The following is a 144,179-nucleotide window of genomic DNA, read 5'->3' as shown; positions in this document are numbered from 1 at the left end:
AAACATAACACTGCAGGTGTCAATTTTGAAGGGTAGAAACCCTCCAAAGCCTGCTTTCGGGGGGAAATGATGTGCTATCGGTTTCTGTTGGGGATTCTGGGACGAAGACACAGTCCCCAGAGGGGAAAGATGCTCTGCAGAGGCATTTAACATCTTCCTGTACTTTGTGGGGAATTTATGGAACAAGTGGATGTGGTGGTGGTGATTTAAGAATATCAGGATGAGAATGGGCCTGGGAACATGTATGCGCCCCAATACTTTGCCCCAGTATTGCTTGAATGTTCACAACACCCCTATTGATTACTTGAAGCCTAGCCACAGTTTACCTTTAATCACATGCATTGTGCGCACACAGAAGAAATGCATAATATTTCCTTCAGTGTAGAAGGACAGGTCCAGGCAGCAAAGCGGGCATATTCTTCATTAAAGAGAATGAGTAAATCCTTATACTTATACCAGAAGTTCCATTTACACATCAGAGTTATCTTCTCTGAAACTCATCGGTATGGGTTATTTGCATCCAAATCATTGTTGGATTAGAGTGGTGGTGTGGGATAAAACCAGAAGGAAATGGAATTCAGTTATTTTAATAAATGTACAGAAAAACGCAGCCATTAAAATTGAGCTTCAAACTAGTCTCTTCCATTCCCACAGGGGTATTCATCTTTCTAAAATGTTTTGTCTCTCATTCATAGTCTTTCTCTCCCCTGGGTTTAAATATAAAAATAATGCAGTGCTCCAAGGAGCATCTATATAAAAAGGTAAACCTTCTTTCTTATAGTTAGTAGGTTTATGTTCATAGTTTTGACAGCTCTTTTAAGAAGCATTATTTTCTTATGCCTTTGTGTGTGTTTGTTTGTTTTCAGATAGTATACCATGCACTGCAGCTTATATTTTTTACTGTTCTTGCTATTTTATTTATGAGACTAAAGCTGTTTCTGACACCTCATATGTGCATCATGGCATCCTTGATATGTTCAAAGCAAGTAAGCTACTGTTTTATTTGTCCGGCTGATGTAGTAATTTACTTAATATGTTTTACAGAGGGGCTGATATAGCATTTCAGTATGCCAAATGTTTAATATTTTGAATTACTTGATTATAGAATTGCAAAAATATATACTTATTATTAAATACGCAATACAGAAAAAACATTCTATCAAAATATTGTGAGCTGACAGAAAACATAACTGCATATATACAATATAAAGGATAAGAAATCAATGGAAACTCGTGTTAGTGACAATACCTTTGTCTAATGTCATCTCTCAACATAGATTTGTTCCAGTGGTCAATGATGATATACATACAGAGCATCCATGCCTTAGTCAATAAAATGACACAGCTTAATTATTTTAATTTTGATTGCATTAACATGCAAGGAGATAAACACACTGTGCTACAGTGGATACTTTTAATATTGATATTAGAGTTTATGGTTATTGTTAATTTCAGTGGAAAATGTATTGTGAACTGAGTTGTCATGTTTTTCTGTGTAATTTGTTTAGCTGGTGTTTTGAAAAAATGGAAATTTAGAAACTTAAGTTTTATGTAAAGTTAAATGGCTTTTAATTTCTTCATATCAGCTGTTTGGATGGCTGTTTAGCAAAATCCAGCCTGGAACACTTGTTCTTGCGATTTTAGCAATGATGGCATTTGAAGGAGTAGCAAACCTTCAAAGAGAATGGAGCATTGTGGGAGAATTTAGCAACTTGCCCCAGGAAGAGCTACTGTTATGGATAAAAGAAAAGACCAAACCAGGTAAAACAAACACTTGACCCCCTGCTTTTTTGTGCTTTTGTGCTTTTTTCCCCCCAGTATCTGCTACAGCAGCTATCATAAGGCAAGCAGCAATTTTGTGTCCTGTGTTGAAGAACAGGATTATTATGCTGTTTTCCCCAGTGTTGTGTTTTATAGTAAGTGACATAAGAATGAAAGGACCAGTCTCTAAGGTTTCTGTAACTGTATTGTTTTATAGTACATTAAGACTTGTATTAAGTAGAGAATTTGAAGTATTATAACTTTAAAATATCAAGAACAATGTAAGAACAATTAGAGTATTAGATGAAATCTGATGTAGTTTTAGTTTTGCCACTAAGAATGATGTCATGCCTGAATGTATTAATATGAATGTACATTTTGAGCTCTGATTTTTAAAAAGTTTAGTCATCTTTACTTTATTCTACATTTTTACAATACTATGCTCAATTGTTTGATTTTTAATTTTCTTTTTCAGATGCTGTTTTTGCGGGTCCAATGCCTACAATGGCAAGTGTAAAATTGTCTGCTCTTCGGCCTATCGTGAACCATCCTCATTATGAAGATGCAGGCTTACGGTAAGATTTAAACTTCAAATTTTAAGGTTAGCTATATTCTGATTTACTCAGCAAGGAAATTGATGTAACAAGACTTCTAAAAATTGGGAATAAAAGCTGTGCCTTTTGCTCCCTGAATTATATGAGCTGGAGCTTTGTGTGCTGGGATACTTGGACTTTTGCAGATTGCATCTAAAATGCTGTTTCCACTTTTGATTAGTGTAATCTTATCTCTTTTTTATGATTCTGTGAGGTTCTACAGGTGCAGCATGTACCTTTTTTGTTGAAACAAACAATGAAATGGGTCTGGCTTGTGTTCTTCAGGTCCTTTGGTTTATTATACTTGTATAGAGATCTCTGGCCTCCTGTGTACTTGAATATATTGTTCACAAATGATCATACTCTTGGATTAAAAAAACAACTGGTTGTCACTGGGTGCTTTAAATGGGAAGCTGGTGACTGGAGTATGATCTATAGAGATGGCTCAAAGGTGGTGGTGGACTGAGCAAATCGTATTTTGTATTGTTTGGGAGGAAAGATTAAAATACAGGGTTGGATGAGTTTGAAATTAGCTGGGTAGTTTCAAATAATAAACAACCGATTTAATATAGCATTATGTTGTATTGCTTTTTAATTGATTAAAATAGGATGAATAAAATATAGTTATTGGCTTTAGACAGAAGCTTTGCTGTAGAGAGAGATGAGTAAGTCAGCGATAGATTTGTTTCCTTCAGGCATGCAAGCTCACTAATCCTGTGGTTTCTCCTGGCTTAAAATAAAGAGTGTGAGTTGCTATTGTATCAACGAGATGGAGAGCAGGCATCAGCAAAGGGCAAACTCCTCCTCTAAAAGAAAGCAAGGCTTGACAAAAGACAGCAAAATATTTGCATTCCTCCCAAGGAGGAGAGTCCTTTCAGTTTTGTGGTTCTGTCTTTGATTTCAAATCAGCATCTCCTTGCTATTAAAGAGATCCTACTTGGCAATAGAACTTCCCCCACCCCTGCTTTTTCTTCAGCCTTTTTTGTTTTCCCTAATGCTGCTAGGAGGGACACGGGTGGCGCTGTGGGTTAAACCACAGAGCCTAGGACTTGCTGATCAGAAGGTCGGCGGTTCAAATCCCTGCGACAGGGTGAGCTCCCGTTGCTTGGTCCCTACTCCTGCCAACCTAGCAGTTCGAAAGCACGTCAAAGTGCAAGTAGATAAATAGGTACTGCTCCGGAGGGAAGGTAAACAGTGTTTCCTTGCGCTGCTCTGGTTTGCCAGAAGTGGCTTAATCATGCTGGCCACATGACCCGGAAGCTGTATGCCGGCTCCCTTGGCCTATAGAGCGAGATGAGCGCCGCAACCCCAGAGTCGGTCACGACTGGACCTAATGGTCAGGGGTCCCTTTAACTTTACCTAATGCTTCTAAACAGATGGGAGAGGGAAGCATAGTGAGGGAAGGTCTAGTTCTGTTCACCTCAAGAAGCCAAATATACAGAGGGACTGATATTGCTCTCCCCAGAGCGCATCACAAAGATCAAGGTGGTGACCAGGACTTTGAATGTTGTCCAACAAAGCCAACATCACATCCATGGCAAAGGTTCTTGCCCTATGTATTTCAGCAGCCCAAATGACACTTCGGGGCAATCACTGCTCCCACCAGTTGCTGTGGCCACTTTCCTCCTTTCAGAGTTCTCCAGTAGCTTTGTCAAGCCATGTGATGGTAGACCAAGGACTCCAATCTGCAAAGAGGGACTCCCTTTAGAGATGCACCAAGAACAATAGTAACCTCGGGTCTGCAGCGCTGAGGTGGCCATGGCTCAGTTAGATACCAATGGTACTTTCCCTGTTCCATTAGAAGCAACAGTTGTGGAAACAGACAAAGCCCCTTTAGCTTTTCTTCATAAGAGGTGGAACTAGACACTGACACAGAACTGCAGCTCTATGTAAGTCTTAGTCTGTGTTAAAGCAACACCATTCAAGCCTGCTCATATGATTCTTCAGCCTAAGCTTCACACAGATCTGCCCAGTGTGTGCTTCCTGTTTTGCTTGGATTTTGCCTAATCTGAGCTTGGCCTTGGTCTTAGTCCCTTTGGCAGAATACAAACTCAAAAAGCAATGCCTCTCCCCACTCAGGATCTCATTTAACCGAAACATGGAAAATGCATCTCTGTCACAGAATATTTAAATAACTGGTTGAATATCCATGCTCTCTTACCTGCTTACTATAATGGAAGTTCGTGGAAAGTCCATCTTCCCAACCTTAGTTAGCAATTAAGAGGGCAACACCAAAACAGTTACCTATATTCCAAGGTGGGACAAAGACCTGCTTAAAATACCAGCTGGAAAACCCTCCTGTTGAAGGACACATCCCCAGAAGAAAACACATTGACATACAATGTTAGGCCTATGTGTGTTTTCTTAGTCATTGTTGTTGAGCCAAAAGTCTGCCCGTTTTGCACCCTGTGTCGGAGCTGTGGTACTGGGTTTTTTCCTACTAAAGTTGAGTTCTGAACCTGAGAGAGCTGTTCTCCCTGGGATCCAGCACCAGGTTTTTGCTTGGCACTGCCTTCTTCCACAGGAGGAGTTAACCCTTTGCTGTTCCCTGTCCCTTGCCTCTTGACTAAAAATAAAACTCATGGTAAGTGAGGCTTTTCCCTTTCTGTTCTTACACTTCAGGAAGTAACCACCTTCCTTCCATTTGGGGTTAGGATTTGTGCTCCAGAAATTATTTCATATTTGTTTCTGATTTTTCTGGCAAATGTTAACTAAATCAGGTATTAGCTACCAGTATGTGCTTTTTCCATTTCCTTCAGTCCTTATCTTACTAGTTTTGTTTATCCTCCTGTGTATTTTACCACAAATATATATGTCAGACATCTCATGAAGTATGTCATTAACTATATTTTAAAAATACACCAAATTAGCTGTATACCGCAAACATTCTTTTCCACTTTACTTCAGTGATGCGCTGTGTATTGTTTGCTCAAGTTATTTTTTTTTATTGGTTACTTGGTATATTTGTAGCTTTCTCTTCCTCCTAGGGCAAGAACGAAAACAGTTTATTCCATGTATAGCCGAAAACCAGCAAAAGAAGTTAAAAGGGAATTGCTGAAGTTGGGAGTAAATTACTACATTTTAGAAGATAATTGGTGCCTGAGGAGATCTAAGTAAGTAATCAGTATGTAAGTTTACCCTGATGTTTTCCTACCAGTGATCAAGGGGTTCGAGTGCTTTCTTTGCACCGGCTGGTTAGGAGAAAGTGCAGGTGCAGAACTTTGGGATTTTTCTGTGACGTCTTGTCATGCTGAGGTGGTTTGGGAATTTGGCCACTCACCTTCTGTCAGGGAACTGCCATTGCAACTAGTGGAGGAGGCAAGGCTCCACAGCGATGCTGGAGAGGGGCCAAGCAAGGAGAGAGGCAGGTCTCCAGCTGGGGAAGATAATCAGCGCTACACCAGGGATAGAGGGGGGCTGATGGGGGAAGCAGAGAGGAGGCTCCAGGACTCTTCGCAGGAGACCAGCGAGGAGAGCACAGGTCCTCCGCTACCCACACCCACCCTGCGCAGAAGACTTCCGCGCAGGGAAAGTAGGCGGCAACTTGGCGTCAAAGAGCTTTGCTGGAAGAGGTTCAAGAAACGCCCACTGACGGATTCTGCTAGCGACTGAACAGCCACGAAGTGAAGGGCTGTCCAGCCAGGAAAGGTTTAACCAGGCCACCTAGCTAGGAGTGGCGGCAACTTACGCACGAGCAACCCCATATAACCATTACACCTTCTATAAACCACGAGACATTGGGTCAACTCTTATTGGTGGTGTCCACCTTTAGTTTTTGGAATTTGGGCAGTTGGTGCTAATGGTTGAAAGTGATCTTCAAAGCAATCCTTAAAAATTAGAATTTGGCTTTTGTAGCCGCTGTGTCAGATACAATATATTACGCTTTTTGTTGCTTCTTATGTTCTGAATATTAATAAGATCTACTTGGATCTCTAAGGATTTTCTTAAGTTCGTATGAGCATCATTGTGGAACTTTGGAACCTGAGTTTTTGATGACCCTTAGTAAGGATTGGTCATTGAAATTAAATGGGTTTTTACATCAGGGACAGCCAATGTGGTTGTGCCTGCCCCCTCCTCCTAGTTTTGTTGGGAATACAGCTTCTGTCTTCCCTGACTTTTGCTGGCTGGGGCTAATGGGGATGTGAGTCCAAAACACATTGAGGGCTCTACATTGGCTACCCCTGTCTTGGATAAAGCTGTGTGTGATTTAAATCCTCCTCCTCATCCCTCGAGTCATTTTATATTGTGACTGCAGACAGATTCTGAATGAAGCTGCTTGAGCAGCACTGTCATTGTAAAGTTTCTTGGCAAGGATGCCAATTTTCATAGTATTTTGCTCTAGATTCCACTACATTGTTTAAATGTTGGTGTGGATTTTATTTTTTTATTTTGTTTAAATCGTTTTTATTAAGTTTCCTATTTTAACAATCCAATCAAACCACATTAAATGTTCCAAATTATACAAATACATATCAAATAGTCTAAATATTCTGCCTAAATTATATATTTTTTTGTTGGGACTTCCCATGCTTCAAGTTCAGGGGGCCTCTGATCATCTCATATCTCTGTTGCCTTGTATAGTCTTTCCAATAGTTCCTTTAAATCTTCCTGTTGTTAACCTTCCTTCTTTCATGGCCTCTGAGATGTTTCCACAAGCAAGTTGAAGTAAGCAATGATGTGTTTCTGTGTGGATTTTATGTTGTCCCATTAAACTTTAATTAGTTTAATGCTAAGTAAATGTCCAGTGCGCTTCCATCGTCACAAGTCCCATTACAGCAGAGCATTTCGCGCAGCGGTTTAAGAAGGGCAGGAGAGGCAGTATCTTTTCAAAGAGGAATCTTGGAGCAAGCGGTTTGGAACTCAAACAAAAGATTTACAAAAGAAAAAACACCCTGGCGATAAAGCACACATATCAGCAAACACACCCAAAGGGACAAACACACGGGTGACTGACTATTTATACAAACTCACATTCCTGGAAGCTTAATGACCTCCAGCTGCTCAGTGATTAGAGCGTCTTGCTACCTCTTAACCCTTTGGTAGCAACATATGTGTATGACTCCGCTGTTGTTGCAGTATGTCTTACACGCTGGCGTTTGTGCCAAATCAATCCAAAATTCATTTCGCTGCCGGCAGACGCCATCTTCTCTCAGTTCCGATGAAATCAAATCTAGGCGTTTGCTCGTTAATTTTCCCAGACCGGTTGCATCAAACATTAGCCTTTCCAGGGGAGATTGACCAATTCGGACTTGAAATACAGATATAATGACATATTAAGAGCTCACCTCCCCCTGTGACTATTTATAACTCTGCAGCTCGGTCTTATTCCATCATGGCGGATTTCCAAATTAAAAAGTGTGTCACGTTTCCTTCAACATTCTAGGAACCCATCCTGTTGGTGTGGATTTTAATACAGTGGTACCTCGGGTTACAGACGCTTCAGGTTACAGACTCCGCTAACCCAGAAATAGTACCTCAGGTTAAGAACTTTGCTTCAGGATGAGAACAGAAATCGTGCGGTGGCAGCGGGAGCCCCCATTAGCTAAAGTGGTACCTCAGGTTAAGAACAGTTTCAGGTTAAGAATGGACCTCCGGAACGTATTAAATTCTTAACCCAAGGTACCACTGTGGCATGGATCCTAAGAAAGGTTGTGGATGAAAAGTTTCCTATCAACCCCTCTCCCCAGCAGGCATCTGCACACTTGATAAAGCCTCTCCTGAGGGTCGGGACCCTGCCTAAACAGTGTGAAATGGTGTCCAATTTTGGCCTAGATCCTAAATTGGCTAGTTCACGGAATGAAAGTTTCCCAGTTGCATCCCACATTGTTCAGGAGGGACCTCAACCCTTAGGAGAGGCTTTAGAGGATGGATAGTGGGGTCTTAGGATTAAAGTGATTTAGTAAGTAAAAAAGTGACATGGGGGAAAGTATCAACTTTGTTGTCAGTAAAATAATTACACTTGATCACTGTTGTTCTTCCGCCATTCACTCAAATGATGTGTACAGTGGTGCCCCGCAAGACGAATGCCTCGCAAGACGGAAAACCCGCTAGACGAAAGGGTTTTCCGTTTTGGAGGTGCTTCGCAAAACAAATTTCCTATGGGCTTGCTTCGCAAGACGAAAATGTCTTGCGAGTTCCTGCGGGGTTTTTTTCCTCCCCCCCCCCTTTTTCCCAAGCCACTAAGCCACTTATCAGCTGATCCGCTAAGCCACTTAACAGCTGATCCGCTAAGCCGCTTATCAGCTAAGCCGCTTAACAGCTGATCCGCTAAGCCGCTAATAGCGCTAATCCGCTAAGCCGCTAATGGGCTTGCTTCGCAAGACAAAAAAACCGCAAGACGAAGAGACTCGCGGAACGGATTCTTTTCGTCTTGCGAGGCACCACTGTATCCTGTTTGCTGACAATATTTAAATCCCTTTTAGGCCCGGCTGCAGCATGCCAGAAATCTGGGATATAGAAGATACTGCCAATGCTGGAAAAGTTCCCTTGTGTACCCTCATGAGCATGGATTCCAGGCCATACTTCAGAACAGTGTTCAACAACAATATATACAAAGTATTAGAAGTTACCCGGGAATGACTCTTCAGTGCAACACATTTTCTGACAGTATATGTATTTTTTAAACTGGCAACTAAGTAAAAGAGAGCTCTCAATTCAGAGTCCATTAAAACCAACAGGACTTTTGACATTCATTTTAATGGATTGCACCATTAGACATTGGCTGCGTTCCAGAGAATTCTGTGCTCAGGAAGTTCCTTTGTCAGTTGTAGCAACCAAAGCTTTGTGCCTACATAGGCTCCATCCCTTTTTCATATCTTAAACCGTGTAGCTGCATATAGGGCTACTTCATTGGATCAGCCTTAAATGGTGAGTCCAGTTATATTTATTTGGAAGTGCATTCCATTGACGTAAATGATAACGGCTTCTGAATAAATACGTTCAGAATTGGAAGTGCTAGGGTGCCAGGAGTACAGTATACTGCAGGGAATACTAGACTTTTACAATGAGGACATTTTTAAAATATTCTCAATCGTAGACTTGGGTCAGTTCTTTAAAATTTGCTATGCAAATGTTTATGTGTTTAAACATTTTTAAATAAATACTGATCCAAAGCAAGTGAGCAAAAATGGCTGTGGAAAAGTATGCCAGGTTTTAAAATCAGTGAAATTGCAGAGGCGGATGATCTTTCCTAGTATAGTCAGTGCATCTTTCAACCTGAAATAGCTAGGAAGGCGCAGCATTCCATACATAGTCACCACATTATATTGCTAATCCCATTCCCCCAGCATGCATCTCATATTGCACCTTTTATGAATATGTATATTTTTTGTGAAGGAATTGGATTGTTTCCACTATCTCATTTATGTGCAAGTGGCTGTTTTTATGAAAACCGATGAAAAATCCCCAATGTTTTAGGTCATTTTAGAGCTAGGTAATATATTTTAAGTTTTTGTTCTACATGGAAATTATTCTGAATAACTTTGAATTTCATATTTTAGATGGCAAATGTGCACAATCCACAATCTTCAGCCTTCTTTTTAAAGTAGTTGCTAAAATCAAACCAATGAAACTAATTTTAGTAAGCAGTATTTTTGCTACCAGCTGTTGAAATGGTTTATCACCAAAGTAGACAAAACTTAACAAATTTTGCACATATGAAATATTAACAAGGAAAAAGTTTTCAGGGTTTAGAAAAATCTTTTTATGCTTTGGCCTTAATTTAGAAATAGAACATATTTTGCCTACCTTGTAGAAAGAGTGTCTAAATTGATAGGAAATAACATTCCCTGAGAAACAAAATGTAACCACTAGAGCAATGTAAAATAAATGGAAATAAACTCATTTCAATTTTTGTGGCTCTTTTATACATCATAGAATAGTTAATTTATGTAAAAGTAAAACTAATAGTTTGGCAAATATTAAATAATCTACAACAGTATCTTTGCCAATTTTTTTAAAAACTGCCACGTATTTTGATTTCTGCTTTTAGTGAGATTCTGATGATGATGCACAGCTCAACTTCAGGCAGGAATTTGCTTTTTTATTGGTAGAGCAAGATTGTCATATGCGAGGGGTGGGGGAACACTCTGCCCAAAAGGCAATATGAATTCTGTTTATGCAACAGCTACTAAAAAACATTGCAAATCATCTAGATAAGGAACCATCTGGAAAACTGTTCAGCTCTCTGTTGAATTTTAACTTCTGTACTGCAGGCACAGCGTTGTCTGTGACTTAAATGTAGTAAATTCTGCAGCAGGAAGCATAATTTATTACATAGACTATTAAAGTGGATTTCAAAATAGTGATATAAGAGGGATTAGCCATATTTTGGTTGTGCCTCAGATTGATTAAAGTGAGGAGAGCTAAAAAAAAGGGTTTTAGTTGAATTTTTTTAAAAAAAAACAACAACCTCATTTTGTTTCCTATTTGTTAAGACAACCACTAATGAGGATTGGGCTGTGGAAAATTAACATTCAAGAAGATGTCTTTTGTAATTATATTACAGCACAAAAATACTGTATTTTTATGCATTTTATGCCAATTGTTGATGTTTGTGGTTAAAATAAAAGCTTTGTTCATATTTGTGCTTCTGTGTAATAATTTCTGGAAAACTTTATCGTTGGAACATTTGGTCAGCAAGTATTTATAAAATGGCATCAGTTAGCCTTAAGTTTCTTTTTAAAAGCTGCAATTCCACCATTGTTTTAAGGCATCAATTTATAAATCAAATATCCATAAATAAATATTCAATATCATAAGAATGTTATTGGGTGTAACAAGACCATATCTGCAAGTGTCTTGGAAGGTGACTACCACATATTAAACTAAAAGTGACAGGACCCTCGTCGCCTTTTCACCAGAAGTCCCACCTTTTGATATGAAGTAGTGTAAAGTTTATATTGCTTTTTTTTTAAGGTATTGCGTTTTGATACCCCCAAACTGATGGAAGAGGTTTTGAGTCCCTCCAATGAATGGTGTGATTCCAAGAGCATCCTGACAACAGAAAAGTTTGTTTGGGGACCGTCAGCCCTCCCCTTTATCTCTGATGCTAAGACAGATGTTTTGGGTCAGAATGAATATGTTTGGACACAGAATAATAAAAAAAAGTTCTCTGTGGGTTATTCCAGCTTCAAAATGGAATAAACCAATGACTCAAGCCACCAGCCATTTCCTGCCCCTTCTTAATACTACTTTTTATTTCCTCCAAGCCAGTGAGAACAGCCTTACAGTTGGTTTTCTGGCAACAAAAGAGACTGGCTGTGATATACTTGGCTTGATGTGATGGTAGGGACAGAGTGGGTGGATTGAGAGCAGGGGCAAAGGTGACATTCCATTTGCTGACTTGCTAACCTATTCAGTTACACCATGAAGCTCAGTTCCCTTGCATCACAGCTAAAGAACACCATGTGAATCTCATAATGTTCACGTACCATCATCCCAACATTCCCTCACCTGAAACTGGCTGTGTTTAAAGTCTGGGGCTGAGGAAAATGTCAATCAGTCCATTATATAGTTATATTTGAAATTTCATGCATATCAGTTAATATCTTGACGCTGCTCCACTGAATTGAAATTTCAGCCTTCACGACAGGAAAACTGCCAAGTAAACAGCTATTTTTGTGGAGGAGGGTCAAGATATTAACTGATATGCATGAAATTTCAGATATAGCTATATAATCCCTAGTGTAGTAAGATAAGACCTTGTATACACGGTCTATACTGCTAAATTGGTGACGCTTGGCTACTGAAAGAATTTGCAATACTTGTAGTATAATATCAAATTATAGCCAATCGAGTATTTAAGGAGGCAAACATACTGGCGAAGCATGATAACCCTCCTGGTGGAATGCTTGGCACCTGATCTTCTGGAGAAGAGGAGGTTAAGGGGTGATATGATAGCCATGTTCAAATATATAAAAGGATGTCACATAGAGGAGGGAGAAAGGTTGTTTTCTGCTGCTCCAGAGAAGCGGACACGGAGCAATGGTTCCAAACTACAAGAAAGAAGATTCCACCTAAACATTAGGAAGAACTTCCTGACAGTAAGAGCTGTTCGACAGTGGAATTTGCTGCCAAGGAGTGTGGTGGAGTCTCCTTCTTTGGAGGTCTTTAAGCAGAGGCTTGACAACCATATGTCAGGAGTGCTCTGATGGTGTTTCCTGCTTGGCAGGGGGTTGGACTCGATGGCCCTTGTGGTCTCTTCCAACTCTATGATTCTATGATTCTTAGAGCAAATACAAAAGATCTAACATAGTTCTTCTGTTATTCAATATGATTGTATAGACTTTTCTAAAGAAATGATTAATTTTCCACAGTGGGTTTCCAAACTATGGTTTGTGAGCTTCATTCAGGTGGCCTGTGGTTGCCCACATCAAATATTCACATTGATTTTTAACTCTCTTTTTTGCCTTTTATTTCTTGTACTGTATTATAGTGCATTACAATTTTGAATTCCAGGGGAAACTACAATTAAAAACTGTACGGCATCCAGCACAGTGCATCACAATTGCTATCACAGGCAGGAAACTCACTATCCGCTCTTCCAAGACCCCAAGCAATTCTCAAATGGTCTGTGCTCAGGGGAACGGCAGGAGTTGGGGAGCCTCTGTTTGCCAGCAAAGTTTTAAATGCAAATCAAAAAGTTTCCCTACATTCTTGGACTTGGCATAGTGGAGACTCACACTTTTCCTTATCTTAGGGCTCTTCAAGACACAGCCCAGTGGCTGATGCAGCAGCCTACGTGCTGTTTTCGCTTCCTTGGAAGGACACTGCTTCAGCCGTGTTTGTGACAGCACTTAAACTTACAATGGCTTAGGCTAATGTAGATCAATATGTTGAAAGTGAAGCAACCTCAGAGAATCAATCCATTTCTGCTCTCAATACCGCAAGTGACTCTTGACAAAAACGGCCACGAAACACTGACCTTTAAGCAATAATTGGTGCAACATGAAATTCCTTTGACTTCCTTTCATACTACTGGGGGAGAGGGTCACAGTGCAGGTTATCCTTTAAAAGACACATAGGAATAGCACAATGTGCTCTGCCATTGAGCAGAAAACTAATGGGCTATCTCAAGTATGTTTTGATTGCACAGATGTATCATAGTATCTGCCAAATACAGCAAAAGTATTAACTCCAGTTGCTGCTGAAGATAATTACTTTCTGAGCCAAACGTCCAGCTAGCAGTTCAGTTCTGCTGCCTATAGCAGATATGCTGGCCACTTGGGCTTCTTATCAAAGGCTATACATTCCAAAGGTGGTTTGTTTTGTATAAAAATGACAATGAAGGTCATGTGTTTTTCTAGAGAATTTCAGCTTGGGGAAAACCTGGGAGGTGGGGACCAAGCTGGATTGGGGCTGCACTCAGCTCGGGGATTCCTGGGTTAGACAGACCAATTGTCTGGCTGAATATAAGGCTATGATTCTTGCATTGCAAGAGGTTGGTCTAGATTACGCTTGGAGATACCTCCCAACTCGACAATTCTATGATTCTACGACTGTGCTAGCCCTATTCAGGTCCAAGATTGGAAGGTGACTATTTTGCTTCCTAAAATAGATTGCAATTGCAATTTGGATTCTTCATACATTTTCTTCCCTTGAAATATAGAATCATAGAATTGTAGAGTTGAAAGGTACCTTGAGGGTCATTAAACCCACCCCCCTGTAACGCAGGAATCTCAACTAAAGCATTCATGACAGATGGCGATCCACCCTCTGCTTAAAAACCTTCAAGGAAGGAGACTGTTCCACTGTCAAACAGTAAGTTCTTCCTAATGTTTAGTTGGAATCTTCTTTCTTGTAACTTGAATCCATTGGTGTGGATCCCACTCTCCAGATCAGGAGAAAACAAGCTTGCCTTTCAGATATTTGAAGATGTCTATCATATCAGTCCCCTTCATGGATCACTGCCTTGCAGTGGCAAAGGGGCTTGAATAACACAGAGAAGCTATGAACTATGCTGAGCAGGGCACCTAAGATGAACAGGTCATAGTGGAGAGTTTTGACCAAACGTGATCCACCTGGAGGAGGAACCGGCAAGCCACTCCAGTATCCCTGCCAAGAAAACTCCATGGACAAAGACAACTGGTGCTGGAGGAGACTCTTGAGAGTCCCATGGACTGCAAGAAGATCAAACCTATCCATTCTTAAGGAAATCAGCCCTGAGGCCCTTGTGGTCTCTTCCAACTCTATGATTCTATGATTCTATGCTCACTAGAAGGACAGATCGTGAAGCTGAGGCTCCAATACTTTGGCCACCTCATGAGAAGAGAAGACTCCCTGGAAAAGACCCTGATGTTGGGAAAGATGGAGGGCACAAGAAGGGGACGACAGAGGACGAGATGATTGGATAGTGTTCTCGAAGCTACCAGCATGAATTTGACCAAACTGCGGGAGGCAGTGGAAGACAGGAGTGCCTGGCGTGCTCTGGTCCATGGGGTCACGAAGAGTCGGACACGACTAAATGACTAAACAACAAAATCATATAAGTGTCCTCTTTTCCAAGCTAAATACAGTGGTGCCTCGCAAGACGAAATTAATTCGTTCCGCAAGTTTTTTCGTCTTGCGAGTTTTTCGTCTTGCGAAGCACGGTTTCCCATAGGAATGCATTGAAAATCAATTAATGCATTCCTAGGGAGACCGCCTTCAGACCAGGTCCGGGGACAATCTCTCCCCGGACCTCTTCTGAAGGCTGGCGGGGGGAGAAGGACTTTTCTCCCCACCACCAGCCTTCAGAACAGCCTTCTGAAGGCTGGCGGTGGGAAGAAAAGCTCTTCTCCCGCCGCCAGCCTTCAGAAGAGTTCCTGCAGGGCTGCCTAGGCTGCGGATAGCAGCCTGCTGCCCGGTGCGAGGGACGCTCTGAAGCAGAGCGCCCCTCGTGCGGGGCAGACATCTGCAGCTTGGGGAGCCCTGCAGGACTTCCCCGCAGGGCTCTCCAAGCTGCGGATAGCAGCCTGCTGCCCCGCACGAAGGGCGCTCTTAAGCAGAGCACCCCTCGCGCGGGGCAGACATTCGCAGCTTGGGGAGCCCTTCAGGACTTCCCTGCAGGGCTCTCCAAGCTGCGGATAGCAGCCTGCTGCCCCGCACGAAGGGCGCTCTTAAGCAGAGCACCCCTCGCGCGGGGCAGACATTCGCAGCTTGGGGAGCCCTTCAGGACTTCCCCGCAGGGCTCTCCAAGCTGCGGATAGCAGCCTGCTACCCCGCACGAGGGGCGCTCTTAAGCAGAGCACCCCTCGCGCGGGGCAGACACTCGCAGCTTGGGGAGCCCTGCAGGACTTCCCCGCAGGGCTCTCCAAGCTGCGGATAGCAGCCTGCTGCCCCGCACGAGGGGCGCTCTTAAGCAGAGCACCCCTCGCGCGGGGCAGACACTCGCAGCTTGGGGAGCCCTGCAGGACTTCCCCGCAGGGCTCTCCAAGCTGCGGATAGGGGCAGCAGGCTGCTATCCGCAATTTGGAGAGCCCTGCGGGGAACTCTTCTGAAGGCTGGCGGGGGAGAAGGGCTTTTCTTTCCACCGCCAGCCTTCAGAACAGCCTTCTGAATGTTGGCGGTGGGGAGGAAAACCTTCCTCCCACCGCAAGCCTTCAGGACAGGTCCGGGAACAGAGGAGAAGGCGGCGCTTCGCTTCCCCGCTGTCCCCGGAGATTTCCCTATGGGCTTTCGTCTTGCGAAGCAAGCCCATAGGGAAATTCGTCTTGCGAAGCCGCTAAAAAATCGGAAAACCCTTTCGTCTTGCGGGTTTTTCGTTTAGCGAGGCATTCGTCTTGCGGGGCACCACTGTATACCCAAATCCCTCAATCATTTCCTCATAAGGGTTGGTTTCAGACCTTTTATCATCTTGGTCGTCCTCCTCTGCACATGTTCCCGGTTGTCAATATCCATCTTAAATTGCAGTACCCAGAACTGGACACAGCAGTCCAGGGCGGTCTGACCAAGGCAGAATAGAATGGGACTATTACTTCCCTTGACTGGGGCCCTATGCTTCTGTTGACTATTAGTTCAACTAAGTACCTGGGGTGTGGAAAAGTTGAAAACCCAACCCCCCAAAATGATACTGCATCCATCCATCCATCCATCCATCCATCCATCCATCCATCCATCCAAAGACTTCATCATTCAGCTTTCATTTGTTCCTGAAGCTTTAGTGTCTATGTGTTTCAATTATGGCTACAAGTCTGCCAAGCGAGAAGACCGTCTGTTTGAGTGGGCTCATCAGCCAGCTAACAGCATTGTTACCTGCTATTTGAACATATGTATATGGCCAGAAATCTAGGGCTGAAGAATAGACAGAAATAAGGTGCACAGACTTACAGCTGCTTCCCTGCCGTTAGAATAAAGAAATAGTGGCAGCTGAAGAAATGTGTTGCAGTAGAACCATTTTTTAAAATCAACAATGGTTTCTTATTTTCAGACTGTGAGGTATGCTTCAGGATAAAGTTTAAAGACTGGATATCTACTGAGCATAGAATTTTTTGGAATTTGGGAGAATACTGAAGGATGCGCCCCTTTGTTGTTGTTGTTGTTTAGTCGTGTCCGACTCTTCGTGACCCCATGGACCAGAGAACGCCAGGCACCTCTGTCTTCCACTGCCTCCCGCAGTTTGGTCAAACTCATGCTGGTAACCTCGAAAACACTATCCAACCATCTCGTCCTCTGTCGCCCCCTTCTCCTTGTGCCCTCCATCTTTCCCAACATCAGGGTTTTTTTCCAGGGAGTCTTCTCTTCTCATGAGGTGGCCAAAGTACTGGAGTCTCAGCTTCATGATCTGTCCTTCCAGTGAGCACTCAGGGCTGATTTCCTTCAGAATTGAGAGGTTTGATCTTCTTGCAGTCCATGGGACTCTCAAGAGTCTCCTCCAGCACCATAATTCAAAAGCATCAATTCTTCGGCGATCAGCCTTCTTTATGGTCCAGCTCTCACTTCCATACATCACTACTGGGAAAACCATAGCTTTAACTATACGAACCTTTGTTGACAAGGTGATGTCTCTACTTCTCAAGATGCTGTCTAGGCCTGTCATTGCCCTTCTCCCAAGAAACAGGCATCTTTTAATTTCGTGACTGCTGTCACCATCTGCAGTGATCATGGAGCCCAAGAAAGTAAAATCTCTCACTGCCTCCATTTCCTCCCCTTCTATTTGCCAGGAGGTGATGGGACCAGTGGCCATGATCTTCATTTTGATGTGCCCCTTACCTGGGAGGAAACATGGCCTATGGTCAGGGATGATAAGAGTTGCAGTGCAACAGTATCTGGAGAGCCAGATTCTCCATCCTTGCTGTAGATGTTCTTTGTGGTCTTTGAGCAGTCCAGCTCTGTGAACTAAACATGCACAGACCAACTGCAGAAGCTTCCAGAACTGCCCTTCTCCATTAGAGAGGACGCTTGTTGCAGTTGGATTCTACATTGCAGATCCTTCATCAAGCAGGAGGGTGAACGAGATGAGCTTTTAAAGTCCCTTCTGATTCTTTTTTAAAAAAATCAATTTGTTGTTATTGTTTAACAACAATAAAGAAACCCACAATTAAGTAACCACCTGTAGTATTGTTACAGATAGGTAAGCCTACAATGCAATAAAAGAAAAATCATGCTTGCATAGCTGGAGACCAGAAAATCACTCCCAAAAGAAATTGGAGCAGCATTTTAATCCCTTGCCTTAGTGTAAGTAATAAATAGGAAGCAAAGACTCCAATAATTTTTCTGATTATGTTTCTACCCTTGACCCTTTACATTGTGGAGTCCATTTCTTGTCTGAAGCCGACTACCAGAGCCTCCTATCCCAATTATTAACAGAGGGGTTCCTCAAATCTTTCCAGTGGCAAAAATTCTCCAGCCTGGAAGCTACTAGCTATTTAAGTATCAGTACTTTGTGCGTCAAGGGTTGTCAACTTCCATCTTTAAAAATAGAAGTGCCCAGGCAGGGTCAGGTAGCTCAGGTTGCTGTACAATCTAGCTTATTAAAATGAAATTTGTTCCCCGGGATTTCAGTTCCTTTTCAAAGGTTCACCATGGGTAAAGCAGTGTACCCTTAATTGAACATTCTCCGCAGCACAGAGTTGACAGATTCAGATTAATGTAACTAAGTTAAATCAGAATTCAATGTCACCTGTGTATTTTAGTCCTGTTCCCAAGTTTTGCAGAAATGGGCTTCACTTATCCACTCCGTGTCTGTGAACTTGCACATTCAGATGTGCCTCCTTTTCTCTCACTACCCCCCTCTGTCTAGGTATTGAGCATCTATTAAGAGTTGGTACATAGCTTTTCTGTGCATTCTGGCTTCCGTTGCGCCAGAAGTGATTTAGTCATGCTGGCCACACGACCAGGAAAGCTGTCTGTGGACAAATGCCGTCTCCCTTGGCCTGAAAAGTGGGATGAGTGCCGCACCCCATAGTGGCCTAACCACCCAGTGGTACTTTACCTTTTTAGATGGCTGAAACAGTACTTTCAAGTACTTTCGCACACACACCCTCAAAGAGAAGGAATGCGGGGGACTTGCAGTTCTGAGTGCATAATGGGAGAAGGAATTCTTAGGTCTTTCCAATAAGACCAGGGCCAGGAAGCATTTTTATTCTTTTTGAGTCAGGTGCACACTTGTAACACAAGTCCCCTTCTTACCCTGAAAGTCTCGTTTGTTGAAAAATTCAAGGGCTGTTTGTGGTTCTTTAGCTTCATGTACACAGCAAAGCCCTATGCACACTCACTCAGGACAGGGGTAAGTCCCACTGTGTTCAGTGAAGCTATAACCCCTCTGAAATATACTCTGCAGTGATTTCATGATCTTTATTGCAGCTTGTAAAACAGTGATTGAATTTCCCCCCAAACTTCAGGCTTTTATATACATTATTTACACAATGAGTCCCGTCTGATTGGCTGATTCTGCTTCCCTCCTGAAGCCTGATTGGTCTTCTCCTGCAGGCCAATCAGTTGTTGCTTTCTATGATCGTACCAGCCTAAATAGGCTGATTAACTTCCTCCTGGAGCCTGATTGGTCTTCTCCTGCAAGCCAATTAGTTGCTGCATTCTAGGATCCTACCTGCCTATTGTTCTAGGATCCAAGCTTAGTACCTAACACCCTCCCTGCCCAACTTTTCTGGGTTGGGTATGGGGCAAGGATTGTGATTTTTCTAAAGCTAGATTATTATGCTGAATTCTTTGCAGAAGTGGTAAAGCAGGTTGCAAAGATGTTCCTTGGAGAAATTGTATGCAACTGTCCCAGATGGGATCCCATATGCCTTATTCCAGCATATACTGAGCTAGAGGTTTAGCTTATGGAAATAAAGAAAATATTTACATTACACTTGAAGCTTGCAAAGTAATGTGTGGCTGAGATTTTGTCAACGAACCTTCTTCCTTTCCAGGAATCCAGAAAGATAAGCCAACACAGCATTCTTGTTGTTGCCACCATGATGAAATGTGTTTGCAGAGCCACCACTAATGTTTGCAAAATTCAAAGCGGAATGTTAGTTTTTCTGAACCCTGAAAGCTGGTTGGAATGCAGGAACTGTGCCTTGAAGTCTCCATGGGTTCTTGAAATCTGCTAAGAGCTGGAGACATGACAGATATTTAGAAGAAGGGAAAATGGGTGCTGTTCCGCTCCTGTTCTTCAAACAGGATGAGTTCAAGACAAGGTGGGTGTTGGCGAAACATTAAGAGAAAGCCCTGAACTTTAAAAGAGATTCTGTAATGGAATATGAGTTTTGCAGTGTTCTGGAATGCAGCCAGGCATATCTGCAGGGACTTCTTTTGAATGTGTTGCCTCCCATTTTAGGAGAAAGGTGGCTCAACTTGATGGCTAGGGGGCACCTACAACTCTGCTAGCACCTTCTTCATTTTCAAGTGGGCAATCACCCATCTCTGTAATGTCACACATCAATTGTCTGCTATTGTTTCGTTTGGTTCTGATCACAGAATGATCGCGATTATCCTAACCCTATCCTTCAGATCCTATATGTTCACTTCATTGACATAGCATTCATGTGCTGTGCATCACAGCAGATTCACCTCCAGCCCTTTTCCCTCCAGATGAATGAATGATATCCAATTCTCATATTATTTCCTCAGGCAGTTGCCAGGGCCAGTCAGTGCCCACAGTTGCTGTCAGTATTTCATTCTCTCATTGCAGGATCATGTGATCCTTATTTACATTCCACACTGCTGGAAGTGTGGAACGAAAAGTCAGATACAGAACTTCTGTTCTTTGTGCTTTTGTTTTCTGCTCTTCTTTCTCTACTCTCGGACAGAGAAGACACATGTGTGAGAAGCTGTTCACACTAGCCATGTTTTGTTGTTTTGATTTGCTGTAAATAAAGAAAATCATGATGTGACATGCCTACACAGCCTCACTTTTTATGGAACTCTACTAAGCATGCATGTGCTGGTCCTGGGGGGGGGATACCATGTGGCATGGTCCGTGTCTGGTCCGAGGCTGAAACGGGGTCCAAGGCAGGGAGTCGGGCATGGTCAGGAACTCTGGCAGAAAGCAGGACAGGGTACTGGCAGGAACAGGTAACCAACGATGTTGTTCCCACAACCTGGGACAGGGCGGGCTGGCCTTTATCTCCTCTGAGGCATAGGGCAGCCCCGGTCCACAGGTGACTCGCCTCTCCTGGCCTGGAGGCGAGCACTCCTCCTGCGGGAACTTAGTTCCCTCCGCCTCTCTGCCCTGAGCCTCTGCAGCTCAGGAGAGGCTGGAGGGTTACTGGACCCAGAGGCAACCTCAGCTTCCCCTGACAGGGCTGGGAGAGGAGCACCTGCAGGCAATGGGTCCTCGATCACCTCCGGAGCGGATTCAGCTGGTGTCTGCTCCTGAGGATTCAGCACAGGTGAGGACCCTTCAGGTTCAAGCGCCTGCCCCGGCTCAGCTGGCCCTGGAGGCGGGGACTCCTGTGCAGGCTGGGATTCCTCAGGTTCAGCCTCTAAATCAGATTCCCAGGCCATCACAGTGCATATAGCTCCACTGGATGTATGTCATAGTCTCCTCCGTACAGGTGATGTACAGAAAGTTGCTACCTGTCTTGAGGCCTTATTTTCCGAGGCTCCATAAAGTGTGCAGATGCCGTTTTAATTTCCTGTGAAGCCCTGGAACAATGATACTTTGGGGGCATTTTAGGAAATTAGAATTTCAAGCTGTCCAAGTGCTCATTGAGTTACCCCAGTGCTGTGCCCACTTCCTCTCCCCAAAAGTAAGCCTGGCAGGCCTCATGGGGAGGCATTGATATAGGAAAGGGCCATCTATGGGGCATTGTGTTGAGAGCCCTCTCAAACTTGAAGCTGCGCCTATGGTATTTTCTGTGCCAGACCATGACACGGATGCTAAGAATTACACATGAAGTTCTGCTGGGAGAATAAAGGTAAAGGTACCCCTGACCGCTAGGTCCAGTCGTGGACGACTCTGGGGTTGCGTGCTCATCTCACTCTATAGGCCAAGGGAGCCGGCGCTTGTCTGCAGACAGCTTCCAGGTCATGTGGCCAACATGACTAAGCCACTTCTGGCAAACCGGAGCAGCGCACTGAAACACCATTTACCTTCACGCCGGAGTGGTACCTATTTATCTACTTGCACTCTGACGTGTTTTTGAACTGCTAGGTGGGCAGGAGCAGGGATCGAGCAACGGGAGCTCACCCCCTCGTGGGATTCGAACCGCTGACCTTCTGATCGGCAAGCCCAAGAGGCTCAGTAGTTTAGACCACAGCGCCACCTGCATCCTCATCATTGGAGAATATAGCACCACAAAGCCGCTACAAAGAGTGCAAGGATTTCTGGGATGGGATTTGATGTGGGGGCACAATTGCCTTCTGTTCATGCTCGGGGCCCATTGGATCCAAGCCTGTTAGCCCTAGTCAAATTGATACGCACATGTCTCATTTCTCATTTTGAGAGAGATGCACGTTTCAATGGGAGCAAAACAATCCAGGGATTATCCAAAAGTACACGAAGGAGCGAAATGTTCATTTTATTAGTTTTGGCAGAGATGCTGCAAGTGTACTGAATCACTTGGTGAAGAGTGGTGGTGAGCAAACATTAATTATTCTTAGGAGAAGACCTCATTTGAACAAAATGGCTGAAGCACCAAGTGAAGATACAAATTGCATATTATTTCTTGCCTGTCTTACAACAAGAAACTTGAAAACATTGAACTCAATTACTGCTAGGGGGAAAACAGGACCTTGAGAGTATATAGCTTACTGGATAGTTGGAACCCAGAATTATGAGGAATGAAATTAATGGAAAAACTCAAACACAAGGGTAGCACACTGCGAAAAGGAATGGCAATGGACAACTTCCAATCAATTTGGAATTGCTTTATTACATGAGCAGTTCAGTCGGGGCATAGATGTAAACCACCACTGACACCTTTGAAAAGACTATCTGAGGTAAGATCAACAAATAAATAATAGTGATTTCTGGAGCAGACACACTGGACTCGATGGATGAAAAGGGAATTTGTAACCTTGTTAAACATTGTTGGTTTTGAGTGAGTGGTTGAATGAGTAAACAATAAAAATCTCAGGGAATCTTTGCTACCTACTAAGATTTACAGATCAACACACCGGAACAGGGCCTAGTGAAACTGGCACCTTTATTCCCAGAAAAAACTTGCTTAGTTCATTTGTATAACAGTGTCAGAGAACTGATTTTTGGACCAGATTGGATTTTTTTTAAAAAAAACCATTTTACACTCTTATGAACCCCTTTTCCCAGTCACTGTTACAACATTTATTTATTGTCAGTTCAGTGTTATCCTCTAGGTGCCCTACAGAACAGAGAAATAGTACAGGAAGCTTATAGCTTAGGTCCCATACCACTAGAATATATGGGGAGCAAGTCCTGATGCAGGAGTAAGATGGAGTACAGAGGGAAGGGTTAGGGCACAGTTCACTGCCTTACTGCTACTAAGCCAAAGTACTGTATTTTTCACTCTGTAAGACGCACCAGACCACAAGACACACCTAGTTTTTGGAGGAGGAAAACAAGAAAAAAAAAAGATTCTGAATCTCAGAAGCCAGAACAGCAAGAGAGATGGCTGAGCAGTGAAAGCAGCAATCCCTCTTGCTGTTCTGGCTTCTGGGATAGCTGCGCAGCCTGCATTCACTCCATAAGATGCACACACACACACATTTCCCCTTACTTCTTAGGAGGGAAAAAGTGAGTCTTATAGAGCAAAAAATACGGTATGTGTAAAATTAAAATCAAGTCCCACTGAAATCAATTGGGATAAATTAGCTTGGCTCAAGAGCTCTAATTTAGCTGGATTTTGAATCGATCCCTTTGTCTCCTGAAGTGTTGCAGTCTGAACAGTGTATAAGTTGCGTAGTGAGGATCAGCATGTTCTGTTGTTATGAAAACCATGATTTTATTCAGTTTTTTAATACATGGCTGTTTTAATGTGAATTGTCTGGGGTTCTTCAGCTTTAAGTTAGCTTTTGCTTCTTCTCAAAACTAATGCCTTTCCAATCAAAATACTTTCAGCATTCCTGGTCCGATGTTCCTTGCCATTACTTTTTACCTTGTCTATCTCCAAAGACCCTCTAGTCAATACAGTTCCCTACGTTCCTAGAATATACAACATTTAAACTTCAGAAAGGTTAATTGATAAGGGAATATAGCGGAAAGGGGCAAATGCCAGCAAAATAATACCAAGCCTTAATTAGAGTGAGAATAAAACAAGCTAACACTCTGCAGCTAAAATTAATTGTCAAATAATTCTTCTGTTGGCTGCTGCGGAGGAAAGCAAGTGATTTATGAACACAAGCAGCAATTGGCTTCGCAAAAGCACTTTTTCTCCCGGTTCCCACAGAGCCCCTGAGCCCCCAGTGCCCCAGGAGGTAGTGTGATGGCTGCCTTTTTTGTTTCTTGAAAAGTAAAGGTAAAGGGACCCCTGACCATTAGGTCCAGTCATGGCCAACTCTGGGGTTGCGGCGCTCATCTCGCTTTATTGGCCGAGGGAGCCGGCGTACAGCTTCTGGGTCATGTGGCCAGCATGACTAAGCCACTTCTGGCGAACCAGAGCAGTGCACGGAAACACCGTTTACCTTCCCGCTGGAGCGATACCTATTTATCTACTTGCACTTTTTGGAGTGCTTTTGAACTGCTAAGTTGGCAGGAGCTGGGACCGAGCAACGGGAGCTCACCCCGTCATTGCGGGGATTCGAACCGCCAACCTTATGATTGGCAAGCCCAAGAGGCTCAGTGGTTTAGACCAGAGGAGTGACATAGAGGAGGGAGAAAGGTTGTTTTCTGCTGCTCCAGAGAAGCGGACACGGAGCAATGGTTCCAAACTACAAGAAAGAAGATTCCACCTAAACATTAGGAAGAACTTCCTGACAGTAAGAGCTGTTCGACAGTGGAATTTGCTGCCAAGGAGTGTGGTGGAGTCTCCTTCTTTGGAGGTCTTTAAGCAGAGGCTTGACAACCATATGTCAGGAGTGCTCTGATGGTGTTTCCGGCTTGGCAGGGGGTTGGACTCGATGGCCCTTGTGGTCTCTTCCAACTCTAGGATTCTATGATTCTAAGTGATGGTCCTCACTCAAAAATCCCAATGTGCCCAAGGCCTTAAAAAGGGCAAAAGCTTGACAGCAACCCAACAAAGCAGACTTAACAATGGACAACGTGGTCTTGTTTAAAATGACTCCATCAATTCAAGGCATACATACACTTTTTCTGAGGTGATTATACAAAATATTCGTTTGACTGCACCCCCAATGCGCCTTCCTCCATTGTCTCCTGAGAGTGACGGATGACAACAAAACAGAATACCTGAATTCTGTAGATGACACAGGCGCACTCACTAAAAGTAAATACATGATCAAATGAGAAAACACGTTTGGCTTGCATTTTATTAATTGATCCTCTGCTGGTCGTCGTCAAATGATGAAACGAAGCTAAAATTATACATTTGAAGGAAATGGCAAATGTTACTGGTGGTTTTAGTTTTAAATTCTGTTTAGATATATTATTGTTATATACTTGTTTGACCTACCGGTAAGTACCTTGGCCATAGTACTTTGTGGGAATTTTAATTTTTGGAAGGCTGGATGCAGTGCCTCTGTATTTGTAACCATGTGTGACTCGTGGCTTAATTTTAAATTTGCATCTAAAAAAATAATTCCAGCTAATTTATCTGATGCTTTTACTAGTGAGTGCTTTTGCCTTGCTGCATTTATTATACCCTTGAGCAAATACCGCTGTCAACCCTTCAACCTCTCTGTTTGAAGAGGGCTTTTGTAGCCCATCTGCTTCTGAGTTGCAAAATGGTTGTCAAGCACAGTTTATTCGGGAATATTTTCCATTATTTTTAAGTGTATGCAAGTTTCCAGATCAATAATATATTAGCCAGTTGTTTAAATCAATGAATAGTTGAAAGGACAACTTATGTGAGATGGACACACACATACAATAAATTGCATATCCAAGTTCATACCCACATGCACAAAGGATTCATGAAGAGACTTCTTAGGTGGGGTAGATCCTCACACACTCCCATAAATTGTGTCTCCAAAGTACCTACCCATATACACAAAGGGACCTTGACCTTGGTTTGTCTAGTAAGGAGAGAAAAATGGTAGCCATCTTCCCTCCAGCATAACTTCTTATTATTGTGCCTCTTTTTTAAATAAATTTTAAAATAAATTTTCTTTTCAATGCAAAATTACAACAAAAATTACAAACACTGAATCCAAAATGAAACTATACAAACAAGAAAGAAAAACAGAACATAAAAGAAAGAAAAACAACAACAACAACAACAACAACAACAAAAGCTCTCATCTACAAATAAAACCTTATCTTCATTCTAATCTAGTCATTGCATACATTCCTTTGTTCTAAGACCTCGGGAATTTTACTCTTTCTAATTTTTTTTTTATTTTTTATAATAATATTTATTAAAGTTTCAAGAGAATTACAAAAATGAAAAAAGTGAAAAAAGAGAAAGAAAACAAAAAATACAAAATACAGAAAAAATTAAAAAAAACAATTAAAAACATTTCAATCTTTCCATGTCTTGTCTTTCATTTACTTATTTCCCTGACCTCTTCACACCTCCCTCTTTTGTATTCTAGTTCAACAGTTGTTTCAGCAAATCCTTACCCTTTTTGCATTTATCTTAATACTTTATCATAATATATTATAACTTTACATTTTTACATGTTAACAATCCATTTTTACGTACCCCTTAACCACATTATTGCTAAAACCACTTTACTCTTTCTAAATGGTTGTGTCTAATGTAGATTACTTCTATCTTTATACTTTTTACACCATTTTTCTTTTTCTTTAACCCTGCAAAGCATCATTCATTACATACCGATATGCTTACTCCAGAACCATGTAAATTTTGTGAATATATAAATCTGGCAAGACTCACAGCATTCATAAGGGGACAATCGGACCAGAAATTATTAAAAGAATGGGGATGTGCTAAAGAGTATATGAAAAAGCATTGTTCTGGAAACATTATTGTGCCTCTCATTGCGCTGCCAATGAGGCAACATGAGGCAATTGCCTCAGGTGGCAGGAACTGCAGGGGCAGCAGATCACAATGCCGATCTTTATTCCCCTCTTGTTCCTGACGTAGATCTTCACTCATTCACCTCAGGTGCCCAAATGTCTTAGGTGGCCCTGATCTCAAAGCCTTTCTCCCCATGTAGGCTGATATTCAGGAAAGGAGCTCTTTACCCTCTCCCTCCACTTCTCATCATGCCATGGCCTCCCAAGATTTGATTTCCCTTCCATTGTGTGCCTCAGCATTGTCCTTTGGGCACCGTCTGAAGACATATTTATTCATTCAGGCCTTTATATGGTACGCTGGTTTGACATCAACTGATAGGAAGTGCCTACAGAGGGTGGTGAATACAGCACAAGATATTATGGGCTGTCCCGTGAATCCGCTGGATGAAATAGCGGAAGAACGATGCCTCAGGAGAGTGAGGAAAATTCTCAGGTATGATTCACACCCTGGCCGGCACTTTCTTGATCTCCTGCCCTCAGACAGAAGTTATAGAAGCATGATTAGTCGTACCCACAAGGTAAAGAACAGCTTCTATCCATGGGCTGTTAGGCTGCTGAATGAAAAGATAACAACAGGGCAAATGACTTCTGGGTTTGGAGGATGTATGTCAGTAAACGAGGGGAATTAAGACTAAGAGAGCTGAGTGGGAGGTGCTCATGTAATCTCACTGTATACAAGTTGTAAAGGTAAAGGTAAAGGTACCCCTGCCCACACGGGCCAGTCTTGACAGACTCTAGGGTAATGTGCTCATCTCACTCTATTTTTTTAAAAAATAATATTTATTAAAGTTTTAAAGATTACAAAAAGCAAAAGTAAAAACACCATATTAAACAAAAGCAAGTCAACACATCACAATGAGTAAAAAAGAAAAGAAAGAGAAAAGAAGAAGAAAGAAAAAAGAAAAAAAGAAAAAATACAAACAATTAAAAAAAAAACACAGCAACTCTTCCCATATCTTATCTTTCATTAGCTTGTTTCCTTGACCACCTCACACCTCCCTTTTTTGTATTCTAGTTTGGTTAGCTATTTCAGCAAATCCTTCCCATCTTTTCCATTTTTTGTCCTGTAATTTATCTTAATATTAATGTAACTTTACTTTCCCTCCTCTCACCAATTAACAGTCTGTCTTTTCCTAAACCTTTGTAACATTTCTGCTAAAACCACATAAATTCATTCCAACAGCATTCTAACATTCATTAATTTTACAATGTTTCTGTAAATAGTCTTTAAATTTCCTCCAATCTTCCTCCACCGACTCTTCTCCCTGGTCTCGGATTCTGCCAGTCATTTCCGCCAGTTCCATATACAGTGGTGCCTCGCAAGACGAAATTAATTCATTCCGCGAGTCTCTTCGTTTTTTCGTCTTGCGAAGCACGGCTATTAGCGGCTTAGCGGATTAGTGCTATTAGCGGCTTAGCGGCTTAGCGGCTTAGCGGCTTAGCGGCTTAGAAAAAGGAAAAAAGGGGGGGAAACTCGCAAGAACTCGCAAGACGTTTTTGTCTTGAGAAGCAAGCCCATAGGGAAATTTGTCTTGCGAAGCACCTCAAAAACGGAAAACTCTTTCGTCTAGCGGGTTTTTCGTCTTGCAAGGCATTCGTCTTGCGGAGCACCACTGTAGTCTGGTTGCGCGCTCATCTCGCTCAAGAGCCGGCGCTGTCCGAAGACACTTCCGGGTCACGTGGCCAGCGTGACTAAGCAGCATCTGGCAAGCCAGCACCAGCGCAGCACACGGAAACGCTGTTTACCTTCCTGCTATACAGCGGTCCCTATTTATCTACTTGCACTTGGGGGTGCTTTTGAACTGCTAGGTTGGCAGGCGCTGGGACCGAACGACGGGAGCGCACCCCGCCGCGGGGATTCGAACCACCGACCATGCGATCGGCAAGTCCTAGGCGCTGAGGTTTTACCCACAGCGCCACCCGCGTCCCTGTATACAAGTTGTACAAGTGACAATAAAGTATTTCAATTTCAGTTCAATTTCAATTATAAGGAATGAGGCAGTGCATTTATAAAACATATCATGTAACAGAGTCCAATAGTCATCTCGAGATAAACATGGAAGACCCAGATAAAATGGGAGCGGGGAGTGCAGCTGCCACATGGGGGGGGGGCAATATTGTGTGTACGGTGAGGAAAACGGGACTAGACGATCCTCAGGGTCCCTTCCAACTCTACAGTTGTAGGATTCTCTGATTCTCTGACTGCAAGTATTATAAATCGTGATGGTTTATGATACTTACAGTGTTGGTCCAGTATATCTGAAGGAGTGTCTCCACCTCCATCATTCTGCCCGGACACTGAGGTCCAGCATCTTCTGGTGGTTCTCTTACTGTAAGAAGCAAAGTCACAGGGAACCAGGCAGAGGGCCTTCTCGGTAGTGGCACCCGCCCGGTGGAACGCCCTCCCATCAGATGTCAAGGAAATAAACAACTATCTGACTTTTAGAAGACCTCTGAAGGCAGCCCTGTTTAGGGAAGTTCTTTGTGTTCTGTTGGAAGCAGCCCAGAGTGGCTGGGGAAACCCAGCCAGATGGCCAGGGTATAAATAATAAAATTATTATTAGTAGTATGACAGATCGGCTGTAAACAAAGTTGTACCTCGGCCCAGTATACTTGAAGGAGCATCTCCACCCCCATCATTCAGCCCGGACACTGAGGTCCTGTGCCGAGGGCCTTCTGGCGGGTCCCTCCCTGCGAGAAGTGAAGCTACAGGGAACCAGGCAGAGGGCCTTCTCGGTAGTGGCGCCCGCCCTGTGGAACACCCTCCCACCAGATGTCAAAGAGAAAAACAACTACCAAACTTTTAGAAGACATCTGAAGGCAGCCCTGTTTAGGGAAGCTTTTAATGTTTGATGCATTACTGTATTTTAATACAGTGGTGCCTCGCAAGACAAAATTAATCCGTTCCGTGAGGCTCTTCGTATAGCGGTTTTTTCGTCTTGCGAAGCAAGCCCACTGACTGCTTAGCGGATTAGTGCTATTAGCGGTTGAGCGGCTTTTAGCGATCAGCTGTTAAGCGGCTTATCAGCGGATCAGCTGATAAGCGGCTTAGTGGCTTAGGAAAAGGGGGGGAGGGGAAAAAACCCGCAGGAACTCGCAAGACATTTTCGTCTTGCGAAGCAAGCCCATAGGGAAATTCGTTTTGCGAAGCGCCTCCAAAACGGAAAACCCTTTCGTCTAGCGGGTTTTCCGTCTTGCGAGGCGTTCGTCTTGCGGGGCACCACTGTATTTTGTTGGAAGCCGCCCAGAGTGGCTGGGGAAGCCCAGCCAGATGGGTGGGGTATAAATAAATTATTATTATTATTATTATTATTATTATTATTATTATTATTATTATTAGCACATTGCTATTGGACACCGTGGCATAATAGGTTTTATTTTTAATTTTTTGGGTAAGATTTAATGTATTGTTGTATACCACCCAGATAAAGAGGGGCCTAGAGATATAATGATGATGATTGTATCAGCTGTATATTTATTCTGTGGTGTGTATGGGGGTTTTTTACATCATAAATTGATATATTTATCTTTGAAGGGAACTAATTTGTACTGTTAAGTGAATGATCATACCTCTGTTGGGGTAAAACAAAACTCCACCTTCAATGTCAGGTCAGTTCCTTCAAGTGCCAACTTGAGGGATTACGCTAGTAGGTACTGTTTGTTTTACAGCCCTTGACCCTAGTAAAATGAATAGACATGATGGAGGTCAATAATTAATAGACTGCATAGGATTTATTTTGCAGAGAACATGATGGCTGGAAAAGTTATTTTATTTTATTTTAAATTAAAAGGCATACAGACCATTTCAACAAGTCTCACTTTGCACAGGAAAGCAAGTCTTACAGCAGGAGAAACAAAAAGCAGATTGAAAATATATATACAGCAAATTTCAAAACAAGTGAAGGTATAAACTGTCAAAATATTGGGATGGACTTTACGATTAAATTAAATAAAAATAACTTGCCTTGAAAATGAAGGGGGAAATAAATAAAGGGATTTGCTTTTATTTTAGGAAAGGGGATTACCTGAGAAACTCTGGGAGGGAGTTTCTGTCAGTGTCACCATGGCAACCATGAAGCACAAGCCCTGCATGCACTTGAACTGCAAACAGACGCTTCAGCCAAGGCAGGAGCACAATTTTGTAAACAGAAGCCAATATGAAAGGGGAACCAGTGTGCATTACAATTTGTAACATCTGAGGCCATATACATATATTAGCCCAGCACGTCTATGGGAAGACTAACTATTGGGTCATATTATGTTTCCACCAAGTGTTTTTAAAATAGCGATTTTTGCAAACAAATCCTTAAAGACAAGTAGGACGGAGCTCCCAGACAAAGTGCAGTTTAGCAATATCAGGCCCAAACTGTTTTTCCAGAGTGCCCCGCCAATTTTCCTGCTTCCTCCCATTAGCCTGCCAACTTAAAAGCGAAGGCGAACGGGACACGTGTTGGCAGTGGTGTTGCAAGGTCAGGTGGCACCCGAGGCAGAAAATTTCTTCTCTCTCTCTCTCTCTCTCTCTCTCTCTCTCTCTCTCACACACACACACACACACACTTTTTTCTGCTGAAACAAAGTTATGGAGCTTTTGGGGGGAGCCAGAGTTGTTGAACATTTTAATGCGGAGCCAGAGTTGTTGAGCCTTCTTTTTTGGAGTGCCGCCAAGGAGCCTGCCTGCTGCCCTACAGCTAAGCAGACGTTTTGGCAGCGGGAAGCCTGCACGTGCCAAAGCCACAGCATCTCTCACAGACGTTGAGTGCCACACAGGTTTTTGTCACCCCCTCAGAGGTAACACCCGGGGTGAACAGCCCGCACTGCCCCCACCTTGCTCCGCCCCTGTGTGTTGGCATGTCACTATAGGGCAGGCGTACATAATTTGTGGCTTTCTTAAGTCAAACGTCGCCCAGCAGCCATGAATTGTGACTTGACAAGTTCCTGCCCTGTTTATAGTAGCAGTCAGTCAGCAAGGAATTTACACAAATCTGAATAGAATGATGCAAAACCTAAATGAATAGGAGCAGGAAGCAAAATTAAAAATCTGAATCTCCCAGACAAGAGACACATCATTCTCTCCTCTCACAGGTTACCTCTGGGTATAGGACAGTATATAAATTCAATTTATTATTATTATTATTATTATTATTATTATTATTATTATTATTATTAATTAATTAATAAAGGAAGAAATAAATAAATGTTACAACAGATGGAAAATGTGCAATCTTCACAGTGGCATATTTCTCTTGTCCACTCAGTAGGTAAACCAAAGACTCATACCTTTCCCATCACTGTGTAAAAATTGTTCCAGATGTTGCTCTCTCAGCGCATTATACAATGGGCAGGATTTTCTGGTGAAGCATATATAGGAACACAGGAAGCATGCTTTATATGGTGTCAGTCCCTTGGTCTATCTAGTTCAATATTGTCAACACTGACTGGCAGTGGGTCTCCAAGGTTTCAGAGAGGGAACAATCTCAACACAACCAAGAAATGTTGGGGGTTGAATCTGAGTCTTTTTTCCTGTAAAACAGATGCGCTCCCACTGAGCCACAGCAACCCCCCAAATAGGGCAGCAGGGATAAAGTATCTTGACGTGCGCTGGGAATGCTCTTTTCTCGGAAAAGAAAGAAAAGGCTATTCTTGCTCTTCAGCCTTCAAAGGGTCTTGATGATTTAGGTGACACTATTGTGTAAAAACGAGCTGTATGGTACCATGAAGAAATTTGGCACCGCCTTTTTCAAGATAAAATATTCCCATATGGAGAAAAGCCATTTATACGGAAACATACCGCTCAGTGGATGCACCTTTGAAAAGCAAGGACTGACTGCAAATGTGGAACAAACCATGGCAGTTCTGTTTGGCCACCAGAGTGTACAAGGAATGATTTTTGCTCCTCATTCCTCTCTCCTTAAATAATAGATTTCTATACAAGGATGAGACTTCTATTTCACTCCTCAGACTCAATGTGGCCTTTATAGTCACATATCAACTCTAAATATATTCCGGCTTGGATACCGCCTGCATCTCTTGCCCTTCTGTTCTTTCTCTGAAAGTCCCCAAATTTCCTGATTTTCTTCGCCTAGAGAACAAAGTAATAACAACAATAACTGAAAAATTGAAATGAATTCACAGTATAAGGATGGTGCAAACGCATAGCTTTTTTATCTGCTAATTTATATGTCTAGACTGGGGGTGGCTAACCCTGGTCCAAGGGCCTGATCCTCTCCCACTTGCTAATATTTTGCCTCCCACCCCCCCCCCCGTGACAGTGGTGGCCAAAAGAGAGAGTAAACATAGCACTGTGTGTGAGTGTGAAGAGGTTTAAACCACTCCACCCAACTTAGCAGCTGCTCTTGCCCCCTTGAATTCTGCAGTATGTCACTGATGCAATGATTGCAATGAATCTAATGTAAAAAGAGAGTCAGGTTTAGGAGAGGGTGAATTCAAACATGAATAAGAATTCATTCCCAGGAGGTCCAAATGCAGTATAAAAGGGATGCCTCCTGACTGGTTACAGCATGGGCCATGTGTACAGCATATGAGCCAAGTAGTTTTAAAGAAAGTCCAACAGAGGTCTAAACATGCCAATATCAAATACCTGTGTTAAAGCAATGCCATGAGCAAAATTACAGAAGGGGTGTTGGAGGAATTAGACTTGGAGGAAGGGGTTAATTTTCTTCATGATTACAGATCACCTCATGTACGAGATAACAGGTGCAAGGCCTGTCAAACCAGTTGCTATGGCAACAGCCCAGTGCCGCCTATATAAGTGATTGAGGTAAGTCAGCTCAGGATGCCGGGGTCTTGTGCTGTGTGTCGAGGTCAGTCTTGAGAAGTGAGTCAGAGTCAGTGTTACATCTTGAATTGTTGAAGCCTCAGAAATGCTTTGTACTTGTGTATACAGTGGTGCCTCGCAAGACGAAATTAATCCGTTCCGTGAGTCTCTTCATCTAGCGTTTTTTTCGTCTTGCGAAGCACAGCTATTAGTGGCTTAGCGGCTATTAGCGGCTTAGCGGCTTTAAGAAAAGCAAGCCCATATGGAAATTTGTCTTGCGGAACGAGTCAAAAGACGGAAAACTCTTTCGTCTAGCGAGTTTTTCGTCTTGCGAGGCATTCGTCTTGCGGGGCACCACTGTATATGTATCTGCAAAGCCTACAAGCTGTATGTATACAGTGGTACCTCGCAAGATGAAATTAATTCGTTCTGCGAGTTTTTTCATCTTGCGAATTTTTCGTCTTGCAAAACACGGATTAACGGTTTTAAGAAAAAGGAAACAAACTTGCAATATGTTTTTGTCTTGTGAAGCAAGCCCATAGGAAAATTCGTCTTGCGAAGCAACTCAAAAAATGAAAAACTCTTTCGTCTTGCGAGTTTTTTGTCTTACGAGGCATTCGTCTTGCAAGGTACCACTGTATATCAATGTCTGGAAATGTATTACTGAAGCCTTATCTTCTGCAGCAGTGAACTATTTTGGACTTTAACCTGCCTCTGTGTGTGATGGGAACTGAGGGCAACTTCTGTTATGGGGGTATCTCACAACACTGTAAACTGGACCATCTATCCATCCATCATTCCACTTTATTAGGTGTTCTGTAATGTTTTCTCAATTTTAATACATCAGTGTGTCTGGAGGGGCACTCTTGCACAGAGAAAGCAGGACAAGACTCCCACTCCCTCAGAAATTTGTTGTATGGAAAGTTGCAGGATTCTAGCAGGAAATTGTAGGCAACACACTAATTGGAAATGAAGCAGTATGTCTGCCCTGAAGCTTTTGCAGCTGCAAACAGTATTGAAAGCAAGATCACATTTAACGTCCCTAATACCATTATTAGCACAAATCATAAATGCAGAATAAGAAGGACTTCAGGGTGGGGTAGCTGTATCTTCTAAAGTCTTCTGTTATATTCCTATCACTCACCTGGAGAGCACAATGTGTAACCAGGCAATTATTTGGTAGCATTTTTTGCCCATATAAATCCCATAAAGGGGTGGGGGACCCAAGAAATCTAATACCTGAAAGCATCGCAAAGGGTGTTGCTGAAAACACAGTATATGATGGGATTGATGGCACTGTTTAAAGATGGCAAATTCTGAATAATCACTGCGGCGTAGAAGCGTTCTTTGGTTTCCGGGAGGACACTGAAGTTGTCCAGAATGTCAAAGAGAAAGTAAGGACTCCAGCAGAGTACAAAAGCTGCAAGAAATCAAGGAAATGGTTTGAAAAGTGTTCAGTTTTAATGGGGAAAGTAGCACTAGGAGATCTGGGCAAAATTGGCTTGTCTACTCTCACAAGTGTTCTGTTTTTCTCACTAAAAAGGGGGAATTGCTTTGAAACCTGATAAACTTTTGCATGCCGGTTCTATGTAGAACCAAGCTGTTGAGTTCCTGCAACACCTGCTGAAATCCCATCTATTAAAGGGCAGGATCCCCATCTGTCCTCAGTCAATGGGATTCAGCTGCAAATATACAAAGCTTTTTTAAAAAAATAAAAATGTAACAACTTATTTTAATGGATGACCATCATTAAATACTGAAAGGACTTTGCTTTCTAAGCTGAGAGCCTTAAAGGCATTCCTACATTTGCCTCTGGCTCTCAAAGAAGGGAACTAACTGTTTCTCTTTGCATAATCCTTTTTCTGAAAGTTCCCTGAGGTTCATCGGCAAAGGATCAGGAATACTGGTGCAGCCTTATTTGCACATCCCATCTGCAAAGAAGAAAATGCGTAGCACACCCTCCTCCTGTTATATCAGTTTGCCAGTCCCTCTGGACTAATCCAGACAAACAAAACACTGAGCGACAGCACTATAATCACATTAAACACAGATGTGTAGCCAATTAAATCATTATCAAATGCCAAGGAGCGCTTTCTCCTGTGTCCCCTTGCATTAACAGCCAGCCTAATTGAATCAATATAAATTCCAGCACCTAAGCCGGGGATTCTTCAGTTTTGTATTTCATAGCATCTGCAGAAAATGCATATTTAAGTTTGAATAAGAAAAAAGGAAGCCTAATCGCTTGGCTAATGGAGGTCACTCCTTCTGTATGCTTGCAGACAGGCAGATTTAAAAAAAGAAAAGCTTATAATGGAAATCAAAGAGCGTAATGCTTGCAGCGTATAGTTTGCATAAAAAACCCTCTGAGGTTCAATACTTTGCATCTCAAGGCAGGGCTGGGAAAGACTCCTCAAGAACTCAGTGGCAGATTCACACCGTAAAGTTAAAGCACATCCAATGCACATTTAAAGCACATGGCATCCTCCAAAGTATACTGGGAATTGTAATCTAAACAGCGCCCAGCATACCTGAAGGAGCATCTCCACCCCCATCGTTCTGCCCAGATACTGAGGTCCACCTCCAAGGGCCTTCTGGCGGTTCTCTTACTGCGAGAAGGTGGGTTACAGGGAACCAGGCAGAGGGCCTTCTCGGTGGTGGCACCTGCCCTGTGGAGCGCCCTCCCACCAGATGTCAAAGAAATAAACAACTATCTGACTTTTAGAAAACATCTGAAGGAAGTCCTGTTTAGGGAAGTTTTTAATATTTGATGTTTTATCGTGTTTTTAATATTCTGTTGGGAGCCACCCAGAGTGGCTGGGGAAACCCAGCCAGATGGGCAAGGCATAAATAATAAATTGTTGTTGTTGTTGTTGTTGTTGCTGTTTTCCCCCTCACAGAACTCCACTTCCAAGCACACTTAACAAACTACAGTCCTCGGGATTCTTTAGGGCACGGTTCCCAAACTTGGGTCTCCGGCTGTTGTTGGACTGCAACTCCCATAATCCTTGACCACTGGTCCTGCTACCTAGGGATGATGGGAGTTGTGATCCAATAACAAATGGGGACCCAAGTTTGGGAAACCCTGGGGGAAGCCATGTGCTGATCTGCTCCCAGGGTGTCTTGGCAAGTTAGGGCAAATTTTGAGCTAGATCTTAACCGTGGGTGCCCAGATGTTGCTAGACTACAACTCCCATCATGCCTAGCAAGCAAGACCAGTGGTCAGGGTTGATGGGAGTTGTAGTTCAGCAATATCTGGGGACCCAAGGTTGAGAAAGGCTGATTTAGATGGACCAGCAGCCTGACTTAGTACAAGACAGGAGTGGTGAATTAATGACCCTTTAAACGTTGCCACACTACAACTCTAAGTAGTTCTGGGTTGCCCTGGGCAAGATAAAGCGACTAACAAATGTAATAAAGAAAAATAATAGATAATAAACAGGGGCGATGGAAGTAGTGGTCTAGCAATATCTGTCGGCATAAAGGATCCCACCCAACTTTCTAGGACACTATCCTGGTGCTTATCATGAGCTATTGCTTCTTTAAAATTGTGTGGGGCTGCTTCTTTAAAGAAACTGTTAAAATCAGTTTTTTCTTTATTGTTGTTGTTAAAAACTGATTTTGAGATAACTTGCTTTGGTTGCTTTCGTGAATTTGTGTAACCCACCGAAAGGTGACACAGGAAAGTTTGAAATAATTCAATAAATGGTATGAAGCACAGGGACATACCAGACATGGGGGTTTTGCAACCCCCCAGTAGAACTTCTTGGCAAAAAATCTATTTTGTTGCCATACAGGTGGTTCTAAAGCTTGTAGAGATTTCAGGGACTTGGAAAACCACGGGGGGAAATGACCCTACTCTACGGAGAAATAAGCACTCATTTAATATTTCATGGGGGTGGGAGGGAGGCAGAACAGAGTAGGTAGAACAGGACTTGAGTGTGTGTACGATAAAGGCAATTTGTGACTGTGTTGCCATGGAGGGAGGCTTTAATTGCCATAGAAGCGATCTCAGCTATATCCGCTGGGTGAGTCAATCTTTACTGCAGCACACCAGGCTAAACAAAACAGAATCCAAAATGCTACTTCAACCTATCTCAGAAAAGGGCCAGCGGCAATGATTGCATCTTTGCAACTTTTACATTTCTGTCTTGTCACAATTTAAGTGGAGAAGGACCCCTGCACAGAAGATATGAAACCAGTAGATATACAGTGGTACCTCAGGTTAAGTACTTAATTCGTTCCGGAGGTCCGTACTTAACCTGAAACTGTTCTTAACCTGAAGCACCACTTTAGCTAATGGGGCCTCCTGCTGCCGCCACGCCGGCAGAGCACGATTTCTGTTCTCATCCTGAAGCAAAGTTCTTAACCTGAAGCACTATTTCTGGGTTAGCGGAGTCTGTAACTTGAAGCGTATGTAACCTGAAGCGTATGTAACCCGAGGTACCACTGTAGTAGTCAAAGAGAGATCATCAGGGGGTTTGGGCTGGGTGTCCATCAATATGCGAATGATACCCAGCTCTACCACTCTTTCAAATCAAAACCAGTGAAGGCGATGAAGGTCCTGTGTGAGTGTCTGGATGCGGTTGGACGATGGATGGCGGCTAACAGATTGAGGTTGAATCCTGACAAGACAGAAGTACTGTTCTTGAGGGACAGGGGGTGGGCTGGTGTGGAGGTCCCTGATCCTGAATGGGGTAACTGTGCCCCTGAAGGACCAGGTGTGCAGCCTGGGAGTCATTTTCGACTCACAGCTGTTCATGGAGGCGCAGGTTAATTCTGTGTCCAGGGCAGCTGTTTACCAGCTCCATCTGGTACGCAGGCTGAGACCCTACCTGCCTGTGGATTGTCTTGCCAGAGTAGTGCATGCTCCAGTTATCTACCGCTTGGATTACTGCAATGTGCTCTACGTGGGGCTACCTTTGAAGGTGACCTGGAGAATGCAATTAATCCAGAATGTGGCAGCTAGATTTGTGACTGGGAGTGGCTGCCGAGACCACATAACACAAGTCTTGAAAGACCTACATTGGCTCCCAGTACGTTTCTGAGCACAATTCAAAGTGTTGGTCCTGACCTTTAAAGCCCTAAATGGCCTCGGCCCAGTATACCTGAAGGAGCATCTCCACCCCCATCATTCTTCCCAGACACTGAGGTCCAGCTCCGAGGTAGTGAGAAGCCAAGTTGCAGGGAACCAGGCAGAGGGCCTTCTCGGTAATGGAGCCTGCCCTGTGGAACACCCTCCCATCAGATGTCAAGGCAATAACAACTATTTTACTTTTAGAAGACAACTGAAGGCGGCCCTGTTTAGGGAAGTTTTGGATGTCTGATACTGTATTGTTTTTAATATTTGGTTGGAAGCCGCCCAGAGTGGCTGGGGAAACCCAGCCAGATGGGCGCAGTATAAATAATAAACAATATTATTATTATCGTTTCAGACTACAGGTGGGGGATTGAGTATTTTCGAGAAAGCCACAATACATTAAAAAAAAAAAAAAGCATCAGCATTCACTCATGCAATCCGTTTCCTGTAGTCTGAACAATTACAGCCCAGGTATAGTTTTCTCACTTTATCTGCTGCTTGTGTAAACGAACTAGGAACGTAAGAAGCATTTGCTGGTACAGGCCAATGGCCCAGTGTCCTGTTTGCACAGTCTGTCTGCACATCCCTTCCTTGCTCTCGTTCCTATTGCCACTACAAGCCGTATTGAATTAAAGTACAGTTTCTTGTTCAGTCTAAGACAGGGAAATGTCACTTTACTAATAAAGATCTCAAATCAGAATCAAACTGTGGTTTCAGATCCTGGTTGGTAAACTGGCATTAAATCACAGTTTTCTTATTTTGCAAGTGAAGAGCTGGCCCAAGTGTGTGTGTTGCATGGAGGCTTGGTGGTTTTTAGTAAACCAGGAACGTTACAGCGAAACCAGTGCATTATCCACTCCGCTCGTCATAGCAGATATAATACTTGGGAAAAGGTCAGCTCACAATAGCTTTTTAATAGCATCTCATAATTGAATCTTGAAGAAACCTCAGTTACTACGCAAGCTAATGCTACTTTGTCTTATGGTTAGGCTTGTCTGTAAAGTTTTGTTTTGGTGCAGAGACTGGGGCTTTTCAGCCACAGAAAACCTGGTTTACTTTCTTTAAAAATAAGAAAACAAAACAGTATAGCTTCTTGCTTGAGTAAAAATGTGGCTGTCAAAGGCTGAGGCAGTCAGAAGAAGCTGCTCTTGCTCTGGCAGCAGAATGAAATGGATGGAATGGATTTGAGACAAAACCATGGGGGCAGATATCCACTCCAACTCTCTGGAAGCTTCCATGGAGCCATTTTTTTAAAAATGAAGTCTTTCACTGGTCACTGATGTCTAGTTAACTGGCATATTGTCAGGGAACTGCCATCGGAGTTAGAGGTGCTGGACAGGCTCCAGCAGAGTAGGAGAGACTCTGCAGCAGAAGCAGGAACCAGCAGGGGGAGTGCAGGAGTTACAGCGGAGGGGAGGCTCTCAGACGCTTCTAGTGAGAATAGTGAAGAGGTAACTAGACCCCCTTTAGGAATTCCCTCCCTTCGCCGGAAACTGTCACGCAGAGAGTCACGAAAGCGCATGTCCGTCAAACAGCTTTTATGTTGGCGTAAGTTCCGTAGACGCCCACTGTCAGATACTACCAGCGACTGACGGAGTCATGCTTTTGGGGGCTCCGTTAGTGCCTGGGTTTGGATGACCGGCCAAACCCCAGCGGGATCAAGCTTTTACGCACAAGCAGCTCATTATCCCATCACAGCAATCTGACAGTCTCCGAAAGCTGTTTGTGCAAGCAGAGGGCATCATGAGTGAACCAGCAGGAACCGGGGCAGCTGGAGCTGGAGCAGATCCAAGCCTGGAAGAAAGGTACAGGGCGTTGGAGGTCCAGCTCGCACTGCAAACGGCGAGGCTGGAGGAGAGGAGGGCTCAAGATGCAGATAAGGGGAAAACCACCCCACTTGCCAGAAGGGTGCCTGGATTGGTGCAGAAATTTGGGGGGAATCCCAGGAACTATCAAGCCTTTAGAACAGAGATGCAATATGCTCTCAATCTACTGTTTGATGACTTCCCCGATGAGAACTCTAGAGTGGCGTACGTGATTGGCCATCTAGAGGGAGGGGCGAGGGACTGGGTTCGCCCCCTGATGGCAGCCAATAATGAAATCTTAAAGGACACAATGAAGTTTTTTCGCGCCATGGACTTGATGTTTTCCAGCGAGATTGAGCAGGGGATGGTGCGCAGGGAGTTGATGGCTTGTAAACAGGGGAGCCGATCTGTACGTGAGTACTGGACTGAGTTCACCATGCTGATTCATAGACTGGGGTGGAACCTTGCTAGTGAACCTATTCAAATGCTATTTGAAGAAGGTCTCTCTCCGGCAGTGAAAGATGAACTTTCCCGGGCGCCTAGGGCGGAGTCCATGGACCAGCTGACTAAATCAGCGCTGTCCATAGGAGCACGCCAGGAGGCTAGAGCTTTGGAAAAGCGGGAAGGAAAGGGGGAACGTTGGAAGGACTTCCGCATTCCAGAGATTCCGGAGCAGCCTTTCCCGCCAGCAGAGCCGATGGAACTTGGAGCAGCGCGCGCGCGCACAGTTTCAAACACCAGTGAAGGGCGGAAGAAGGAGGGAAAGAGCGGCAAGAGATGCTATCTCTGCCAACAGCCAGGTCACTTTGCCAGAGTCTGTCCGCAAAGGAAGGAATGGCAAGGGATGGCAGGAACTGTTGGGGGGAAGGAGGAGGATGAAATGAAGGAGCAAGTAAAAGCCAACGCCTGGTTGCCAACATCGGGGCACAGCAGCCAGGCCAGGGAGTAGTGAACGTGCCCACGCCGGAACCCCCAAGACCAGCACTTGTGATAGAGGTGTTGCTGGAACTGGCAAACGGACACCCACTAAAGATAAGAGCGCTATTGGACTCAGGTAGCTCATGTAATTTCATGAGTAAGGAGTTTGCAGCTGAGCACCAGATACAGACTATCCCATTAAGTAAGCCTTTGCAGGTTACCACGATTGATGGGAGGGAGCTGTTGGGAGGAGAAGTGAGCCAACAGACTGTACCAATGATAATGAGGGTGGCACGGCACACAGAACTGATAGCGTTTAACGTAGCCACCCTGGGAGGAGCCCCTATTATCTTGGGAATGAGCTGGCTGGCACTACATGATCCGCTAGTAGGCTGGCATCAGCGCGTGGTTTCCTTTGGATCAGCACATTGCCTAGAACACTGCAAGGAGGGAGAGGCCCAGGCAGGCAGCAGGGCCACTCTAGCAGGGGTGGAAGTGATGGACAAGGGGAAGGTGCCACCACAATACGCTGACTTGATTGACGTATTCAGCGAAAAGGAAGCGGATAAATTGCCCCCGCACAGACCCTTTGACTGTCAAATTACTTTACTCCCAGGAGCACAATTGCCAGTGGGGAAGCTGTATGCAATGTCAGACAGTGAGATGCAGGAGTTAAGGGAGTTCATTGACAAGAATCTCAAGAGAGGTTTCATCAGAGAGTCACGAGCGGTGGGGGGCAGTCCAGTGTTCTTTGTGGACAAAAAAAACACGGGCAAGCCCAGACTTGTGTGTGATTTCAGGTCCCTGAATGCAGTGTCAGAACCAGTGACTTTCCCTATGCCTAGAATTGATGACATTCTGACACAGGTGAGAAAAGGGAAGATTTTTACCAAGCTGGACCTTAGGGGGGCATATAACTTGATACGTGTGAGGAAGGGGGATGAGTGGAAGACCACTATGTTCACCCCCTTGGGGGCGTTTGAGTACCTCGTTATGCCTTTCGGATTACAAGGAGGCTCCGCCTGTTTTCAATCATTCATGAATCACGTCCTGGGGCCATTGCTCTACAAGAACTGCGTAGCGTTCTTAGATGACGTCCTGGTGTACTCAGAGAATGAGGAGCAGCATGTGCGAGATGTAAGAGAGGTACTGAGCAAACTGCGAGAAAACCGGCTGTGGGTGAAACTGGAGAAGTGTCAGTTTCATACTAGGGAGGTGGAATTCCTGGGGTACCGGTTGTCTGACAAGGGATTGGCCATGGATCCCAGCAAGGTTCAAGCGGTACTGGAATGGAAAACACCAAAGACCAAGAAGGACGTGCAAAGGTTCCTGGGGTTCGGAAACTTCTATAGGAAGTTCATCAAAAACTTTGCCCATTTGACCGCGCCCATCACAGATTGTCTTAGTAGCAAAAAGAAATTTGTTTGGACGGAAGAAGCGCAGCGGGCGTTCGAACGCCTAAAGCAGGCGTTTGCGTCGGAAGAACAGCTTCTGCACGTGGATCTACAACAACCAATGAGAGTGGAGACTGACGCGTCAGACCGAGCAGTGGGGGCCGTGCTTCTCCAGCCGGGAAAGGATACGTCGGAATGGAGACCGTGTGCATTCTTTTCGCGGAAATTGAACAAATCCGAGAGGAACTACACAGTGTACGACAGAGAACTGCTCGCCATTCATGAAGCATTCCGGAAATGGCGGCACTTGCTGATTGGGGCGCAACACAAGGTTCAAGTCCGAACTGACCACAAAAATCTGGAATATTGGAGAACAGCCCGTGTCCTGAACCAGAGACAAGTGCGATGGGCCCAGGAGTTCTCCAAATTCCACTTTGAGATTCGTTACGTGCCAGGTTCAGAGAACGTGAGAGCGGATGCCCTTTCCAGGAAACCTGAGTACTTAGAGGGGGAGGGAGCGCCTGAGGCAAGGCATGTAATCTCCGAAGACCGCTGGGTGTGTGGGGCGGCATTGGTGGGGCAAAGGGAACTGATGGAAGGTACGGAGAACGATGAATACGCCCAAGAGAAACTCAGAGAACTCAGGAGGACAGAAGAGAACACAGGGGGATTTGAAGAAAAGAACGGGGCGTTGTATTACAAAGGGGCACTGTACATACCAGATGGGGAACTGAGGGGCAGAGTACTCAAGCAGTTGCATGACAGCCCCACAGCGGGACATTTTGGACAGCACAAAACCATGTGGTTGGTTACCAGGGAGTTTTGGTGGCCCAAGGTGAGGGAGGACGTGCGGGAATATGTCAGGGGTTGCGACAGGTGTCAGCGAGCAAAAGGAGAGAGGGTGGCGCCAGCGGGGCTATTACAACCCTTACCCACGCCAGAAAGGCCTTGGGAGGCAGTATCCATAGATTTTATGACGGACCTGCCAAAATCCAAAGGCAAAACAGCTGTCATGGTGGTGGTAGATCTATTAACCAAAATGTGTCATTTTATAGCCTGTTCACATGCGGTTACAGCGGAGGAGACCGCCAAGTTGTTTGTAGAGCATATTTTCAGGTTGCATGGCGCCCCCTTGAGGGTGGTCAGTGACAGAGGCAAACAATTTACTTCCAGGTTCTGGAGGAAACTTATGAGCTTACTGCAAGTAGAACTCAATTTCTCCACTGCCCGACACCCAGAAACTAATGGGCAAGCGGAAAGGGCAAACGGCATTTTGCAACAATACCTGAGGAGTTATGTAAAGGACAGAGAAAATGATTGGGTAGATAAGCTACCGCTGGCCGAATTTGCCTACAACAACGCGGAGAATGTGTCCACAGGGATGAGTCCTTTCCTGGCAAACTATGGGTGCCATCCCCGGGCATTCCCAGGAGAGGGGGGGGAGAGGTGGAGCGTGCCGGCAGCGGAACATTTTTTTGAAGAGATGGAAGCGATCCACCGTCAGCTTCAACTTAACTTAGAGAGAGCCAAGGAAGAATATAAGAAGCAAGCAGACAGAAATAGGAGGGAAGGTGAAATCATAAGGGTGGGAGACCGAGTGTGGTTGTCCACCCAAGGACTACCGTTCAAGGGTGGGAGTAAGAAATTGAGACCCAAGAAATTGGGACCCTTTGAGGTCATACAGCAGGTCAACCCAGTAGCATTCAAACTCAGACTGCCCAGTCACATGAAATTACACCCAGTATTTCACAGGTCATTACTGTCGCCGTACCGAGAGGGACGTGAGTGGGGGGAGCGTGAGAGAGAGGCCACCCAAACGCTCGTGATAGAAGAGAGAGAGCGCGACATGAACGTGGCAGGAATCATTGATTCCAGGTGGAAGGGGAATCAGGTGGAATATCTGGTAGAATGGGAGGGGGAAGTAGAGTCGGAAAACACTTGGGTGCCAGCAGAGGTAGTGAATGACGAGATCTTAATAGAAACATTTCATCAGCGTTTCCCAAGAAAACCGCAACCCGTGGCACGATTTAGAAGGGAACACTTTGGGACCACCGATGAGGAGGGAGAGTTTGAAGGGTTCCCAGAGTCAGGGGTGGGTGAGGAAGCTGCCTCCGACGAAGAAGAAGAAGACGGGGAGAGAGACGGGACGCCGTGGCTAGAAGTGTTTGAATCCTCTGATGACGAGGATTGCTCTTTCAGGGGCTTTCCGCCCTCACCGCCAGTGGGAGAGGAGGCGGGAGGGGGTGAAGGGGGGCCTGGGGGGGAGGTGGATGTCAGGGAACTGCCATCGGAGTTAGAGGTGCTGGACAGGCTCCAGCAGAGTAGGAGAGACTCTGCAGCAGAAGCAGGAACCAGCAGGGGGAGTGCAGGAGTTACAGCGGAGGGGAGGCTCTCAGACGCTTCTAGTGAGAATAGTGAAGAGGTAACTAGACCCCCTTTAGGAATTCCCTCCCTTCGCCGGAAACTGTCACGCAGAGAGTCACGAAAGCGCATGTCCGTCAAACAGCTTTTATGTTGGCGTAAGTTCCGTAGACGCCCACTGTCAGATACTACCAGCGACTGACGGAGTCATGCTTTTGGGGGCTCCGTTAGTGCCTGGGTTTGGATGACCGGCCAAACCCCAGCGGGATCAAGCTTTTACGCACAAGCAGCTCATTATCCCATCACACATATGTTGTCACTTACCAAGAATTATTACCACACTGTACTTGATAGCTTTGATTTTTGCCTTTGATATGAGTCCCCGATGGGTGTAGCTAGCACAGAATTTGCCATCTGCAAAGAGAAGAAAAGGAAAAAATAAATTTAAGAAATGCATAGCCATGACTGGAATGTGGTCACCTCTCTCATCAAACTGCCCCAAAAGCCCATTTATTGTAATAGAAATTTTTAGAATGACCAATCATGAGCAATTTCGCAATACATATACCATCTATAATATCATCTAACCTATCAATTTGTCCCATTATTTATTGACTCTTTATCTGAATTCTTACGCAATGCACAGTCACCTAGTCTATGACAAGGACCTCGGTTATGCTGAAGCATCTTTAAAACAACACAACACAATCTTTTGAGATATTCTTTTATCATAGACGTGGCTATATGCTTTTTAAAAAGTGTAAACAGCTATCTGATGTGGCTTTCAACAAGTTGCAAAGACATCTCCCTTAGCTACCAGCTGTGAGGTAAAATAATCTCCTCGGTCCATCCTGCTGCAGAACAGCCAAAGTAATAGTGTGCCGTGCCAAATTTTTGTGAGGTTTGATTTTCAAAGCAAAGCTGTAAATTGGGGGGATTTTAAAATGTTTGCTGCCACCACCACTCTCACAATTTTGATGCCACTTCACAGCCTTCCAACTCCCGATTTACTGTTCCTGCCTTATTTTTTTATTTTATTTTTTGCAGGGGGAGAAAGATGTTAGAGATATAGATTTTTTTAATTGTTTATAGCCAATGACCATATGCTAGAGAAAGGCAAGCAGTCTTGTGCCTACCCTGAAAAGCATATTAAACCTGAACATTTTAATGAAGCTCTCTGAGTGTTCAGCTTAACACTTCCTTTGGCTGGTACCCCATTCTACTCCCACAAGGGCTAAAAGAGCTCACCTTGAGGAAGAGAGACAAGGTAGCAGCTTGCAGAGGGCTCCAGTAATGATGGAAGAGGCCTGTTAATGCCTCCCCTCTGAAAAATGATGCTATGGGCATAATTTTCTGCTGAAGAATAATTGGGTTTTAGAAGTTCTCCATATGGCCTTCATAAGCAGAATCTTTGCTAAGAGCCTCACAGTAGATCTACTTCCAGTTTTGTTCCCCAACTTAGATGAAACATTCTTCATGATCTGTGGTTGTCTATTCCCCATAGCTGGGTCAACATTGGCCTTTAGGATCTGATAACATTGGATAATATGACCCAAAGGTCTTTTCCATCCCTGCAATTCTATGAGCCTAAGAAATTGTGGCAGTTTCGAGAGGGGTAGCTGTGGTGTCCTTTAAGATGCCACAGAACTTCTTGTTGTTTTGATGCAATTCTATGTTACTTCATAGCTCAAAGATTTCATCTGTGAAGCCTGTCAAAACTGAAACTTTTGAATTTGAAATTTCACACACAAAACGGAAATGTAAATGGTGCTCCAGAATCTTCTCAATCAACTGGCAAAAATGGAAGAAACCACAGACAGTCAGATATTTGGGAATATTCTGCTATTACTGATCAGCTTAATCTTGGTCAATATTTCCATCCACGATGAACTTGGAAGGATTTCTGGAAATTGTTAGTTTAAACTTTGAACAGAGCACAGCTTTGCATGAGATAACTTGTGGAAACCAAAGAAAAATAAAACTCTAGAAAAGCTAATTGTGAATTCATTAGAATGTATTAACACAATGTTTCTTTTCCTGTCACTAAAGGAGTAATTAAGGTAACAGTACGCTTGGCTCAGGTTTTTTTCTTTCCTTTTCATTTGAATATTTACAATGCTTATTTGATTAATTAGTGCTTCAGAAGAAGGAGTCTTGATTTTTCCCTTGCTTACATGAATCTATTTCAACCACTGTTGATGGATTTTAGATCCTCAGTTAGGAATTAGTGTGTATTTTTCATGGCTTATGCTCAGGTTATTAGGATAAGACTTCACTCAGTCATTTTCTCATTACTTCCAGGTAAAATGACTGGGGTCCAGCCAACTTGGTGAGCACATGTTTAAATGCTTTTGGCAATTTAGCCTATGGCAGCTCATGGAGATTTGATCAACAGTGGGCTTTTTAATGATCTGTGGCAATTGCATACCCACTGTCTTTCAATGTCATTAGTTTCAATGCTTGGGCATGATTGCCCCAATTTACTTACCTGAGCAGTTGGAAACAATGACAGCATGAGCTTTGCTCTTAACCCATATTGTTCGGATCACAATGAAGTAAATAACGCTACAGTTGGGGAAAGAACAGAAAACAAACAAGTTAGCAATTCTTTAGGATGGGATAATTCTAAGTGTCTCATCATCCTAGTGATATAAGTAAAAAAAAAACCTGCTTATTTTCCCTTATGGGGTAGCCAAGAGCCCATATAGAGTCCTTTTGTAGGTCCTCTACCGGTAGGAGAAAATAACAGAGGCCAACCAGAGAATATTGAGAAGCAAAGCAGCTAGTAAGCCTGATCTTTATTAACTGTTGCAACAGGGTGCTCCCCCACACGCAGGAGAGACAAGGAGGACCCCGGGCCATGTGTACAAGCCCTTATGTAGACATTTTAAATTGCCCACACTGGAGTCCAAGACCACCCCCAGAAACATCATACATACATCACAGAAGGGGTGTAGCCCAAGACCACCCCCAAGATACATCATATCTACATCACAGAAAAGGTGGTCTACAACAGAAATCTGAGTGCGTTGTTTTTACCTTGTCTGCCAGGTTACCTGTTAATGGTCACTTGACTGGATTACCTGGCGAGCCTGCCATTCTTTTGTAATGATAATACTTAATTCCTGAGCTAGGTCACAAGCTCACCCTATTCACACCTTAAATGTGCCCTTAAGGCAGGATTTGTGAGGACAGAGACAATGGGGAGGTTTCTGCATATCCTTCGACCTTGTAAAGAAATATTTAAGGTGACTGAAAGAGTCAAAATGGCTTTAGGACTTTTCCTGTGAGTTTTAGACATGTGGTTTACAGTATATATTTATATATGTGTTTGCTTGGTACATTTATGAACTATATATATATATATATATATGCAGGTTTTGGTGTCCTCGGGTGTCTTCCCGTGTAAAAGTTGGGGTGTCTAGGCGACGTTTCGACGAGGTCTCACTCGTCATCTTCAGGCTGGTGCTTTCGGCTTCTTGTTACTGGAACAGAGCGGGATCTCAATGTTTGAGTTCCTATAAATACTGTAGAGGGGGTGTGGTGTCTAGCCTCCAATGTTCTGGGCAGAGAGGAAGTTCCCAGGCTAGTGTGCCTTTTCTTCTTTTGTTCCTTAATTACTTGAGAGATACCTTGAGTGATTTCTTGAGTGATATCCTGAGTACCACTTAGGTGGGTCATTAGGTGTGGATTAGTTGCTAAAGTCTTTGTGTCTTGACCTCTTGAACTTTGTGAAGAGTTTTCCTGAGAAGATGGCTGTATTGCACTTAGTTGTGCTTTGGCTTGGCTTCGTGTATAGGGGCGAGCTGTGGTTTTGTGGCTTGTGTCAGCCAGATCTGTGTAGGGATTGCAGGGGGGTGCAGCATCCGGAGGTGCCACCATGGATTGGCTACTGGATGGTGTCAGTAATTCATCTGTGGAGAGGGTCTGGGTTTGGGTCTGGTGTGGTTGATTGGTGTTGGCGTTCTGTGTGCCTCTGGATCTGGTGTCAGTTTTTGTGGGGAGGGCTAATTTCCAGATGTCTGGCAAGCGGGATGTGTCGTCACGCTTGTTCATGTTGTGAGGGTGTTTCTCTATCTCGATGGCTTCCATGATTATTCTCTTGTGGTGATGTTCCGTGTTAAAGAGCAATTTGGAATCTGCAAAATTAATTTCGTGTCCTGTTTCTTTCATGTGTTGGAAAAGAGAGGAAGTTTTTTCTTCTTTTTTGACGGCATTCTTGTGTTCTGCGATACGTGCATTTATTCGTCTGTTTGTTTGTCCAATGTACGTGGCTGGGCAGACTTTGCAGGGTATTTCATAGATCCCTTGGTTTTCCAACTGGATTTTATCCTTGGGGTTTCTGAGGATATTGGCTATTTTTTGGTTGGTGCAAAAGGCTGTTTTGATATTGTGTTTATGGAGGATTTTGCTAATTTTATCTGTAGTGCCCTTGATATAAGGAAGGAGGGCCATGCCATTGTTTTCTTCTGTGTCTTGGTTTTTGGGGGGTGTTTCTTTTTGGATTAGCTTCGTAATCCTGTTTTGCTGGTATCCATTGGCAATTAACACATTTGAGAGATTCTGTAACTCAGTTGTCAAGTGGTCTTTGTCAGCCAGGCGTTTGGTTCTGGAGATGAGAGTCTTGGCTACGGAGTTTATTTGTGCAGGGTGGTGGTGTGATTGTGCATGTAAGTAGCACAAACTTTGGCTCAGATATGTTGACGACACCTTTGTAATTTGGCCACACGGGAAGGAAAAACTGGATAGCTTCCTCACACATCTCAACAACTTACACCCCAAAATACAATTCACTATGGAAATAGAAGCCAACAACCAACTTCCCTTCCTTGACGTCCTAATCTACAAAAAACCTGATGGCTCCCTAGGACACACTATCTACCAGAAAAAAACACACACCAACCGCTACTTACATGCACAATCACACCACCACCCTGCACAAATAAACTCCGTAGCCAAGACTCTCATCTCCAGAACCAAACGCCTGGCTGACAAAGACCACTTGACAACTGAGTTACAGAATCTCTCAAATGTGTTAATTGCCAATGGATACCAGCAAAACAGGATTACGAAGCTAATCCAAAAAGAAACACCCCCCAAAAACCAAGACACAGAAGAAAACAATGGCATGGCCCTCCTTCCTTATATCAAGGGCACTACAGATAAAATTAGCAAAATCCTCCATAAACACAATATCAAAACAGCCTTTTGCACCAACCAAAAAATAGCCAATATCCTCAGAAACCCCAAGGATAAAATCCAGTTGGAAAACCAAGGGATCTATGAAATACCCTGCAAAGTCTGCCCAGCCACGTACATTGGACAAACAAACAGACGAATAAATGCACGTATCGCAGAACACAAGAATGCCGTCAAAAAAGAAGAAAAAACTTCCTCTCTTTTCCAACACATGAAAGAAACAGGACACGAAATTAATTTTGCAGATTCCAAATTGCTCTTTAACACGGAACATCACCACAAGAGAATAATCATGGAAGCCATCGAGATAGAGAAACACCCTCACAACATGAACAAGCGTGACGACACATCCCGCTTGCCAGACATCTGGAAATTAGCCCTCCCCACAAAAACTGACACCAGATCCAGAGGCACACAGAACGCCAACACCAATCAACCACACCAGACCCAAACCCAGACCCTCTCCACAGATGAATTACTGACACCATCCAGTAGCCAATCCATGGTGGCACCTCCGGATGCTGCACCCCCCTGCAATCCCTACACAGATCTGGCTGACACAAGCCACAAAACCACAGCTCGCCCCTATACACGAAGCCAAGCCAAAGCACAACTAAGTGCAATACAGCCATCTTCTCAGGAAAACTCTTCACAAAGTTCAAGAGGTCAAGACACAAAGACTTTAGCAACTAATCCACACCTAATGACCCACCTAAGTGGTACTCAGGATATCACTCAAGAAATCACTCAAGGTATCTCTCAAGTAATTAAGGAACAAAAGAAGAAAAGGCACACTAGCCTGGGAACTTCCTCTCTGCCCAGAACATTGGAGGCTAGACACCACACCCCCTCTACAGTATTTATAGGAACTCAAACATTGAGATCCCGCTCTGTTCCAGTAACAAGAAGCCGAAAGCACCAGCCTGAAGATGACGAGTGAGACCTCGTCGAAACGTCGCCTAGACACCCCAACTTTTACACGGGAAGACACCCGAGGACACCAAAACCTGCATTCCTGTACCCGTGAAAATCTACGAAAGCATATATATATATATACACATACACCATATATATATATATATATATATATATATATATGTATGACCTAAAAAAATTTATAACACTAGTTTGTCAGTGTGCGTATGCTTGTAGCTGACACAATGTGAGTTTTGATTTAAGCCATGAAGTTCTGCAGAAGTTTAACCGTAACACCACTTCCAGTATCATCAAAACCTGATGGTGCAGGAGGTTGGAGGCGATGCAGAAGTCTTACAGCTTTCACTGCCCTCCAGCTAAGTGAGGAAGGCAGTTCAAATGATGCTTCAGTGATGACAATGAATGAATGAAACTTGCATGTTTTTGTGGCAGCTCTAGTTACAGTGTTAAGATGAAACTGTAAGGAACAACTACAACAAATTCATCAAAATGGTTAAAACAATTCAATAAAGTATTAGCTTTATTGACCCGGAAGCTGTACGCCGGCTCCCTCGGCCAATAAAGCGAGATGAGTGCCGCAACCCCAGAGTCGGTCACGACTGGACCTTTACCTTTAAGAAGAAAAGAAGTTTCCATTATGGCAAAGATATTAATATCCGCACTTCTGAAGCTGGTGTGTCACCAACTTTAATGATCTTGGCTCCAGCCAGGAACTGCATAATTAAACCAAATGTCACAAAGGGAGAGATATCTAGCTCCATCCAAGTGCCTGTTTGATGCAAGAATGACACTCATCCAGTAAATTCAAGATTCTGTTGTTGCTGGATGCAGCTTTGATAACTAGGAAGCTGAAAAGGAGCATACATGTGGAAATAAATGAATGAAGCTAGAGAGGCAACCAAACATTCAGTTCTGTAACTTTATTTCATCAGCCTGCCCTTGCCTTCTGCACATTCTGCCGGCTAGGTATGGCCAAAGTGGAAGACACTGGCCTTCTTTGAGGTATGAATGGCAGATCAGCATCTGCAGCAAACCAACACACCAAGTTACTTGAAGGAAAAGAGAATGCAAAGAAAGTAAAGCAGAAAGAGAGTAGGCTTGCAATTTGGCAACCCTACCCAAGAAAGCTACTTGTTATTCATTTTCAATTCCTATGATGGTATGATTGTTCCAGATAAATAAAGCCATCTGAGGCCCCTGGATCTCTCTTCAGGAGACATCTGTGAGTTATTCTTTTCATATTATAAGAAAATTACAGAGGTTTTTGAATAATAAGGATAAGGAAGATGAAGCATTTATAAATTACTTTTTGAGTGTTCGGCAACTCACATCTTTGCAAGAAATTTCAAAGGGACAGCCATGTGCCGCAGGCATGTGTGTGTGTGTGTGTGTGTGTGTGAATGAAACTGACACCTTCATGATGTACACAAATCTGCACGGAACAGTTTTGTGCCTTCATGTGTCGCAGCTTTCCTCCTATTCCAGTGCTAAAAAACAGGCATCCAAATCTGGATTAAATATTTAAAAATAGGGTGATATTCAGTAATTTTTATTCAAAATAGGCTTAATGAAAGCATAAATTCATGTGCAAACAAGTGATCAAATCCTATTAACCTTACTGGACACCCATGAGCAAGATTTAATACCAGAGATCTATAAACACCTGTGCTCAAACTTCCGGGAATATGACACCACTTGAATATATTGGTTTTATGTATTGTGAAGCAAGAGATGATTGTACTTTGTATTTCTTTGCATTCTCTGCCTTTTCAGATATATTCAAATGCAAAAGATACGGATTTGCCCTTCACAGGAGGCTGTTTTCCACTTTGACATTACATTGCTTGTAGGATGTGGCAGAAGTAGCTTTCAGAACAGAATGTATGGTTGTCTCCTTTGGTTTAGTTTCATAAATACACTGCTTTTCGGCTTTATAGCTCTTAAAGCTGCACGAAACAAGATAAAAATGGTCTTGAACAGTGATGCATGTGGTTCCCAGGTCTGGATCATGGACATGTTTGTTTCAAGTGGCTCTTCTGACAAGTCTCTCTTACCAGAGCTTTAATCACTCTTCACTAATGTGTTTGCCATTCTAATGATAATTTTAGTTGAGTCCCTGTAATGGCTTCAGATAAAGCAAAATATGAAAAGGAAGCAAGTCCACATACCTAAAGACCTATGCATGAAGGAATGGGTTTCTGTACAGTCAGTTTGAAACAGGACCCCAAACCCCCCTTTTCTCCTTTCTCCAAGGAAGCACTTCTAAAATGCATTAACTTGAGCTGTGGAGCAAATGCATAACAAGAACACAGCTGTATAAACAAAGCTCTCTCCTTTATCAGTCACGACAATGGATGACCTTGGCTGTTCCAGTGGATTAGGGATGGCACATCTAGGTCTTATCTTACGTCCTGACGACACTCTGACACACAGACCTAGTCCAGGAACAGCGCCAGAGTGTGTTCTTGGAGTTGGTGACCTCTTGCTCCAAGATAAGAGTATAGGAAGGAAACCCCTTTTATGGTCAGGAGTACAGGAAGGAATACCCTTTTATGGTTAAGAGTATCGGAGTAGGAACATCTGTGATGTCAACCTGCGTGTACGAGCTGACGTGGCTGGATTCCTGGGGAAGGGGGAGAGGGTGCCTGGAGGATATATATACTGCATGAAATTTATCCTTTCTTTGGTGCCTTTCTGCTGCTCCGGTGAGCAGAAATAAATAACTCTTTTTCTGCACCAACCCTCAGTGTCATTTGATTTCCTTCCTCCCGTCCGGGAGCAATGCTCACCCTACCAATTGGTAAAGACCAATAAGGCTACATGCAGGCATTTAATTACTCCCTCTTTTGCTGTTCCAGTTGCCTTTTACAAGTTGGAGGGTGATGGCCCAAAACATACGTATCCAAGGAAGTTCCCCATGTGTTTCAGAACCCCAGTTCCCCCCATTTATTTCAATGGAGGAAACCAATATGTGCCCTTCTTCCTTTGCGTAACTATGCAGATTAGTGCCCTCCATTGAAATGAAAGTGGAATTTCACCTGGACATGTGAGATAAGTGTGTGTGAATCCTTACCTGATAATAATCAGAGGAATGAAATATACCAGGAAGGCAACTGTGGTCATGTACGGAATCCAGTAGGAGTCATCAGGCCAGGCAGCCCAGCATTGCACTTCGCCATTGGATAATTGCCGCTTCCCGAATATAATCAGTGTTGGAATTGAAAACAGGAAGGCCAGGCCCCAGGCAACTACAATGAGGATTTTTGCTTGCCTTTCTGCTCGAGAAATAAGAACAAGGTATTGTATTACATGTGCAGCTTATTCAAAGAACAGACCTGGATATTGAGGAAAATTTAGAGGGGTGAATGAGAGGCAATGGAGTTACTTTCCCCCAGTGTGGGGAAAAACTTAGCTGGTCGCATTCTGTGAAATATGAATTTCTATCTGTGTTCTGTTTTAGGATTAAAATAATTAGGGATGGTTTATCAAATATATTACCATACGGATAACTGGGAGCTCTGCCAAACACTGTAGTCGGGGAAAAGCTTGTTGCAAGGTGTTTTTTGAGATTTCAGACAAAGAATGGCCAGCACAACAGCTGGGATTTATTCAATTCCAGGGAGCTCCAGAAACAACAAAACCTAAACAAGCATGGTCACCACTCCGTGGCAGAACTTCCCTAGGCTCCATGTACAAAAGATCCCTGGTAATCCCAATTAACATGATTTCAGGAAAGCAGGAGAGATCTCTGCCCAGCCTTATGATAAACACATGGTATTCTCAGGCAATCTTGGGGCCCAAGAGCCTCCAAAATGCCAGGGCCAGACCTGGAATAACCTCTATGTTTTCTAGCTATAGGGATTTTCTTCTTTTTTTAAGTGATAAATTAAAAAAATGCTTCCATTTGAACTGTAGCAGTTTTACAAAGGAACTGTTACATGATTTTGCCGGGTTTGTGGCTCATTCTCTCACCCTACTTTTAACAATGTGCACACTGCAAAGGCATGGCTATTTTCCGAGTACAAGAAGGTTTAGGAATGCAAGCGGGGGAAGCAGATGGCCCTTGGTTAGCTCAATGAATGATCTCAGTGAATGGGGTTTGTTTGTTTTTATTCCAGCAGGCATTTCAACTGAATTCTGAATTTTATAGAGAGGTTTCTGCACGTTGCTTAGAGATGACTGCAATTAACTGGTATATAAATTGTTGAAACAAACAAATGTTATTTAAAAACCTACTTCCTACTTCCACCACTGCCTGCAATTCCAGTGTTCTGCAGAACACAAAATCCCCAATTATGATTCCTTTTATGCAACGTATAGTATTGTTATAAGGTTTGTGGGGCCTCGAGTCCCCTTCTAATTCCAGAGTGCCAACAGAGGGGGATTTAGGGCATGGAACCTTGGGGGCACCGGCCTGCAACTATGATGCAGAATGGAAGGCAAGAGGAGGGGGCACCGAATATTGGCATCTCACAGGGCACCCCTGAAATTTGAGACCCCAAGGTCACCCACTGGTGCCAGACATTGAATTTAGCATGTTAAAATACAAGTCAGGAGCCAGCTTGGTGAGTCTTTGGCTGGGACCAAGGGAGCGGCTCTGTGCCAGAGGGCAAATGGTCCCTCGTTGGAGAAAGACAAAAGGAGAATATTGGGATGGGGTTTTTGCAGTGATGTGAGAACTGGCAATATTCAGCAAAATGGAGAGAGGGTGAGAGGCATGCTTTGAAGCATGTTTGATTTCTGCTTGAATCCTGGGCTGCAGCTATGGAAAAATCAAGATCTTTTTGGGGCGGCAATGTTCTGAACCCCTCAATTGCAGGCTTGGGTTATATATATAAGGTAAAGGTAAAGGTACCCCTGCCCGTACGGGCCAGTCTTGCCAGACTCTGGGGTTGTGCGCCCATCTCACTCAAGAGGCCAGGGGCCAGCGCTGTCCGGAGACACTTCCGGGTCACGTGGCCAGCGTGACATCGCTGCTCTGGCGAGCCAGAGCCGCACACGGAAACGCCGTTTACCTTCCCGCTGGTAAGCGGTCCCTATTTATCTACTTGCACCCGGAGGTGCTTTCGAACTGCTAGGTTGGCAGGCGCTGGGACCGAGCAGCGGGAGCGCACCCCGCCGCAGGGATTCGAACCGCCGACCTTTCGATCAGCAAGTCCTAGGCGCTGAGGCTTTAACCCACAGCGCCACCTGCGTCCGGGTTATATATATGTGTGTGCGTAAATAAACCATATATCATAAAGACACCACAGTCTCTGCTCAGCCTCATTTCTCCAAAGGAATCACAGAACTTTGTGAATAAAGCGTGCCTGGAACCCCTGGGGTCTCATACTGCTGTGAAGATTGGGGTGGCATGTAACAGTCTCATTCATGTGCCATTATCACATTGCGTATTTCCCTGCCTTTCCACACCAAAAGTAAAGAGGGGAGAGCTGTGTGTGTTAGCCCGAGCTCCTTGGCAGAAGGGCAGAGTAAAAATCGACTTGGCAAGTGCATAAATATGATTGGATGCCACAACACGGTCAATAATATGGTGCCACAATCACAAGAATGTTCACATTCTTTAGGATAATGTGATGTGGGGGATGCTGTTTTCATCAGCAGTCAATGTTCAGAATAACATTAAGTCCTGCCCTAAATGTTTCTCTGCAGAGCATTTTTTCCAGATTTAAAAACCACTCTGTTAGTTGTCTTCCTGATAGCAAATCTTTCACTGTCCTGCAAAGTTCCAGTTGCGGTTTTTTACTGACACTGGAAAATATCATTTCCCTATATCTCCTACACAGGGACGTGGGTGGCGCTGTGGGTAAAACCTCAGCGCCTAGGACTTGCCGATCGTCAGGTCGGTGGTTCGAATCCCCGTGGCGGGGTGCGCTCCCGTTGCTCGGTCCCAGCGCCTGCCAACCTAGCAGTTCGAAAGCACCCCCAGGTACAAGTAGATAAATAGGGACCGCTTACTAGCGGGAAGGTAAACGGCGTTTCCGTGTGCTGCTTTGGTGCCGGTTCGCCGGAGCAGCTTCGTCACGCTGTCCACGTGACCCAGAAGTGTCCTCGGACAGTGCTGGCCCCCGGCTTCTTAAGCGAGATGGGCGCGCAACCCCAGAGTCGGACACGACTGGCCCGTATGGGCAGGGGTACCTTTACCTTTACCTTTTATATCTCCTACACAGACAGATTTTTACTTTATTTTAAACTAATACTATGAAGCATTTCACTGGTATAAATGGAAGTCCCACAACATTTTAAACAACATGATTTAAGTTTCAGGGGCTCAAACCAATTAACTTTTTTGAATTCCCCACTGAATTTCCACCAGGCATAGTTTTCAAACATTTTATCGTTTTATTAAATTTTGGGTGCCTAATGGCCCTTTCTTATCAGAGTAAGAAAAAAGGAAGATATTCATTAAGTCAGATATCTGACATGATAGCAATAATGGTTGTAAAATGCCAAAGGCCAACACCACAGATATTTGAAAAATGGCAAGGGAGTCTAAGAACAGGAATTAATAAACGAGTCTATTGCATTATTCATAGCAGTAAAATATTTGCTGTGAAAATGAAGTTGTTGCACAAAGTGTGTGTGTGTGTGTGGTGTGTGTGTGTAACATGGGAGTGGGATAAATCTCTTACCTCCTTGGAAGAATTTCATTGGATACACAATGGCATGATATCGGTCTATGCTTAGTGAGACCAGGACATAGGTTGAAGCATACAAAAGTACAACCTAGAGCAGAAAGAAATAAGTGACCATTTATTGGAGGGAAATGGGTTATCAGAGCATTGGCTCAATTCCATTTTGGTGTTAGGCCTGGGCATGGCACTGAAGCTGCCATGATTGTATGGCTTGGGAGAAAGATGGCGGAGTGGGACCCTGCCCATTCTCAGGGGCTGTTGTGACTGTTGGGCATGGTATCCTTCTCAAGCATCTCAAGGGGGTGAGGGTTGGCAGGACTGTGTTTCATTGATTCCCTTCCTATCTCCATGGCCATTTCCAGAAAGTAGTCATGGGGTGTCCTGCCCCATGGTGTCCTCCAGGGTTCTATCAACTTGTCCCCAATGATATTTAACATCTATATGAAACCTCTGGGAGCTGTCATTAGGAGATTTAGAGTGAAGTGTCGTCAATATTCAGATGGCACCCAGCTCTATCTTTCTGTCCACATGGATCAGGAGAAGCAGTCAAGGTGTTAGATCAGTGATTGGTGGTGGTGATGGGTTGGATGTGGGGCAAGAAACTGAAGCTGAATCCTGAAAAAACAAATGTGTTATGGGTTTGGGGGTCTTGTATCTGGGAGGCGGAGAGGCAGCCTGACCTGAATGAGATTTCACTCCCCTAGAAGGAGCAGGTCTACATCTCCACCATAACTGAAGGCACAGGTGGACTCAATGACTGTGTGTGCCTGTTTTCAGCCCCATCTGGTTCACCAGCAAGGCCCGGTTGGGACAAAGATGACTTGGCTATTGTGTAACAAAATTGTTACGCAGAATAAACTATTTTCCCTACTTTCATGCAACCACCTTCTTGGAAACAGAGTGATTTCTGCCCCGCCCCCCGCCCTAGGCAAATTGTTAAGCTAAGGAATAAGTACGTCAAGAAACGTCAAGAGAGACATTTATCTATTCTCCTACCTGCAGATAGCGAACAATTCGGCAGACGAGATCAGGGGCCATGAAATCTCCAGTGAAGCGCCAAATTATATCAGTCATTATATTTATAAGGCCTGTAAAACAATCTATTAAAAATACAAAAAGGCACAGTTAGAAAGGAAGGAAAAAAGCAGCTGCTACAATGCCATTATCGTCTTCAATCCTATTCCCACCTGCTGCGATTGTGGAGATCAGTAGGTGGTAGCTTCCATGGGACAAAATAAGTGCTCAGATTAATAAGTACTTTTCCATACAGCATTCGGAAAAAAAGTTGCATAGGCAGTAAAGCCTGGCTTAGTTACAGTGGTGAGAGTTCCTAAATGATTGGTATAGGAACTCAAGAGAAGCTTGTAAGAGTCATGCGGTCTGAGCTGGCTCAGCTCAGACCTCCACACATGTGTTGAGCTTGTTTGGTAGACTAGGGCAGTGTTTCCCAACCTTGGGTCTCCAGCTGCTGTTGGACTACAATTCCCATCATCCCTGACCATTGGTCTTGCTAGCAAGGGATGATGGGAGTTGTAGTCCAAAAACAGCTGGAGACCCAAGGTTGGGAAACACTGGACTAGGGGAACAATGTCTTGATTACCTAGCCCCTCCCAAGGTGAGCTAAGTCTGGCAGAAGAGTATCTATGGTATTAACCCTTTCATGTTTGTTATATGAGGTTGGTTATCCCAGACTTACAAAGCACCTTCAGAGCTGACCACTCTATGCAGCCAAGTCAGAGGTGGACGGGGTGGGGATGTACGCCTCCAACACACATACAGCTGCTGTCATAGAATCAAAGATTTGGAAGGGACTCTGAGGAGCATCTAGTCCAACCCTCTGCAGTGCAGGAATATGCAGCTGTCCCATACGGGGATTGAACCTGCAACCTTGACATTATTAGCACGATGCTCTAACCAACTGACCTGAGTTATAACACCTGACAGGTCTCCTGAAAACAAGGCTTAGACTCTAAAAGTTCAGGAAACACTTGAGCACCTGGAAACCTTACCTGGGCTTGTAGCTGAGAAACAGTGCTAGGGGCTGTTTCCGTTACACTTAAAGTTCATTGATTTTCAGTCAGGATCTAATGTTCACCCACTTTTGCCTCTGGCCCCATGCCCCACTGACATGTGGCCCTCAAAAGAAAATAAAAGCCCTCAGGTTAGAAAAGGTTCCATGTCCTAAATCTAGAGTGTCCTCTGGGAACACAAAAGCACACTGGGAGTTTTAAACGAAGATGCTTTTACACCAGAGGCTGAATTGGGACAGGAAATTGGGCTACTTTTGGAAGGGGGCTTCATAAACTCTACCATACGCCGTTCATTTCTGGAGTGCAGCCGCGTAAATTGTCGCTCGGACCTCAACTTCTGGTGCTTCCCCTGCACCAAATCCCTAACCGCTGTCAGGCTCTCAGTGAAACAGAGGGATTGTAGGATATTTAAAACAAGAGTTAAAGAGAGAGTGAGAGCTGTGTGCCACTTTGCAGATTTGGCACAGATAGATAAATCATAGGTGTGACGCTGTTGTGTTTGAATTGTGTTTGATTGATGCCAGAATAGAACTGTCCTCGCTTCTGAGGAAAGAATATGTTCACATCCACACGCAGTTGTTTGGGCCAGCTTTGATTTCTAATCTTTCGTTGCCAAACCAAAGTGTCAAAACTAACAGAAACTGCAGGAGCCACAGTCTTCATTTTGAAGAATGTAATTGTAATAAGGGACGTCAGTTGAATTCAGTGACCTTTAATATGAAGGATAGCTGGTCAGTTGATTGCTAACCTGTTAGACAAAATGTACCTGTTTGACGTGTGATGGCGGCGGGGAGCTGTTATTTGCTTCGGATAACAGCAGGATCATGAAAATTATGCTACACAGAACACCATAATAGGTCATGGTTACAATCCTGTAGTCCCGCAGCATTTTTAGAGCTGGATGAAGATAAGTGACTGCCTTAGAGTTGCTCTTTAGAGGAAACAACTTAATAAGAGGCAAGAGGCTGTGTATACCTTTAACACACATTCAAAACACTTTCTTTCCTCAAAGAATTCTGGGTACTCTACTTTATCCCTCACAGAGGCATGGCTGGTACCATCATTAGGTCAACCAGGCAGTCGCAGACCTCAGAGGGATGCAGTTTTATACAGATTAGGTTTTGTTCTATCTTATAAAATCCTGATGACATTTTACTTTTATTTTACATTCTGAACACGGTTTCTCAAAGCCCAAACTTATGAAAACTTAAAAGTGTTGCGAAAAGAGACTAGTTGGCTTGGCAACTCTATTGATGGAGCATTCCCAAGCATCAGTGCTTGACCCGAAGGAATTGGTGACAAAACTTGCAAAGTGAGATTTTTTTATATGCCTGGAATTGAGGCTTTTAAGACACTTAAACGTTAACATCACAATTTGCATGATCACTCAAAATGATTTGTGTGCTGGGACATTTTCTTTTGCGTTTGAGGAAGGCAATAAAAGATGGTTGCCTTACTTATTCTTGAATCGGAAGTTCTCAGCGCATTTCACAGCATAAGACACAGAATAAAACCACAAAATACATAAAAAAGAATAAACCAAACCAATAACCCCTCTCCCTTCTGCAAATAAAATAAAATAAAATTCAAAGGGCATAGACTGTTAATCAGCCAAACGCCTAGCTGAAGAGGACTGTGGTGAGCTATTGTACCTGTTGTAGCATTTTTAAAGGAGGACGGACTGAATTGGATTGACTTCCAATGCAGAGAATTACGAGTGTTGCCAGAAATACATTCTCATCTCATTTCTGGGTCAGTAATTACAGATGTTCCTGCCATTCAGTGAGTTACAGACTGAGGAAACTCACTGAGAGGGACTGAGAAAGGCATTGGCTTAATTACTTTTGCCTGACTCAGGGTTAATCAGGCCACAATAAACTAGGATTGCTCCACTCCACCTGTTCCTGTGGAGTGAAAGGCAACTAAGAAAGAGGAAGGATGTGCTTTTCTACCGCTCCCGCTCATTCCAGCAGGAGCTGTTCAGCAGACGGTCTTAGAGAATTGTGTCCTTCATAATGTCTTTACAGTGAAGCTTAGGACTTAGATTCCACCCCTCCTCTATGTGGGATGTGAAACACAAGAGCAGTCAAGTGCAGTGGTGTCTCGCAAGACAAAAAGAATCCGTTCCGCGAGTCTCTTCGTCTTGCGGTTTTTTCGTCTTGCGAAGCAAGACCATTAGCGGCTTAGCGGCTTAGCGCTATTAGCGGCTTAGCGGCTTAGCGGATCAGCTGATAAGCGGCTTAGAAAAAGGGGGGAGGGGGAAAAAACCGCAGGAACTCGCAAGACATTTTCGTCTTGCGAAGCAAGCCCTTAGGAAATTCGTTTTGCGAAGCACCTCCAAAATGGAAAACCCTTTCGTCTAGCGGGTTTTCCGTCTTGCGAGGCATTCGTCTTGCGGGGCACCACTGTACAACATTCCCAGAGTGAACATGTTTACACATGGGGAGGGATGTTTGTCCAGGCAGCAAGTAAACTTCCTGTTTCCTTCTGGGCTGGGACAGACTTCCTCTGCATGTGACTAGAGGTGGGTGTGGCCTCACCTGTGCAGGTAATGACAAAAGCACAGGGCAGGGCAGCCATCTCTCCCTCTTTTTCACCACATGCATCGAAGAAACAACATCTACTGAGCCAAAGATGCCCTCTTGGCCTCCAGCCAAGAGAGGACAAAGGGACTGTCTTCTTAAGAGATAGGTTCCAAGTGTATGTTACTTCATTAAGCTAAGTCTGCCTTCTGGGATCTGATTGTGAACAGAATGTGAGTAAACTCTTTTTATACTTTGGTAAAAGACTGTCTTGTCTCTTCTATTTTATGAGGAAATAAGGGGAAATTACCAGAATAGTTATTATAGAGGCTTTAGCGAGCCTGAGCAAACGCAGCCATTGCAAACTTAAAATAAAGGGGAACGTGTTACTCTGCTGAAATTGGGGAACTTGTTAACACAAGTTGGATAAGGATATAATCAGAAAATATATCCTCTCCTCCATCCCTGAACATTCCCACACTCTAGTCAAATACAGCAAGTGAGGGATAGCCAATGGGATGCCTCCAAGGTGTCATTTGACAACATCTCCCATCATTCCTGAACACTGGCTGATGGGAACTGGAGTCCAAAACCATATGGAAGGCATCACATTCGCTAGCCCTGAAATAAGGAGTGGTCCTCAAAGACATCAAATTACACGTCCTGCCAATTCAGTTGGTCCAGATGTGCATAGAGATGAAGACACCTATCCACAACAACGATGTATACAGGAATTTGCTGCGTGCATCTTTCTCTGAATGGGTCCCCTCACAAAATAAGCTATAATGCGTGGGTTGAAATCGCTTCCTCTATCAGCCAGCCCCATACCCTGCAAACAGGGCAACTGTGATTCAAAAAAACTTGGCAGCTAAGGGGCAGGTGTGGTCCAGCCATGCAGTAGGCTGAGGTAGATGCGTTGCGTGATGGAACACCAAGAGGCAGCGTCTCCATGGGTGCCTCCTGCAACTGCTGGAAAAGGGGTGGCAGCCCTGGAGGAAGCTCACAGCAAGATCTTCTGAGATCTTGCCACTGTTATTGCCACTGCTTCATGGGTGCTGCTAAACAACCCCGGCAAGGCAAGAGGACGCAGTGCTATTACCTTCCTGTTATGCTTCAGGTGGCAAAATGGGATGCACTGCCCCTGGGCTTTTGCAGAACTAAACACAAAAGGAGGGAACTTTTTATTTATTTATTTTTATTTGCTCCTGGTTTAATGTATTGTGTGCCCTATGATTCTCCAATTACATATTTTGTGTTTAAATAAGAAAAACTTTGAAATAAATACTGGCATTGTTCTATCAGTGCATCTGATGTTCTGATATAAATAATCAACTTTACATATTTTATGTCCCTGTATGGGCCTTTCCCCTTTCCTCCAATTTATGCATCTAAATATGTTGAAAACATAGCAATCTTCCATTTGGAAAATAAAACAGCCAACTCTTTTGCTTTCCTATGTATAATATTATCACAGCTACGATTATGGATTCTGTGCTGCCTGAGCTTTCTGCTTCTGTTGCTAGGCGATTTGAACACACTATTATGCTAATGCAGAGAATGTTGTGTGTGGACTCTCTTCTGGTGGAAAAATTATTTAGAATTGGTGCGTCTGAATAGGGGTGGTTTTTTGGTCTCCTAATAGTATGATTTGATGGTGTACATTAACACAGACTGAACACAATATTGCATTTTAAAACAAGAACATCGTGTTGGTTGAGGGAAACGAGAAGCATTGTTATAAGCTGAGCAAAGGGAAAAGAAGGAATTATTTCTTTGACATTTCAAATAGATATCGAAGGAGGGTGGAATCAACTTTTTTTAAAATGGTAGAATACTGCAGTATTATATAAGCTTTATAGATAATATGCAGCTATATTCCGCTTGTCCATAACGAGTAAAATTCATTAATTTTACAGTCCCAATGGTCAAAAGGGGAAGAAGAGATGAGAGCAGATGAAATTCCCAAAGGCGAATCTGCCGCCTTCTTTAAGTGTACAGAGATCAGTAATATTCGTATTCATTAAGGGAAAGGGAATAAATCAAGGGAGAAGATTAAGTGTTATATTTGCTATTGGATGCTGTTTATTTTGCTATGTTGTTAATGTTTTTTAATCATAATTTTTTATTGAGTTTTCCATATTTCATTTCATTTTATCATACATATCTTGAGCTTACATCACTACTCCAAACGAGTAACGACTTCCTTCCATCACTCTTTCTGACTTTCCTACTATTTTAACATATTTATCACATTTCTATAATCACTTCTTTACCATATATAATAATTTAACAATCACCCTTTCATTTGTAAATTAGCTGCTTCTTTCCACATTACAAAACATTTCACGTTAATGCTACAAACGTTTTTAGGTGTTTACAACTTTCTTTCAAGTAATTTATAAATTTGCTCCAGCTATGTTGTTCCATGTGATGGAAAACTTCAACACAGCCTCTGGAAGAAGGGGTTTGGGGAAGACACGTCAGGAAGGAGTGCAAGTTGCAGGCAGCGTGGCCACCTTGAACCAACACACCTCTCTTGCGAAGCGTGGCCAGGTCTGGGCACACCTCTGACCCGCGCCTTTCTTCAAGGCAGGGAAGCAGATCCAACACCCCTCCCCACCTAGTAGAAACCATTTATGATGGGAGGGGTGACTGAGTTTATTCCAGACTACATGGCTTGCAGGAATGGGTTTTATAATATTTATAAAAGTACAACAACAACAATATGCATTATAATCTTTGCTCTAGTATTACAGAGCTGGTGGAGCTAATTTGAGGCTGTGTACACAACATACATTAAAAGCATTATCGCTTCTCCCCTGTAAGAATCCTGGGAACTGTAGATTACCCTCCAACCGCATAGCTACAATTTGTAGCACCCTTTACAAACTGCAATTCCCATGATTCTTTGGGAGAAATGTCCTTTTAATGCCTGTTTTTCCTGCAGCAGGCATGCTCAGCTACCCCTCTGGAAGCTCAATCCCACAGAAAGCTGTGACGGCCACCAACTTGGGTGGTTTTCTGCAGGAAAGGCTATCAATGGCCACTAGGCATGATGGCTATGCTCTACCTCCACAGTCTGTGGCAGTAACATTTGTGAATAGTAGTTGCTGGAAGATGCAGGAAGGGAATACAGAATGCTCTTGTTTCCTGTAATCTACAGGCCTCTGTGAGAACAGGATGCTGGACTTAGCAGGCCAATGTGGCCTCATCCAGCAGGCACTTCTTATGTCCTTACGTGGTTCAAGGGTAGAGATTGTAAGAAGGCATCTTCCAAAGCAATCCCAACCTGCAAATAGCTTTGGAGTCTTCTTGCCTCTAGCCTAGCCCTCACCCCTTTTCCTGTTCCCGCTGGAGTCTTCTTTTGCTTGCCTCGCCTGTGGGCGCTCTTCCGGCCAACGCTGCCAATGACAGATCTTAAAAACTTGGGGTCAGTGAGATTCGGCAATCGCAGCATCTTGCGCCTGCTGAACCTCCTGAGCGGAGCGGGTTGTGTCTTGCTCCTCGTGAAGTAGGGTGAAATGTGAGGAGTGTTGCAAGCCAGTGCAGAGGCAGAAGGTCTGGCCGAGATGGTAGAGCCCGGCTTCTCTGTCAGGGGCTTCTTCCTAACCCAGTGGAACACCAGTATCATACGCCTCTTAGATGGGTTGGACATGCTGAAGAAGGTGCTGGAGGTCCAAAGACCAGGGTGACTTCAAAGCGGAGGACGCAGCAGGCAGTTCCCTATCAATGGTGCCAAATCCAAGCAAATGTTAGCTCCAGTCCTGTTAAATCGATCCAGCAATTATGAACGTTATATAAGGGATTAATTCCTCAGGCAGTATGAAAAGACTTTCTGTAGCTTTTTAATAGCTGGGAGCCCCCAACTACTGCCACTGTTGACAGCCTGTTGCCCCTTCACTCTGCTTGAATGGGTTATGTCACAATGGTTCCTTCATCAGGTGTTTGTGAGCCTTCAGCAATGAAGGCTCAGGCATAACAAACTGTTTGAAAGTCTGAACATTTCCTCTTTTTTTAATTTAACAAAATTTATATACCACTTTTATAATTTATATACAAATTATTAGGAGAGTAAGTTAAAAATATACTGTAGTTTATTCACTTATAGGCTAGTTTACATACTTTATTCCTTCTTACACTTCTATCCCAACTTTCCTCCACAGAGCATACACACTTCAGCCTCCACCTTCTCCATTTTATCCTGACAGCAATATTGTGAGCTAGGGCCATAGCTCAGTGGCAGAACAACTGCTTAGCATGCAGAAGGCATCAGGTTCAGTCCCCAGCATCTCCTGGTGGGACTGGGAGCGCTCCCTCTGCGCTTCGGAGGCTTTGTGTTGCTATCGCTGAAGCCAAGGAGCCTGCATTCACTCCATAGGACGCACACACATTTCCCCTTAATTTTTGAAGGGGAAAAAGTGTGTCCTATAGAGCGAAAAATACAGTAAATGCTATTTTTTATTTTTTAATTTATTGTATATAAGTTCCCAAAAGCTCTTTATTATTTTTGCACCCCTACCACATGATGGAGGGACGCGGGTGGCGCTGTGGGTAAAACCTCAGCGCCTAGGGCTTGCCGATCGCATGGTCGGCGGTTCGAATCCCCGTGGCGGGGTGAGCTCCCGTCGTTCGGTCCCAGCTCCTGCCCACCTAGCAGTTCGAAAGCACCCCTAAGTGCAAGTAGATAAATAGGTACCGCTTTATAGCGGGAAGGTAAACGGCGTTTCCATGTGCTGCTCCGGTGCCGGTTCGCCAGAGCAGCTTCGTCACGCTGGCCACGTGACCCGGAAGTGTCTGCGGACAGCGCTGGCTCCCGGTCTCTAGAGTGAGATGAGCGCGCAACCCTAGAGTCTGTCAAGACTGGCCCGTGTGGGCAGGGGTACCTTTACCTTTACCTTTACCACATGATGGTACATCATGCCCTCTACCTCCTTACACCTCCAGCATAAGTTTGAGTGAATTCTGTACATTTTGGACAGCTTGCTGGGGGTGATGTACCACCTGTATAACATTTTCATAATATTTTCTTTTATAGTGAAGCAGGCCGTGATTTCTCCATAAATTTCCCCATCCCTTCATTTGTATATTGTAACCGAAATTCTTCGCCCACTTAACCTTTACCGATTTTACCTCTGTAGGAGTTGTATTAAGCCCCATCTCCCCGTACTGTTTTCCCAACCCAAAACTCCCTCCCTCAAAGCTTCTATTCCCACACTGGAGAAACGAATAAGAAAAACACTTGTATTGCGCAACCTTTTTACGACTATTAGAGTAAATCCATTACAGAAGCAGGAAGAGGCACTTAGGAATCTGACATAGGATTACACTGATGTCTGGACCTACTTAATGGTTGAAGTTCAAACTATTGCCATAGTAACTCCAGTAAGTAAGTGATATTACTCATAAGGCACATGAGATTGGGCACTGGTGATTATTAAGAAAAAAGGTCAATGGGAACTTGAGTATTAAGTCCGAAAGCACTGGAGTGGATACAATATTGCTCATGTAGGTTGTTTTGATCCACAAGTCATATGGTGTTGTCCTTGTTTCTGTAATCATGCGCGCACGCGCACGCACACACACACACACACACACACACACACACGTATCCATATTTTTATAATTTTTATTTGGAAATATGAAACAGAGAATGAGACACAAATATAACCAGCTGATATTAATAACATCCTATCAAGTCTAGTGTTAAACATATACAGTAGACCATGGGTAGGCAAACTAAGGCCTGGGGGCTGGATCAGGCCCAATCACCTTCTAAATCCGGCCTGTGGATGGTCTGGGAATCAGTGTGTTTTTACACGAGTAGAATGTGTGCTTTTATTTAAAATGCATCTCTGGGTTATTTGTGAGGCATAGGAATTAGTTCATTTTTTTTCTTTTCAAAATATCATCCGGCCCCCCACAAGGTCTGAGGGACATTGGACCGGCCCCCTGCTGAAAAAGTTTGCTGACCTCTGATATAGACTCATATAAGCAATTCATATATCCAAATAGATATCTAAATGAGATTGACCATTATAAGCCACACATTTGAATGTAGAAAAGGCAGTGATGTCTTCTGATCACTGAATAGTAGATGGTGGGTACAGTAGTGGTACCTTGGGTTACAGATGCTTCAGGTTACAGACTCCACTAACCCAGAAATAGTACCTCGGGTTAAGAACTTTGCTTCAGGATGAGAACAGAAATTGTGCGGCGGCGGCAGCGCAGCAGCAGCAGCGGGAGGCCCCATTAGCTAAAGTGGTACCTCAGGTTAAGAACAGTTTCAGGTTAAGAACAGACCTCCAGAACGAATTAAGTTCTTAACCTGAGGTACCACTGTTTTTGGTAGAACATGGATCCAACAGTTTGACTTCACCTCCAAAGGTGAAATCCTTCATTGTCTCCTGAGACAGACGGATGCCAACCTTATCAGGTATTAGGTAGAACATGGGTATCTGCATTCACTTTCTAGACTGGCGATCCTTCCCACATGGTAAAGGAGCAGGCACTCACTCCTCTCATAATTTGTTGTTGTTGTTGTTTAGTCATTTAGTCGTGTCCAACTCTTCATGACCCCCTGGACCAGAGCACACCAGGCACTCCTGTCTTCCACTGTCTCCCGCAGTTTGGTCAAACTCATGCTGGTAGCTTCGAGAACACTGTCCAACCATCTTGTCCTCTGTCGTCCCCTTCTCCTTGTGCCCTCCATCTTTCCCAACATCAGGATCTTTTCCAGGGAGTCTTCTCTTCTCATGAGGTGGCCAAAGTATTGGAGCCTCGGCTTCAGGATCTGTCCTTCCATTGAGCACTCAGGGCTGATTTCCTTAAGAATGGATAGGTTCGATCTTCTTGCAGTCCATGGGACTCTCAAGAGTCTCCTCCAGCACCAGAATTCAAAGGCATCAATTATTCGGTGATCAGCCTTCTTTATGGTCCATCTCCCACTTCCATACATCACTACCTCTCATAATACTCCAGTGCATTAGGTATGAGCAGTACACATTATGATATGGGCATGGCAGGAATGTGCCTCCCCCAACAGTGATGGCACAACTGCCAACAGAGGCTCCCCTGCCTGTTGTAGGGCCTGAGGTGGCTGGTGTTGGGAGAGACAGTCTGCAAGAGCTTGCAGTAGCTCTCAATGAAGTTGAGATCCACATCTGTGCTGGATCTTAAATCTACCAGAGGTCCATCATGGAAACAGGAAGAGACTGAGAGCAGCCCCGTCAAATTTTCTGTCTCATAGCAACTTGATGTTCTCACAGAGAACTCTTGTCTCTATGCACCTGGCTGCTTCTCCATGCTCTGTCCCTTTCCCTCAGCTTCCTCCATGCTTCTGGTCAGGAGGAAACACTGGGCAACAATTTTTAACTTTTTGAATGTTGTCTAGATTTCTACAACTGATTTAGGGTATTTTTGCACTGCTGAATCAGGAAATGGCATCCAATTCTCTCCATCAGGTCAGGTTTACTATAAACTGAATGGTGGGCATTGATAAAGGTAAGTACACGTAAATTGCATGTTGCTTCACCATTTTTCAAACTTCAGGGCTTGAACTTCCGTTCAGTGGCAGGGAGGTCCCTCTTCAGAGTCCAACAGTAGTCAGCCATCATGACTGCATCCCAGCAACCCTGATACCTGGTCTCCATCTCTTTCATGTCCTGATGGAATCTCTCCCCTTGCTCGTCACTCATTGAACCCAGGTTCTCAGGAAACTGGTCCATATGTGAAAATAGGTAGTGCATCTTGACGCTCATGTTGCAGCCCAGGTTTCTGAAAGCAGTCAGCATGTTGTTGACAAGTTCTGCGTAGTTTCTGGCCTTATTGTTGCCCAGAAAGTTCTTCACTACCAGAACAAATGCCTTCCATGCTTCCAGTTCCACTTCGTTCATTGAGTTTCTGAACTCTGGATCTCTGATGAGCTGACAGATCTGAGGACCGTCAAAAATGCCAGCTTTCAACTTCTCCATGGTCAATCCTGGAAAAGCCTGGCACAAGTAAGTGAAGCAGTCACCATCCTTGTCCAGAGCCTTGGTGAACTGCTTGATTAAGCCGAGCTTGATGTGCAGTGGTGGGAAGAGTATTCTGTCTCTGTCCACCAGAGGGTCGTTGATAACGTTCCTTTCTTTGCAAGGCGCCAATTCCTCCCGCACAGGCCAGTCCTCCTTCGTGTAATGCTGAGCACGGTCCCTCATCAGAGATCCCACATGCACAGAAAACATGGGTACTTGGTGAAGCCAGACTGTTGTCCCAACAAAAAGTTCACCATCTTCAGGTCAACACAAATAAACCACTTATGCTGATCATAACCAATTTTCTCCAGCACATACTTCACCGCTTCATAGTTCTCCTTCAGTGTAGTCGAGTGAGCCAGGGGTATAGAGGCAAACTGGTTGCGTTGTGTAGCAGAACACATTTCAGTGATCACTTGCTGCTGTCAATAAACAGTCTCCAATCTTTGGGTTCGTACTGTGGCACTCCAAGCTTGAGCAGAAGCTACGCAATATCTGCACAGTACACAAGTCCTTTTCTTCCGAGAAAAAACGGAAGTACTCTTGATGCCTGTTGCGGAAGAAGCTGCTGCAAGCACTGTCAGAGAGGAGGTGTTTTTCCTCCAATCTGGATGCCAACAGTTCGGCAGAGTCCTTTGACAAGCTGAGGTTGCAAACTAGATCATTCAACTCCTTTTGGGAAAATGGATGTGGAGCATCATCTTCAAGAACCACTTCTTCTTTTTCATGTCCTTCAACACTGGAGGCATATTTGTCACTAATGCCAGGAAGTTCTCCGAAGATAGGCACTAGAATTTCATCACAATGAGCTACAGGACGACGTGCTGATTGAAAATCAGGATTAACTTAGTTTTGATCCCCCAACTTTATGCTTTGCCGCACCAATTTATGGAAGATTTCAAGGTTTTATGACTTCAAACTGATCCCTTTTCAACATAATCACCCAGAACTATCGGACCTAAATACTTCTTGTCATTAAAATAATCATTTCCAATCAAAACAATTCTTCAACATGGCATTTTACCCCCACCAACTTCTTCTAAAATGCTCCACACAAGCGTACATGTGAACAAAAACGTAAAAAAAGACATGTGGCCATAGCTCAAAAACTTGACCTGATTGAGCAAAACCAATGTGATTTTTGGATTCAGCACATCAGATTCATCCTAAATCAACTGAAAAAACGCAGACAACAAATTTGTTGTTGACCAGTGATAATCCCCCCCCCCCCCAAAAAAAAGACAGAGAAAAAAATAAAAAGTGTTATAAAATCCAGGCATGTCAGGATTCAGGAAAGTGCTAAAATGCTACAAACTTTCGCTTTGTGTAATGCTAAACCATTTCCGGCTAGTAAAGCAAAGCAAAGGTGGCACTGTGGGTTAAACCACAGAGCCTAGGACTTCCTGATCAGAAGGGTGACAGTTCAAATCCCTGCGATGGGGTAAGGTCCCGTTGCTCGGTCCCTGCTCCTGCGAACCTAGCAGTTTGAAAGCACGTCAAAGTGTAAGTAGATAAATAGGTACCACTCTGGTGGGAAGGTAAATGGCGTTTCTGTGTGCTGCTCTGGTTTGCCAGAAGCGGCTTAGTCATGCTGGCCACATGACCTGGAAGCTGTATGCCGGCTCCCTCGGCCAATAGAGCAAGATGAAAGCCGCAACCCCAGAGTCGGTCATGACTGGACCTAATGGTCAGGGGTCCCTTTACCTTTACCTTTAAAGCAAAGCAAATATCTCCATGCTTCTTCTTCTATCCCAGGTGGGGGTTGAAAGGGGAAAGCAGAACGCAATATCTCACTGGGGAAATCTTTCAAAGAGGGCAAGTAAGGAAGGCCCGTCTCTGCTCTGGTATCTTGCTGTCAGACATGCACAGAGTATTAGCTCAGAACACATTTGTGTTTTTTTAGTGACTACATGTACTTGTATAATATTTTTATTTTTTATTTTTTTAAAGAACCCCACCTTTCACATGGAATTATCTCTGACACAAGTCAAGTGCCACCAGCACTCTTATTAAACCATCTTTCCATTTCCTCCTCTGGAGAGCCACATAAATCATTTCTGCAGTTCTTAGTAGCCTTAAGTTTGATCGTTTCCCATACCCTACAGGCCTTTCTGAGCAAAATGCCTCCCACAAATCTTGTAGTATATCAAGATCTTTCCCTGCCTCCTCCATAGCTTGAAGCAATCGGCAATGAAATGAAACTCATCTCTCTTCAGTAGGGACACCCTGTCAGGGAAACATTTATGAAGTCCAACTTTCATTGAACTTGTCTTCTGACATCTTGGAAACCCAGTGCTTAAAATAATGTGACTGGTTAACATTTTATACTGAAACAGTGACAGCCTACATGAGCTGTACAGTAATACACCAACATGCACAATGGAGATAAGTGTCTATCGTTACAGTCTGGCACCCATGTGCCACTCAGGGAAGCTTACAACAATTAAAAATCAAGTATAATATGATGCAAATATATTAAAATACAAAAAGGTTAAATTAAAATACAAAAATTGCACAACATTAAAATCCATTTCAAAGCATCAATAGCAGAGAATGCAAGTTAGAAAAGAACATGAAAGCCCACTAAAATAAAAATATGTTGGCAAACGAGAGACAAATCAGAAGGAGCCACCCATGCTTTAGGGGGCAATATTGGTGAGGACACTGAAAGGGTCTTGTCACTTGTCATCAACATGTCTCCACCCTAGATGGGACTCAGAAAAGGCTGTTTCCTTCTGGTTTTGAGGAACGGGCAGGATGCTATAGAACATGGGTAGGCAACCTAAGGCCTGGGGGCCAGATTCAGCCCAATCGCCTTCTCAATCCGGCCCGCGGACAGTCCAGGAATCAGCATGTTTTTACATGAGTAGAATGTGCTCTTTTATTTAAAATGCATCTCTGGGTTATTTGTGGGGCCTGCCTGTGTTTTTACATGAGTAGATTGTGCTCTTTTATTTAAAATGCATCTCTGGGTTATTTGTGGGGCTTGCCTGGTGTTTTTACATGAGTAGAATGTGCTCTTTTATTTAAAATGCATCTCTGGGTTATTTGTGGGGCCTGCCTGTGTTTTTACATGAGTAGATTGTGCTCTTTTATTTAAAATGCATCTCTGGGTTATTTGTGGGGCCTGCCTGTGTTTTTACATGAGTAGATTGTGCTCTTTTATTTAAAATGCATCTCTGGGTTATTTGTGGGGCCTGCCTGTGTTTTTACATGAGTAGATTGTGCTCTTTTATTTAAAATGCATCTCTGGGTTATTTGTGGGGCTTGCCTGGTGTTTTTACATGAGTAGAATGTGCTCTTTTATTTAAAATGCATCTCTGGGTTATTTGTGGGGCCTGCCTGTGTTTTTACATGAGTAGAATGTGCTCTTTTATTTAAAATGCATCTCTGGGTTATTTGTGGGGCCTGCCTGTGTTTTTACATGAGTAGATTGTGCTCTTTTATTTAAAATGCATCTCTGGGTTATTTGTGGGGCCTGCCTGTGTTTTTACATGAGTAGATTGTGCTCTTTTATTTAAAATGCATCTCTGGGTTATTTGTGGGGCCTGCCTGTGTTTTTACATGAGTAGATTGTGCTCTTTTATTTAAAATGCATCTCTGGGTTATTTGTGGGGCCTGCCTGTGTTTTTACATGAGTAGATTGTGCTCTTTTATTTAAAATGCATCTCTGGGTTATTTGTGGGGCTTGCCTGGTGTTTTTACATGAGTAGAATGTGCTCTTTTATTTAAAATGCATCTCTGGGTTATTTGTGGGGCCTGCCTGTGTTTTTACATGAGTAGAATGTGCTCTTTTATTTAAAATGCATCTCTGGGTTATTTGTGGGGCCTGCCTGTGTTTTTACATGAGTAGAATGTGCTCTTTTATTTAAAATGCATCTCTGGGTTATTTGTGGGGCCTGCCTGTGTTTTTACATGAGTAGATTGTGCTCTTTTATTTAAAATGCATCTCTGGGTTATTTGTGGGGCTTGCCTGGTGTTTTTACATGAGTAGAATGTGCTCTTTTATTTAAAATGCATCTCTGGGTTATTTGTGGGGCCTGCCTGTGTTTTTACATGAGTAGATTGTGCTCTTTTATTTAAAATGCATCTCTGGGTTATTTGTGGGGCCTGCCTGTGTTTTTACATGAGTAGAATGTGCTCTTTTATTTAAAATGCATCTCTGGGTTATTTGTGGGGCCTGCCTGTGTTTTTACATGAGTAGATTGTGCTCTTTTATTTAAAATGCATCTCTGGGTTATTTGTGGGGCTTGCCTGGTGTTTTTACATGAGTAGAATGTGCTCTTTTATTTAAAATGCATCTCTGGGTTATTTGTGGGGCCTGCCTGTGTTTTTACATGAGTAGATTGTGCTCTTTTATTTAAAATGCATCTCTGGGTTATTTGTGGGGCCTGCCTGTGTTTTTACATGAGTAGATTGTGCTCTTTTATTTAAAATGCATCTCTGGGTTATTTGTGGGGCTTGCCTGGTGTTTTTACATGAGTAGAATACAACAGCCGTTGTAACATACTGCTTGTTCTGCCGTTGGGGACTTCTTGGATCATTCTTTGTCTAGCTCCTCCCCTTTGACCTTACCGCAGGCCTCGCAGCACCTGGATGACAGCTTCGGTAGTGGTGGAGGGCATCAGGGCGACCTCCAGCCATTTGGAATAGGCGTCCACCACTACCATAAAGGTCCGGCCGTGAAAGGGGCCAGCCAGATCAATGTGCACCCTCGACCAGGGTGTCTTTGGCGTCTCCCAGGTGTGTCCCTTAGCTGCCGGTGGTGCAGGCCTCGACTCTTGGCACGCTTGACAGGCGGACACCCAGGCAGTGATGGCATCGTCCATATTAGGCCACCAGACGTAACACCGAGCCAACGCCTTCATTTTGACAATTCCCGGGTGGCCAACGTGCAGAGCCTCCAGGACGCGCTGACGGAGTCCCTGGGGAATCACGACGCGGTCTCCCCACAGCAGACAGCCGCGATGAGCTGAGAGTTCATGTTGTCTGGTTGCGAAGGGCTGGAACTCCGATGCAAAAGGCCCTTGTGGCCACCCCCTCCACACCCAGTTGAGCACCCGGCTGATGGTGCGATCCTGGGCAGACGCGGAGGCCACAGTGGCAGCTGATACAGGCGCTGCCGGAAGATCCTCAATCAGAAGGAGCGATGAAGCTGGAGCTGGGTCTTCCACAAATGCTGGAAGAGGGCAACGGCTGAGGGCGTCGGCATGGCCCATCGATTTCCCCGGGCGATGGATGAGCCGGTAGTGGTAGGCAGCCAGGAAAACAGTCCATCGCAGCATGCGTGGCGAGAGGACCGGTGGAGTTGGACGATCACCGGCGAGGAGGCCCAGGAGTGGCTTGTGGTCAGTGATGAGGTCAAAAGTCCTGCCATAGAGGTATTCATAGAACCTCTTCACTCCAGCCACAAGTGCCAATGCCTCCTTGTCGAGCTGGCTGTAATTCCGTTCCGTCGGAGATAGTGTCCTGGAAAAGTAGGCGAGTGGTGCTTCTCTTCCATCCGGAAAACGGTGACTAAGGACAGCACCGATGCCAGCGGCCTGGATTCACTGTACTGTACCAGCACACTGTCTGATGAAAGGAGAGCCTTGACCGTGTTGAAGGCCGCCGTCTCCCGATGACCCCAGGCCCAAGGCGTCTTTGTACTAAGGAGTCGGTGAAGAGGCTCAGCCACTGTGGCTTTGTGGGGCAGGAACATGTTATAAAAGTTCAGCAGCCCCAGGAATGCCTGCAACTCCGTCTTGTTCTTTGGGGTGGGGGCCTGCTGGATAGCGCGGATCTTGGATGTGGTCGGGTGAAGGCCGGAGGCATCGATAAGATAGCCCAGGAACTCTACCTGTGGAACGGCGATCTGGCACTTCTCCCTCTTTACCTTGAGCCCGGCCTCTTGGAAACCTGGTCAGCACGGCACGGAGGCGCTCGAACAGCTGCTGGTGTGAGTCTGCAGACACCAAGACGTCATCAAAATATGGTACCACGCCCGGAAGCCCTTGCAGGAGACGCTCCATAAGGCTTTGGAAGATGCCAGGAGCCACATTCACCCCGAACTGCAACCGGCGGCAACGGAATGCCCCCCGGTGGGTGACGATCGTCTGGGCTTCAGCAGTGGCATCATTGACTGGCAGTTGTTGATAGGCTTGGGAAAGGTCCAGCTTAGCGAAGACCTTACCCTCACCCAGGGAATGCAGCAGGTGTTGGACAACAGGAACCGGATAAGCGTGCTGCTGAAGTGCCTTGTTGATCGTGCACTTGTAGCCAGCACAGATTCTCACCGACCCATCTGGCTTGACAGGCGTGACGATGGGGGTTTCCCACTTGGCGTGGTCAACCGGCTCCAAAACTCCTTGGGCGATCAGTTTGTCCAGTTGTTCGTCCACCTTAGCCTTGAGAGCAAAGGGAACCCGGCGTGGCTTTAGCTTGATGGGGGCGACTTGTGGATCAAGGCTAAAGGAGATGGGCGTACCTGTATATTGCCCCAAGGTGCCGTCAAAAACCTCGGCAAAGTCTTTGACCAGACCCTCAGTCTCTGCGTTAGAGATGCAGTTGATGCCGGTGACTTCCAGGCCGAGGGCATCAAACCAGTCTAGCCCTAGGAGGCTTGGCCGCTGACCTTCGACCACCACCAACCGGAGCAGGCCCGAAAAATCCTTGAAGGCAATCCGGAACCGGCCAACGCCTACCACGGGAATGTCGTTTCCCTGGTAGTCTCTCAGGTGTACGCGGTGAGAGTCGAGTTGCCTTTTGGACACTATGGGTACCAGTCTTTTGATGGTGCTCCACGACACGATGGACAGGGCAGACCCGGTGTCGATCTCCATGTCACATGGAGCTCCTTCAATGAGCACCGTGACGTTCAGCTTGCGTCGCGTAGGCGAGTCGGTTTGGCCAATCGTGGTTCCAGACGGGCAGCGGCAGTTGGTGAGAGCGAAACAACTTTCCTTGGCAGACTGGAGTGAAGGCTTGGACTTGCGAGTCGATGATGGGGGGGTGTCAGACGGAGCCGATCGGCAGACCTTAGCGATGTGGCCCCTTCTGGAACACTTCCTACAGATGGCGTCTCTGAATCGACACTTGGCACGGGAATGGTTGCCTCCGCAACCGGCACATTCCGGTTGGCCCTTGGACTTCTGTTGGAACTTCCTGCGCTCCCGCTTTGTCTGGTGCACGTCATCGCCTTCACTGGAGGATGCCTCATCACTGCTGGCCTCTTCATGATGCACCGGAACTGGCTCCCTAGCAAGACGCGGGCTGCTGGACTTGCGGATCTCCTGGGCGGAGCGTTCAGCAGCTTCCGAGGCCACAGCCTCCTCAATGGCTTTCTGCAGCGTGAGGTCTGGCTTGGCGAGGAGACGCCGTTGCAGATGGATGTCCCGGACCCCGCAGACGATTCGATCCATCAGGGCATCGTCTAAGTCTCGGAACTCACAGTGCATTGCAGCCTGTCGCAGGGCGGTGGTGTAGTTGTTGATTGACTCCCCCTCTGCCTGGTTCCGGTGGTAGAACGCATGGCGGGCAGCAATCTTGGACGGCTTTGGTGCGTAGTGGTTGCGGAGCTTCTCTTGGATCGTGTCCCATGGTGTTGCCTGGACTGCTTCAGGCGCAACCAATGCTCGGGCCGTCTCAAACACCTCAGGCCCACAGAGGCTGAGGAACAGGCCCCGCTTACGATCCTTTGATACTGCTGTCAGCTCGTTGGCTTGGAGGTAGCAGTCGAACCGAGCGAGGTAGGAGTCCCATGATTCAGAGGCTGGCGTGAAGGGCGATGAATGGAACACAGTGCTCTAGCCAGAACAGTCAGCTCTGAATTGGTTCTGTCCAGTGATTTCGCTCAGTGATTTCGCTCTGTGATTCAGCTCAGTGATTCAGCTCAGTTCAGAGGCTGGCCGCATCTGGCTGTGCTCTGATGTCCATCGATCCCATCCTCGTCGCCAGTGTTAAGTTGTGGGTTGACATAGCCGACGACCAGCGATTTCTCCAAATAGCTCTTTATTTCGTAAGCTGGAATAGAACTGACTGCAACAGCTCAGCCGGCCTGCTTTTATAGGCAGCCGGCTGTCAACATTGTAACAACAACAGCCCAGAGTTCCCGCCTAAAATAACTGACGCGGACCTGAGGGAAAACTATCTACAGACCTGAGTGAAAACTATATACAGTATCCCCCTGCTGGCCCAGGGTGAAACTTCACTACATAACAAAATGCATCTCTGGGTTATTTGTGGGGCCTGCCTGGTGTTTTTACATGAGTAGAATGTGCTCTTTTATTTAAAGTGCATCTCTGGGTTATTTGTGGGGCCTGCCTGGTGTTTTTACATGAGTAGAATGTGCTCTTTTATTTAAAATGCATCTCTGGGTTATTTGTGGGGCTTGCCTGGTGTTTTTACATGAGTAGAATACAACAGCCGTTGTAACATACTGCTTGTTCTGCCGTTGGGGACTTCTTGGATCATTCTTTGTCTAGCTCCTCCCCTTTGACCTTACCGCCTTGGGTGACCTTGCTGGGAGTATGAGACTCCCAATGGCTTTGCTCACAAGGGTCATAGGAACACGCAAGCCCACTCATCACAACAAGGTGATGATCCAGCGAGTGGGTCCAGTCCAATGAGGGAGCTATGACTTAGTGCCAATTCATGGCTTTGATGCCTTGCTGGGTTGAGAGCCATGCATGCAGATTACAGTATTTACTTATTTAAATTTATGTGTCAACTTTGCAAGAAGCCTCTGGGCGACTTGGAATTAAAAGAGGGAAGAAAATCACAAATGCAAAATGTTACACTACGTAAGTTAGACATAAAGACGGCAACCAGCAGCAAAATCCTTCTTAGGGCACAAATCTGAAGAAGACACAGGATCCCCATTCAGAAAATCGCAAACCCAACAGACAATATCAAATCAACAGCTGAGAAAAGATATTTAAATCCAAAGCACTAAAATGTTGGTATTGCTACAAAGCCTGGAGGAAAAAAAGAAGTCTTCCTCTGGTACCAAAAGGATTGTAAAAGGAGCCCCAGGTTAGGTTCCCTGGAGACAGCATTCCAGAGGCAGGGGGCCACCACTGAGAAGACACTTGTTGCCATTCTCCAAATTTCAGCCCATGGGGGAACTCAAAGGAGTACCTCCAGAAATGATAGGAATAAATGTTTCTTTGGGTCCTAGGGTTCCAAACCATGTAAGGCAGGCATCCCCAAACTCGGCCCTCCAGATGTTTTGGGACTACAACTCCCATCACCCCTAGCTAACAGGACCAGTGGTCAGGGATGATGGGAATTGTAGTCCCAAAACATCTGCAGGGCTGAGTTTGGGGGTGCCTGGCTTAAGGCTTTATACCAGCACCTTGAATTGATGCACATTAGATGCAGATGTAGATTTTTAAAAAAGAACTGACTGATCCTCTCAACCTCTAATGAAAAGAGATGCACATATCATTCATGAAGTTGGGTTACGCAGTAGCTCATAATACCATAAAGCTAATTCTGCATAAATGCAAAAGATGGTCCTGTTTGAAATCGGAAAGTTGAACAAGTCTCAGAAATATTTTTATCTACCCTTGTCCTCTTCTGACCAACAGAAACCAAAAAAAATACCCACAGTTCAAATAGATATTCCTATATTAGTGTTTGCTAATGTAGTAGATGGATAATACTGTCAAGGCTTCCTCCCCATTACTTTTTCATTTTGTGTGTGCCTTTTAGATTTTAGGGACTGGTACTCTTTAAATTGATTTGTAAACCACTCAGGGAGCCTTTTTCACTCAAAAGGGGGTAAACATTATTTTAAAATAAATTAATACGAAACCTCTTGTCTAGTAGATAAAAGAGGACTTCATAAAGCAACCTTTGCTTCAAGGCTTGTGATGCATATTAATCTAGACCAAAGAGAAATTGACAAGCATGGATGAATTATTCACGAGGTATCAATATTTTGTATCAAACTTAGGAACTAAGAGATGAAATAAAGTGGAATTCGTTTAAGTTTTATTGATGTCCACACTCTCCACAGCGAAAAGCTCTACGAGATTAAATGTTTGCTGAAACAATAACTGTTGTACAACAAGGAAAGGAAGGGTCTTGGGTTTTGACTGCAAGCCCTAACAACGTGCTAATTCAGAAGATAGGCTTGTCTTCCTCAAATTTGTCTAGTCCTCTTTTGAATCCATCCAAGTTGGTGGCCATTACCATCTCATGTATGTATGGAAGTGAGAGCTGGACCATAAAGAAGACTGATAGCCAAAGAATTGATGCTTTTGAATTATGGTGCTGGAGGAGACTCTTGAGAGTCCCATGGACTGCAAGAAGATCAAACCTCTCCATACTTAAGGAAATCAGCCCTGAGTGCTCACTGGAAGGACAGATCCTGAAGCTGAGGCTCTAATACTTTGGCCACCTCATCAGAAGAGAAGACTCCCTGGAAAAGACCCTGATGTTGGGAAAGGTGGAGGACACAAGGAGAAGGGGACGACAGAGGATGAGATGGTTGGACAGTGTTCTCGAAGCTACCAGCATGAGTTTGACAAAACTGTGGGAGGCAGTGGAAGACAGGAGTGCCTGGTGTGCTCTGGTCCATGGGGTCACGAAGAGTCGGACACGACTAAATGACTAAACAACAACAACTGTCTCATGTGGCAATAAGCACCCAAGTTAAAATTTTTGCTTTGACCTGTGATAAAGAAGTATTTTCTTTTACCAACCCCAAATCTTCCAACATTCAGCTTCCTTGAATGGTAACGCTTTTCATCGGAGAATTTCATTGTCATATACTGATATGAAGAACAATTTATGTCACACTAAAGTAAACATATTTCTAGTATAATGTACAACTGGGAACTAGAACAAAATGCTTCAGTGTGAAAGGCTCCCTGCTCAAGATTCCAACCATTCCACTCCATCTCCCATAGCTCAGCTAGCTTTGAAAGGTGTGTGTTTCTCCTTCAGCTTCTTCAAACGTTTTGGAAGTTGAACGGACTTTTCTGGAATGGATTAAGTTCGAGAACCAAGGTTCTCGATATCATCTGGTAGAAGCTTCCTAGGACTGCAGGTGGCTCTATGCAAGTGGTTCACATTTGAGTGCATCCCCCTTTCCCCTCACAAAAAAACCACTCTCTACACATATTAGCATGCCAGCAAAAAGACCAACCAAAAATCCCTGTCTATGTATAAATTTTCCATTGGCAACGAGCTTTTGACAGGGTCGAAGAGCATTCAGTCGACAGATGGTAATGTTTTAGAACAGATAACATTTCTCAGTTTGTAGTTCTCCTCCAGTCTAAGAAATGATTGACAATTACTAAGAACCATATGCTGGAACATGTCTATATCATGCTTTGCTGGGGCTTAGGAGTGTTGTCTGTGGTGGACCTTGGGATCTCAGATTCCAGTGGTGCTCTCTACAACACCAAAATTTGACACCCCCCACCTCTCACACTCCCCTAAATCATGCTCCCCTAAATCTGGGGTTGTTGTCCAAAATATCTGGAGGGCATCAGCAGCCACGAAATTAAAAGACACCTGCTTCTTGGGAGAAAAGCAATGACAAACCTAGACAGCATCTTAAAAAGTAGAGACAGCACCTTGCCAACAAAGGTCCGTATAGTAAAAGCTATTGTTTTCCCAGTAGTGATGTATGGAAGTGAAAGCTGGACCATAAAGAAGGTTGATCACGGAAGAATTGATGCTTTTGAATTATGGTGCTGGAGGAGACTCTTGAGAGTCCCATGGACTGCAAGAAGATCAAACCTAACAATTCTTAAGGAAATCAGCCCTGAGTGCTCACTGGAAGGACAGATCCTGAAGCTGTGGCTCCAATATTTTGGCCACCTCATGAGAAGAGAAGACTCCCTGGAAAAGACCCTGATGTTGGGAAAGATGGAGGGCACAAGGAGAAGGGGACGACAGAGGACGAGATGGTTGGATAGTGTTCTCGAAGCTACCAGCATGAATTTGATGGAATTGCGGGAGGCAGTGGAAGACAGGAGTGCCTGGCGTGCTCTGGTCCATGGGGTCACGAAGAGTCGGACATGACTAAACAACAACAACAACCACTCACACTCCATTCTAAATAATAGTTGTGGTGCCCCGCCCAGGCTCTGTGCCCAGTGTGACCAAACTGATCATGCTCCCTTAATTCTGCCTAAATATGGGGTTGTAATCCAAAATATCTGGAGGGCATCAGATTGGTGAATACTGTTTCACATACAGCAGGTCAGTCACTTTGGCGAAATGTACTGCCACATTGCAAGCACCTTTGTGTGTGTGTGCGAATAACTGCGAATAATGTACTGTCAGAAGCTGTAACCCAAGTAGAGGGAGAGCAGCTCACTTTTAATAGGGGTTGTAGTTCACGTGGGCCAATTGGGTGACATTTGCAATCCAGTTTGAACTATTTGTACTTGCAAGACGGTCCATTGATTTCTCCTGGCTCAGTTCCAGGTAACTGTACTTAGGACAGAAGTGTGTGCTCTACATTTTCTTTACGGAAAAGAAAAAGATTCTGTACACTGCCAACAGAAAGAACCACTTTGATTAATGTTTATAATTATAGGCACTTGGAATGATCATGTGGAAATTCAAGATAACATAGATTTATGCCTTTAGTGTTCTAATTAAAATAAGCCACAGAATAATGCTCCTTGAGGAAGTTTGAGACTTAGTCTTAGTGCTTAGTCAGAAACAGAATGGCTACCAGCAAGATCAGCCAACCATCCCTTGTTTGTCCTGGAAAGCAGTCTCTCCCCGGCAGAGAGGGTCCTATGGCTGCTCAGTGATGTTAATGCCCTCGTGACACATAATGTGGCAGCAAGAAAGATTAGGAAGAAGAATCTGGATAAAATTGCAGTAAACTGTAAGGGAGATTCAGATGTCTAAATAGAAAAATACTGTATGCTGTGTGGAAACCCCTAATTTACACATGCACTGGCATTTTATTATTCTGATGATTAGGATGTGGGTGGTGCTGTGGGTTAAACCACAGAGCTTAGGACTTGCCGATCAGAAGGTCGGCGGTTTGAATCCCCACAACGAGATGAGCTCCCGTTGTTCGGTCCCTGCTCCTGCCAACCTAGCAGTTTGAAAGCACGTCAAAGTGCAAGTAGATAAATAGGTACTGCTCTGGTGGGAAGGTAAACGGTGTTTCCGTGCGCTGCTCTGGTTCGCCAGAAGTGGCTTAGTCATGCTGGCCACATGACTCAGAAGCTGTACACCGGCTCCCTCGGCCAATAAAGCGAGATGAGCACTGTTTTACCTTTACCTTAGGCAGCAGTTCTGTTTTGATATATAGATATATAGGTATTTCTTTCTTTCTTTAATAGTGTCTGTATGGTTTTGTCATGGCCTTTGGCTACTACAATAGAGCTTATCTACTTCTAAAGATGAGCCAACCTAGTTGGTATCGTCTGTCGTACGCAGACATTCCTCATGTGAGATTCAGCAGATCTGCAAATTGCAGCAGGGCTCTGGAGAAAGGAAATAGCACTAAGCTATAGAGCAGAGGTGAGGAAACTCTGGCTTGTGGGCCATCTTGACCCACCAGAGGGCTCAAGTTCGCTTCCAATGCCACCCCCCCCCCCAAAAAAAAAATCACACCCACCTGAAGAGCTCAGACACCATTTTGAACTTAGATATTGTACTTTTGTAACTTAAATAGTAGTCATAAACCTGCCTTCATTTTGCTACTGTAACTACTGCTTCAAGACCTGGATTATGTAAGTAAATACAACTTTTACTTCTTCACAAAACAATGTATGTGTGATTGTTATTTTTCAGGGGGAGAAAAGGGGTAATACCAGCGAAAATCCAGTCTGCCTTAAAGCCTCCTGGATTATTGTTTTTAGAAGGTTAAATCAATATTGTCTTATCTTCCAAGCTGCAAAGGATGGTACTAAAGAATGTATGAGCAAGGAAGGATGACTAAACAATGTATCATGTCCTAGTGCCTAAATCCATTTCTGCATTTTAAAGTCCTAAAAGTGTAAAGTGAGGGAAAGCAGCAGAAAGGGATACGCAAGAAAGGAATTTAAACTTGGCCAGGTTAGCTGCTGTTCAGTCAGTCAAAAGTTTGGGAAGCACGGCAGGATTAGTGATTCAGCAGCGGAGGTTGATCTGACAGCCTCATTTACCTGCTCAACAGGGGAAACAACAGCAGCTTGATTCTTCTTTTTAACAGACAAAATGCCACAGCTGCTTTTTGACAGAGGCTGGTTGCCAAAACTAAACCTGCAGTTCCCAGGGCAACGGTGGTGACTGTAATTGTTGACTCTTGGTCCACATTAAAGGTTACTGGTAGCAGGCAGGCGATCATGAAAACTACTGATGAGAGTGGCATTAGCAATTGAAAATAAAACTGCCAATATCATAATAACTTCCTACAAATATGTGGTGCAGCTCCACATGGAATACTGTGTGCAGTTCTGCTCATCACACCTCAAAAAGGATACTACAGAAAAGGACAACCAGAATTATCAAGGAGTTAGAACAATTCCCCTCTGAGGAACAATGGGCTTTTTAGCTTAGAGAAAATGTATGTAAGGAGGAGCATGGATAGAAATGTATAAGATAATGCATGACGTGAATGAAGTGACCTTGTTTTTGTTTAGTCGTTTAGTCATGTCCGACTCTTCGTGACCCCCTGGACCAGAGCACGCCAGGCCCTTCTGTCTTCCACTGCCTCCCGCAGTTTGGTCAAACTCATGCTGGTAGCTTCGAGAACACCGTCCAACCATCTCGTCCTCTGTCGTCCCCTTCTCCTTGTGCCCTCCATCTTTCCCAACATCAGGGTCTTTTCCAGGGAGTCTTCTCTTCTCATGAGGTGGCCAAAGTATTGGAGTCTCAGCCTCAGGATCTGTCCTTCCAGTGAGCCCTCAGGGCTGATTTCCTTAAGAATGGATAGGTTTGATCTTCTTGCAGTCCATGTCTCCTCCAGCACCAGAATTCAAAAGCATCAGTTCTTCGGCCATCAGCCTTCTTTATGGTCCAGCTCTCACTTCCAATAAAGTGACTAGGGAGGTGCTTTTCTCTAGAACCCAGGGCCAAGTTGAGTGATGGGAAATTCAGGGCAGTATTACAGAGCGCATAGTTAAGTTATGGAATTTGCTCTCAAAATGGCCAAGTGGGAAGCTTTGAAAGAGGAACAAGCAGATCTGTGGCGGATAAGGCTCTTATTAGTTACAATGGCTATATATTACCTCAGTGGCATATCGCTAGTGATTGACAGTTGCTAGTGTGCAAACAGCAGGAGGCAGCTATTGCACTCGTGCTGTTCTTGTGGGCTTCGCATAGGAATCCGACTGGTAATTGTGAGAACACAGCACTGGGCAAAAGAGGCCTTGTAGTGTGATCTACTTACATTGTGATGAGATGCAGGCAGTAGCCATTAAATTGTCACAACAGCTTTGTAAAATGACAAATACATTCTAATTCCCATTTGCAAATTGATCGTGAGGATTAGCAAGCTGGAGAGAGACAGAAAGTGTATGTGAGAGAGAGAGAGAGAGAGAGAGAGAGAGAGAGAGAGAGAGCGCGCGCTTGTGTTTGTGTTGGTTAAGGCAATTAAGCAAAGCTTCAGAAACCACAGCAAAAATATTAGGTTTGCTTTGAGCGCTGCTCTATTTTGAAAATTGCATAGACAGAAGCAGCACACATTATGGAAGGTCAGTGACCTCCCTTCACTGCAGTGTATCAACTAATAGCCTTGATGTTCGTTTCAGATTCTAATCTGTTGGGAGACGCCAAAGTATTGGGGCTAAGTGGTTTGAAATGGTAAAGGCACTCGGGCTATTGTTCGTTCTAACTGAAGCAGGCAGCTTGGTAGGCTGACAGAATGTGCGATGAACAACAGGTGATCACAGCTCCCCCAAGTCACCTCCATTTCCTACATGTGGTTCTAATTAGAAGCAAGCAACATATCTTGGCTCTGCTTGAGACCTTCAAATAGAGTTCTTCTAGCTTGACAACACAGCCTAACTTTTCATAACAACTATGCACTTTGTGATAAAAGCACTCCACCCCCCCCGAACAATACCAAGAGATAGTTTTAAGATACTGGGGCAAATTAAAGTATACATAGGGGACGCGGGTGGCACTGTGGTCTAAACCAGAGAGCCTAGGGCTTGCCGATCATAAGGTTGGCGGTTCGAATCCCCGTGACGGGGTGAGCTCCCATTGCTTGGTCCCAGCTCCTGCCCACCTAGCAGTTCAAAAGCACGTCAAAGTGCAAGTAGATAAATAGGTACCGTTCTGGTGGGAAGGTAAACGGTGTTTCCGTGCGCTGCTCTGGTTCACCAGAAGTGGCTTAGTCATGCTGGCCACATGACCCAGAAGCTGTACGCCGGCTCCCTCGGCCAATAAAGCGAGATGAGCGCCGCAACCCCAGAGTCGGCCAAGACTGGTCAGGGTTCCCTTTACCTTTTTAAGGTCCATTAGGTCCAGTCATGGCCAACTCTGGGGTTGCGCGCTCATCTCGCTTTATTGGCTGAGGGAGCTGGTGTACAGCTTCCGGGTCATGTGGCCAGCATGATTAAGCCGCTTCTGGCGAACCAGAGCAGTGCACGGAAACACCGTTTACCTTCCCGCCAGAGCAGTACCTATTTATCTACTTGCACTTTTGATGTGCTTTTGAACTGCTAGGTTGGCAGGAGCTGGGACCAAGCAATGGGAGCTCACCCCGTCACGGGGATTTGAACCTCCAACCTTCTGATTGGCAAGTCCTAGGCTCTGTGGTTTAACCCATAGCGTCACCTGTGTCCTTTACCTTAAATTATACATAGCTCCCACTCCCCTACCTGTGCCCAACCATACAAATTATACTCATTAGATCCCAGTTCATTTGAGGGAAGAGGTGGTTCAGTGACTTTGTGGGCACCGGGAGAAGACCTCAAGGGCACTTTTTTTGCCCACAGGTGCCACATTGCAGCCTCTGGTATATTGGCTGAAATTCTTGACAATTTCCTCAAAGACAAAAATCAGGTAGACCCTATTTTGTCATTGTCCGGTTGAAAGCAGACAGACCTGGTAAAATGTAGCCCACTGTTACATGTTGGGTGATGGAGTGGAAGATGTATTAGAACCATGCAGAGTAATATGGTTATCATGAGATAGATGGCGTCCAGTGTTAGAAACTCAGATATATAAGCTAGGTGCCAAATGGCTCCTCGAACCAGGGTTACAGTCACCAAAACAGAATGCCCAGCTGCTATTTTGGGGGCCAGATGGCTCCGAAGTCCTATTTTTCAGTACGAGTTTTTGGTTCCGGAAATTCATTCTGAGTGTGCAGATAAAATATCACAGATTGAATACTACAGGATGTGTTGCTCGTATGTGAAAACAGTCCATATCCAAGGATCCGCAGGCATGCACCCCCAGGTGGTCGAGACGTCAGGCTCCATCTTGGTACCTGGGCATCTTCACTTGGTTGCAAGTGACCAAAAGCCAGGTGCAAGGTGTGCATGGTGAATTTCGAACACTGATGCCACCTGACAGGTTATTGCTTTGATGCCTTATGTAGGGCTTATATAGGGGCCCGAAACTGCTTAGTAGTTAATATTAGAATCCTCCCAGGTAGCATCCTTTAAGGAGTTAATCATGTCTAGAAATGAAATATTGTGGACATAATTTTCTTTCAGATAGTCTGATAAATGGGAAGGAGAATTAGTCCTTGCAAAGTGTAGTAATAAAAATACACCCAGAGTATGTTTCAAGTATACTGCCACAAAACTTACAGAAGATACAAATAAAAATGCTCTGAAAGGCAGTAGTTAATTCACAACAACTTTGTCTTTAATAACCTAACACAACATGGTTTCACTAGCATTTTGCCTTGGGTATATTGCTCCAGGCATTTTATGAAAATTTGAGCAGCGCCCCTTCTATGAGCTGATGGAATTGGCATTTCTGAAGCAGCCGAAACATCCTTTCCCTGCTAGATGATGGCATCTAAAGCAAGACATCTTTTTATCCCTGAGAATCTTTTCAATTATTTCATAGCGTATGGGGGAGTTGCTTCAGGACATTAAACCAGAGCATCATTTCAGATTGTCTTCAGCGAAAAAAGCAAATGTAAGGATGGCTCTGCAATTTAGTGGCAGGAGGGCTATAGACAGTAACCCTCATAAGTTGGGTGGTGAGATGGCAAAGAAGCTGCCAATCCCCATGTCCAAATCTTATGAATTAATTTGATGACCTCGGCTCCTCATCTGCAATATTAAACAAATAAGGATGCCCTATTCTACAGGGTGGTTGTAAGTCTGGAATCCCCACTGTGGAACCTGTGGATTGTGCCCTCGGACATGGCGCCAAGGCCGTCTCTGTCATAAGCATTGCTGCATGTGAAATGCTTTAAACACTTCAAAACATATTGCTAATAATAATGAATGATGACATAACATCACAGGGCCTCTGATTTGGTCTTACCAACCCCAGAGCTGGCTTGCCCCTGAACACCAGAGGTTGGTTGAGCAGCTGAACCCACTGCAAATGTCTGTGCTTTTCAAGAGCAGTCTGTACTATAGTCAATATATGTCCCAGATTTCCTGAATGCAGAAACAGGAAGGATTCAGGCTTGTGGAATCTACTTTGGGTGGTTTGTTTAAATAGGTCCAGCAACTGGACTTTGAGGTGAAGGCAGGTCTGAAATGGTCCTGCAGCAGCTGGAGCCAATTTCAAAATGGCGGCCCAGCAGTGAGAGCCAGCTGCCAGCTGCCTCCCCACACACTGGGGTAATCTGCATGTACAAGCACCAATCTACAGCAGAGTTACTAATCGCTTACACAGAGGAGGGAGAAAACATTTTCAAAGAATGATATGCTTAGATAATTTTAAACCCTGAACTTAATGGTCTTGTGGCAGGAAAGCTGTTTAGATTATGAAGTATACTATTGAATTTATTTCAACATGTGCTAAAGTAGCCTTGCTGGAGACTCGCCCGCTCACTCTGCTGAATGGAACTCTGGACCCCAAATCCTTGCCCATTGGGTTGCTGATCTACTGTGAATCATAGTGTAATCTACCAGTAGATCGATCCAGGGATTCCTCCTGTCTGCCCCTTCCATGGTTGCTTACTAAGCACAGTATACAGCATAATAGTTGATTTGCTCTATATAGTTGAACACCACTTCAATATTTATTTGTTTTTTGCAGTCCTTGATTCAGAAAAAACTGCTAAGATGCAACATTAATTTATGACCACACCAGTGAAAGTGTGTGTGTGGATTTGTGTGTGTGTTCAATACCCAGAATCTGTACTGCTCAAGCTGTCCTCACATTCCACGGCATTGTATTTACAGACAATGTCATACAGTACATTGTCTTTGGGGTGTTAAAGCAGTGATTGGGAACCTGTGACCCCCATATCTTGTTGGACTACAAGTCCCACTGTCCTAAATCTTGGCCATCCTAGCTGGGGATGATGAGAGTTGTAGTCCAACAACATCTGGAGGGCCACCCCCCCCCCTATTCCTGTGTAAAAGTAATGTTGGTACAGATTTCACTTGCTTATAAGGGTATTACCGGTATTTCTCTTGCTCCTATTTCAACTGCGAATGAGGAGTCGCAATGAATAACTGCCCTGAGAGACCTGCATAACATAATAGGAACTGGGTCTGTTTCCTAACTTCAGCTTTGCAATTGATTATGCTTTTGTGTCTATCTTCTATTCAGCCACTCAGATGTCGCTGATTTATTTTTGGAAAATGAAAGTAGGCCACTGCTGCAATCTTCTGCCCATTTACTTGGGAGTAAGTCCCTCTGAGAAGGATTGGGCAAATGCTGCAAAACAGTATTTTCAAATATCCCCCGTGATAAAACCTGCTCAAGCAGCAGAATATCAAACAGAATATAAAGAAGCATCCTTAGCAACCCCAGCAGCAGCTGTAGAACAGCACTCTTAAGTCTATCATTGCTAATCTCTCTCTAATTAACTTCTGTTTAAATGATTACAGTTGCAGTTATATGTTGGAGACATTTGCCTTCCCAGCAATTCTGGTTTTAGCTTTCCATGTTACAGTAGGTAAAAGAAAGCAGAAGAAGAGAGCAGAATTTTACCTTGCATAGTCCCAGCCCTTGAACTAATTATATGGTCAGAAAACTCTAAAGACAAAAGCTACCGGCTGACTGCTATTCTCTAACATAAAAGCAAATTATTCTGCTGATGTTTGATTCAAGGGCATGCAGGAGGCATACTGAACGCAAAAGCCAATATTTTATTGAATTCATTGTTTTTTACGATTGTGGCACTTATTCTCAATAACTTCTCTGTATAAATAACCATAACATCAACCCCACTCCCTTATATTAAAAAGGCAGCTGTTAAGATGCAACACACAGAAGGGGTCTCCCTGCCCCACTAGCCCACATTAAAGTTGAAAAGGAAGGAAATAGATGGTGGCGCTGTGGGTTAAACCACAGAGCCTAGGACTTGCTGATCAGAAGGTTGACGGTTCGAATCCCCACAACGAGGTGAGCCAACCTAGCAGTTTGAAAGCACATCAAAGTGCAAGTAGATAAATAGGTACTGCTCCGGCGGGAAGGTAAACGGCGTTTCCATGCGCTGCTCTGGTTTGCCAGAAGCGGCTTAGTCATGCTGGCCACATGACCCTGAAGCTGTACGCCAGCTCCCTCAGCCAATAAAGTGAGATGAGCGCCGCAACCCCAGAGTCGTCCGTGACTGGACCTAACAGTCAGCGGGGATTCGAACCACCGATCTTCTCATCAGCAAGCCCTAGGTTCTGTGGTTTAAGCCACAGCGCCACCCGAGGTACCACTGTACAAATCTACTATTTGTACTTTTACTGGTTTTTTAACAGAAGATTCAGATATCAAATGTACACAAATTCTATTTTTCCATCCAGCTTTGAATTCTGCATTTCCGTTAGCACGGAAGGGCATGACACTGCATCTTCAGGAAGATATAAGCAGAACATTTAAATGAAATGCTTCAGATTCCAAAGAGTTCTCTTGATCACCACAAAAGCACTTCATAGTCCAGAAGCCACAGCTGAGTGTTTCTTTTCATACAAGAGTTTGTTGTTCCTTCTAGATTCAAACTGGAGGTACACTTCATTCATGCAGTGAAACAGATACTTGTGTTTTTCCTCCCGGAATAATTTGCCGGCATTGCCTTTGCAACTGTGGGAAAACCCAGTTAGCATTGTTTCGTGGTGTTTTGCCCTCATCTTAACTCTATCGCTAAGGGCTGCATTGTAGATTTTAGAATCTACTAGGAGCTGGAGCAACCCACAGCCTAAAGCCCACATAGTCCTGGCATAGTGACGAGACTTTTGGATGACGTTCTGAAAGCTCATTCAAACCTCTGACTGCCTCTGCCCCAAGCTTTTAATTCTATGTTTTCATGTTTTCACTAAGTTAATATCAGTCCCCAAGTATCTAACATGGATTACAAGTGCTGTGTAAATTGCATGGCAAATGCTACCCAAGGTCACATTCACACCATGCATTTTGAGCACATGGCTTCCCCCAAAGAATCCTGGGACCTGTTGTTTGTCAAGTGTGCTGGGGACTGTAGCTGTGCGAGGGATGGACTGCAGTTCCCATGACTCTTTGAGGGAAACCATGTGCTTTAAATATATGGTTACAGATGTGACCAAAGTCTCTGCTGTGAATATGCGATCTGATGCACAGGCCCTTGAGCAACAAAAAAGACTTGTGCCATAATGAAACCCATTAGACTTTTAAGGTGCCACAGGACACCTGTTTTTTCTGCAACAGACTAACATGGGTACCCTTCCAGAATCCCATGAGAACTGCTGTGGATATTTCACCCCTCTCATTGGAAGAATCTACTGACAATGATTTCAGAAAGGAAGGGGCGGAATCTGCTCATCGCTTCTTCCGCTCCAGCCTGACTCTGTGAGAGCCTGAATGTTTTCTGTGTAGAGATAAGATGACTGCCTAAGCAACTGTAACACTCAAGCAGTCCAGTAGCCTCCGATAGTCTTTAGTTGTTAGTTTGTTTTAGTTTGCAGTAGCTGTAGAAGAATGAAGAAGTTATGCTTCAGAGCTGTCGTTTGTGTAGTTCATACTCTGCTGTGCTCCGCTGACTTTGGAACTGAGTTTGGTGCTCACAGCTCAAAGTTGTGAGGCCATTGCACTTAGACCTGCTTCTCTGCAGTGGAAGTGCTTTTTCAGCTCGCCTGCCCAGTCGGGGCTGAAGAGGTTGAGCCCAGTCGTTGGCACCAGCTCAAGGGCAAAGCTGACAACTGCAGTCTTTTTCTCTGCATTCTCTTGTTCTGTTTTTAAAAAAACCCAAGCAAACAAGCAGCAAAAGCAGCCCTGAGTGGGAGGAAGGTGGGGAGGGAGTGACTCCTTGGGTCTTTTCCCTCTAGACATTTTCCAACTCAAAAGTGTCCATAGAGGGAAAAGGTACTACAGGAAAGCTCCACTGTATCCTTCCTGTCCATTTGGGGATGAGGATTCTGAGCTTTAAAAGCTTGCCAACAAAGGTCTGTATAGTTAAAGCTATGGTTTTCCCAGTAGTGATGTATGGAAGTGAGAGCTGGATCATAAAGGCTGATCGCCGAAGAATTGATGCTTTTGAATTATGGTGCTGTAGGAGACTCTTGAGAGTCCCATGGACTGCAAGAAGATCAAACCTATCCATTCTGAAGGAAATCAGCCCTGAGTGCTCACTGGAAGGACAGATCGTGAAGCTGAGGCTCCAATACTTTGGCCACCTCATGAGAAGAGAAGACTCCCTGGAAAAGACCCTGATGTTGGGAAAGATGGAGGGCACAAGGAGAAGGGGATGACAGAGGACGAGATGGTGGGACAGTGTTCTCGAAGCTACCAGCATGAGTTTGACCAAACTGCGGGAGGCAGTGGAAGACAGAAGGGCCTGGCGTGCTCTGGTCCATGGGGTCACGAAGAGTCGGACTCGACTAAACGACTAAACAACAACATATGGGAAAGAGTTAAGTTGATTCTCTTCACATACCCTCCAACATTTCTCCGATGAAAATAGGGACATCTTAAGGAAAAGCGGGATATTCCAGGATCAAATCGGAAACCGGGGTGGCTTCTCTAAATCCCTGGAAAATAGGGGCACTTGGAGGGTCTGTCTTCACGCTTCTTCCACTCTTAACTGCAGCTTATCCAGAATGTTTTATACTGTTGTTCTTCAACACACAAAACAAAACTACAGATAGGCTCTTTGTTAATATGCAGTTTGAGCCACCTCAGAATATTTATGAAGCTTTTAATTATAGGTTACTGTGCTGGGTTTTCTACAATCAATGATTATAACTGAGCATTTATTGCCTCACAAAATGATAAGCAGGTTTAATAAATAATAATTTGCAGGACTTTTCTGACACCATCTGTCCCTTGATGACATCCCAAAGTTGACACAGGCCACCTGAAAATTTTTCCCCTAATATTAATATGTTAATTTTGAAACCATATCCCAAAGGATTCGGGACTTAAATAGAACTTCACAGTTGCCTGACAAAAGCTTTCAATTAATCTCCCTGTGAAGAGGTGCCAATCAAATGACTTTATTAAACTTGCCAAAGGGAAATTCAGGTCAAAAGCATGAATATTAATAAATGTTAACACTAACTTCTAAAGGTACAATTGGTTATAACCACTGTATAAGAGGAAATGACGAGTTTACACAGAGGCACATAAAAATATTAGGTGAGGGGGTTGTTTCATACTTTTTCTTATTTTTTATCTGTTTACTCTTATTGCTCAGATGAGTACCTAAGGCTGCAATCCTATACCCAAAACAACTTTATTTCAGAATTTATAAACTGCTATGCATTCAGATAATGCCTGAGCACTGAGGAGTAAGCAGAAATAAAATGATTTGGTTTCTTCTTTTTATTGCTTGAGTTCCGTGCTTGTAACAAGATGTTATCACATTGAGAATAAGCGATATGATTATTCCATATCTCTCATAATACATTGTGATGCATACTTCTCAAGAGCTGGAGTCCATTGCAGTGTGATTCAAAGGTATTGTTAAAACAATCCATTACAAAACAACATTGTTATTTGTATTTCCATTGCCCCAAACTTTTAAAGGCAACAAAAACTTTTTTATATAGGTTTTCCGTATTCAACATTACAGAACAAAAATCATAAGCCATCCACTCAAACAACTCAACATGGTCACATCAATCAAGTATCAGAAGTAAGCAAATAATAATAATAATAATAATAATAATAATAATAATAATAATAATTTATTATTTGTACCCCACCCATCTGGCTGGGTTTCCCCATCCACTCTGGGCGGCTTCCAACAAAGATTAAAAATACATTAAAATGTCATACATTAAAAGCTTCCCTAAACAGGGCTGCCTTCAGATGTCTTCTAAAGGTCTGGTAGTTGTTTTTCTCTTTGACATCTGGTGGGAGGGCGTTCCACAGGGTGGGTGCCACTACCAAGAAGGCCCTCTGCCTGGTTCCCTGTAGTCTCACTTCTCGCAGTGAGGGAACCGCCAGAAGGCCCTCGGTGCTGGACCTCAGTGTCCGGGCTGAACGATGGGGTGGAGACGCTCCTTCAGGTATACTGGACCAAGGCCGTTTAGGGCTTTAAAGGTCAGTACCAACACTTTGAATTGTGCTCGGAAACGTACTGGAAGCCAATGTAGGTCTATCACTGGAAGAAATGTCTTTTGGTTAAGAACTCTAAGACCACATATGCCCACCGCCTCCCCCTCAGGTGTAGGGAGGCTGAGTGAGAGGCGGAGGGCAGGCGCAAGTCCCACGCTGCCGTTTCAGGCAGCGCGGCGCCTGCAGGTGCCCAAGCCAGCACATCACTCCCAGGAGAGACGCATGGCTCGGGCACACTGCAGGGCCTGTGGGAAGTGCCAGCGCCCACAGTGTGGTGCCCAGTGCCAGCCGCGTTTTGTTGTGTTTGTTGACTGAACTAAAAAGTTTTGAGAGCCCAAACAATTTTTTTATTATTTTAAAAACTCATATTTTTGCCATTTTGTCAACCCCCTCAGTGATGTCACCCGGGGCGGACCACACCAACCGCACCCCCCTTCCTATGCCACTGCCTGGTCTAATGTGCAGTCTTCAGAATCGTTAAGTTGTGGGTGAATATATCAGATGACACAACGAATCTTCAGACAGCTCTTGTTTACTCATGGGCCACAACAGAACTGAACTGAAGGGTTCAGCCAGCCTGCTTATATAGAGCTCAACTACAAAGCAACAGTAACAACTTTCTGTAACTATCCAATCACTGAACGTCACTTTCAATTCCTTATTTGCATATGCGGACCTGAGTGAAAATTATCTACAGTATCCCCCTGCTGGCCCAGGGTGAGAACTTCAGTACATAACAAGAATGAAGTGAATGACTCAGTTCAGAAGGGAATTAGGAGTGTTGCTCGGCCATCGAGTCATTTTGGCGAAATCTAGCATGCACTTAGCAAAAGGAAGCAGGATTCATGTGCCAGAGATGACGCAGGCGGCCTGTCCCTGTGTATTCAAAAAGAGGTTAGCGTGGTAGGAGCTCCTTCTTCTCTGTCTCTGTCTATTGGTCTTACGCTCAGTCTAGCCTCCCTTTATCTGCCTCTCACTCACAGATGAAACTGGCATAGAAAAGGCACTTCAGAGCCGTCTCTGTGGAGACGGATATTTCTCAGGCTGCAACCCTGTACTCACTTATTTCAGCCACATTAAGCTCAGGGGGACTTACATTTGAGTAGACATGTACAAGATTGTGCTGCCAGAGTCTTAAAGGCTCCATGCTTACACATTGTATAGAAAATTCAATTCCCCCTGCTATTTTTTTCCCTGTTCAAACGGGTTACACAAACTTCAAGGCCCTGCAAAACTTGTTTCACTAGAGATTGCTATAACAGGAGGGGAGGGGGAATAAAGACCCAGCCCCACAAAAAACCCTGAGCTTCTGTCATCCTCCTCCCGTGGAACCCATGTGTGGAAGGAAGCCACAGAAAAGCAGGTGGTAATTTATAAATTTCCTCCTTGCGGAACCAGAAGGAGCCTCCTGGCTGAGTGTCGTTATTCCTGTTGCATATCTAGCCAGCAGAATTATGTGGATAAATCCTGTTTCTGCACTTGAATATCTTTCACTAGAGTGTGGCTCGGTTGTCTGATCCGTGGGAAGAGTTCATTTGATTTATTTTCACCCGATAGGCAAGCCAAAACCACCCTTCTCTCCCAAAATACAAATGAACACAGCATTATCCTTAGTCCGGCTCCTCTTTGCTTGCCTTAGGGTATTAACCAAGAATAATTTCAGAATTCAGAGATTCATTCAAAAATAACATTGACCTTAAAAAGCCAAAGTCTGTCAACCTTTGTTTCCTAATGGCTTGTCATTCAGATTCTAGCTTGTGGGATTTAAGACATCCTTTGTGGAGCTCCGGCATGTTGCAAAGTGGTGATTCATCCCATAATCTCCAAATTAATAACCAGAAACAAAGTACTGTTACAAAAATCTGACAAGGGATAATTTAAACTGTTCTCTTGGTGACAGGTTTTGATGCCCTTTCTAAATGACTTTGCTAAACAACCTACTTTGATTAAGAGAGTTTTTTTAGAACCACGTTCTATTACATTTCATTGAATGATACATGTCTTTTGTTTCATTATATTGTAATATTGATCAGTCCTCCACACTATTATTCTTTTGTTATATTCCTGCATTGCTCTGCTTTGATCGAAGGTTTGCTTTTGAAATATATCCCCCCATTACATTCTCTTTGCTTTTGTGAGAGTTGGAGGGTTTTAGCAAGTCATTGTGAAATCTGGCTTTGTGTGCTGTAGAATGAACTTCAGCTTTGTTCTCTTTGGTAAATATTTGCTAATTATAAAGGTGTGTTGGGAGAATTATAAGGTCTAAAATATAAAATAAATGTTCATAAATGTACCAGGCAGACACATATACATACATATACATAAATAAATATATAAACCACATGTCTGAAACAGTACAGGAAAACAGTCCTAAAGCCATTTTGACTCTTTCAGTGACCTCAAATAATCCTCTGCAGTTTGGATGGAAATGGGAAAAACCTCTCCATTGTCTCTGTGCTCACAAATCCTGCCTTAAGGGCATATTTGTGTATGAATAGGATGAACCTGTGACCTGGACTCAGGAATTAAGTATTTATCATCACAAAAGAATGACCACGCTTTCCAGGTAAACCCATTAACAGGTTTCCTGCCAGACAGGATTCTGCTGTAGACCGCCCCTTCTGTGATGTATGGATGATGTTTTGGGGGATGGTCTTGAGCGGGTGGTGCAGTGGGTTAAACCACAGAGACTAGGACTTGCCGATCAGAAGGTCGGCAGTTTGAATCCCCGTGACGGGGTGAGCTCCCGTTGCTCAGTCCCTGCTCCTGCCAACCTAGCAGTTTTAAAGCACGTCAAAGTGCAAGTAGATAAATAGGTACCGCTCCGGCGGGAAGGTAAACAGCGTTTCCGTGCGCTGCTCTGGTTCACCAGAAGCGGCTTAGTCATGCTGGCTACATGACCTGGAAGCTGTACGCCAGCTCCCTCGGCCAATAAAGCGAGATGAGCACCGCAACACCAGAATCGGCCATGACTGGACCTAATGGTCAGGGGTCCCTTTACCTTTACCTTGAGCTACAGGGTGGGCAATTTCAAAAGTCTATATAAGCCTTGCACACCATTGTTCTGGGTCCTTCTCCTCTCTCCTGCGTGTGGTTGTGAGCACCCTGTTGCAATGGTTAATAAAGATCAGGCTTACTAGCTGCTTTGCTTCTCAATACTCTCCGGTTGGCCTCTGTTATTTTCTCCTACCAATAGAGAACCTACATAAGGACTCTATACGGGCTCTTGGGTACCCCATAAGGGAAAAGGAGCAGTTGTTTTTTTCTTATAACAGGTGAATGGCTGAATTATTATTAATTTTTAAAATAAATTTTATGTTTTTTTAAAAAAAATACAAATATCAAATATCTTTTTATCAAAGATAAAAACTAATCTAAATAAAAACACAAACCAAAATGAAGAAAATAAAAGAAGGAAGGAAGGAAGGAAGGAAGGAAGGAAGGAAGGAAGGAAAAAAGAAAAACGTGGAGGGAGAGGGAGAGAGAACTTCTGGTTCTTTGTCTGCCAGAGATATATATAGAAAATCATTCAAACTATCCACTCCAAGATAACACCCAACAAGTTCACTCTCTATAAACTAATATATTCTTCAGTCCTCAAACCCAGATGGCATAAGTTCATTTTATTTTTCACACAAAACTTGCTGAATTATTCTGAAGACTGTTCTGGTGAAGTAATGAAAAACACTGTTTAATTTAAGCACTGGAGCATTACACCCCAGTATTTGTTTAAATTACTAAGTCTAAAGTCCAACAAAATATATTAGGACTGGAACACCAGGATATTAAAAGTACCAGTAAATTTATTCTTAATGTTAGGAATAAGGGAAGTCTAAATAGGCCAGAGAGAAAGGAATATGCAAACTGCATAAATTAAACAATTTGAATTATTTCGGCTTTTATCCAAAATACTGCCTTACAGTACAATCCTATCCAAATCTATCACATGCATGGGCATAAATAGGTCCCTCGATCCATTTGGCTAGCATCCCATTGGCCTGATTAAACCCAGCATCGAGGGACCTACCAATAGGGTGTTGTGGCTATCCAATCGTACCCACCCACAACACAGGGTTTGGTTGTCAGGTCGCACCACAACACATGCTCTCTTTGAGGGAGGACACGATTTGCAAACAATGCCTTCCTTCCATAGCTGGCAGTCATCAAACTCTCCATTGCACAGCTGAAGGCCCATCTTCCCAAATAATGTAGAAGTTAAGAATTGCTTGCACTTCCCCTGAAGGCTGTATATAAGGGTCTATGTTAAGAACTTAGATGAGGTTACAAAAAATAATTGCAGCCAAGAAAACCTGGCTGGTTTTTTAAAGGCTAAATTTTGGGCTGACATTGATTTTGGCTGCAAATGGGCCAAACTCAGCTTATTTCTGCCATGCATCCTGGTTTCCCCAAACACGTCTAGGAATCGGGCAGGCAGATTTTCCTGAATCAGCAAAATGTTGGGGAAATCTGGACATATGGCAAGTAGGGCAAGCAAAATAAAATTATCTTGAGATATATCTGCCGTTGCTTCAATGTAGGGGCATTTTTAATCAGACATGTTTAAAGAAGAAATTGCAATAGGAAAGATATCCTGTGGAACGTTTCCTGTATTAGATATTAATTCCATCTCTTTATGGCCTCCTGCATCCTCCCAAGAGGTAAAATCTTATATGTAGAATTGAAGAATAAATAAGACTCCGGGAAAGTACTTCCTGCCAAACTGAAAATTTCAAGAGCAATGAACCTTGTTTCTGAATGTTGTACCGCAAAGGTTGGAAATGTAACGTTATAGACCCAGTATTTGAAAAAGGGAATCAGAAGGGTCCCATGATTTATACATCAATCACCCTCATTGATAGATGAGCCTAAATTTATACAGCACATCTCCTTCAAAGATTAGAGCAGGCAGGCTTTGGGAAAAGAACCCTTGATAATTACTCCATTTGATAATTTAATACACAGCAAAGTCTCCTACTGCTTTTATTGACTTCATTGCTGCTAACCACCACCTCGCCTACCCACCAACGCTTCTTCTCTGAATCACCTTGGTTTGACAAGGAATGTAAAGCCCTAAGAAGGCGAATTAGGAAAATGGTCAGAATCATCAAATTTTCCAACGACCCCCAAACCTGTGCAGAGCTTCTAGATATTAAAAGGACATACAGAAACATGATTCATTGCAAGAAACAGCAGCACATCCTTGAGGCTTGGTCCACTCTTCGTTCGGCTGTAGAGAGGCATGACTCCCGCTCCTTTTGGCGCTTAGTTAGGCCTTCGGCACCATTCAATTCAGCTACCCTGATTTCCGCTGACGAATGGATCGCCTATTATTCAGCCAGTTTCGCTTCTCCAAATCATCTTACAGATCACCTTCAATCCCTGTTGGACCTCTGTTCCTGTTCTCTTAGTACCACCTCCTCAGTAAATTTTACCTCAACCCGCATCTTCAACATAATAATGTCCATGCGAAGGAATAAGGCCCCCGGCCCAGACATGGTCCTGTTGGACCTTTTCCTGACTGATCCTCTTTGGTGGAGTGAACAGCTGACTCCTGTATTCACCGCTATCTCCTCCGCCCTAGACATCCCCGACTCCTGGAGAGAAGCTACAATAGTTCCGATTTTCAAAGGCGGCCAGCCAAACATCCCTAGGAACTATCGCCCCATCAGTTTACTATCTATTCCGGGGAAAATATTTGCCGCTGTTTTACTGGAAGAACATCTTTCATGGGTCCATGAGAGAAACATTCTACCGCCAGAACAGATTGGCTTCCGGAAGTCAGCATCAACCATGGACCACTGTCTAACTCTCTATCACCTTGCCAGTAAATACACTGCACCAAGGCAAGGCCACCTGTTTGCCGCTTTCATGAACCTGGAGGCCGCCTTTGATTCCATTCCTAGGCAGAGATTATGGTCCAAACTTGCCCATCTGGGAATTGATCCGCACCTCCTCTCCCTAATTATTTCCCTTTATTCAAACACCACAGCTCGCGTCCGAATTGGTCCCAACGGCTCCCTTACCACTCCATTCCCAACGGCCAGGGGTGTCCGACAAGGTTGTCTCTTGGCCCCTTTACTGTTTAATCTTTATCTTCATGATACTCTTTCCCCTTTGAAGCTAGCAACTAAGTATCCTCCTCACTTAGTAGGCCACCCCGTTGCTTCCCTTTTCTATGCAGATGATGCCGTCATCTTATCCAGAACAGCTGCGGACCTAGCAAATGCAGTTAATGCATTTATCGCCTATTGTAAGGCGGAAGCTCTTAATATTAATTATAAAAAATCAAAAGTCCTCCACTTCACTCGTTCCCGCAAACTCAAGCTGGAGCCGCTTAAGATCACAGGTGGCTACTTAGAAAAGGTAAAAGCCTTTAAATATCTAGGCTTAATATTTACTTAGAATCTCTCCTGGACCACCCATCTACAATCTGCCTCTCTTGCTGCAACCATGACCTCTAATGCCATTGTCCGATTTTATCACCAGAAGGGCGGCAAACACCTTCCAGCAGCAATTCAAATATTTAATGCCAAAGTTGTCCCTAAATTATTATATGGCTGCGAAGTATGGACTACAGCAATATCAGGTAACTTGGATCGCCCACTCCACATGTTTCTGAGATCTCTTTCCGGCGTCCCGAGATGTGTCTCAGGTGCAGCCCTACGACTTGAGTTCGCCCAGCCCTCAATTGAAAAACGAGCATGGAGTCGAGCCATTTCCTATAGCTCCCACCTACTAGCATCGGATGCTCGAATTAGAGGTGGTTTCTCCAATCTGATCCTAAGAGATATTCATAATTCTCCTTGGAAAACTACAATTAATCTCAAATTCCGCTCTCTTCTCAATTTGAACCGCAAAACTGTTTTTAACTTAGAGTGTATTAGCCCGGCGGCCCTACCTCCAATCAAAAAGAAGCTACAGCAACTTGACTTCTCTAACACAGCTTCCCATGCAAGAGGGCCGTGTTCAGGCTTAGCCCTAGCTATTCCACCCCCTGAAGGGATCCCTCTATACTGCTTCACAATTCCTTCGGAGGCTAAGCGAAGGGCCTTTACCTGTGCCCGTCTCAACTGTTTTCCTACAGCAGTTTTGTCGGGTCGTTACACCAGAGTTTCCATCGCAAATAGAACATGCACCTGCATTGACACGGCTCTGGAGACTATGGAACATGTAATGCTTTTCTGTCCCAACTGGACAGATGAAAGATCTCGGTTTCTAACTCCTCTTGTGAACAAGCTTCATCTCCCAATCCAGCCTTGGATAGTGTCCCTTCTTCTGCAGGATTCTGACTGTTGGATTACCGAGATGACAGCTAACTTCCTGCTTAGTGTGATGAAGAGGAAAGCGGCACCAACTTCTTCTTTAATACCACAGATGTAGTCGATACGCCGCACAATCGAACCTGTTTTTGTATTCTCTGTCACTCGATGTTTTAAATCCCCTGTTACTTTTGTTATCCCCATTTTTTTCCCCAAAGTATTCGCCCAGGACGACATCCACTTTTACCTCCCCACCCCCATTTTATGTTGTTATTTCTATGTATATTATGCTATGGCCACATAGCTAATGCAATAAAATTGAAAGACTTCATTGCTGCTTCTGATTCTGTATATAGATTTCTGGGGATAAATTGTTTAAAAACAAATATTGATTTGAAGCTATTATTTTCAATCAAGCAGCTTTACACAGAAACACATTTAAAGTTTTGAAAAGACTGAAATTCTGTTCCTACATGTGAGATTCCTATATATGAAGGAGTCTGACCAGACCTTATCTTCATTCAATTTATTGAACTAAGTTTGTATAGCCAAAATTTTGATATGCTTAAATATCAATTTATTCAATTTATTGAACTAAGTTTGTATAGCCAAAATTTTGATATGCTTAACACTATGGCTAGACCTGTGAAGATATCACTTTGTGCCAATGGTGTGATTTTATTTTCAACATCACAAGCTGGTATAAGATTACTGAGACAGTTTGTACAGAAAATTATCTAGTCATTAACAGTGCTAAATCCAAAGCAGTAGTCTTGTTGTTTAGTCGTTTAGTCGTGTCCGACTCTTCGTGACTCCATGGACCAGAGCACGCCTGGCACTCCTGTCTTCCACTGCCTCCTGCAGTTTGGTCAAACTCATGTTCGTAGCTTCGAGAACACTGTCCAACCATCTCATCCTCTGTCGTCCCCTTCTCCTTGTGCCCTCCATCTTTCCCAACATCAGGGTCTTTTCCAGGGAGTCTTCTCTTCTCATGAGGTGGCCGTAGTATTAGAGCTTCGGCTTCAGAATATGTCCTTCCAGTGAGCACTCAGGGCTGATTTCCTTAAGAATGGATCAGTTTGATCTTCTTGCAGTCCATGGGACTCTCAAGAGTCTCCTCCAGCACCATAATTCAAAAGCATCAATTCTTCGGCGATCAGCCTTCTTTATGGTCCAGCTCTCACTTCCATACATCACTACTGGGAAAACCATAGCTTTAACTATATGGACCTTTGTCGGCAAGGTGATGTCTCTGCTTTTTAAGGTGCTGTCTAGGTTTGTCATTGCTTTTCTCCCAAGAAGCAGGCGTCTTTTAATTTCGTGACTATACATCAATCTCGTAGTAGTCTTAGGTAAGTGAAAAATGTTGCACAACTAGTACATAGACTCTAAAGAAATAGAGCAAGTAAAATCATATTATCTAGGTATAGTCTTTCCCTCTTCAAGATATTGGGCTCTACAAATAAAGAAATATGTGACAGAAAAATCAACCTTTCTTTTACAAGGCACTAATGAGAAGTGCATATGCCAAAGGCTGGATTTTGAACCTAGATTATATTTTTAGAATTTCTATTACAGGTCAAGACTTGCCAAAAGAGCAGAAGAAATTATTTATGTACACTACAACGGTGGCTAAGATATTACTAGCCCAAAAATGGAAAGACGATAAGATACCAATGAAAGAAGAATGGCAAGAAAAAATGATGGAATACGCTGAAATGGCGAAGCTAACTGGAAAATACGCTGAAATGGCGAAGCTAACTAGAGACAAAGACAATAGAGATTTAAAAAAAGATTGGGAACCGTTTATGCTGTACCTACAGAAATATTGTAAAGAGGTGGTTTGAGTAAACACTTATAACTAAGAAAACAAACACAGAAGTTAAGATGTAATAATTAAAAACAACAAAGTGTAAGATGTAACGTGAAAAAATATGGTACAAAAATGATAAGAATATAATAATATTTAACTAAAGTATTATAAAATTAAGGTAGAATAAGATAGGCAGGAGAAGCAAATATTTAGAGAACCCAAAGAGGAACTTGAGGGAAGTCATTGGGATTCATATACGCTTTTTGTGATAATGATGTTTGTGTTGAATATAAAATTGTAAAACTTAATAACAATTATTTACAAAAAAGTGGAATTTCTAGTTGTTTTAGCAGAAACAAGCACAGATGTTTTTTAATTTGGATTTTTTTACCTGATCTATGGATTCAATCAATAAGAAATTATATTTTCCTCATTCATTATCCCCGCCCCAAACCCCCACATTTCTGGAAAAGCTGTGGCTTCCTCACTGTTAGTCCCTTCCAGTACCTAGGCCAGATAATGTTGCATGCCCTGTGCTACTGTGCATTTGGCGAAATTTACTAGTTTCTTGGACAACTATATCCGACGGACAGCAGAATAGAGTTAGGACAGCGAATGGAAGAGGCAAGTATCAGGGCAAAATTTTCCCACAAGGGCTCATTCCCTGGGTATGAAAACCATCCCCTTTTTTGCTGCCAAGTGAAAATAAATGAGCAATTCCACGCCCCCTTTTGACACAGCTTTACCTGTTATGGCCAGCTGGGTCACAAAGAAAGTCATCCTGGATTTCCTCTTCCTCCTCCAGGTGGAGAGCAAAACAATGGAGTTCCCAACCACGGTTATGACGAAAAGAATCCAAAGGGTAACAAGCTGTTCTGTCTGCGGGGAAAGAAAATAACTGTGTTAAATGGATGGATCCAGTTGTAGCAGATGCTGAGCTGCAATTGAGCACATTACCCAAGTGGCAGAAAGATGCGGCGGTCAAACTTGTGCTTTGTTAATTCTGTATTTAAAAGCCTTATTCATTTAAAGCCAAAATTAACCTTCTTTTTTCTGTATAATTTTTATTAAATTTTCTGTTTTATATTTTAGAATATTCATTTAAACAACCTTAAAATATCAATGACTTCCCTTCTTCTCTTTCCATGGTTCGTTTTGCATAACACAAATCCCTGCATATTTTATATAAACCAAACCATTCAGTATTCCATTATTACATCCATCAAAACTTATTTACACTGTTGAACTTATCTTCACGCTGCCCACGTTTTCTAATGTACACAACTTCCCCCCATATATTCAATAAACATTTTCCAATCTTCTCTAAACGTATGTTCTTCTTGTTCTCTTGTTCTATATGTTAGGTCCACAAGCTGTGCATATTCAACAACAACAATCTTTATTACAGTCCAGAGACCAACAAAACATTACAAATCAATACAGAGTTCATACAGCCTACCTCCAGGTTAATCAAGCACTTTGTTTGGAATATAGGGCTCATTTGTTCTTGCAACCACCGATAAAAACTTTGCCACTGCCAACGTTCTAGCTTTTGTACGGTCTTCCAGTAGGAACCTGACATAGTGAGCCTCTGACTTTCCCGGGAAAGGCACCAGCAAGGGTAGTATCAGTTCAGCCCTGGCCTGCTCATACTTCGCACAATGTAACAAAATATGATTTATGGAATCGATGTCTTGAGCACACGAGCAAAGTCTGTCCTGGTAGGGAACTCCTCTCAACCTACCATCCAGCACTGCAGAGGGGAAGACATTCAGTCTGGCCTTTGTAAAAAGCCTTCGATAGTTAGGTACTGTCAGGTTTTTGATGTAAGATGTTAACTCAAAGACATACCCATATTGAACTCCTGCTGCCAGTGGACTACAGACTGCATGTGATCGAGATCGCAAGTCACTGTGTGCATTGTCCCATAATCTTTGCTTTAAGACCTTTTGGGCGCCTTCATAGCCCAGGTAATACAGTTGGGGGGGAGACAGACCAATAGAGGTGGCTTTTTTAGCCATGGTTTTCTGCCATTTGCTGACAAATTCCTCATTGGTCAAATGTTGGTACAGACCCTTCCCTAGATTAAACACTGAAATCCTGAGCCAATGTCTTAGGGCAGCCCACCACGCTCTAGCTGAAATTGGGCATTCACCAGCTTCCAACAAAAGTACGGAGTTGGGGACGCAGTTAGGTACCTGCAGCAGAGATCGTATAAATTTTGCCTGAAAGCCATCTAGCTTTGGCAGGTCCCCATTATGCCAGACATTTGCTGCATACAGGAGTTGGGAAACGGGCTTTGCGTTGAAAACCCTTAAGGCTGCTGGAACATATTTGCCGCCCTTTGTGAAGAAGAATCTATGTATGGCTAGCTTTGTAATCTCCGCCTTTTGAAGGGAGGTTTGCCAATGGTGCTTCCAAGATCTTGTATGATGGAATGTGAGCCCTAGGTAACTGAAGTATTTTACCTGTTCAAGGTTATGGCCATCCAGCACCCATTTAGACTGGGAGAATCTTCTTTCAAAGACTAAGATTTTAGATTTTTCATAATTAATGGATAAACCATTTCCAGAACAGTAATCAGAAAATTTCCTCAACAGATAATTCAAGCCCGGCCTGGAACGCGAGATGATGGCTGCGTCATCAGCATACAACAACAAAGGGGTCCTTCTCATTCCTATTTTTGGAATGTGTCCATCTGGGTCCATTAAGTTCTCTTCTAGGTCATTTAAGAATAGACAAAACAATGTGGGGGCCAAAATACAACCCTGTCTCACCCCCCTAGTCATCTTGATGTTTTTCGATAGCTGTCCCTGTCGACCGCATCGGACCTGCAGTTTGGTTCCATTATACAGGGCTTTTATAAGAAAGAGAAGTCGTTTGTCCTGCAAGATCAGACTCAATTTGGACCATAGCTGGGATCTGGGGATGGAGTCAAATGCTGATTTCAGGTCCATAAAGGCCACGAAGAGTTTACCCTGTAGGTGTCTGGTATACTTCTCAGCTAGGAAGGACAGCATTAGACAATGGTCTGTTGTTGAATGATTCTCACGGAAAGCTGCCTGGGCTTCAGATAGTAGCATATTCCATCAGTTTAAGTTGCCATTCTTCTTTAGTTGGGACCTCATTCGTTTTCCATTTGGGGGCTAACAAATTACGGGACACAGTAGTGGCATACATAAATAACCTTTTTTGACCTGGGAATTTCCGTCTGAATTTCCCCAACAAAAAGGACTCTGTATTGTTTTGGAAAAGTACTTTAAAACACTTTTCTTCAATTCATTATGAATTATTTCCCACAAAATTAACCTTCTTATACTATATAGGCTTTCTAGCAACAATAATGTATTGGCGGTGCTCTTTAATTGCTTTAATTGCTGTATTGTGAGCTAAAATAGGCTATTCCTGTATTCTAGGCACCACATCCCAAAACAAACCATTGCCAAAGGCAAGGATACTCCTGGAGATGTGCAGCACACAGAAATGTACAGAAAAGTGTCCCCAATGCTTTACCATGCTTACACTGATTGAAATTAAGTTTTTTTAAAAAAACAAAAAAAAACCCCAAAACTGATTTGTGATTTCTACAACTTTTTGAATTGCAAGTCATAGCTTAAAGGTAAAGGGACCCCTGACCATTAGGTCCAGTCGTGACCGACTCTGGGGCTGTGGCGCTCATCTCGCTTTATTGGCCAGGGGAACCGGCATGCAGCTTTCAGGTCATGTGGCCAGCATGACTAGGCCGCTTCTGGCGAACCAGAGCAGCGCACGGAAACACTGTTTACCTTCCCGCCAGAGCGGTACCTATTTATCTACTTGCACTTTGAAGTGCTTTCGAACTTCTAGGTTGGCAGGAGCAGGGACTGAGTAACAGGAACTCACCCCATTGCGGGGATTCGAACCGCCGACCTTCTGATCAGCAAGTCCTAGGCTCAGTGGTTTAACCCACAGCACCACCCGCGTCCCAAGTCATAGCTTAATTTGTAGTAATTTATTTCAACAGTTCTATTAGTAGCCGTGGGGCTTTACAATTCTAACAGTGCTACGAGCAGTTAATAGTAATAAATATAAGTAATAAATGATGGGTTTTAATACATACTAACAACAAGTAGTATTTTTTTATTGATGTGCTTATTAGTAGTACCATTTATTTATTTCCCCCCAGAAGTGCATATCCCAAAGGCTGCCTATAAAGGGAAACACTGGATTTGGGACTTCAATCCATATCCTATGCAGAGGACCATACTGCATGAGAGCCATAAACGGCCTCGTTGCACGAACATTGTCCTGGCCAGAGTCACCAGACCCTGTCCTGGAAGCTGGAGGTGAAACTTGGGTGAACACAAGAACTGGTACCTTGGGTGCTGTGATGGCCTGGGAATCCGATTCAGAGGCAGAACCTGAGGAATCCCAGCCTGCACAGGAGTCCCTGCCTCCAGGGCCAGCTGAGCTGAGGCAGGGGCTTGAACCTGAAGGGCCCTCACCTGTGCCGGGTCCTCAGGAGCAGACACCAGCTGAATCCACTCTGGCTCTGGAGGTGATGGAGGACCCATTGCCTGCAGGTGCTCCTCTCCCAGCCCTGTCAGGGGAAGGTGAGGTTGCCTCTGGGTCCAGTAACCCTCTAGCCTCTCTGAAGCTGCAGAGACTCAGGGCAGAGAGGCAGAGGGAACTAAGTTCTCCCAGGAGGAGTGCTCGCCTCCAGGCCAGGAGAGGCGAGTCACCTGTGGGCCAGGACCGCCCCTGGCCTCAGAAGAGATAAAGGCCAGTCAGCCCAGTCCCACGTTGCAGGAGCAACATCGTTGGTTACCTGTTGCTGCCAGCACCCTGTCCTGCTCTTCCAGAGTTCCTGACCATGCCCAGCTCCTTGCCTTGGACCCCGCTTCGCCCTTGACAGACAGCCTCCAGACCCTCGACCCAGGACCGGACTCAGGCCACGCCGCACGGTAACACCCCCGGGACCAGCACAGGTCTGTTCTGTTGCGGGCTGCTCAGCCTTTTGCTGTTTACACTTGGCCTAGTCCATCCTAGCAGGAAGGGGTGTGTGGTGAGGATGGGCCACCCCGGATGTCACCACTGGGGGGGTGACAAAATGCCAGGTGGCGCTCACCGTGGGGCCCACAGCGCACCCAAGCCACACGGCTCTCCTGGGAGGGACGCGATGGCTTTTGCACCCGCAGGGTCTGCGCTGCCCCAAGCAGTCCACCCGCCGCCTCACCCTCAGCTGTAGGGAGGTTGAGTGGGAGGAGGCAGGCAGACTCCTCGGAGGCCCTGAGGAGCACCTGATTGGCTTGCTCTGCCACTGCATCCTAGTACCCGTTGCCTTGTGGGACAACTTTGAGAGAAATAATAATAATAATAATAATAATTTATTCATACCCCACCCATCTGGCTGGGTTTCCCCAGCCAGTCTGGGCGGCTCCCAACAGAATATTAAAATACAATAGTCTATTAAACATTAAAATATTAAGAGCTTCCCTAAACAGGGCTGCCTTCAGATGTCTCCTAGTTGTTCTTCTCTTTGATATCTGGTGGGAGGGCGTTCCACAGGGCAGGTGACACTACCGAGAAGGCAAACCCTTCACAAATCCAGAGGGGAGTCCCTAGGCCAGGGGTCGGCAACCTAAGGCCCATGGGCGACAAGAGGCCCATGGAGGTCGTTTAACCCGGCCCAGAAGCCACCCCCGAATGAAGCTGCATACTTGGCAAGTCCCTGCATGCTGCGCTAAACTGGTGCGGCGCGGGGACTCGCTTCAACAGTGCCGGAAATCGCGTCTGCACAGATGCCAGAAATTGTGGGCGTGCACGCACAATCCAACCCATGGAGTGATCTCCGCTGGAGTGAACCAGCCCAGGCGAGGTAAACCTTGCCGACCCCTGCCCTAGGCAGTTGGATGGCACCTCGTACACCTGCAGCCACGCTTGTGCCAAACGTCCTGCTCTGCTGTCCTTTGGACCACATCAGCAAGGCTGAGAGGGAGGTCTTGTCGACTGGGCAGCCCAGGACGTCCAGACACACTGCCCAGACTTGTGCCTTGAAGAATGCCACCAATGCAGCAAAAGTAAGGCAGAATGCAGCAGTTATTGCTTACCGGTTTCTGCAGCCACAGAAGGTGCCGTGATTTCCCAGTGGTTTGACTTCACCCCCAATGGAGGCGCACTCCACTGTCTCATGAGAAAGATGGATGCCATCAAAAAGTCCACCCAGAAACATGCCAAACACGTTGGTTATCCATACTCCTTTTGTGTGTGTGTAGAAGAGCTCCACAGCTAAAGCACAAACATGAAACCTAAGTCCTAGCTTTGGAACCTGTTCCAAGTTCTCTGTTCCAAGTCCAAGATTCTCCCATAAGTTCATTCAATTGGAGAAAGCTTCTCTGTCAGAAGACTTTGGTCAGACTTATCTGTTGGTGCTGACCAAATGGCCTTGGCCCAGTATACCTAAAGGAGCATCTCCAGCCCCATCGTTCTGTCCGGACACTGAGGTCCAGCTCCGAATGCCATCTGGCAGTTCCCTCCCTGTGAGAAGTGAGGTTACAGGGAACCAGGCAGAGGGCCTTCTCAGTAGTGGCGCCCGCCCTGTGGAACACCCTCCCATCAGATGTCAAGGAAATAAGCAACTATCCTACTTTTAAAATACATCTGAAGGCAGCCCTGTTTAGGGAAGTTTTTAATGTTTAATGCTGTATTGTGTTTTTAATATTCGATTGGGAGCTGCCCAGAGTGGCTGGGGAAATCCAGCCAGATGGGCGGGGTATAAATAATAAATTATTATTATTATTGTCTGGGAATTACAGCATGTGTATTCACATTACTATGCAAATGTATAAAGTCCAGTGAATTGCATTTTCATTCCCCATGTGTGGGTTATGGAAATGCAATCACTGTTTGGCCTGTTTTCATCTTAAATGGGAGTGTGACCATGAAGAATAACAGAATCAGCCCCTGAGCACAAATTCCAGCTCCAGGGCTATTGAACACTAAGCACCACAGCATAAATATGCAGGCTGAACAAGTCTATTTTTGTGGTGACACTGAAAACTTTTACACTCACCTTTCAATCCATGTTTTGCTTTTAAAAAGCAGCTATGTGTGCATGAAATTTCCCCAATCCTCAAAACACTCCTTGTGTATAATCACTATTCCCATCCATATGGCTGGCTCAATGGTTGTCTGTTTATCTTGCATATTATTATGACTGCTTCTTCTCCATGAGTTGATCTCCTCCCTGCCCTGGCAGCACATTAAATCAGCATAAGAATAATCTTTCCAACATCAAAAATATCAAACCTGTGCAATTATATTTTTGCAAGAACTGGAGAAAATAAAAGGATGTTTTTACTTGACAAAAGAATCAATTTATTTGGTGGCAACAACTGTCTCTTGTGGATAAGATCGCTCTTATTTATGCTACCACTTCCAAGGAAAGACTTTGCTGGTACATCTACAATGCTTCACGCTTCATTCATTTTCTTAGGAGGATATGTGCTATTTTATCATGGCTGAAACAAAGTGCTTTATCCTGTGATTTAGCCTGGTGCAATAAATGGGGCCAGAATTTTGAATTTTGTGCATTCTCTGGCCGTTATGCAGAGTCCCCAACAGTCCTTGGGATATGTGCATATATTGACAACATTTTATACACTATCAGGACAATGCCACATTCTCCAGTCAGTTTGAAGAGTCTCCAAGAAATTTACCCTTTTGTCTTTCTTTCCTCTTTGTTCTTTTCTAATGTTACAAGGCCTGCAGCATACTTCTCATTGATCAGCTGAGTCACAAGAACAAGAGGAGCGCCAGATAAATATTATTTATTTACTATTATGTATTAAATATCTTTACCCTGTGTATCAGAATGCACTTTCATGCTACATGGTTTGATACGAAGGAGCGCCTCCACCCCCATCATTCTGCCCAGACACTGAGGTCCAGCTCCAAGGGCGTTTGGGCGGTTCCCTCACTGCGAAAAGCCAAGTTACAGGGAACCAGGCAGAGGGTCTCCTCAGTGGTGGCACCCGCCCATGGAATGCCCTCTCATCAGATGTCAAAGAAATACAGTGGTACCTCAGGTTAAGAACTTAATTCATTCCGGAGGTCCGTTCTTAACCTGAAACTGTTCTTAACCTGAAGCACCACTTTAGCTAATGGGGCCTCCCGCTGCCGCCGTGCCGCTGCTGTGCGATTTCTGTTCTCATCCTGAAGCAAAGTTCTTAACCTGAGGTACTATTTCTGGGTTAGCAGAGTTACAGACACCTAAAGTGTCTGTAACCTGAAGCAAAGTTCTTAACCTGAGGTACTATTTCTGGGTTAGCAGAGTTACAGACACCTAAAGTGTCTGTAACCTGAAGCGTCTGTAACCTGAGGTACCACTGTAAACAACTACCTGACTTTTAGCCAGATGGGTGGGGTATAAATAAATAAATAAATAAATTATTATTATTATTATTATTATTATTATTATTATTATTATTATTGAAGAAGAAGAAGAAGAAGAAGAAGAAGAAACGGGCTGAACTTGCTCAGCAGTGACTGTGGATTTAGCTGGCAATTACCCTTTCCCAGGTGAAAAAACCTCTTGGTGGGAGTTCCTCTCACTCAGGAGCAAGGAAATAGGGTGGAAGGTGTAACTGGATCTCACAGGCCAGCTTTCCCTTCAAAGCAATTGGGCATCTCCCAAGCAAGTAATTACATTAAGTTCCTTGATGAAATAAGTTGGCTGAAGTTTCTATAAGTCATTGAGCTATTGCAGGGGGAAATAACAAAGGCGGAATAATTAGTTGTGCATGAGAATTCATAGCACCCAAAGCAGCAGATAAACAACTCTTCCAATGATAATCATTTCGATAGAATTAATTTGAGTCTCACTTCATCATCAACTGCTGGTCCTTAATCATTAAAGTATAACCAATTCCCAGTGACAATTCTAGCTACCCTCTCTTCTGAATTTATTCAATAAATATGTATAATATTTGAAGCATTTTTGTTTAAAATATATGCGTTTCGTTGTGTCTAAAGAGGAATCTTAATATCCTCAAGGGTGCCTTAGCAAGTCAAAGATAACAACAGAAGCAATATTCAAAGGACAGCTAAAACCAGCAGTTATCAAAATATTTAAAGCTCAGCATCATTTAAAGAGCCAATATAAATGCAACAAAATAATGTCTCAATAAAAACGTCTCCCAAGCCTGTCTAAGATACGGAGGATTGGTCGACATTCTTCCCCTTGTATAATTAAATCGAGCTTTGTATTTTTAAACACAAATCATACAAGATGACTTTAACAGGGCAATCTTATGCACTGAGTTCAATGGAGTTTACGGCCAGATAAGTGGGGGCAGGATTGCAGCCTGAAAAGAATAATCATGCAATCGATGTTTCAGCAGAAGTGGAATCAAGCTGCAAATGACATACTGAGCACTCCCTGGGGATTTTCCAGGGTAGTCTCCAAACTAGCACAACTTGCACTGCCCGATGCCAGGGAGGAGAAAATAGAGGAGGCGGTGAGTCTTGCTACCTGTGGGGAAAACCTGTAAGCCCTTCATGGCCTAGGACCCTCGTACCTACAGAACAGCCTCTCCTGGTATGCCCCATGGAGGACCTTAAGGTCCATAAATAGCAACACCCTAGAGGTTCCGGGCCCTAAGGAAGTCAGATTACCCTCAACCAGAGCCAGGGCCTTCTCAACACTGGCTCCAGCCTGGTGGAACGCTCTGTCTCATGAGACCAGGAAGCTGCAGGATCTGATTTCTTTCCACAGCACCTGTAAGACAGAGTTGTTCCGCCTGGCCTTTGGCTTGGAGCCAATTTGATTCCCATCCCCTCATTTTTTCCTTTCTCCTCCTGTGATGAGGCTGCATCTTAATGTTTTAATGTATTTTAATCTTGTTTTTTAAATTGTATTTTAATCAACTTGTTTTTATTATTGGTTGTTAGCTTCCCTGAACCCGGTCTTGGCTGGGGAGGACGGGGTATAAATAAAATTTATTATTTTTATATTATTATTATTATTATTATTATTTATTATATTTGTTGCTTCTCCAGGTTGGGACAAGACCTTTTGATTATTTTATAGGGCAGGTTTTTATGTTTGATCTTCTTTGTTTTTACTCTGGAAATGAAAAGTTTGGCTTCCTGGAGCAGGCTTCCCGCTTCCTTGAGGAAGGACTTCTGGCAAGAGATGGGTTCTTTCACCCCACATTTTCTCATAAAGCACCAGCTATGATGTAGAATGGAGATGGTTGCACACCTCTGATATCGTTCCCCACCCCCACCCCTTTCCCCCTGCTCTCTCTGCTCCATGGTCCATGTGTGTATAATTCAGTGTTTCCCAACCTTGGGGCTCCAGCTGTTTTTGAACTACAATTCCCATCATCCCTGACCACTGGTCTTGCTAGCTAGGGATGATGGGAGTTGTAGTCCAAAAACAGCTGGAGGCCCAAGGTTGGGAAACACTGGTGTATATGGCCTTTATGTACAGTGAGGGGGGAAAGTATTTGATCCCTTGCTAAATTTGTCCGTTTGCCCTCTGATGAAGAAATGACCAGTCCATAATTTTAATGGTAGGTTTATTGTAGCTGTGAGAGACAGAATAACAACAGGAACACCCCCCCCCCCCAGAAACCCAGAAGACAAAAGTCAGAAACCCCTGCAAATTTAGCACGGGATCCAATACTCCCCCCCCCCTCACTGTATATATGGTGCTTTTTTGCCCATAAAGCTCCAGTTCTTGCGACAAGTCCGCAAATTCCCAGAAGATATCCATATTGGATGATTCAGTGTAGATGACGCAGTATGAACTTTTCACCACTTTTCCAGTGACAAACATTAAACGAATCAGCCTATAATTTCCAAGACCCCCTTTTTTAAAAAATGGGGTTATATTGGGTACTTTCTACATGGCTCCCATGTTATTCCACGTCTCCATGAAACTGCTAGTAGATGTTGGCAGGGGGGTTGGAGATGGGGGCCACCATCATGTGGATGATCTCTCTCTCTCTCTCTCTCTCTCTCTCTCTCTCTCTCTCTCTCTCAGAAAAAAATGGAAGAATTTGCAAAACCAGTGTGCTGCCTTAAGTCAAAGTTGTAAAGTTATAAGTGGTGTTTCTCAAAAAGCAGGAAGTCTAAAAATGGATATTTTACACAGGTCCCTGTAACGAATACTTGTCCCTACAAGACAAATGCCCCAGGATGAAACATGTGTGCGTGATGCAATCAAGAGGCATTTGTTACATTAGGAATTAATATTCACTTCTCCTTATGTTGTGTCCTATTTCTTTTTGATTGGTCCTAGATGCTCTGTTGTATCCAGCAACATGACCTGCTTGGATATTATCTTCAAATTGGAAAGGTTAACTAGCTTTCACTCTCTTTATTCCCAATCACTACCACTATTATTATTATTATTATTATTATTATTATTATTATTATTATTCTGCTGCTGCTGCTGCTGCTGCTGTTGTTTAGGCTCACAGACAGATGTCAATACTAGAAAGATAAGAGAGAAAGAGAGCTTCTTGATTTTATTTTTCCATTTCAAGCAGAATCCAGCCAAAATTCATAACAAAGCAACACACACACACACACACACACACACACACACCCCTACCTGCTGGAAGGAGAGACGGCAATGGGGCTTCAGCTGCAACCAATTGCAAAAAGTCTTTGCACTGGAAAATTATTTTCTTCAAAGGTGCTTCGTACGGAATCAGAGCCCAGTCCCATTTTCAAAGTGTTTTGCATCTGCCACATAACGAATGATGGCTACTCTGCTGCCAGAGGCATTATGGCTCTGAATGCCAGTGGCTGAAAATTGCAAGTAGGCAATTGCGCTCATGTTCAGCTTGCAAGCTTCCCACAGGCATCTGGCCAGCTACTCTGAGGATACTGGACTAAATGGGCCATCGGTTTGATCCAACAGGCTTGCCTTGCATTCTTAACATTTGCCCACTTTGGTAAAGAGGGAGGCAGGTCCAGCTGGGTGGCTAAGTTGCTCCTGCCCACACTGTTAGGATCCATGCCATTCTCCTCTTGCATGCATCCATAACACGTATTGGGGTTGTGCCCATTACGTGGAAGGAAAGGGCTTCCCAGCCAAAGTTAAATGATGTTCCAGTCCCATCTATTCCAATGGGAGACCGCAGACCTTGATTCCCTCTCTTGCACTGAAATCAATGGGATTTGAGAATGCTCGCCATTCATTCTATACATGTAGTCTTCATATGCCAGGGATGCAACCTAGGCAGAGGGCAGAACTGCATATACATGCAAGCATGTGTAACAAAATCCTAGTGAGCACATCTATGAGGTGAAAGCAGCTTTGGAAGGTGGTGATTTGCAGTGGGGAATCCGTGGCGGGAGGGAGTGCTTAACCCTTCTTCCACCCATCAGATTTCCCTATAATGTGGGTGACGCGGCTGAGGGAATGCTGCAGACATGTGTTTGCAAGAAGCAGGGAGGGGAGACAGCTGGGGGGAAAAGCAATGGACAGGGGAAGAGATAAGCTTTTCCACTTCAAATTGTCCCAAGCCAAAATCTCTCCCCTAACAGAAGTGGCCATTGCAATTTTGTTACACATTTTCAGATATAATTGTTTTGTCCCCCAAAGACAAATGCCTTCCAGTCTTGTTTGTGGGCTTCCTGGCCACTGTGGCGTGTAGGAATAGAGCGGCGCTGTGGGTTAAACCACAGAGCCTAGGACTTGCCGATCAGAAGGTCAGTGGTTCGAATCCCTGTGATGTGGTGAGCTCCCGTTGCTCGGTCCCTGCTGCTGCCAACCTAGCAGTTCAAAAGCACACAATGCAAGTAGATAAATATGTACTGCTGTGGCGGGAAGGTAAACAGTGTTTCCGTGTGCTGCTCTGGTTCACCAGAAGCAGCTCAGTCATGCTGTCCACATGACCCGGAAGCTGTACGCCGGCTCCCTCGACCAATAAAGCGAGATGAGCACCGCAACCCCAGAGTTGGTCACGACTGGACCTAATGGTCAGGGGTCCCTTAACCTTTAACCATGAGGCAAGGTGAGGTGACTGACTCAGGCAGCAGAATCCACCAGGGCAGCAGATCCTAATGACAACTTTCTTTCCATTTTTTTACCCTTATGTAGATCTTTTCTCACCCCTTCTTCCCTGGCAGAGAGAGAGGCACCATTTTGCCGTCCACCTCAGGTGCCAAAATGTCTTGGGCTGCCCTGTGCAGTATGTTGGATTAGATGCACCTGATCTATCAGGGCTCTTACTACCTTTCTCTCAGGGCACAGCCATGCTGATCTGTCTTTCTGCTTGTGTGCTAGAGAGCCAGAAACAACTATGGCCATCTACTATGCAGATGTGCCCTAAAGCCCGAGATTTACTAGATCCATTACACATCCACAGAGGGATGAAAGACCTTTTCCAACTTCTCATTTTTGAAACCACGCTGAGCGATGCTGCCTGATGACTGTCAGTTTTGTTGTGACACACACAAACCCACCTGATGAAATTAAATCCATCAAAGGATTGGCAGCAGCCCAGACAATTATGCTATAAACTAAATGTTTGTCATGATTCTGTTCAGGTTCCCCCTCCCAAACTTCACCTGCTAAGTGATGGCGATAGCAAGGTACTCTCCAATGAGAGGGCTGAAATCAAATTGTCTCCATTCACAAATCTCCCTCCCCAACAGCATCCTGAAAATTACAGTCTCAGAAACTTTTATACAAGTCAATTAAATTTGCAAGGGAGGTAGACAGCCTGAAAAGACGGCACGGTTTTTCATAATCACAGAACTCAGCTGCCTGTTGCTTAGAGTACATTTGTTGGGATGGCTACGTCTTGGTAGTGATTTCTATAACTCCATCAATTTGCATCACACTTAACAGAGAAACACAAGGAAGTAAACTAATCTAAGCAATCTTAATTTCAAGACACAGGAATAGGAATGCAATTACAAATATGCTGTTTATTGTTGCATTAGAAACATCAGCTGAAACATCGCAGCCAAAAAGAGGAAAACACCATAATCCCCTAAGCAATTCAATATCTATATACCATCCTTTGGTTATACAAAGATCGCTTTCCTGCTCTCCGCTGAACATTGAAATTTCCTCCCGCTGATCAGCAGCTGAAAAAACACACAGACCTCTTTGACCTCGAAGCCCTCATTGAAACAAATTGAGGGGCGGGAATCAGCTGCCAACTCAGAGCAAAAGCATTCAGTGCCCCACTGGCGAGTTCTGCCTGCCTGCCAAGCTGCTGGATCATCATAATAAGAAAAGCGAGTGACCGCAGGAAAGCGGAACATACCTTGAAGGAATAATAGAAGGATTCCAATTCCTCTTCCTCCGCTTCAGTGAAAGTCACTGTCTCTGTGCAAGTGACAAGAGTGGAATCCAGACTGTCAGCGCTCCCATTCGAGCTATTGCTGCCTTCTGTGACATTGGCTTGCATGGCTTGTGGCTCTTTTCCGAACTGCTCTGGCTCTTCTGGTGACGGAGAGTTAATAACACAGCCAAGCTCTCTCCACAGAGGAGCACAGCTGCACAGGCAGCTTCACTGCTCCACCAGTGGCTCTGGGAGGCATCAAACTTCAAGGCAACTCAGCAACACCATCCAAGCTGGGGAAACCTTCTGTCTAAAGGAACTCAGGTTGCTGACAGACCTGGCTGTCCAGAGGTTTCTCGTCAGCACCTAGAGTCAATTACTAGTGGAGCCCCATTGAGTCATCCTTGTACCTGAGCTAGCTGTAGATCACCACACGTCTAAGGAGCCAACTGGCAAAGTGAGCATCATCTTCTTTACAAAACAGAGCATTGTTCCATGTCCCATTGTACCTGGCAGGATGCAGCACAGCCCATCAAATGTGTCATCAGTTGGTGAAACTTGCCTAGACCACCAGGAGTTTGAAGCAGACTGTTTTTTGTTTCTGTAATTTCTCTTTGCATCATTTTCCAAAATCCATGCCACAATTCCCTGATTGTACTATATCCCTGTTATGTACTGAGTTGAATAGGATCCAAAATGCAGCAGTCTGATTGGTCCTAGAACAATAGGATCCAAAATGCAGCAGTCTGATTGGTCCTAGAACAATAAGATCCAAAATGCAGCAGTCTGATTGGTCCAATGCAGCAGTCTGATTGGTCCACAGGAGCCACCCAATCCAGCTCCAGGTGGAAGTGAATCCACAACTTGATTGGCCTACAGGGGAATCCCGGAATAAGCCAATCATGTGCAGCCCATTGTGTAAATAATGTATATAAAGCAGATATTGTGGGGGAACTTCCATTCCTCTTCACCACTATGAGCTGAATAGAGAGCATGAAATCCACTCTCGACTCCAAGTATATTTCAATCCCAATGCTCAAACATCACATTTGATCATTAGGGGAAAGGATGCTCCCAAATTCAGTGTCCAGCATCTCCAGGTAGGCTAGGAAATACCTCTGTCTGAATTCCTGGAGAGCTGCTGCCAGTCAGTGTAGGCAGTATTGAGCCAGATGAACCAGTGGGCTGACTCCGTAGGAGCTTCCTAAGATCCTGTGATGCAGAGCAAAGAAAATAAAAAGCAAGCACTTTTCCCAACCCCCACAACAAGCAGTCTCCGAGTGTTTTGAGCTGACATGGTCTTTTGTGGCTATTACAATTTGCATGATTGCAACAATTAGGTTTCAGTCACTGCTGGTACTTCCAGTTCTCACAAATGGTGCCTTCTGGTAAATGCTGTTGGCTACAAGCTCATGGGATGTGGGTGGAGCTGTGGGTTAAACCACAGAGCCTAGGGCTTGCCGATCAGAAGGTCGGCGGTTCAAATCCCCGCAACAGGGTGAACTTCCGTTGCTCAGTCCCTGCTCCTGCCAACCTAGCAGTTCGAAAGCACGAAATGCAAGTAGATAAATAGGAACCGCTCCAGCGGGAAGGTAAACGGCATTTCCATGCGCTGCTCTGGTTCGCCAGAAGCGGCTTAGTCATGCTGGCCACATGACCTGGAAGCTGCACACCTGCTCCCTCGGCCAATAAAGCGAGATGAGCACTGCAACCCCAGAGTCGTCTGCAACTGGACCTAATGGTCAGGGGTCCCTTTGCCTTTACAAGCTCATGGTGGCACTTGCACGGCTGTGGGGAGAGGGTGCAGTTAGTCTGAACTGTGTGCATGTGTTTCCAGCTATTCCCTGGCTATTTGAGAGGGGACGTCAGACAACAAAGCCCATTCCACTGGGTCATTTTGGTTCTTCTCTGTTTTGGTTACTCACCATTTCTGCCATGGGGCTTTACATGTGGGCAGCTATTTCTGTACCTCTGTGTGGACACCTTAAAAAAACAAACCCAAAAGTAGGCACGTTTCACAATGGGCAGAATGGAGGGGTTTTTAGGGTGGTGGGAGGAAGGGTCATGCTGTAGCAGAAATAGATCTACCAGAAGCTTTCTGCCTTAGATGTCAGGTAAGTATCATGCATTCAATTTCCTCTCAGATCATCCAAGGTAGAAGCACTTTATTAAAGTGCTGCCAAAGCGAGAACATGCATTTAAGCACTTAAACAGTAGCCCTGAAACAATGATGTTCTAAGGGTCCTGGGGGAACCTAGAAATCATAGGCCAGTTAGCTTAATGACTGTTCCAGGGAAACTGATGGAAGAAGGTATCCAACTCTACTTCTTAGTAAGGTGGTCCCTCACTCAATCTCAGCTGTTCAGTGAGTTTCCCACAGCCATTCTTCAGGGTGTCTGGCAAGAGGGTCTCACAGACCTAAGCGTGGTCCTGGAGTTCTGTGGCTGCCCTGCCCCAGGGCAAGAGTCCACTTCTGCAGGACTCATGATGGATGGATGGATGGATGGATGGATGGATGGATGGATCAAAGAATCCATCATAGAATCATACAGTTGGATGGGACCCTGAGAGTCATCTAGTCCAACTCCCTGCAATGCAGATATCTTACCCACAGCTGTCTCTGGGTGGGTTCAAACCACTGGTGGCCTCAGAAGGTGATGGACTCTCCTTCCTTGGAGGAGGAGGAGGAGGAGGAGGAGGAGGAGGAGGAGGAGGAGGAGGAGTTTGGATTTGATATCCCGCTTTATCATCACCCGAAGGAGTCTCAAAGCGGCTAACATTCTCCCTTCCCTTCCTCGCCCACAACAAACACTCTGTGAGGTGAGCGAGGTTGAGAGACTTCAGAGAAGTGTGATTGGTCCAAGGTCACCCAGCAGCTGCATGTGGAGGAGCGGAGACGCAAACCTGGTTCACCAGATTACGAGTCTATCGCTCTTAACCACTACACCACACTGGCTCTCTTAAGCAGAGGTTGGATGGCTTTCTGCCATGGACCCTTTAGTTGAGATACCTGCATTGCAGGGGGTTGGACCACATGACCCTCTGGGTCCCTTCCATCTCCACAATTCAAGTTGATTCTATGATTTGGGCTGTCAGGAAGAAAATGGCTAGGCTGTGCTCAAAGGGAGAGCAGAGGGAACCAGGGGCTGTGGCAATAGAGAGAGTTGCCATACTTGTGACCACCACTGTCCCAGTAAGTGGCATCAAGCTTCCAGACCAGTAGTGGCTGCCAATGTAAAACAGGTTCTCCTTTACTCACCAGGTTTTCTGTGGTAAGGTGAAATCCAGAACAAATTAGGGGAAAGTCTAGATTAGTATTTTGGTAATAAAGAAATTGTGTGGATACTGCAAAGCAACAACAATTCGGGAAAGCGCTAATTGAACGATAAAATCTCATCTGGAAGCATCCTGTGTTTGGGGCAGAGGACAGAAAGCTAAGCTCATTCCATCAGCTTGGCTGAGACAAACTGTCTTATTGGCTCATCCTCTCCCAGAAAATTTACCATCACTAGTCCTTTTCACCTGACTGCACCAGAGGGAAAGAACAGGCAGCAATTCCACTGGGTCAGCGAGGAACAGCTGCTGTTCCAGCTATCCTATCTCAGAACTGTGCCATCAGCAACTATTCCAGCTGGTGCCTATAAGATAAAGGATGTATTTTTTTAAATTATGTGATTTTTGTTTAAAAATTGGTACTTGGGTTTACTTGGCTCCCTATTCCCTTCCCCTTCCTTATTCCATTTTTCATTTGCATTGTGTTTATTAGATTTTAAGTGTGCCACTGCCAGCGAGGACTATTGTGTTTGGAAGGAGAGGGATAAAGGATGGAGACTAAGGTTGTGTAATTATCAAAGTATTGTCTGAGACAAAAGAGCATGTAATATGGCTTTTCATTGTGGACGAAGGACTTAAGACCCACCAGAAAGAAACAGCCAGCAAGGGCTCCAAGCAAAGTGTGGCACTTATAGGAGAGCATGAGACTCTTAATCTCAGATTGTAGGTTTGAGCCCCATGTTGGGTGAAAGATTCCTGCTGATCGTTCCTTCCAACTCTATGATTTCTATGATAGAGTTATAAACATTATAACTTTATATTACAACATTATATTGCATTTTCTGGCCAACACCATTTAATAAGCAGAACATAGCAATTACTTTTTTTTTTACTTTTTACTTATTAAATCTGTTAGTTTCTTTATCTTGCCCAAGGCAACCCAAAATGACTTATAATTCATTGCAAAGATCATGAGCTTACAAAGTGTGACGATATTCATTTCCAGATTCGTATAACGGTGCAATCCATTGGCAGTTAACAGAGTGGGAAGAAGCTATGGAGGTTTTTCTTTTTTCTTTTCTAGGGATGAAGTGGAATGTTTCATCAGTTCATGATATAATTTACACCATCTAATGCATCTGCAATAAGATAATTTTTGGATTTAGGGAGAGTTTTCATTTGGAGTGGTTGCCGTAATATGATTTTGTTAGGCAGTGATACTTCACTAATGGACTTCAAAAATGACATTTAAGAATAATTGAAACAGAATCCTAGCTGCTCTCCTGATGAAATGGACACACATGATCCAGGAAAAGGTCACAACTATGTGCAATTCCCAGGGAGTAGGTATGGCAGAGAAACAGAAGCAGAAATTGATGGTGTTTGGTTATTCACCTCATATCCAGAACGGAAAACAATCCAGAGAATATGATTGACATATGTTGTTGTTGTTGTTGTTGTTTTAAATCAGCAAATGATTACATTTCCTTGCCACTACCCAGCATTTATATCATGTCTCCTTTGCACTGAAAAGAAAAGAAAAATGGGAAAGAAAAGAAAAGAAAAATGGGAAAGAAAAGAAAAGAAAAATGGGAAAGAAAAAAGAAAAATGGGAAAGAAAAGAAAAGAAAAATGGGAAAGAAAAGAAAAGAAAAATGGGAAAGAAAAGAAAAGAAAAATGGGAAAGAAAAGAAAAATGGGCTGGAATAACGTAATGTCAACATGATTTACAGAATTAATTATGTAAGTTGCAGAATTTTGACACAGCGGGCAGTGAAAGAAATAGCATGGTTTGGGACAAAAGACTGAATGAAAACAGTGTTTCATGCAACAAATACAGGTGGATCAGAAAATGGTGACTTCTTACATCCTTAATGGGGAGCAAAAACCTATGAACATAATGGGATTTCTGAGTAAATATGCACATTCTCACACTTGTAGTCTAGTTGAAAGTCACCGAGATGGTTTAGTTAGGACTAAGCTCTATCCCACTGCTTTCTATGGAGCTCAGCTATGACTAGTGATGGGGCTTGCAGTCTTGTTCATTTCCCCTCTCACTGTGCCCTTGCGCAAACTCAATTTGTTTCAGTCCACAGTCTGTGAAATGCAAATCAGCTTGGCCCGCTCTCCTGGTTTGTGAAAATGGCGTCACTGACTTTGAGTCTTCGGACTGTGTTGCAAGAACTCCTTGCCCAATGGATTTCGCTATTCACAGTTCTGCTATTGTGAGTCTTTGCCCAACCACTCTAAAGTATCCATTTGCAGGACTCCAGGGGGTATTGTAATTCGTTTGCCTTGCAGTGCCTTTACTCTCCTCTTTCTGCAATACTTGCCAAGCAATTTGTGTTCCCAACCCTCCTGTCCCTTTTAAATCACACACGCAATTCCCACCTCTAAATTCAGTTTCTGCAAAGGAATTTGAAAACCACTCACCTATAGCTTCTTGGAAGAATGAGGAGAAACCAAGCGAAGGGAAGGGACAGTGAGGTTTTTGTTTCAAACTATTTGGCTGTTTTTAAAGTTTACTCATTCATTGATTCTCAGCTGTGTTGCTGGCCTTAACCACCCCCACCCCCAAAAAAGATGGTGTATATTTTTTCATCTCTATAATTGTGACTTGCCATTGTGTTTCTTTTTGCTCTCTTGTCATATACTATGCTTTTATGACTCAAAATCATTTTTACAAATTTCACCCATGTCAAGTTTTATATAAGTAACAATATCTGTCTTTGAGTTTATACCCGAATATTATTTTTGTGGTACTTTCGTCTTTCATCTTCACCCAACTCTTAACACATCAAAGCTGAGACCAAAGACGGGACGAAGCACGATGACATTTCTTGCCCTGTGAGGCCATATGATGTCACAAAGGGAACAGAGACAATGCAAGTAGTAATCTCTCTCTCTCTCTCTCTCTCTCTCTCTCTCTCTCTCTCTCTGTCTCATGATTGTAAGGGCTCTGGGCTTGCAACGTCAATGAGATGCTGAAGTATGCTTAGGTTGTAGACGCCAGCTGAGAACTATTCTGTCTGTTCTGGAAGAGTTTACACTACCCATAAAGGATGAGAGTCACAGTTTGGAGTTGCTCAATGATGCAACATTGTCCCTGAAAGCACAAATGACTCAGAGTGCCCTTGATAAGATTCAGCTGATAAACAAACTGAAACCTTATCGGGACAGAGAGAAACTAATATTTTCCTTGAACTAACCACTGAGGGAAATTCAGGTTTCAGGTATCAATGGAAACAGGGGTGTGGGGGACCAAGAGATTGAAAAACTGAACAAGTACATGACAATGGAACACCACTTTCACCTGAAGAAAACTCCATAAAGTTGTTATACACCTGCTTGGATGGCTCAGATATTGAAGAGAGACTTTCCCCATTCTTGGAAGGACTGTGGACATAGAGGGACTTACATGACCATGTGGTGTCCTGCCCTCTGGTGGAAGCTTTTTGGGAAGCAGCAATTCAGGAAATGGGACATCTACCGTATTTTTTGCTCTATCAGACGCACCAGACCACAAGACACACCTAGCTTTTGGAGGAGGAAAACAAGGAAAAAAATATTCTGAATCTCAGAAGCCAGAGCAGCAAGAGTGAAAGCAGCAATCCCTCTTGCTGTTCTGGCTTCTGTGATAGCTGCGCAGCCTGCATTCGCTCCATAAGACACACACACATTTCCCCTTACTTTTTAGATGGGAAAAAGTGAGTCTTATAGAGCCCAAAATACAGTAATTCACACTCAGATAGTGACAGATATAAAAGTGCACTTACTGTCTAGATCCAAAGGGATTCTGCAGCTATTCTGTCAAAATAGGAACCAGGCAGAGGGCCTTCTTGGTAGTGGTGCCCGCCCTGTGGAACGCCCTCCCATCAGATGTCAAGGAAATAAGCAACAATCTTACTTTTAAAAGACATCTGAAGGCAGCCCTGTTTAGGGAAGTTTTTAATGTTTAATGCTGTATTGTGTTTTTAATGTTCGATTGGGAGCTGCCCATCTAGCTGAGGAAACCCAGCCATATGGGCGGGGTATAAATAATAAGTTATTATTAAAATAATAAAAGATACCTGGTGTGTTTTTATGATAGTAGCTATGAGACTTCTGATTGTCTTCACAAAATGTTACTTCTTACCATGGCTTTGTTGTTGAGGTGCTCCTTTTACCACTACTGAAAGGGACGTGGGTGGCGCTGTGGTCTAAACCACTGAACCGCTTGGGCTTGCTGATCATAAGGTTAGCAGTTCAAATCCCTGCCACGGGGTGAGCTCCCGTTGCTCTGTCCCAGCTCCTGCCAACCTAGCAGTTCAAAAACACACCAGTGCGAGTAGATAAGTAGGTACCGCTGCGGCGGGAAGGCAAACAGCATTTCTGTTTGCTCTGGTTTACAACATGGTGTCCGGTTGCGCCAGAAGTGGTTTAGTCATGCTGGCCACATGACCCAAAAAGCTGTCTGTGGACAAAGGCCAGCTCCCTAGGCCTGAAAGCGAGATGAGCGCCGCAACCCCATAGTCGCCTTTGACTGGACTTAACTGTCCAGGGGTCCTTTACCTTTTTTTTACCTTAGTACCAATACTATCCAGGTCTAGCCAGCTATGTGAAAGTGTTGCAGTTGCATGTATTTGCTGCTGCCCCCCCCCCCCAATTCCTAATGAAAGGGAAAAAGAAGCAGGGGACTTTGATAGCCTGACTATTGTCATCAGTGTTCTGATTAAGATTCCTGTAATGGAGGGGTGAGAAATCCGCAGCCCTCCAAATGTTGTTGGACTCCATCACCCATCAACCCCAGCTGGCCTGGCCAATGGCCAGGGGCGACCAGAGCTGTCATCCAGAAGCCAGGGCAGACTTAGACAATATGGCTCCCTAAGCGAGGCCAAAATTTGCCCTCTTCCCCCCCAAAAAAAATTCTCACTGCTCACAGCTCTGTTCTCCTCCCTTTGTCCTAACCAATGGGGAGGGTGCAATGAAACGTCCCCTTGTAGCTCTTTAAATTCCTCATCTAGGAGAAGTCGCTCCTAGTGGTGCGTGTGTGCCCAGTTTGGCAGGCATGAAGCCACCAAATGTCAGAGACTGGAATGAAGAGGCAGAGGGATGGTGGGCTGACAAGAGGGGAGAGAGACAGTTTTGAATTGAGGCCAAACAATGAGAAAGATAACAAGGGAGGGGCAGGTGAGCAGCCAAGCTACGCTGAATTGGGAGAATTAAGGGGGGGAGAGCAGTCAGCGAACACTTCAACAGACATTGTAGAAGCTCCTCCGTCTCCATGGGTGCGACAGCCGTTGAGGGTACAAGAGCAATGTATGCAGAGGCGTTTGGCAATGGGAGGCTTCCGTGGAGACCAGTGCTGTTCAGGAAGGGGAAGAGAGGAGCCAGAATGAGCCGCTTCATCGTGAGGGAAAGACTAAAATTCTTTGTCTGTTACCACAGTGACTGAATAAATAAAACAGTCATACCTCGGGTTGAAGTTGCTTCAGGTTAAGCGTTTTCAGGTTGCGCTCCACGGCGACCCGGAAGTAACGCCTTCCGTTACTTCCGGGTTTCGCCGTTCGTGCATGCGCAGATGCTCAAAATGATGTCACGCGCATGCGCAGAAGCAGCGAATCACAACCTGCGCAGACGCGGGTTGCGTTTGCTTCAGGATGCGAACAGGGCTCTGGAACGGATCCCGTTCGCATCCAGAGGTACCACTGTACTTAAAAGCTTTCTTATTTTCTCCTGGCTCTTTGAAACCAGTGGGAGGGGAGGGAGAGATTCTTCAGGCCTGAAACAGGGGCGGTAAGAGGTGACTCCGCCGATCGGGAGGTGACCTAGCCAGGCACCCGTGCCCTCGACAGTGCCTCCTTATCGCTCTTGCAATGTGGAAAGATCTCTCCATGCGCTCCATGCGCACAATGCTCTGGCGTTGGCAGTGTGTGAGGCAAGCACCCCCAGCTGCTGCCTCCCCAGCCAATGATCACATCCCTTCCACCAGCAGCCACAAAGGAGAATGAGGAAGAGGAATGGGCGCACTGGAGCCTTGACTGGGCACCACCTCTGCGCCAGCACCATGGAGACAGATGCAGCCAAGCACCACCTGCATCGGCTCCTCCAGGAGCAGCACACAAAGCCCAAATAAAAGGAGAAATCCTGGATGTCAACATCCAGGTTTGGGGCAAGTACTCTTTGGTGAGAGAGCACCAGCAGAGATTTAAAATCCCCAAACAGACAGCAAAGTAAAGCATGGAAATCTGGGTTGTTGGACTTTTAAAATATCCCCTTCTAAGCCTCTTCCAAAGATTCCCATTTCCCCTAGCATAGAAAAAGACCATATATTTGGTATGCTAACAATGGTTTACTTACAAACTCTTCAAAGGTCAGATTCATGTGCTTTTCTATACAGCAACAAGAAAAGACAGGCAGCATAACTTAGGTTCCCAAAAGTAATAAATGTTTCTAAATTATTTGTATAGAAATACAAAGATGGCTTGCTTAAGCTGTGTGGTCTAAGCTTGGAAAATCCAGCTTAGACCTCCTTATTGCTAAAGTTCACATGGTGGAAGAAGAGAGAACAGAGAGTTTGGTAACCCTTCCTCCCATGGTTAGGGGGTGTGACCTACCTAAGCCTAGCAGGACAACTTACTCTATGGTCTTAACCCCTCCATGCATTAATTAGAGTTAAGCTTGTTGGCTATATGGATATATCCCACAATTTTAACCTTTGAAGTCTTTAATGGCTTGGAGCCAGGTTAATTGAAGGATCACTTATTCCTTCTCAAGGTCATAGGGGGATCCAGCTGGTGGCTACAGAAGAAGACCCCTCTGGCTGATAACACCCCAAGGCTTACCTGGCATCTAGTCTGTATTACTTTTATTCTCCCATAATTTGTAGAGCTCTTTTGATATTTTTTATGGATTTTGAGGCTCTGGTTTTGGGTTTTTTAAAATAAGTTTCCAGACCTCTCTGCACTTGGTGTTATTGATTTGTCTTTGCTGAAATTGAATTTTTCATGGCTTATATTGTATGATAACTGTTTTTCTGTATGATGCCCAGATAATTTTCTTATAGGCACTGAATAAAAATATAGGTAAATAAATAAAAACCTTAGGAGCATGAATGTGACCCCTTGCCTGGCTTCCAGCATAGGGAGGAGTATTTTGTTTGTTGTTTTCTTATCTCCCGATATATTTAATTTCTCTTTGGGGACAGTATACAAGGTGCACATCACTGAAAAACCAATAAAACTGATTTTTAAAAACAGCAACTCCAAAACAGCCTAATGGGGACTGAGCATGCTCACAGAGCATGATGGAACACAGGAGCACTGGGATGTGCTGTGCTAGATGCTGTATGAGTTATTATTCCACTTTTTTGCTGTTATTTCTAACCTGCTACTCTTAATTGCAATACATAGAATTAAAAGAAACAATAAAAAGGCAAATAAAAATTTATATGAATACTTAATACAATGAATGGGACGCAGGTGGCACTGTGGGTTAAACCACAGAGCCTAGGGCTTGCCAATCAGAAGGTCAGCAGTTTGAATCTCCGTGACGGGGTGAGCTCCAGTTGCTCGGTCCCTGCTCCTGCCAACCTAGCATTTCAAAAGCACGTCAAAGTGCAGGTAGATAAATAGGTACCACTCTGGTGGGAAGGTAAACGGTGTTTCCGTGCGCTGCTCTGGTTCGCCAGAAGCGGCTTAGTCATGCTGGCCACATGACCCGGAAGCTGTATGCCGGCTCCCTCAGCCAATAAAGCAAGATGAGCGCCGCAACCCCAGAGTCGGCCACGACTGGACCCAATGGTCAGGGGTCCCTTTACCTTTACCTTTAATATATGTGCTGTCACACACTACTTCAAGCCCAGTTCCACAGTCACGCTGTGGACCACCTGATTGAAGCTCATGAATTCTTGCTGGTCTGTGGACCAGCGTTTGAAAACCCTCGTTCTCAAGAATAACTTTTTAAAGGCCCACAAAAACCAGGCTCTCTCTTGCCCCCTCTCTCAAACACTCAGACAGGCACTAGCAGTATAAGAGACCTTTATATTTTCTGACTCTTCAGTTTAGTATTCCTCTGGATTTGTCACTCAGTTCGCTGCCCCTTTGAGAATGGCAAAAATGGAGAGGGAGTATTTTTATCATGGGGGAGGGAGTGAAATTCTCTGACTGTTCTGGGTCCTCCTTATCTCTCCTCCCCCCACTGGTGTTATAGATGGCAGTTATCTGGATTCATATTCAGAGAATGAGTTTGCTAAGCAGACACATTAGGGTTGTTTTGCTTTCTAAAGTGCTGCTGTCCTTAATAAATGTCTTCTTGCTTACAATTTTTTTTTTTTTTTTTGTGATAATGTGTGCTTCACTACTCTGCTTGAGCAAGAGAATGCTCATTTCACTTCCTGATTTTCTCCACATTGCTGCATTTCATTTTTCCTGATAACGGCTCCAGGTTTTCAGAACACCTGCTAATATATATTGTTGTTGTTTAGTCATGTCCGACTCTTCATGACCCCATGGACCAGAGCACGCCAGGCACTCCCCTCCACTGCCTCCTGCAGTTTGGTCAAACTCATGCTGGTAGCTTCGAGAACACTATCCAACCATCTTGTCCTCTGTCGTCCCCTTCTCCTTGTGCCCTTCATCTTTCCCAACATCAGGGTCTTTCCCAAGGAATCTTCTCTTCTCATGAGGTATAGGAGCCTCGGCTTCAGGATCTGTCCTTCCAGTGAGCACTCAGGGCTGATTTCCTTCAGAATGGATAGGTTTGATCTAGTTGCAGTCCATGTCTCCTCCAGCACCATAATTCAAAATCATCCATTCTTCAGCAATCAGCCTTCTTTATGGTCCAGCTCTCACTTCCATACATCACTACTGGGAAAACTGTATAGCTTTAACTATACAGACCTTATATATATACATATACACGTGTGTGTGTGTGTGTGTGTGTGTGTGTGTGTGTGTGTGTGTGTGTATACACACAAACATCAGGTGAGAAGTAAGGCTCATGGTAGAAAATGTGCAAGGGCGACAGCAGTATGATAAGAGGATTGTACAAGTGACTATCATCTCCATTATCATCTCAAAATCAGATTTGATGCTTCATAATAATGTACAGCAAAGGAGCAAAAATTATTTTACAGAAATGAGCTTGGTAATGTGACGCTGGACAGCATGATCAAAGAAAAGCTGGTTGAGGTCAATCAATGCCATGTTCTGATCATAATGTTCAAATGCTGCATTTAAGCGCCGTATATTTGAGAAAGCGGTCCAGTCTCACACAGACATCGCATGGGAGATCACTCAAATATGCAGTCCCCAGGATCACCAATTGCACCCCAAAGCAGAACAGTCTTGGGTCATCTCTGCTAGGTTGATTGGTAGCAGTAGAACAGTGGATGGGTTGGGAAACGAAATTTCTTTCAGCTGTCAGCAGGTGGAGCTATTGATTTATTCAAAACTCTAATTAAAGGAGTGGCAAAGGCAGTAAAAGCAAGGGAACCAGAGCAGTTATGTGGCTATGCTTTATCTCTACAGTCATAAGTGTGTCCCTAGTTTTTGCAAATGTCAAAAACTCTCTTAAATAAACTGGCTGTGGTTTAGGCACCAGCATAACCATGTATTCAAGCCAATGGGGCATTTTTCATCAGTTTGAACAGTCTTTCCAAATACCGGTAATGTATAACCGATGCATATCTGCAGAGATGGTCCATAAAAGCTGAGGAAACTATCTTTAGCAGATTGTTTTTAAAAGGTGGGTAGGTTTCATTGTTGCTTCCCCCCAAAATAGATGGAAAAATTCATTTTGGTGACATTTAACCACACCAAAATTCTCAAGTGGAGAAGGGGGAAAAACACTTGCTAAGTTTTGCTGCAGTACAAATTACAGAAAGGATAAAGTAAGCATTCTCTGGAAAAGGTTGTAAATAAAGGAAGTAAGAAATAAACTAAGGCTGAACCAAAAATTATCTGTCACACATTTTGGCTCAAAGCGGGGGGGGGGGGCTGTTTTTGAGCCTTTGTTGCCATCTGCTTGTGGTCCTTTGCTCTGATTTGCTTTCAGATATCATGACATCTACTTGCTCTCATTCTGATTTGGCTTTGTAATGATGCCACGCAATTTTAAGGAGAAATGTTTGTAGGGATGATAAGTTAAATAATCAGAGGAGAAAACTCTTATCTGACAGAATGTCTGGTCTCAGTAATTATTTTAAGTTCGTAATGTATTTTATTTTGTTTTCGAATGGCTTCAGTTACACAAATGCAGCAAATGACTTTTGTACTCAATTCCACCATCATCATATACAGTGGTACCTACATACGCTTCAGGTTACATATGCTTCAGGTTACAGACTCCGCTAACCCAGAAATAGTGCTTCAGGTTAAGAACTTTGCTTCAGGATGAGAACAGAAATCGTGCTTCGGCGGCGCGGCGGCAGCAGGAGGCCCCATTAGCTAAAGTTAATGGGGTTAAGAACAGTTTCAGGTTAAGTATGGACCTCCGGAACGAATTAAGTACTTAACCTGAGGTACCACTGTATTTAACTTCAGATTCTCTATTCAAAAATCTTTTACCAGTGAAATTCAGGAGCTCCTTCTCATGTCATCAGTGTGCCAGTTCTGCTAGATATTCACACTTAGCACATGATGACTGCAACATCAAGTGACGACTTACAGGTATGAGTGGGACATTACAATGATAACACGGAAAACGAACTTTCCATTTTACTCACACCACCTTAAGCACAGTATTTTTCAGCAGACTGTTCACCCATTCAGTGGCTACTCGTCAGACATACACTGTAGTCACGGTTACGAAATCAAATTGGATAGATACAGATGTAAACCGGGTCTCATATGAAATATCTCTCTCACACACAAACTGACCTGGGCCACTTGGAATGGCCTTTCCTGCGATGCCTGAGGCGGAAATTACAGATACATGACAAATTGGAGGAAGTGTTCTCAAAACTCTGTGTGCCGATCAAGTTGATTAAGTACAAGCCAATAATGTTGATTCACATCTTTCGGTGCTTCACAGAGTAGTGAAACAATGTTGCCCCTTGCCCCATTTTTACTCATTTTGTCATTAGACCCATTGGCTAATATTCTCAGAGACAATTCACTTGCCATTGGCTATGAACTTGATATCTAGCAGCACCTGTTAAGCACTGTCTGTAGAGTGCAGGGTCAGGTTTAAGGTGCTGGTTTTGACCTTTAAAGCTCTATGTGGCCTAGGACCCACATACCTACGGGACCACCTCTCCTGGTATGTCCCGCGGAGGACCTTAAGGTCCACAAATGACAACATTTTGGAGGCCCCAATCGCAAGGTGGTTACATTGGTCTCAATTAGGGCCAGGGCCTTTTCAGTACTGGCCCCAACTTGGTGGAACGCTCTGTCACAAGAGACTAGGGCCCTGCAAAACTTGACATCTTTCCGCAGGGCCTGCAAGACAGAGCTGTTCTGCCTGGCCTTTGGTTTGGACTCAGTCTGACCCTTATGTTTCCTTCCCCTTATGGGTTTGACTTTTAAAATGAGGCTGCATTTTTAAATTGCATTTTAACCTGTATTTTAATTTTTCCCCTTTTTTCTTATTATGTTTTTACTGAAATTTTATTGGTGTTAGCCGCCCTGAGCCCAGCTCTGGCCAGGGAGGGCAGGGGAAAAAATAATATTTATTTATTTATTTATTTATTTATTTATTTATTTATTTATTTATTTATTATCATTATTATTAAGTTCACTGATGACATTTCTATAATGATACCTGACCCAGAATTTACTCTGCATGGACTCAAGAAAGAAATAGCCCCCCCCCCCCGGGCTTGATTTCAGGTTTTAAAATTAACCGTGATAAATCCAAGGCTATATTCTGGAACACAGGCCTTACAACACAACTTTTTGTTACAAGGAACATAGATATAAAACCACGCTTTGCATCACTCTAATACTTGGGGGGGTTCACGTTCCTAGGAATTTATCAAAATCTTACCATTTCAATTATTTTCAAGTTATTGACAAGATAAAAACTGACTTTCACACTTGAGGTGAAAGTATTTATCCCTGCTAGGTCAAACAACATCTCTGCTTCCTTTTCCTCTTCTAGCTTCCCCTTTTGTTTACCCCTTCCCAAGTCAGACTTTGGAAAAGCAAAAAGAGTTATTTCTCTCTAGCAACTTTCAATATTTATTTTCTAATTAAATCTGGCAGCTGGAACATTCCTAAGCTACAGGCCTATGTTGATGCCATGTTTGATGCACTGAGAACTGAATGACAACAGTGAGATTCAAATAAGGCCGGGTTTGCGAATGTGATGCCCTCCAGATGTTCTCAGAATAAAGCGCCCATCATCCCTGACCGTTCACTGTGCTGACTGGGGATGATGGGAGTCAGAGTCCAACAACATCTCAAGGAAAACAGTTTCCACATCTCCACTCCAGTCCGATGCACAACTGCCAAAATTTTACGCTGAAATCCTATGCACACAGTAAATTCCATTGATCTGAATAAACATGGATAGAAAGTGTCACTATGAGTGGCAGAACTTGGTTCAAACTTTCAGAAAAGTGACAATAAGATCTCCAGCTGCCTTATATTCTTCTCTCATACATAGTGAGAGAGAAAGGGAGAGGATCTGTTTTCCGTAAATATGGTGAAGAAAACCCTGCAGATGAAAAGCGAAAAGTAGCAAGCGAGAAGTATGGTGGAGGAAAGAGTGTCAGAAGGAAGCTTCTGTCTCCTACAGAGTGTTATCACCCCATGGCAACATCATTATACTTTCAACAGAGATCTGAAGTGACCCATTGAATTCCAGCAGCGTGAAGATGCACATCTGCTACATAAAGGATCCTGAAATTAAGCACTGCTGGAGGACTAATTATATGCCACAGCATAGATAACCACCCTGTTCAAATTTAATAGGATCAGTAAAGAATACAGACCCATTATTGTACAAAAGGAGCAAGCGCAGCAGTATCATACCTCAAGCCAGTCCTTCGCCATGGGATGTGCATTTTTGAAGTGGAGGCTTATTCTTCCTTTCTGGGCAATTGAGCTAAAGTACAATCTGATCTCAAAAATTTAAAAATCCTACAGAGCTACAGAAATGGAAACAGGAAACTGGAGAAAGCAATAAAGAGTTTGGGGTTTTTCCCGGACAGATGGTTATGTACTGAGCTGAATCCTAGAACAATAGGATCCGGAATGCAGCAGTCTGATTGGTCCGCAGGAGCCACCAAATCCAGCTCCAGGTAGAAGTGAATCAGCGACCTGATTGGCCTGCAGGAGCAGCCCAGAATTAGCCAATCACGTGGGGCCCATTGTGTAAATAATGTATACAGTCATACCTCAGGTTGAATGTGCTTCAGGTTAAGCCCTTTCGGGTTGCGCTCCGTGGCAACCCGGAAGTAATGGAGCGCGTTACTTCCGGGTTTCAACGCTCGTGCATGCACAGATGCTAAAAATGATGTCATGCGCATGCGCAGAAGCGGCAAAACGCGACCCGCGCACGCGCAGATGCACCATCGTGTCTTACGTTCCATTCAGGATGGGAACAGGGCTCTGGAATGGATCCCGTTCGCATCCCGAGTTACCACTGCATATAGCTAGACGTTTTGGGGAAAGTTTCATTCATTGCTACTACGAGCTGAATAAATAGCATTAAATTCACACTCAACTCTTGAAATTAATTTTTACGTATCTTTATTTTTAGATCTTTTTATGGTTTACATGGGCATTGTTCAATTTGGTTGTGTACTTTATGATGGGTTTTATTGTTTATGACGACTTTTATGCTGTTTTTCAGTGGTGCGTGTTTCAAAAACAGTACCCCCCAAATCCAGGGGTGTACTTAGGGGTGCCCAGGCCCAGGATGGCACAAAATTGGTGCCTCTCCACTCTGGGCACCTCCCCTTTTTAATAATAATTTCATTGATTTTCAATTATCATCCAATAGTAGCCTCATTATGACAATACCAATTTATAATACAATTACTAATAGCAATCATTCAAATACCAAATTATATAATTTAGATAAGGTGCTGGAATTGATTTGATGATTTATTTCTGCATTCCAAAATCTTATTGATCTCAATTACATTCCAGTCGTAATAATAATCCCTTATACAACAGCTGCAATATTTATAACTTCTATCCGTATTGACACATTAAATAATTTATGAAACTACAGGTGAGGATCTCCAGCTCTATCCTTGTTCTTCCTATGTGTGACATTTATTCTGTCTGAGGTGTTTCTTCCTGCCCTGTAAATTGTTATGTCAATCTTTTCCCAGTGTTGCTGTTATCCATCATGCCTTGGGCAGAGCTGATATCCCACTGTTGTTCCAGAAATTTCTCCCTCACTCAGTCCCATGCTTAAAACAACATGTTTTTGCCATTTTTCACCTAGGAAGCAGAGTGATCTGTCATAATAATATATAATAATAATTTATTATTTATACCCTGCCCATCTGGCTGGGTTTCCCCAGCCACTCTGGGCGGCTTCCAGCGGAATACTAAAATACAATGATCCATCAAATATTAAAAGCTTCCCTAAACAGGGCCATCTTCTAAAAGTCCAATAGTTGTTTATTTCCTTGACATCTGATGGAGGGTGTTCCACAGGGTGGGTGCCACAACCGAGAAGGCCCTCTGCCTGGTTCCCTGTAACTTGGCTTCTCGTAGTGAGGGAATTGGCAGAAGGCCCTCGGTGCGGGACTGTCAAACTGCAAATGTCTCAGTAATACCTCCGTGGAGAAATCTAGTCACTGGCATGGGCCATCACAGCAACCCTATGGCACCCCCCAGATGGCTGGTGGCACCTTTAGAAGTGTGAACCAAGTGCTCAGTGAGGCTCACTGGGAAGAAAGATGGAGAGAGTGGGCAAAAGTTGCAAGAGGAGGCAAAAGGGGAAGCAGCCAGCAGAGGGAGCAGCTTAGGAAGGAAGGCAGACATTTTAAACATTTTTTTCAATTCATTGTATATCGTTTCCCAATATTTTTAATGCATTTGCATTCCCACCACATATGATAAAATGTTCCTTCCTTTTCCTTACATCTCTAACATCTGTTATTTTCTTTCCTAAACATCTTTGCCATTTTCACTGGTGTGATAGACCATCTGTACACCATTTCCATGTAATTTCATGAATTTTGTTAAACGTTCTGAAGCCTTTTTGTTAAGTATCTCAAATCCAGAGTTACCAAAAGAAAAATGGACATTATTTATGTATGCTACAACAGTGGAAAGAATCTTGATTGCACAATACTAGAAGAAGGAAGAAAAACCATCAAAGGAACAATGGCATGAAAAACTGAGGAACTATGCAGAATTGGCTAAGCTAACAGAGAAACTAAAAGGGAAGGACAAAAAGGACTTCAAAAGAGTCTGGGAACCATTTACAGTTTATTTGCAGAAACAACAGAATGGACTGGATTCACTGGCAGGATTTGAATAAACATTCACAATTTCATTTGAGTAACAGATATTTCAGAGAAATGATAAGGGGTTTTATTTTGTAGGAAAAGCAGGATATAATAAATAAAACTAAATAACTCAGCAGAGGGGAGTTGTGGGAAGTTCAGAGGAGAGGAGGGAGAATAATTGTATATAACGTGATGAATGAGAGTTCTTTCATTATTTGTCATATAATTCAATAAATATTCATATAAAAAAGGCAGGCAGGCAGATGGCTCAATGGAGGAGGAGGAGGGGGGGAGGGGAAGCAGACCTGATAACAGCACACCACACCACTATGGCTGTGGAGGAAGTCACTGGCAGGGCGCCAAAGGTGATGGAAATCAAACTTTTTGAGTTTCTGGTTCATGATCTCTCCTGGCTTTGTTTTTTTTTTTTTTTTAAGAAATATTTATTAAAGTTTTACAAAAACATAAGTACAAAAATACATGAAAAAATAAAAATACAACATACAAAAGACAGAAAGAAAGTAAGAAAAAATTAAAAACAAATCCGTTTTTATAACTTTTAACTCATTTGCTTGTTTCCTTGACCTCCTCTCACCTCCCCTTTTTGTATCCCATTTACATAATCAAATCAGCAAATCCTTACCCTCTTTCATTCATCTTAACTCTATATCTTAACATATTATAACTCTATATTTCCATCAATTCATTTTTGCATATTCTTATTAACTTTGTTGCTAATGCCACTTATTTTCAATCCAACATCATTTTAACATTCATTAATTTTACAGTGTTTCTGCAGATAGTCTTTAAATTCATGATCTCTCCTGGCTTTGGAGGGGCTGGTATATTCCCATTGGCAAGGGCACAAGAGATGGTGAGGGGGTTGGAGAATACAGCTCCTTGCCAAGAGTGCAAAGGAGTCTACTTCTCCTCTGCCCAAATCATACAGATTCATGAAAATGTGTTTTGTTTTGCAAATAAAAAATAGAAGAAAATGGATTGTAATTTTTCTCCAGGTTTTTTACTTTACACAAAAGTAGCATCTTAAAAAGCAGAGACATCACCTTGCCGACAAAGGTCCGTATAGTTAAAGCTATGGTTTTCCCAGTAGGGATGTATGGAAGTGAGAGCTGGACCATAAAGAAGGCTGATCGCCAAAGAATTGATGCTTTTGAATTCTGGTGCTGGAGGAGACTCTTGAGAGTCCCATGGACTGCAAGAAGATCAAACCTCTCCATTCTGAATGAAATCAGCCCTGAGTGCTCACTGGAAGGACAGATCGTTTCCTGCTTGGCAGGGGGTTGGACTCGATGGCCCTTGTGGTCTCTTCCAACTATATGATTCTATGTGAGGCTGAGGCTCCAATACTTTGGCCACCCCATGAGAAGAGAAGACTCCCTGGAAAAGACCCTGATGTTGGGAAAGATGGAGGGCACAAGGAGAAGGGGACGACAGAGGACGAGATGGTTGGACCGTGTTCTGGAAGCTACCAGCATGAGTTTGACAAAACTGCGGGAGGCAGTGGAAGACAGAAGGGCCTGCCGTGCTCTAATCCATGGGGTCACGAAGAGTTGGACATGACTAAACGACTAAAACAACAGTATTGTTTTAAGGAAATCCTATATTTGGAGCAGAAATACTATATTTGTAAGCAGATTTAAAGTTATTGTAACATATTGGTTTACCATGATGCACTGAAAAAGGAAAGGTTTTCTTACATGGGCATAGCCAGGATTTTCTTTAGGGGAGCAGAACCTCAGTAAGCTATGTATTTTTATTGATTTTTTTATTGATGGGGGAGGCGCCTCCCTGCCCTCCTTGGCTATGCCCATGTTTTCTTAGTGGGGTAGGAGGCGTCAAAATCTGCTTCTGTAAAAGCAAAGTGTATTTACTGTATTTTTCGCTCTATAAGACTCACCGGACCACAAGACGCACCTAGTTTTGGGAGGAGGAAAACAAGAAAAAAAATATTCTGAATCTTAGAAGCCAGAACAACAGTGAAAGCAGCAATCCCTCTTGCTGTTCTGGCTTCTGGGATAGCTGCACAGCCTGCATGCGCTCCATAAGACGCACACACATTTCCCCTTACTTTTTAGGAGGGAAAAAGTGAGTCTTATACAGCAAAAAATACGGCAATTCTTTCTCCTCTGCTTTTGCGAATGCATGAGGCCTGACAGTCACATCAAGCGTGAAGAGAATCTGCATTAAAATAAAGTAAATGTGATAGGCAGCATCCCTGGTTGCCAGGTCCTCTCTATGATTTCCTAAAATTAGTAAATGTTAGCAGACCGAACTGGGAAACAGCCTGGGGAGAAAAGCCATCAATGTGTAGAGAATGGACAATAGTCAGTCATCAGTACATCAAAGCAGGATTCCTGAATCTGTGAAACAGAGTTGCCATGGTTACTTTGGGCAGAGAAAGGTTTAGGAGTCCAGCTTCCATGACAGAGGAAACAGGGTGGGGGGGGGACACATTGTGCCCACACAGCGCTGGGGAAAGAGAAAGGTGGAGCCGTATCACCAGGCAGAGGCCACGCAGGTCAGAATCATGTTGGCAGAAGGAGGCAGAAGCACAGAGAAGTTTTTCGGGATCCCTTGGGGATCCAGTGCTGCACTTCTGAGGGATCATGGCCTTCTTGAGATGTCGTGCTCTGAGCTCGAAAGTAGACCTAGGTGTAAATATGTCTAAAATAAACCATATTTCTTAAAGGCCCTGTTCTCTGCTGTGTTTAAATTTCAGCAGTGACCTGAAATTTTAGTGCACCACCACCAACACCTCTCACTTTCCATTTTTTAAACAAAATTTAAAAATTCCTTCCAGTAGCACCTTGGAAACCAACTAAGTTTGTTATTGGTATGAGCTTTCGTGTGCATGCACAATTCTTCAGATACATACCAATAACAAACGTACCGTATTTTTCGCTCTATAACACGCACCTGACCATAACACGTACGTAGTTTTTAGATGAGGAAAACAAGAAAAAAAATATTCTAAACGAAACAGTGGGTGTATGATTTTTGTGGTTCATGCTGTGGCCACAGACATGTGATCTGACAGTGAGTTTGGAGTAGCCCAATGCAAAAATCCTGAGGATCCACGTGGATCCATGCTTTGTAACCACGTTTTTGCACCCTGCGGCCCCAGGCAACAGTGGGTGCGTGATTTTTTTTGGTGCAAGATGTAGCCATGGACATGCTATGTGATCTGATGGTGAATGTGGGGTGACCCAGTGCAAAAATTCTGAGGATCCATGTGGATCCGTGCTTTGTAACCACGTTTTAAGTGGGGAGGGAAGAAAAAGCACTCAAGGGACAAGGAGCACGCGTGGGGTGGGTGGAGAAGGATGCTGCTAATAATGCAGGAGAGGGGTATAAGGGGAGAAGGCTCCTCTCCTCTCCCACTTTGCTCCTTTAAAGCAAGCAGGCTATGTAGCGAGCTAAGTGGGGAGGAGACAGGGACAGAGAGCCTGCTTACTTTAAAGGAACCAACCAGACAGGAGCTGCTTACACTCGTGTAAGCGGCTCCTCTCCTCTCCCGCTTTGCTCCTTTAAAGAAGCAGGCTCTCTGTCCCTCTCTCCTCCCCACTCAGAGGCTCTTCTCCCGCTTTGCTGTTTCAAAGCGATCCACGGAGGAGGGAAGGAAGGGGAACCATGGATCCTCTGCTCACGACTGCAGCAGATCCCCCCCCCCCCGCCACCCGTAGGCATTCCCTCCATAACACGCACAGACATTTCCCCTTACTTTCTAGGAGGAAAAAAGTGAGTGTTATGGTGCAAAAAATACAGTAGTTGGTCTCTACTGGAAGGATTTTTTTTTTATTTTGTTTCGACTATGGCAGACCAACACGGCTGCCTACCTGTAACTTTCCATTTTTTGTCATTGTTGTGGTGCCCCCCGCAGCACCCTCTCGGCTTGGCACCTTGTGAGCAGATTTGTGCGCTTAAGATTGAAGATTGAAAATGGGGAGGGGGATTTCAAAAGTATATATGAAGATCGGTATCAAAGACTGTTCACGAGTTCTTGTGAGCAATGCTTGAGACAGGTTTGTGCAAATGTGGGCAAGGTTCTTTTGCTGGCTCCTTTGCCAACTTCATTTTTTGTTGTTTTTTTTGCTTGTCCTTGATGGACTCAACTCCCATCATCCTTGACCAATGGCCGCAACCTCTGAAAGGACACAGGTTCCCCACCCCTGGGCTCAACAACAACAACAACAAAAACGAAGATCATGGCCACTGGTCCCATCACCTCCTGGCAAATAGAAGGGGAAGAAATGGAGGTAGTGAGAGATTTTACTTTCTTGGGCTCCATGATCACTGCAGATGGTGACAGCCGCCACGAATTTAAAAGCGATGACAAACCTAGAGAGCATCTTAAAAAGCAGAGACATCACCTTGCCAACAAAGGTTCGTATAGTTAAAGCTATGGTTTTCCCAGTAGTGATGTATGGAAGTGAGAGCTGGACCACAAAGAAGGCTGATTACCAAAGAATTGATGCTTTTGAATTGTGGTGCTGGAGGAGACTCTTGAGAGTCCCATGGACTGCAAGAAGATCAAACCTCTCCATACTGAAGGAAATCAACCCTGAGTGCTCACTGGAAGGACAGATTGTGAAGCTGAGGCTCCAGTACTTTGGCCACCTCATGAGAAGAGAAGACTCCCTGGAAAAGACCCTGATGTTGGGAAAGATGGAGGGCACAAGGAGAAGGGGGCGACAGAGGACGAGATGGTTGGATAGTGTTTTCGAGGTTACCAGCATGAGTTTGACTGTGGGAGGCAGTGGAGGACAGAGGTGCCTGGCGTTCTCTGGTCCATGGGGTCACGAAGAGTCGGACACGACTAAACGACTAAACAACAACAAATTGCCAACTTCAGTATCTTTTGCTGGCTTCCCTACTGGCAATGAACATCATCTAGTGCGAAGATGGGATACCTGTGACCCCCCCCCCATCCTTGTCCTTGATGGACTCAACTCCCATCATCCTTGACCAATGGCCGCAACCTCTGAAAGGACACAGGTTCCCCACCCCTGGGCTCAACAACAACAACAAGTTATTTATTCCCCGCCATCTGGCTGGGTTTCCCCAGCCACTCTGGGTGGCTCCCAAGAGAATATTAAAACACAATAAAACATCAAACATTAAAGGCTCACTCTTAAATTGCTAAAAACCAGTGAATTCAAGAGTAATTGCAGCAGTTGGTTTTGTAAAATATTTCCTTGCAACGGTTATGATTCCATCAGCACCATTGGCTATGGCCAAGCATAGATGTTTAGAAAGTTCGTATGAGTTTTAATTTGTTTTAGTCTATTCTGTTGCGGCTTGAACTTTCTGTATTTTTTAAAATTATGGTTGCATTTTTTTTTTAAAAAAAGGATCATTTTATTGTTTTATTATTTTGTAAACCGCTTTGAGTTCTTCTTCTACAGTTAAGCGGCATATAAATTTTATGAAATGAAATGAATGAATAAAAAGCATGGCCTCTGTAAAGTGAGACAAGGCACCCAAGACCTGGTCTCCTCTACTCAGTCATCTGTTACTTTTAACATTTACTGAGCCAAGGACACAGAACAAAGACAGAACACAACTGGGGTGGAGCGAGACACAGTGCTCATTATATCGATGAGTCAGTTTCAGTTGCGTTCCTGCCCTGTTCTCACCTCTGTTTAAATTACAGGAGGTCTAATAATACTTAATGGGCGCCCATTAAGCACTTTAAAAGTTTTAGCAAAAGATTTTTGACTCTGACTTGGAAGGCCTCTATGATTTTCTGGAGCAGTGGCTTGACTTCCAATTACCTTGGACTTTGTGAAGATTATATAAAAGAGAAATGTTAGAGGGCATAATGATACCAGCCCCTTATAGCAAAAACAATAATCTTCTTATGTCGTCTCTTAAAAAAAACCAACAGAACTTTAATGGCTTGTATTTAGACCACTCACACGGAGTTCAGGGGTTTCTGTTGTTGTGAACAATAGCCCCACCAGAGCCTGAAATACGTATAAGGGGTTAGCCTCAAACACAAAGCGAGATCAACAGCACCCGCCAAATATCACTGTATATTTAGGCAAAGCATTTTAGGTCCGCATTCTTAGTTTCAGTTTCAATGAAGTAGGATAATAGCATAAAATGGGAAAGCAGCAAGTTGGGGGGGGGAGCTGGGGAGGGAGGCAAGAAGGCAAACAGACAGATGGATCACTGGAGGAGGAAGAGGGGAGATGCAGCAGAGCAGATGGCTCTGTGCCGAAGGAGTGAGAAAGGTGACAGAAATCAAACTGTTTGAGTTTCTGTTCCAGGAAAACATTTTCTCTCCTTTTGTGCATTGATGAAAAACCCTTTACAAGAGCTAGACGCTGGTTTTTCTTTCTTCTCATCTCCATCCACCACCAACCAGCCATGATACGGTTACAAAAGCCCAGTGCCTGCCCCTCTCTCTGCTGAGTGGTGGTGATGATGATGATGATGATGATGATGATAATAATAATAATAATAATAATAATAATAATAATAATAATTTATTATTTGTACTCTGCCCATCTGGCTGAGTTTCCCCAGCCACTCTGGGCAGCTTCCAACAAAGATTAAGAATACATTAAAATGTCACACATTAAAAACTTCCCTGAACATGGCTGCCTTCAGATGTCTTCTAAATGTCAGGTAGTTGTTTATCTCTTTGACATCTGGTGGGAGGGTGTTCCACAGAGTGGGTGCCACTACCAAGAAGGCTTGGTTCCCTGTAGCTTTGTTTCTCGCAATGAGGGAACCGCCAGAAGGCCCTCAGCGCTGGACCTCAGTGTCCAGGCAGAACAATGGGGGTGGAGACGCTCCTTCATGTATACTTGGCCAAGGCCATGACAAGATCCCATGGGGTCCCAGGCACCTGCACAGGGTCTGTGTCCCTTTGGAGAATAGAAGACGGGGCAGAGACTGTTGTGCTTTAAGAAATGTGGTTTATTCACCTATTTACACCTTCAGTCTGCATGGAGGGAGTCCAGATCTTACGGCAAGGTCAGTTCAAGAGGCGGCGGCACAGGCAACCTACTGTCTCCCTCTCCAAGGAGGATC

The 144,179-nt window shown here is 44.0% G+C and overlaps 2 protein-coding genes and 1 long non-coding RNA gene across 3 annotated transcripts in view; 1 reads left to right on the top strand and 2 right to left on the bottom strand.

Annotated features, from left to right (window-relative positions):
- The window catches only part of LOC310828717, a 296,140-nt gene extending 287,791 nt beyond the window's left edge, over positions 1-8,349 (bottom strand). Inside the window, exon 1 of the long non-coding RNA XR_014557086.1 lies at positions 7,443-8,349. This is a non-coding gene — a long non-coding RNA (uncharacterized lncRNA). The remainder of the gene's footprint in view (positions 1-7,442) is intronic.
- Positions 1-10,935, top strand: part of DPY19L1 (dpy-19 like C-mannosyltransferase 1) — a 38,330-nt gene extending 27,395 nt beyond the window's left edge. The window contains exons 19-23 of the mRNA XM_083706441.1: positions 867-986; positions 1,587-1,761; positions 2,237-2,336; positions 5,342-5,467; positions 8,777-10,935. Of these exons, the coding sequence (XP_083562567.1) occupies positions 867-986; positions 1,587-1,761; positions 2,237-2,336; positions 5,342-5,467; positions 8,777-8,933 (678 nt within the window). The 3' untranslated portion in view covers positions 8,934-10,935. The remainder of the gene's footprint in view (positions 1-866; positions 987-1,586; positions 1,762-2,236; positions 2,337-5,341; positions 5,468-8,776) is intronic.
- A 21,130-nt stretch (positions 10,936-32,065) lies between these two features.
- On the bottom strand, positions 32,066-118,970 carry NPSR1 (neuropeptide S receptor 1). Its single transcript, XM_083706382.1, has 9 exons — positions 118,430-118,970; positions 104,900-105,032; positions 58,953-59,056; positions 57,954-58,047; positions 54,395-54,596; positions 47,675-47,751; positions 45,511-45,600; positions 34,871-35,051; positions 32,066-32,935 (listed from the first exon to the last, which is right to left on the bottom strand). The coding sequence occupies exons 1-9, from the start codon at positions 118,571-118,573 to the stop codon at positions 32,848-32,850; spliced, it is 1,113 nt and encodes a 370-aa protein (XP_083562508.1). The 5' UTR covers positions 118,574-118,970; the 3' UTR covers positions 32,066-32,847.
- Between the last annotated feature and the right edge of the window lie 25,209 nt (positions 118,971-144,179).

This window comes from Podarcis gaigeae, assembly GCF_964106915.1.
Source record: "Podarcis gaigeae genome assembly, chromosome: 12".
Lineage (NCBI taxonomy): Eukaryota > Metazoa > Chordata > Lepidosauria > Squamata > Lacertidae > Podarcis > Podarcis gaigeae.
The sequence above is the reverse complement of the archived record's forward strand: the minus strand, read 5'-3'. Positions and strand labels throughout refer to the sequence as shown.

Bases quoted from the DNA above. Each gene is read 5' to 3' on its own strand.
- NPSR1 (XM_083706382.1), bottom strand. From the start codon at position 118,573: ATGCAAGCCAATGTCACAGAAGGCAGCAATAGCTCGAATGGGAGCGCT. The intron at 105,033-118,429 runs GTATGTTCCGCT...CTTTCCCCGCAG, and splicing joins CCTTCTATTATTCCTTCAAG to ACAGAACAGCTTGTTACCCT. The intron at 32,936-34,870 runs GTATTAGATTTC...TTTGTTCTCTAG, and splicing joins ACCCTTTGCGATGCTTTCAG to GCGAAGAAAATCAGGAAATT.